The sequence below is a fragment of the Canis lupus genome, chromosome 25, assembly GCF_011100685.1.
Source record: "Canis lupus familiaris isolate Mischka breed German Shepherd chromosome 25, alternate assembly UU_Cfam_GSD_1.0, whole genome shotgun sequence".
Lineage (NCBI taxonomy): Eukaryota > Metazoa > Chordata > Mammalia > Carnivora > Canidae > Canis > Canis lupus.
The window spans coordinates 34896289-35000922 of record NC_049246.1 but is presented as its reverse complement, the minus strand read 5'-3'; the positions used below and the strand labels follow the sequence as shown (position 1 = coordinate 35000922).

General features: G+C 38.4%; 1 protein-coding gene across 2 annotated transcripts; it reads left to right on the top strand.

Moving 5' to 3' along the window:
- Positions 1–21192: 21192 nt before the first annotated feature.
- Positions 21193–103149, top strand: PPP3CC (protein phosphatase 3 catalytic subunit gamma). Of its 2 annotated transcripts, XM_038573848.1 has the most exons (14): positions 21196–21281; positions 41258–41455; positions 41760–41884; positions 57404–57515; positions 65781–65926; positions 67748–67887; positions 72599–72676; positions 72794–72888; positions 77292–77417; positions 78137–78208; positions 92257–92338; positions 92929–93026; positions 99394–99423; positions 100566–103149. In XM_038573848.1, exons 2-14 carry the CDS (start codon positions 41428–41430, stop codon positions 100790–100792), a joined length of 1359 nt encoding a protein of 452 aa, XP_038429776.1. In that variant the 5' UTR covers positions 21196–21281; positions 41258–41427; the 3' UTR covers positions 100793–103149. The 2 variants fall into 2 exon arrangements, with proteins under 2 accessions (XP_038429777.1, XP_038429776.1); XM_038573849.1 differs by lacking the exon at positions 99394–99423 and having other exon boundaries at positions 21193–21281.
- The last annotated feature ends 1485 nt before the right edge of the window (positions 103150–104634 follow it).

Here is a 104634-nt window from a genome sequence, read left to right as displayed (position 1 = left end):
GTCTTTACAAGCACAATACTATATCATCAGACCCAAGACACTCAACACTGATATATTATCTAATATATGTTCCATATTCATATTTCCCCAGTTGTCTCCAAAATGGCCTCTACAACTTTATTTTCCCAATTCAGGCTTGGCACTATACTTGACAGTCATTTCTCTTTCATTTCCTTTCCTCTAGAATAGTCTTTCTGCCTTTTATATTTTTCATCAGCTTGACATTTTTGAAGAGTTCAAACCAGCTGTCTTATATAAAGTCCCACAAATTGGATTTGTCTGATTATTTATTATAACCTGATCCAGGTTAAATATTTTTAGCAAGGATTATATAGGTAATTCTTGAATGAATTCTAAAATTATCTCCCAGTGTTTATTTCACTTGTTTTACTTCCATCTCTTGAGCTAACACTGTCTACACTGCACAAAACATCATGAATTGTTTGCATTCAATAAATCTAATAATGATCATGGAAAATACACATTGCCTTGGCTAGCTTATACAACATATCTGTCACCTCAAAGATTATAGTTACCAAGCTGTATCCTCTTCTAATAATAAAGACTCAAGAAACTAACAGATTTCTTGATAAAAATCTAGTTTGCACCAAATAAAACTGAATAGATAAAACTAAAAGTACTCTCTGCATGTATCTGAATAATTAAGTAGATTATAAAGATAACTAAGATATCACCAACCATGAGTTGTAACTTTTACATCTCAGTTTTGCAATTTAAAATGCAGCTAAAATTTAACATGAAAACTTAAAAACATAGTATTCTGTATTCTGTTCATGATTATACCAAAGAATGATTACCAGACACCCCTTTATTTCCATTAGTCCTGTAGCAATTAAGTAGCAGCAAAGCCCCAAAATGACTGCAAATACCAAGAATTAGCTGAATAATTTTGTATATATGTCTAGGTATGTCTTTTTTTTTTTTTTTTTGTCTAGGTATGTCTAAAATTATTTTCCCCAAAATGTTTCTTTAATGAAAAAATATTTTATTTTTTTAAATAGTTTATTTATTTATTCATGAGAGAGGCAGAGACACAGGTAGAGGAAGAAGCAGACCCCCTCCAGGGAGCCCAATATAGGACTCAATCCCAGGACCCCGGGAACCACGTCCTGAGCTGAAGGCAGACACTCAACCACTGAGCCACCCAGGCATCCCTGGAAAGATAATTTATTACCAAATACCACTTAAAGGAAGATTTGTTTTTTAAAGATTATTTATTTGAGAGAGAGGGAGTGTACAAGTAGGAGGGAGGGCAGAAGGAGAGAGAGGAGAAGCAGACTCCCCACTGAGCAGAGAGCCCATTGTGCATTGTGCAATGTGCATGCCTGAGAGCACAACCAAGCCTAAGGCAGGCGCTCAACTGCTGAGCCACCCAGGCATTAATTTTTAAATCACCTTAGGTACTGAATCCTTACCATTTTTTTTTCAAATGATTCAAAAACATTTTTTACTTTTACTAAAATGTAGTAATATGTTACTTTATGGGAGAAAGCTTTATTACCAAATGTCTGATATAAATAAAGCTTTAATCATAACCATTAACATACAGGTAAAAAAGAACACCTTATTCCTACTCGAAGAATTAAGTGTTTACATTAAGATATCCTTTCCAAGGTTTGAGACTTTCACTCAGAGGTATGAATCTCAAATAGCACAGATTTCCTTTTTTTTTTTTTAATTTTTATTTATTTATGATAGTTACAGAGAGAGAGAGAGAGAGAGGCAGAGACATAGGTAGAGGGAGAAGCAGGCTCCATGCACCAGGAGCCCAATGTGGGATTCCATCCCAGGTCTCCAAGATGGCGCCCTGGGCCAAAGGCAGGCGCAAACAGGCTGCGCCACCCAGGGATCCACTAGCACAGATTTCCAATGTTTAAATAGTTTGGCAGCTTGGTAAGTACAATGGTAAAACTAAGTATAACTTAGTAATAGTGTTGACAAATTCAACAGATATACACTATCTAACTTGTCTATGTCAAATATTTATATTTGAAATGTTTCTTCCAGATTGACACTGTATCAAATGATTGATTTTATTCATAAAGGTCCAAAATATGAATAAAAGCACTTTCAAACCATTCCATACTGATTGAAACCGTCATGGATATTTAGGTAAAATTATAATATTTATGTTAAAATGATATGAAAACATTTTCCAAGAACAAACTTTAATATATGTGACCTATTCTCCTTTGAATTCAAAATATACTAACACAGAAATACATGAAAAGTTTTAAGAGCACTTATTTCCGGGAGGAATACGACACCTTTGTTTTCTTTTATTTATTTATTTATTTATTTATTTATTTATTTATTCATTCATTCATTCATTCATTCATGAGAGACACAGAAAGAGAGAGAGAGGCAGGCAGAGACATAGGCAGAGGGAGAAGCAGGCTCCATGCAGGGAGCCCGATGCGGGACTCGATCCCAGGACTCTGGGATCATGACCTGAGCCAAAGCCAATCGCTTAACCACTGAGCTACACAGGTGCCCCAGGATACCTTTGTTTTCTTCCCTTTCTGCCTTTCAAATTTTATAATTAGCAAGATTAAACTTATATGTTTTTTAAGGATTTTATTTATTTATTCATGAGAGATACAGAGAGAGAGAGAGACAGAGGGAGAAGCAGGCTCCCTGCAAGGAGCCCCGATGGGGGACTCAATCCCGAATTCCAGGATCATGCCCTGAGCCCAACGCAGACATTCAACTGCTGAGACACTCAGGCGTCCCTAAGCTTATATTTAAAAGAAAAAAAAAATTTTTAAAGAAAAGAAAAAATAAAAGAAAAAAATTGAGATGCCTGGCTGGCTCAGTTGGCCGAACATGCAACTCTTCATCTCAGAGTTGTGAGTTCAAGCCCTATGTTGTGTATAGAGGTTAGTTAAAAATAAAATCTGGGCAGCCCCGGTGGCCCAGCGGTTTAGCACCGCCTTCAGCCTGGGGTGTGATCCTGGAGACCAGGGATGGAGTCCCACATCGGGCTCCCTGCATGGAGCCTGCTTCTACCTCTGCCTGTCTCTCTCTCTCTCTCTGTCATGAATAAATAAATAAAATCTTTAAAAATAAATAAATAAGGGATCCCTGGGTGGCTCAGCGGTTTAGCGCCTGCCTTTGGCCCAGGGCGCGATCCTGGAGTCCCAGAATCAAGTCCCACGTCGGGCTCCCGGTGCATGGAGCCTGCTTTTCCCTCTGCCTGTGTCTCTGCCTCTCTCTCTCTCTCTATGTCTATCATAAATAAATAAATATTTAAAAAATAATAATAAAAATAAAATAAAAATAAATAAATAATAAATAAAAATAAGATAAAAATAAAATCTTTAGGGATCCCTGGGTGGCGCAGCAGTTTGGCGCCTGCCTTTGGCCCAGGGCGCGATCCTGGAGACCCGGAATCGAATCCCACATCGGGCTCCCGGTGCATGGAGCCTGCTTCTCCCTCTGCCTGTGTCTCTGCCTCTCTCTCTCTCTCTCTCTCTCTCTATCATAAATAAATAAAAATTTTAAAAAAATAAAATAAAATCTTTAAGAATAATGAGAAAAAGAAAAAAATTATTTTTAAAAAGATATTATTTATTTATTCATGAGAGAGAGAGAGGCAGAGACATAGGCAAAGGGAGAAGCAGGCTCCATGCAAGGAGCCCGATGTGGGACTCAAACCCAGGAATCCGGGATTACGCTCTGAGCCAAAGGCAGACATTCAACTGCTGAGCCACTCAGGCATCCCAGAAAAAATTAAAAAAAAAAAAAAAAAAAAAAGAAAGAAAAAACACTTGGGATGCCTGGGTGGCTCAGTGGTTTAGTGTCTGCCTTTGGCTCATGATCCTGGGGTCCTGGGATCAAGTCCCATATCGGGTTCCCTACAGGGAGCCTGCTTCTCCCTCTGCCTATGTCTCTGCCTCTCTCTCTGTGTCTCTCATGAATAAACAAAAATCTTAAAAAAAATAAAAATTCAAAAAAATTTTAAAACCGGGGCACCTTGGGTGGCTCAGTGGTTTAGCACCGCCTTCAGCCCAGGGCCTGACCCTGGGGACCCGGGATCGAGTCCCACGTCGGGCTCCCTCCATGAAGCCTGTTTCTCCTTCTGCCTGTGTCTCTGCCTCTCTCTCTCTCTCTGTCTCTCATGAATAAATAAATAAAATCTTAAAAAGAAAATTTAAAAACCAAACCCTTGGTAAACACATTCTCATAATACAGAAAAAGGCAAGAGAAGATAAGAGCTGTATAAATAAATGAGGCATAGGTACCAAGGACTGAAACAGTTCAGGGTATACTTGTGAAAATAGCAATTTTTGTACATACTATTCTTAAAATCTTTTAAGAAAGCTATAGCCACACTCTTCCAATTGGCAGGATATACAAAAATCAGTAGCCTCTGTGTGCTACAAATGACCGTACATTTTGTGAATATACAATACACTTGAATTCCAAATGAATGGAAGAAATGTATCAGCATCTTACTGAAAAGAAATCTGACTTTTTGTGAAACATCATTTGACCAACAACAATGGATTCTCCATATCTGTCATGCAATTCCTAGTGAAATTTCTTTATTGCAGCACAGGAAAATAAACCTTTAAAAAAAAAATCACTGTCAAAGGAAAAAATTTTCTTAAACAGGAAAAGAACTTGGAAGCCAGAAAGGAGAAAAGAGAAAAGAGAAAAGAGAAAAGAGAAAAGAGAGGAGAGGAGAGGAGAGGAGAGGAGAGGAGAGGAGAGTAGGAGTAGATCGGCTCGCGATCCTCATCACACACCAACCCACCCCCAGACACCCCCCCGCCCTCCGCACCCATATCCGAATACAGCCCCGAAATACCCATCCACCGCCACACCCCTCCAAAAGACCAAGAAAGACATAAGAAAGAAAGAAAGAAGAAAGGAAGGAAGGAAGGAGATAGATCAAGCTGAAAGACCTTCACAATTCAGTCATTTGAGTTTCTGGGGGTTTTTTCTGCTCTAGATAACAGCATCGATGCCACCACAGTGTATATGGACTATTCTAGAGGCACACAGAACTGTTACTTTAAAAACAAAAAAGAAACAAATGAGCACTTGTTGGTATACACTGCAGATGGCTCTCCATAAACACTTAACGAATGAGTGAAACCCTAAGAATTTTTATATTTTTAAACATAAAACAAACACCTTCGACTGCTAGGGGAGAAACCAGCTGCCAAGAAAGTACTAGACGGAAATGTATTGATCTCTTCATGCTGTTACACATGAGATTCCACCCAGATATCCTCTAAAGCATAAGAAGGGGAGGGGCGCCTGCCTGGATCATTCAGTAGAGCATGAGACGTTTGATCCAGAGGATTGTAAATCTGAGCCCCATGTTGGGTGTAGAGATTACTTAAAAATAAAAAAATTAATTGTAGAACAGGTATTTTCCTGACTGGAACAGTTTTCCAACCTATGTTATAATTTCATATACTTTCTAATTCTTACTTTTTCAAGTGTTGATTTCTCAAAAAATGTTAATGAGGGGCACCTGGGTGGTTCAGTTGGTTAAGTTGATTTCAGCTCAGGTCATGCATGATCTCAAGGTTGTGAGATGGAGCACAGCGCATTGCTCCACACTCAGCCTGGAGTCTCTACCATTCTCTCTCATTTCTCTCTGCCCCTCCCCCAAGTCATGCCCCCCCAAGTCAATCAATCAATCAATCATTTAAAAATGTTAATGATTTCTCTACTAACCACTTATGTAGATCTATTATCAAACTATCATGTTTCGTAATACAACCTGTCTTAAGCTTTTCATGTCAGTTATATCATTTGCATGGCTCTGAAGCTTGACAAAGATTTTAGTAACCCTATTTTGCCAGTGAGATTATTGAAGCAAAAAAAGGGGGGGGGGGGTTAAGTAAAAAAAGGAAGGTCAAAAAAAAAAAAAAGGGCAAGGTCGCAAGTAAGCTCCAGATGCAGTAAAACCTAGGTTTCTTGACCATCCATCTAGTCCTTCTTCATTTTAGGAAAGTTGCTGTTTAAAGGACACTTAAAATACTAGTCATTCCCTCCCACTCTTCTTCAAGATTTGTTCAAAGAAAACAATTAAGTAGACTTTAAAGTTAACAGGAAATGACAGAACCAAAAATAACTGGGGTGTGGTCTCACCTCTGAAAAAGATTTCCAGCTGTGAATAAATGCAGACAACTCTGGCCAGACAAGATAACATCAGATCAGGATTTAGTACCCAATACAATGGACCTTAGCTACATATACAATGACACCTTTCACTGAACAAATCTCAACTATTTCAAACTCTGCAAAACCCAGAAAAAAAAAGCAACATAAGTCACGGAGAAGCCAAAATTGCTACGGTCAAGTTCTTACACTACAGTTTTTAAGATAAATCCACACATTCTAAGTAATGGCTTGAAATTATTATATTTCATTTATTTAAGAGTAATCTTATAAGTATACAACATGCAATATACTCCTAAAAAACAAAAATTATACAGATTATAAGGGTGTTTACTTAACTGTGAGCATGCCTAGCAGTAAGACAGCACCTGCTTTTTAACTACATTTCATTTTACTTTACTTCTATACTTCAGGGTCTGAAAGGGTTATTTTAAAATTGAAAATTTCCTTTAGGGGGATCCCTGGGTGGCGCAGTGGTTTAGCGCCTGCCTTTGGCCCAGGGTGCGATCCTGGAGACCCGGGATCGAATCCCACGTCAGGCTCCCGGTGCATGGAGCCTGCTTCTCCCTCTGCCTGTGTCTCTGCCTCTCTCTCTCTCTCTGTGACTATCATAAATAAATAAAAATTTAAAAAAAAATAAAAAAAAAAAAAAATAAAAAAAAAAAAAAAAAAGAAAATTTCCTTTATATCTCATGGCATCTTACAGTGGAAATTACATGCTACAATGGTGATCAGAATTTGAGATTCCTGAAGGTCTGAGGGCTGACACTAAGCTTCACTGAGATCCTATTCATTCTGACTTGACACACAATTCTGGTTTATCTGGTTTCCCTGCCTCCTTCAGCTTAGAAATAGCAGATTAGAAGGGCATATTTTGACAGATAAAGAACAGTACTGCAGGATATAAACTAAAAACAGACAAAAGCATTTTTAAATAGTATAGCAGTAAGGAGTCATTTTGGTACAGGAGGAAAGTGCCAACACCCTTCTACAGCAGAATGCACCAGCCATGTTAACATCAGAGGACAGAAATTAATGTACACAACTGACCTTGATTTATCCAAAAAGGTTATGTTTAGTATATTCTTTATCTTAAGAGAAGTTTTATTATACTCTTTATGGGTTATATACTATAAAAACTGACATTAAAATGGCCAAAATTATTTAGCTGTTAAACGGCTGTCAGTCATATGAACAATTAATTCACTTAGACCCTTAATAATATCAAACTGAGTAGATAAATTTCAAAAACCCCATTATATTCACTGAATATTACATAATATAGGTCATCAGTGTTTATGATCATCACTTAGGATCTTGACTTTTTAGAGGGGGGGAAAAACTTAGTTACATGCAAAAATTTAGCAGTGCAGAAGATCAACATTTATGATGATTCATGTTTTAGGGAGAAAAAAAATCTAAGTCAAACACTAAAATTCTGTCTCTTCACTGAACATTCAAAATAGGCTTTTCCACTTAAAATACTTTTATTTTTTCCATTTCGGTGATTAGAAGGAGAAAGGAAACTAACATTGGTGACAGGATACATTTTGATAGTTTTGCCCACATCCAGAAGCCACTAAAACAGCTGGTCGAAGCATACTCCCTTCTTATAAAACCAGTGCTTTCAAAACCGGTAGTTAAAGAGAGAAGAGTCTTTACCTAAGTGCTACCGCTGAACAAAAGAAGTGCATAAAATAGTGGTCATGTTTAAACCAGTATCCATAGTTTAAGAGCAGAAACAGGGGGATCCCTGGGTGGCTCAGTGGTTTGGCTCCTGCCTTCAGCCCAGGGCGTGATCCTGGGTCCAGGGGTCGAGTCCCAGGTCAGGCTCCCTACATGGAGCCTGCTCCTCCCTCTGCCTGTGTCTCTGTGTGTCTCTCATGAATAAATAAATAAAATCTTTAAAGAAAAAAAAAAAAAAAAAGAGCAGAAACAACTGCAGTGTAACACCCCACAAGTATCCGTAAGGAACAACCTAATTTTTGGTGAGACCTCTGAACCAGAGAACGTCCTTCTCCAAGTCTCTACAGCCAAAAACTAAAAACACCATGTCAAGAGATCTGTAAATCCCTCTAAAGCATCGCAAAATGGATTTAGTTGTGTCTATTTCACCAATGGTTTCTTTTCATAACAGCAGTAATTTAGGATGATCTGTAGAAAGTGGGCCAAAAGGTACTTGGTAAACCTCCTCAAAAAAAAAAAAGGGGGGGTGGTGGGGGAAGGGCGAGATGATCAGGTCCTAACGGGGAGCGGCTGAGAGAGATGTGACTTGGAAGAATCTACTACATCACCCTAGATGGCTTCACCAGTTAAAAGGCGAGAATAGAGGAATTGAAGGAAAAAAAAAAAAAAAAGATGGGGGTCCCGGCCCTCTGGGGTGGCGGGGGAACTCCCCATCCCACCTGCAAGTCCCACACGACGGCGGGAGGTGGACGAGCCATCCCGGCGAGCTCCGGCCTGAGGCGGCCTGAGGTGCGAGGGAAGACGCCCCGGGATCCCCTCGCGTCCCTCACACCCCCTCCAGGCTGTCCCCCCGGACCCACGCAGCCAGGGTCCCCGCCGCCCTCCGTCCCTCCGCCGTCGCCCTGCCGTGGGCCGTTTCCCGCGGGGGGACGACGAGGGCCCGGCCCGCCCGGCACCTTTGACGACGCGCTCGGTGGTGGAGAGGTGGAGGTTCCTCCCGGACATGGTCCCCTCGGCCTCCTCCCGCTCCCGGCGACCTCCAGACGAGCGCCTCCGCCTTCGAGTCCCGCGGGTGTCAGCTCTCCGGGGCCAGTCGGCCCGCCGTGCGCCGGCCGGTGCTCCTCCCGCTGGCCCAGGTACCGGAGGGCGGTGGCCGCCGCAGCCCGGCCTCGAACCCCGCCGACAGGATGCGGGCCCACTGGCCGCTCCCTCCTGAGGCGCCGGGTCGGGAGCGCGGGCGGCGGAGGGAGGCAACCCGGGCGGCCGCGGCGGCTCGCGACCCGGCCCCACGTGCGCGTGCGCGCGCTCCCGCTCCCGCACCCGCTCTCCCAACTTCCCGGCGGCCCGCGCGCGCGCCGCCGCCGTCCCCGCCGCCGCGGCTCCGAGGCCCAAGGCGAGGCGCCGGCCGGCCGGGCCCGCAGCACCTGCCCCCCGCCCCCGGGCCCCGCACGGAAAGCCGGGACGACGCAGCGGCCATCTTGTGACCCGGTCGCAGCCCCTTGGGCCGCGAGCCTTCCCCTGGGGCCACCCCGCCGGGAGCCCTTGCCGTCCCCGACCTCCCCGACCTTCCGCAGCGGGGGCCTCCCTCCTTTCCTCCCGGTCCTCCTCGGGCTCGGTCTCCAGGCGCCGCCGTCAGCCCGGCCACGCTCCTCACCTCGGTTTCTCCTCTGCATTCTCCAGGCCCGCGGAAGCCCTGATCTCAGTGTTCGCGGTGGTGCGGTGCAGTTAGTACAGGAGGAAGCCCGCTGGTGCCCGTGCTAGTTCCAGCCCAGTCCTTGGGGAGCCTTCGATTCCAAGCGGCTCGAGACCCGGCTAGGCCCCGTGGCCTCCCCACTTGCTTTCCCGGTCTCAGAGGAGGGAGCCGCTGGCCTGGACCTCTGATGTGCAGGGAACTGACCTTATAAGCCCTGCGTGTCACCTCCTTTGCTAGAAGCATCCCCCTCCTTTTTCCCCCTTGTTGCAATGACAGCACCTGCTGGCCCCGCTCATGCACTGGGGAACACGATGGGCAAGACTAGAGAGTCTTGGGGATCCCTGGGTGGCGCAGCGGTTTGGCGCCTGCCTTTGGCCCGGGGCGTGATCCTGGAGACCCGGGATCGAATCCCACGTCGGGCTCCCGGTGCATGGAGCCTGCTTCTCCCTCTGCCTGTGTCTCTGCCTCTCTCTCTCTCTCTCTCTCTCTCTCTCTCTCTCTGCGACTATCATAAAAAAAAAAAAAAGGCTAGAGAGTCTTAACAATCTAGCTTGTCTCTGGGTTAAAAACTGACCGCTTGGGACGCCTGGGTGGCTCAGCGGTTGAGCGTCTGCCTTGGGCCCAGGGCTTGATCCTGGACCCGGGGATCGAGTCCCGCATTGGGCTCCCTGCATGGAGCCTGCTTCTCCCTCTGCCTGTGTCTCTGCCTCTCTCTCTCTCTCTCTCTCTCTGTGTGCCTCTCATGAATAAATAAATAAAATCTTAAAAAAAAAAAAAAGGCCTCTTCTTTCCTTCTATTGTGAGCCTAGAACAGAAACTGTCTTACTGTGACTGTCTTCCCTCCCTGAGTATAGTGCCTAGCAAAGTCAAAAGTATTTTGAGTTTTAGCAATGATAATGTAATAGTGAAACTGAGACCCAAGGAAAACAGGCAATCCAGTCTTAACAGTTACTGTGGGGGCAGTAAGTCCTATGTGGTTACACACATTTAAATAGAATTAGAAATTTGAATATTCAGTTCCTCAAGTGCACTAGCCACATTTCAAGTGCTCAGTAACTACTCGTGGCTGGTGGCTACAGTATTGGACATGGTAGCATAGGACATTTCCATCATAGCAGAAAGTTCTTTTGGACAGCTCCTAGCTAAGAGATCTGAAGGGTTAAAGCCTCTATCTCCACTAATATAGTAGATTTAAGTATTGGGAGGAGATCTGGGGATATATATATATATATATATATATATATATTGCAGTCATTCCCTGAATTATGCCTTGGAATTTTGACCTAAAGCCATTCATGGCAACCCCAACAAGGCAGGAACACTTTGAAAGCTGGATTTAATTTGGTTCTGTTTTCTTGGGTCTTGACATCAGGCTTCTACCCAAGAGAGTTGTTCAGATATCCTGAGGAAGTTCTTCATTTAAGAAGTAACGAGAACTCCAGACTTCTATCAAACAGAGCAAACCGCTAAAGGTCAAAAATAAATTGGTCCCTGCAGCATGGTAGATGCTAAAATTCATCTGGAAGAACATAAACAGGATAACTAAAAACAAAAATGTCAAACATTGCAAACCAATGTGAAGAGATGGATTTTTCAATAATAATGATAATAGTAATAGTGGAGGGACACCTGGGTGGCTCAGTGGTTGAGCATCTGCCTTTGGCTCAGGTCATGATCCCGGGGTCCTGGGATCGAGTCCTGCATCAGGTTCCCTGCAGGGAGCCTGCTTCTCCCTCTGCCCGTGTCTCTGTCTCTCTCATGAATAAATAAAATCTTTAAAAAAAAATAGTAGTGGAAAAATTACCATTTGGATCTCAAGTTGGAGCCACTCCATAATATCAAAATATTTTATTTTTTACTTTTTAAAAAAGGTTTTATTTTTAAGTTATCTCTACACCCAATGTGGGGCTCAAACTCACAACCCTGTGAGTTCAAACTCACAACCCAAGAGGTGCGTGCTCTACTGACTGAGCCAGCCAGGCACCTCAAGGATTTTTATTTTACTAATTTATTTTTTTAAGATTTTATTTGTAAGCAATCTCTGTAACATTAGAATAAAGTGAAACTTGTTAAAAAACATAAAAATAAATAAAGTGAACCTTGTTTAAAAAGTTACATATAAAAAAATAAAAGGAAAAACTATCTAGGGCAGCCTCGTTGGCTCAGCAGTTTAGCGCCAGCTTCAGCCCCGGGGCTGATCCTGGGAGTCCCAGGATCGAGTCCCACATCGGGCTCCCTGCATGGAGCCTGCTTCTCCCTCTGCCTGTGTCTCTGCCTCTCTCTGTGTGTCTCTCATGAGTAAATAGATAAATATATTAGAAAGAAAGAAAGAAAGAAAGAAAGAAAGAAAGAAAGAAAGAAAGAAAGAAAGAAAGAAAGAAAGAAAGAAAGAAAGAAAGAAAGACTATCAAGAAGAAAATAAAGTTATCTTGGTTAATTTGGTTAATTGTGGTAACTCCAGGGATCCCTGGGTGGCTCAGCAGTTTAGCGCCTGCCTTTGGCCCAGGGTGTGATCCTGGAGACCCAGGATGGAGGCCCATGTCAGGCTCTCGGCATGGAGCCTGCTTCTCCCTCCTCCTGTGTCTCTGCCTCTCTCTCTCTCTCATAAATAAATAAATCTTTAAAAAAAAATTGTGGTAATTCCAGAGCTAATAATATATGCCAACAGATGCTGATGCTCCCTTCCCCCACTTACCAGATCAAACACAACTTAGTTAATTCAGAGAAGGGCTTTCAAGGCTCAAAGGTAATGAAAGGGGAGCACCTGGGTGGCTCAGTCAGTTAAGCATCTGACTCTTGAATTTGGCTCAGGTGATGATCTCATTTGTGGGATGGAGACCCACCTCAGTCTCTCTGCTTAGCAGAGTCGGCTTCTCTCCCTCTCTCTCTTTGCCCCTCCCCATGTGTCTCTGTCTCTCTCAAAAATCAATCAATCAATCTTACTGCCCCCCCCCAAAGAAGTAATGAAAGGAATCACAAAAGAATATTGTGTTTGACTACTTGAAAAAGATAAACACAATCAAAAAGCACAAAACCAGGAAGATATTTGCATCTCCTAAGTCAGGATAAAGAACTTCCACTATTCAAAAGAGATCTACAATACAAGTATGGGCAAAGGCCATGAACAATGAATTTATAAAAGAGTAAAAGATAAGGCACTAAACATTACAAAATGTTCGACTTTGAGCAGCCTGGGTGGCTCAGGGGTTTAGTGCCGCCTTCAGCCCAGGGTGTGGTCCTGGAGATCCGGGATCGAGTCCGGCGTTGGGCTCCCTGCATGGAGCCTGCTTCTCTCTCTGCCTATGTCTCTGCGTCTGTCTGTCTCTCTCTCTCTGTCTCTCATGAATAAATAAATAAAATCTGTTTTTAAAAATGCCATTTTTTCACATAAAAAATTAGAAAACTTTTTTATTTTTATTTTTTTTAAGATTTTAATTTATTTATCCACTAGAGACATAGAGAGGCAGAGACATAGGCAAAGGGAGAAGCAGGCTCCATGCAGGAAGCCGGATGTGGGACCCAAACCCAGGACCAGGATCATGACCTGAGCCAAAGGCAGATGTAACCAATAATCTACCATAGTACACAAATAGGTAGGAACTCACATGATTACTTCAGTAAATTCAGAGAAACCATTTGACAACAATTCACCATCCATTCACGGTTTAAATAAAACTCAGAAAACTAGGAATAAGTTAGGAGGTGCTTCCTGGACTGATGATCATCTAAGAAAAACCTACAGCAAATTCATACTTAATGGTAAAATAGTGAATGCTTTTCCCTTAAGGTATCCCTTAGGAATAAGGCAAAGATGGCCTTGCTTGCCATTTCTGTCGTTCTAACCATTGAAATAGGGTAAAAAGCAGAACTAAAAAGCATATGGTTTGGAAAGAAAGAAAAAAAATATCTCTATTTATAAATTGCAAGATTGTTTATATAGAAAATCCTAGGTAATCTGCAGAATAATCATTAGTATAATTGAATTTAGCAAAGTCAAAGAATATAAGGTGAATATATAAAAATCAATTGTATCTTTATATACTATCAGTAAGGAATTAGGAAATGAAATTTCCAAAAATTTTATTTAGAATATTTCCAAAACCCACAAAATACTTAGGAATAAATGTGACAAAATGCATAAAATTTATTTATTGAAAACTACAGGACATTGCTGAGAGAAATTTAAGACCTAACTATAAGGAAGTTACATCATGTTCATAATCAGACAGTGCAAAATTATTAAGATGTCAGTTCTCCAAACTGATTTATAAAGAAACGCAGTATTAAAAATTTTTTTAAAAAAAGAAATGCAATATTAATCAAAATCCTGGGATTTTTTTTGAGAGGATTTATTTATTTTTAAGATTTATCTATTTAAAAAAAAGATTTATCTATTTACTCATGAGAGGGGAAGAGAGAGAGGCAGAGGCAAAGAGAGAAGCAGGCTCCACTCAGGGAGTCCAATGCGGGACTCTATCCCAGGATCCTGGAACCACGCCCCAAGCCAAAGGCAAACGCTCAACCACTGAGCCATCCAGGTGTCCCGGTTTTATTTATTCAAGAGAAAGAGAGCACAGAGGGAGAGTGTGAGGGAGAAGCATACTCCTCACTGAGCAGAGAGCCTGAACTGGGGCTCTGTATCAGGACCGTGAGATCATGACCTGAGCCACCCAACCACCCCCAAAATCCTGGGATTTTGTAATAAAAATTGGTAAGCTGGTTCTAAAACTTATATGGAGGGGCACCTGACTGGCTCATTCCATAAAGCATGTGACTCTTGATTTTGAGGTTACGAGTTCAGGCTCTATGTTTGGTGTAGAGATTATAAATAAGTAAACTTTAGAAAAAATAAAGTTTATATGGAAATGTAAAAGACTGAGAATTAAGCAAACCAATTTCCAAAAGGAAGAACAAAGTTGAAGAACTCTAACTACCTGATTTAAAGACTTACTATAAAGCTGCAATGATCAAGGCATAGGAGAGATCTTTGTTACTTAAGGTAGGCAAAGTTTTCTTAGGTCACAAAACATGAACCATAAAAACTGATAACTTTTGATGGACTATATCAAAATTAAAATGTTTGGTTCTTCTAAATATGTTTCATTAAGAAAATGAAAAGGCATGGGGTACCTGGGAAGCTCTGTTGGTTAAGTGTCTAACTCTTCATCTTGGCTCAGGTCTTGATCTCAGGATGGTGAGTTCAAGCCCAATGTTGGGCTCCACACTGGGCATAAAGCCTACTTTAAAAAGGTGGGGGGATTCCTGGGGGGTTCAGTTGGTTAAGCATCTGCTTTCAGCTCAGGTTGTGATTTCAGGGTCCTGGGATCCAGCCCTGTATTGGACTCCCCACTCAGTGAGGAGTCTGCTTCTCCCTCTCCCTCTGCTCTTCCCCCTGCTCATGCTCGCTCTCTCAAATAAAATCTTAAGAAAGAAAGAAAGAAAGAAAGAAAGAAAGAAAGAAAGAAAGAAAGAAAGAAAGAAAGAAAGAAAAAGAAAAAAAAAAAAAAGAAAGAAAGAGAGAGAAGAAAGAAAGAAAAGACAAGCCACAGACTGGGAGAGAATATTCACACTATATCTTACAAAAGACTTGTACCAATAATATATGAAATAAAATTCACTAATAAGACAATCAGAATTTAAAAAATGGACTAAGGATTTGAACAGATGAGTCACAAAGGAATGTTTATAGATGACCAGTGGCATACAAGAAGATATTCAACATCATTAGCTACTGGGAAAATGCAAATTAAAACTACATTGAAAAAAATAAAATAAAACTACATTGAGAGATGCCTGGGTGGCTCAGGCTCAGCGGTTTGGTGTCTGCCTTCAGCCCAGGGCGTGATCCTGGAGACCTGGGATCTAGTCCCACATCAGGCTCCCTGCAGGGAGCCTGCTTCTCCCTCTGCCTGTGTCTCTCTGCCTCTCTCTCTCTCGCCGTGTGTCTCTCATGAATGAATAAATAAAATCTTTTTAAAAAAATAAAATAAAACTACAATGATATACCACTACATACCCATTAGAACAGCTGAAACTAAAAATTACTAGTTTTGACAAGGATGTGGAATTAGTGGACCTTTCATATACTGCTGGTGAGAATGTAAACTACTTGGGAAAATTATTTGACAGTTTCTTAATATGTTAGTTATGCACCTCCCATTCTACCATGGCATTCTACCCCCAGGTATTTACCCAAGAGAAATGAAAACAAAAGATTTTATACATATGTGTTTATAGCAGTGTTGGTCATAATAGCCAAAACTAGAAAATATTCAACAAGTAAATGAATAACCATAACATGGTACATCCTTACTTGGCAATAAAAAGATACAAACTTCTGATATATGCAACAGCACAGGTGAATCACAAAAACATAGTGAAAAAAGCCAGACATAAATGACTGTATACTGGACAGTTCCAGTTATATAAAACTAGAAAAGTTCAAATTTATCTTGTGACAGAGATCAGATCAGTAGTTGTGGTGCTGGGGGCTGGCAGAGGAGAGGATCTTTTGGTAGTAATGGAGATGTTCTGTATCTTGATTTGAGATTGTGGTTTTGACAAATATATACATGTGTCAAGACTTACCAACTTATACACTTCAGTGGATGTGTTTATTGTACCTAAATAAAACTTTGATAAAGCTTATTTAAAAAAAAAAAAAAGCTATGGAAGCTATTCCCTAAAATTAATGCAGGATTTAGTACAAATGACTTACCTTGGTTAGTATATGTGCTACCAAAGCTAGCACTGACTTACCTTGATTAAAATGAGATCATAAGTTAATAGGCTATTGTGGAATTGTATTGACAGCCTGAAAGAAGGAAGTAAATGGAGATTCCCCTATGAACTAAGGATTAGTAGTTTGCTTTAGGAAGATAAAATTTACTTTAAGATATCACCTGGGGTGCCTGGTTGGCTGAGTCAGTGGAGATTTAATCAAGTCAGTCTTGATTTCAGGGCTGTGAGTTCAAGCCCCACTTTGGGTATAGAGATTGCTTAAAAATAAAATAATTTTTTTGGTAAAGAAATGGTCCTGCCAGATGCAGGACTTGATCCCAGGACTCTGGGATCATGACCTAGGCCAAAGGCATATGCTTAACCGACTAAGCCATGTAGGTGCCCCAAAATAAAATCTTTTTTAAAAAAGTGAAATAGGGATGTGAGATAAATCCCTGAAATAGGGATGCTTAACTGACTAGTCAGTTAAGCATCTGCCCAGGTCGTGATCTCAGGGTCCTGGAATCAAGCCCCACATTAGGCTCCCTGCTCAATGGAGGGTCTCCCTACCTCTCTTCCCTGCTCATGCTCTCTCTTCCACCCTCTTGCTCTCAAATAAATAAATAAAATCTCTAAAAAATAAAAACTAAAAAAAATTTAAAAAGTGAAATATATAAGAAAATATTGCCTGGAGTCGGGGTGCCTGGCTGGCTCAGGAAAAGCATGCAACTCTTGAACTCGGGGTTATAAATTGGAGCCCCACATTGAATGTAGAGATTACTTTTTTTTTTTTAAGATTTTATTTGGGGGATCCCTGGGTGGCGCAGCGGTTTAGCGCCGGCCTTTGGCCCAGGGCGCGATCCTGGAGACCCGGGATCGAATCCCACATCGGGCTCCCGGTGCATGGAGCCTGCTTCTCCCTCTGCCTGTGTCTCTGCCTCTCTCTGTGTGACTATCATAAATAAATAAATAAAAATTAAAAAAAAAAAAAGATTTTATTTGGGCAGCCCCGTTGGCTCAGCAGTTTAGCGCCACCTTCAGCACAGGTGTGATCCGGGAGACCCAGGATCGCCCATGTCAGGCTCCCTGCATGGAGCCTGCTTCTCCCTCTGCCTGTGTTTCTGCCTCTCTCTCTCTCTCTCTCTCTCTCTCTCTGTGTGTGTGTCTCATGAATAAATAAAATCTAAAAAAAAAGATTTTATTTGTTTATTCAAGAGAGAGGCAGAGACATAGGCAGAGGGAGAAGCAGGCTCCCTGTGGGGAGCCTGATATGGGACTTGATCCCAGGACCCCAAGATTATGACCTAAGCCAAAGGCAGATGCTCAACCACTAAGCCACCCAGGTGCCCTTATTGTAGAGATTACTTTAAAAAAAAAAAATAAATAAAATATTGCCTGGAGTTGAAATGCCTTTTAAAAGTATGCTTTAGGGAAAAAATATTTATGTTTTACTACTAGTTTTATTTTTTTTTATTTTTTATTTTTTTTTAAAGATTTTGTTCATTTATTCATGAGAGACACACACACAGAGAGAGAGAGAGAGAGGCAGAGACACAGGCAGAGGGAGATGCAGGCCCCATGCAAGGAGCCTGATGTGGAACTCGATCCTGGGACTCCAGGATCACGCCCTGGGCCGAAGGCAGGCGCTAAACCACTGTGCCACCCAGGGATTCCCACTACTAGCTTTAATATGTCCCACTACTAGCTTTAATATTAATATGTTTAATATTTAAAGATGTTTTTAGTCATCTTTTTATATTTAACTGCAAATCATAGAAAAAGAAAAATGAGCAAAGGGTAAGCTGTTTATAGATAATTTATAAATGAATACATTTATTTTTTAAAATATTTTATTTACTTATTCATGAGAGGCACAGAGAGGCAGAGACATAGACAGAGGGAGAAGCAGGACTTGATCCCAGGACCCCAGGATCAAACCCTGAGCTGAAGGCAGATGCTCAACCATTGAACCACCCAGATGTCCCATAAATGAATACATATAAAGGGTTGATAAACGTGTGAGTTCATAATGTATTAACAAAGATATTTGTTGCTACCTTATTCATGATAGCAAAGAAGAAAACAATAACTGTATTGTTTAATAATAGCAGATTAGGGAATGCCTCGGTGGCTCAGCGGGTTGAGCGTCTGCCTTTGGCTCAGGACATGATTCCAGATTCCTGGGATCGAGTCCCACATCAGACTCCTTGCATGGAGCCTGCTTCTCCTCCCTCTGCCTGTGTCTCTGCCCCTCTCTCTGTGTCTCTCATGAATAAATAAATAAAATCTTAAAAAAAAAGTAATAGCAGATTAGTTAGGTGAATTACATTATCTCGTGATGCAGAGTCTGAAAATTATAGAAGAATATTTGTTGGTATGAGAAAATTTTAGTAGCTTGCACAAAATTCAAAAGAGACTATGGACTGTATAATATAACTAAGTATAAAATATTTTTAAATATTTAAAATGTTAAGATATATACCAAAATTTTATTAAATGGTTATCTTTGGCATTCTAAGAGATTTGTTTTTATTCTGTGGTAGTTATTGTTTTTTTGTGCTCTAGGTTTTTTTTTTTTTTGCTCTAGGTTTTTTTATATTATTATTATTTTTTTAAATAGGTCCCATGCCCAATATGGGGCTTGAACCCACGACCCCAAGGTCATGCTCTACCCACTGAGCCAGCCAGGTGCATGTGTGCTCTTTAGTTTTTAAAAAATTCCTTTGCGGGCAGCCTGGGTGACTCAGGGGTTTGGAGCTGCCTTCAGCCCAGAGCATGATCCTGGAGACCTGGGATTGAGTCCCACATCAGGCTTCCTGCATGGAGCCTGCTTTTCCCTCTGCCAGTGTCTCTGCCTCTCTCCGTCTCTATGTCTCTCATGAATAAATAAAATCTTTAAATAAATAAATAAATAAATAAATAATTCTTTTGCGTTGAATTATAATGTAGTATCTTTGATTTAGAGAAATCTTTAAATAAAGAGTAGCTTGAAGATTAGCAGAAGGTTGTTAATTGTTGCTACGTGGGTATTCATTATACTGTTCCACATAGTATAATAAAAATTTGTTCACATTAGATGCAAAGCTAATTTTCACTTCTAACTGCTGGCTGATTTAGATTTAACTTCCAAACAAGAGGAGATTTTGAATTTTGACACAAAGATCTGTTGATGACCTATTGATGATCCATTAGTGGTCTGGAATCTTTTTAGCCTTGTAGAGACAGGTAGTAAATTTTGACTGCTGACAGCCAGCAATACTCTGATTGCTGGCTGAATTGCTGCTGATTGAATATTGGTAGTTTTAGTGTTGGTTGACTTATTTATAAAAGACTTATATACATTTGTTGGTTCTCATTTTATTCTTTTAAATAGGTAATTCAATAACGGTATAAAAATTTAAAAGGTATATATCATAAAGTCTTCTTCCTATTCCTAATTCTGGGCCACCAGTTGTCTGCCTTGAGGATATTAAAGCCCACTACCAAAGACCACCAGGAATATACCTATAGACAAAAATAAGTTCACATTTATTTAGCTTGCTACAGCAAGGAATAATACACACCAGAATAACTGTGAGGCATCTCAAAAGGAGGAGGTTTGCAAAGAAGATACATAGGATGTTAGGAGCTGGGGTTAGTTGTAGAGTGATTTTAGGGTGGAAATTAGTCGTTTGGACAGGGATTGGCTAGAATCTGTAATTTAAGTGAGTTGCTGGAATAGTCAATGGTTCTTAGCTTTAGAACACAGGAGTCCTTCAGAAGTTACAGTTAGATCAATTTGTCTATTGTATTGCAGTATAATGAGCTAATATTTTAAAAAATTTGAGCTTGGATAGCACTTTGTGGTTTGGTTTGGTTCAGTATATCTGTTTTATAAGTCATAGTGTTTTTGTGAGTGTTTGTGAGCAATTTATGGTTTCTCTTTCAATTCTCAGTCTCTGCTTTTGATCATTTGTTAAGGAAGCGGGAGGACTTAACATCATTTAGGGGAAGTGATCAATTAAGATCTGTATCATTGGGCAGCCCGGGTGGCTCAGGGGTTTAGCGCTGCGTTCAGCCCAGGGCCTGATCCTGGAGTCCCAGGATCAAGTCCCACGTCAGGCTCCCTGCATGGAGCCTGCTTCTCCTTCTGCCTGTGTGTCTGCCCCCCCGCACCCCGTCTCATGAATAAATAAAATCTTTAAAAAAAAAAAAAAAGATCTATATCACTGTTAGATAGGTTGTGAATGTTTATCAAGCTTTTGATGGTAGTAATTTTGACCTCTATAAGCACAGGCCACTCTGTTCTGTTTCTTTCTTTCATTTTTTTTTTTTTAAGATTTATTTATTCATGAGAGACAGAGACTGAGAGAGAGAGGCAGAGACATAGGCAGAGGGAAAAGCAGGCTCCCTGCATGGAGCCTGATGTGGGACTGGATCCCGGACCTCGGGATCATGACCTGAGCCAAAGGCAGGTGCCCAACTGCTGAGCCACCCAGGCGTCCCCACTCTGTTCTGTTTCTTAGGTGTTCATTTGTTAAATCATCTGGCATGATAATATGTGACTGTAGCATTTAAAACCCAGAGATCATACACACATGTCATCTGCAACAAAAGCTCAAACAAGAGTTACTATTTTTTTAAGATTTATTTATTTATTTATTTATTTATTTATTTATTTATTTATTTATTTATTTATGAGAGACAGAGAGAGAGAGGCAGAGACACAGGCAGAGGGAGAAGCAGGCTCCATGCAGGGAGCCCGACGTGGGACTCGATCCTGGGTCTCCAGGATCAGGCCCTGGGCTGAAGGCGGCGCTAAACCGCTGAGCCACCCGGGCTGCCCAAGAGTTACTATTAAAGTGATATAATGTCCTATATATTCCATATCTATTTGAATCTTCCTTTAGTAAGCAAGTGATTTTTTTCCCCTTTAATTTTAGGTATGGATTATTCACCTTGCAAGTGTCTGAAGAATTAGTCCTATATGTGGTGATTGTCAAGAATACAGGTCTTGGTAGTGCTAAGAATAAGGAACAGGGTGGGTTTTTTTGTTTGTTTGTTTGTTTGCATATAGTTTTAATTAGTTTTAATTAATTAATTAATTTGAGAGAGAGAGCAAAAGAGAGCGAGAGAAAGCACAAGCAGAGGAGAAAGGGAGAAACAGACTCCCCACTGAGCAGGGAGCTGGACCTGGGGCTTGATCCCAGCACCCTGGGATCATGACCTGAGCCAAAGGCAGACATTGGTCTGAGCACCAAGGCGTCCCAGGACAGGGTGTTTATTGACAGTCTGGATCTTGATGTAAGTCATAACTATCCAAAGAAATAGTTTCAGAAAAGTCTCTTCCTCTTCTTCAGAAATCTCTTCCTCAAATGTGGGGCTCAAACTCACATCCCCAAGATGAAGAGTTGAATGCTCTCTGACTGAGCCAGCCAGGCACCCCCAAGCAGTATTTTTAAAAACAGTGATTATTGGGGCATCTGGGTGACTCAGTGGTTGAGTGTCTGCCTTTGGCTCAGGTCTTGATTCCAGGGTCCTGGGATCGAGTTCCGCATCAGGCTCCCTGCAGGGAGCCTGCTTTTTCCTCATGAATAAATAAATAAAATCTTAAATAAATAAATAAAAACAATGATTATTGGGAATGTTAATTTTTTTTCCCGGAAGTAAGGAACTTAAAAAAAAAAGATTTATGAGTATTCCAAAAAGCACAGAGATTTAACAGAATATTTTGATAATTTAAGGGATGTCTTATCTGGGCACAAAATAGCTTTGTTTTTTCAACAAAAGGAAATTAAATCCTAGTTTTATTCCATTTATTATTTATGGAGAGTTTACATTAAAAGGACTTTTTTCTTAAAGATTTTATTTATTCATGAGAGACAGAGAGACAGAGGCAGAGACATAGGCAGAGGGAGAAGCAGGCTCCATGCAGGGTGCCCGACATGGGATTCGATCCCGGGACTCCAGGATCATACCCTGAGCCAAGCATAGACACTTAATCGCTGAGCCACGCAGGCATCCCACATTAAAAGGATTTGTAAGCCTTTATTTTTAAGCTATTATTTTAAAATTATGTTTTATGATAAACCTCTCACATTTGATCAGTTTTATTAAAAATTTTAACATGTGGGGATCCCTGGGTGGCGCAGCGGTTTAGCGCCTGCCTTTGGCCCAGGGCGTGATCCTGGAGACCCGGGATCGAATCCCACATCGGGCTCCCGGTGCATGGAGCCTGCTTTTCCCTCTGCCTATGTCTCTGTCTCTGTCTCTCTCTCTCTCTCTGTGGGACTATCATAAATAAATGTAAAAAAAATTTTTTTAACATGTTTTATTTCTACCTTCAAATTCTTTTTTTTATGGTAGCTATTACAAACCCAGACAAATAAAGTGTAATAATTCTCATTCTACCTTTATAGTGAGTGTCAAATTTTTTTTCTACACCTTGGTACAGCAATTTCTCAAATTTCTCACTTTTTTTTCCAGTTTTACTGAGATACAATTGACATATAACATGTAATTTTAAGATGTACAATGAGTTCATTTGATACACCTATATATTTTGCAAAATGAATTACCACCATAGGATTAGCTAACAATATATAATGCTATGTAATTACCATTTCTTTTTTTGGTGGTAAAATACGCATTTCTTACTTAAGGCAAAATTATCCTCTTTATTTCTAGATAAACAAAAACACATCTGATACTATGCATTCACATTCTCCTGTCTTCACACATACTCTTTTACATTCCTTCAAAATCAGTATTACTGCAAGACAGTGTTACAGTTAAGGGCCAAGTGAGAGGGGATTTCTAAAGGTATTAGAAATTCCGGGATCCCTGGGTGGCACAGCGGTTTGGCGCCTGCCTTTGGCCCAGGGCGCGATCCTGGAGACCCGGGATCGAATCCCACCTTGGGCTCCCGGTGCATGGAGCCTGCTTCTCCCTCTGCCTGTGTCTCTGCCTCTCTCTCTCTCTCTCTCTCTGTGACTATCACAAATAAATAAAAAATTAAAAAAAAAAAAAGAAATTCCTACCACTTGAGTAATCTCATAACTTCCAGAGAGTTAAAAATCATAAGTTTTTCATTGTTTTTTTTTAAAAATTATTTTAAAGATTTTTTTATTTACTTGAGAGAGAGAGAGAGCACAAGCAGGGGGGAGAGGCAAAGAAGAGGGAGCAGCAGACTCCCCACTGAGCAGGGAGCCCAACATGGGACCTTGAGATCATGACCTGAGCTGAAGGCAGACACTCAACCAGCTGAGGCACTTGGGTGTCCCTTTTTCATTTTTTTTTTTTTAAGATTTTATTTATTTATTCATGAGAGGTACAGAGAGAGAGAGAAAGGCAGAGACACAAGCAGAGGGAGAAGCAGGCTCCATGCAGGGAGCCTGATGCGGGACTTGATCCTGGGACTGTGGGGTCACACCCTGGGCCGAAGGCAGACACTAAACCGCTGAACCACCCAGGGATCCTTTCTTTTTTTTCTTTTTTTTTTTTTTAAAGGATTAATCTCTAATTTCTTTTTAGGGTGATTCCAATTAGCCTTTACCAGGCTTTGCATCTCCTAGGTACATCAGAATAGACTAATTGATAGACATTAGGGAGGCCTACACAAGGCTGATTTTTTTCAATAAACTTTCTTCTTTTGTTAAGATTCATTTTGTTTTAGAAAGAGAGAATGATGGAGTTTGTGATCAGGGGGGCAGGGATAGAGGGAGAGGAAGAGAAGCAGACTCCCTGCTTAGGGTGGAGACCCACGTGGGGCTCAATCTCAGGTCCCTGAAACCATGACCTGAGCCAAAATCAAGAGTCAGACACCTAACTGACTGAGCCACCCAGGTACCCCTGAACTTTCTCCTTTTTATCCTGGGGTTTGGGAATTCTTTCAGGGAGGCAGTTTTAGAATTTGAATTGTATTTAGAAATTTCCCCATGTTAAGGAGTGAATACCGTTGAATAGTCAAAATTGTTTCTTTTTTTTATTTTCTTTTTAAAGATTTATTTATTTATTTTTAGAATGAGTGCAGGAGCGGGGTGGAGGAGAGGGAGAGAATCTCAAGCAGACTCAAGAAGTCTGATTCTGGGCTCCATCTTATGACCCTGAGATCATAACCTGAACCAATATCAAGAGTCAGTCACTTAACCAACTCATGTGACACCTAGACACTCCACCTTTTTCTTTTAAGGTACCTCTCAAACAATCTTGTTTGTGTCAATAGTTCCCTAAGAGGATGTTTATAATTCAGAATTTTTTTTAAAGATTTTATTTATTTATTCATGAGAGAGACATAGGTAGAGGGAGAAGCAGGGTCCGTGCAGAGAGCCTGATGTGGAACTCGATCCTGGGTCTCCAGGATCATGCTCTGGACTGAAGGCAGTGCTAAACCGCTGAGCCACCCGGGCTGCTCCAATTCAGAATTTTTTTTAGTGAAATTATGCCATTTGTTGGGTTATATTCATCATCTGAAAGCATGAAGGAAGTATATAGAGGAGGCACGGAGTGGACACAGATATAGACTAAGAAAATTCTTATGTGACCTGCAGTAAGATTGGATGTAAGGATGGTGCTTTTGTAGAAAACAGGAAGTGATACTCAAGATCAGCTTTCATTAGTTGAGAACTTGTCAGAACCTCAGCTCCAAGTTCAGAACTAAGTAAAACATATCTCAAGATTATAAGGACTAAGGAAAGTCCTTAAGAAGTTTTAGAAAACATGACTCAATACAAAGTTTATGTAAAGATGCTGGTCTGGTGAGACCTGAACGTGTCAGCTTTTGGAGCTGGCTGGAAGATAGGCTTATTAGGACTGAATTTGTCCTGTGCTATGGACTTCCTTTTAGAGATGAATGACACTCAAGTTACTGAACAAGGGGTGCCTGCCTGGATCAGTCGGTAGAGCATGTGACTCTTGATCTCATGGCCATGAGTTCAAGCTCCATGCTGGGTGTAGAGCTTACTTAAATAAAGATATTCAACAAGCAGACAGACGATAGGAATGTTATTAACTAGGTAGAAGCCAAATTTCATTCATGAACAGCATAATCTGGTAAGACTTATAGTCAGAGGACCCAACTTTCACCTTGATCCTGAAGTGCTCAACAAAATCACTGAAGCTCAGATACCTCACTATTGCAGGCAGAATGGCCTTGAACAGCTGAGAAATCAAGTGGTCACATACATGCACACTATGACAAAGTCATAGGTCTCCCCAGAAACAAAGGGGTCAACTGAATCTTAGTGGAAATGCCAGTTGTTAAATAGTAGGATACCCATAAACCACCTACCAGTGATCATCAAGGATTTATTTGTAGTTAAAAAAAAGTTAGTTAGCTTTATTTAACTTCCTACAACAAGCAGAGAACCAGAGGAATGAGGAGTCTTCTCAAAAGGGGGAACAGTTAGGAAAACCTGCTCATCAAGGATTAGCAGGTTTGTTGTTAGATTAGGGACTGTTGTTAGATTTTAGGGTGGAAGTTTGTAATCTGAGCAAGGATTGATTAGAATTTGTACACTAGATGAGTTGCTAGAACTCATGAGATTCTAGTACAGAGAAGATTAGATCTAGTGTCTGTGCAGTTAACTATTAAATCAGTTTGTGTGAGGCCTTACCTTGGAACATATGAATTTGAAGTTTGGTGTTAAAAAAGAGTTTGAATTCAACACCAAAAAAAAAAAAAAAATCTGATTAAAAAATGGGCAGAAGAGACGCCTGAGTGGCTCAGCAGTTGGGCACCTGCCTTCGGCCCAGGGCGTGATCCTAGAGACCCGGGATCGAGTCCCACATCAGGCTCTCTGATGGAGCTTGCTTTTCTCTCTGTCTGGGTCTCTGCCTCTCTCTCTCTCTCTCTGTCTCTCATGAATAAATAAATTTTTAAAAAGATGGGCAGAGGACCTGAATAGACATTTTTCCAAAGAACACATACAGGTGGCCAACAGACACATGAAAAAATGCTTCAACATCACTGATCATCAGGGAAATGGAAGTCAAAAAACCACAATGAAATATCACCTCATACCTGTCAGAATGGTTAAAATTAAAAGAAAAAAAAAAGAATAAATAACAAGAGTTGACAAGGATGTAGAGAAAAGGGAACCGTTGTGTACTGTTGGTGGGAATGTAAATTGGTATAACCACTAAGGAAAGCAGAATGGAGGTTCCTCAAAAAGTTAAAAATAGAAATACCATATGATCCAGTAATTCTACTGGTATTTATCCAAAGAAAATGAAAACACCAATTTGAAGATATATGTATCCCTATGTTTATTGCAGCATATTTACAGTAGCCAGGATATGTAAGCACTCTAAACCTAAGTGTCCATTAATAGATGAATGGATAAAGAAGATGTGGGGTGTGCACACTGGAATATTATTTGGCCATAAAAAAGAAATGAGATCTTGCCGTTTGAGACAACACGAATGGACCTAGAGGATATTATGCTAAGTGAAATAAGCCAGACAGTGAAAGATAAATACCTCCCCCCAAAAAGAAGACAAATACCATATCATTTTACTTATATGTGGAATCTAAAAAGCAAAACAAATGAACAAACAAAAGAACAGAGAACAAACGTGATTGCCAGAGAGGAGGTAGGTGGGGGGATGGGTTGAATAGATAAAGGAGAAAAATGAGAAAAAAACAGTTTGAGCTTAAGATAGTCTGTGATACATGTTGTGGTTTGGTTTGGTTTGGTTTGGTTCAGTTTATCTGTTTTATGAATCATAGCACAGTTACAAGTTGTGGCTTCTGTTGCAATTCTAAGAGACAGCCTATGTTAGTTTCTTGTGTATTTAACACTGTATTTGTAATTGTTGAAAGGCCTTAGAAAAGAATTTTGACTTCAAGAATTCTGCATTAGTTTTTTATTCCTGTGTCACAACTCAGTGGTTAAAAACAGCAACCAATTTTTAGCTCAAAATTTTGTGGGTCAAAAGTCCAATCATGGCATGGACTTCCCTGCTCATGGTGGTCTCAAAGGCTGAAATCAAAGTGCCCAAACAGGCTGTTTTCATGTGGAGTTTCTGGGGAAGAATCTGCCTTTTTTTTTTTTTTTTTTTTTTAAGATTTTCTTTATTTATTCATGAGAAACACACAGAGAGAGGCAGAGATATAGACAGAGGGAGAAGCGGGTTCTGTGTAGGGAGCCCGACATGGGACTCGATCCAGGCATCCTGGGATCAACCGCTGAGTCACCCAGGCATCCCAAGAATCTGCTCTTAAGCTCATTGAGGTTGTTGGCAATTCATCATGGTGGTAGTAATGAAATCCATATTTGTTGCTGGCAGGGGGTATAGCTCAGTGGTAGAGCATTTGACTGCATATTTGTTGCTGGCTGTCTGTCAACCAGGGGTCACTCCTAGAAATTGCCTGTATTCCTTGCTACATGGTCCCCTCTATCTTCAAGCCAATAATGTGGAACTTGCAAATGAAATCTCTCATGCTTCAAATCCATGAAATATTACATATATTATCTCTAGATCCAGATTTAAAGGTGTCATATGATTAGATCAGGCCCACTTGGATAATTATATTTAAAGGTCACCTGATTTGGGACCTTAATTATGTTTGCAGATTTCCTTCACAGCAGTACCTACATTATTGTTTGATGATATAACTGGGAGAAGATGTGTATATATCATAGGCCAGAAATCTTGGGGGCCTACCTCCTGCCTATCATAGTGTCTTTTTAATCCTCTGAAGCATAAGCCTGTGTGTCATCTTAGTAACTCTTGGTGGTTTATAGGTGTAACGTAAGTTTGAGGTTGAATTTTTCAGTGTTACTCATAAGAGTCAGTTCGGGATATAGCTCTACTGATCTAAGAAAAGTATTTAGGTATAAAACTGATTACCATATGGAAGGTTATTGCAAATGGGATTGTTGTGTTTTTTTTTTTGCATCTGTTACTTTTATTTGAATAAAGTTTACAAAAATGTGAAATAAACTAGAATGTAGGGCAAAGCAGATAGAAAAAAACAAAACAAAACCACCTGTAGTCCAAACACTCTTCCTTTTTTTTTTTTTTAATTTTTATTTATTTATGGTAGGCACACAGTGAGAGAGAGGCAGAGACACAGGCAGAGGGAGAAGCAGGCTCCATGCACCGGGAGCCCTACGTGGGATTCGATCCCGGGTCTCCAGGATTGTGCCCTGGGCCAAAGGCAGGTGCTAAACCGCTGTGCCACCCAGGGATCCCCAAACACTCTTCCTTATACTATTTTTTTTCTTTTAAAGATTTTATTTATTCATGGGAGAGTCAGAGAGAGACAGAGACATAGGCAGAAAGAAAAGCAGGCTCCATGCAGGGAGCCTGATGTGGGACTTGATCCTGGGATTCCAGGATCACGCCCTGGGCAGAAGACAGGCACTCAACCGCTGAGCCATCCAGGCGTCCCTTCCTTCTACTACTTTTCATCATTTTCTTCCAGTTTTTATTGTTCAATTAAAAGAATATCATTGTAGGGTGCTTGGGTGGCTCAGTGGGTTGAGCATCTGCCTTTTGCTTGGGTCATGGTCTCAGGGTCCTGGGACCCTCATTGGGCTCCCTGTTCAGCGGGGAATCTGCTTCTGCCTCACCCCTTCCCCCTTGCTCATGATATCACTCTCTCTCAAGTAAATAAATAAAATATTTTTAAAAGGAAAGAGAATATCATTATAATCACAGGGTGTATGAAATAATTATACTGACTTAAGTGTATTTTTTCACTAATTATCAAAGTAATACAGTCATTGGAAAAGTTAAAAAAAATAGGAAAGTAAGAAGAATAAAATAATTTAGAATCTTGTTACTCATCACTAATACTTGGATATATTTCCTTAGTACCTTTTCTAATGTATTCTTTAATCACAGTTTAGATCCTATTGTGTGGATTTATTTTTAAGTAGAGTTAACACTGGAACACTTGTGGATATTATGTAAGAGGCATTTGACATATTATATATTGCCTGGTAGAGTTTTTTGTATCCTAATCTTTAAAAATGACTTCACTGGGGCACTTGGGTGGCTCAGTTGTTATGGCATCTGACTCTGTTTTGGCTCAGGTTATGATCTCAGGGTCATGGGATTGATCCCCATGTCAGGTTCTGTGCTCAAAGGGGAGCCTGCTTGGGATTCTTTTTCTCCCTCTCCACGCTGTACATGTGTGCTCTCTCTTTCTAAAATAAATATTTTAAAAAACTAAAACTAAAAATAAAAATTACTATTCTGTATGAGTTTTAGATTTATAAATGTTTCTTCTATTCAAAATTGTACATATGTATGTATGTATATATTTGTGTGTATATACGTATTGATAGGGACACCTGGGTGGCTCAGTGGTTGAGCTTCTGCCTTCGGCTCAGTGCATGATCCCGGGATCCAGGATCGAGTCCCACATTGGGCTCCTTGCAGAGAGCCTGCTTCTCCTCCTGCCTGTGTCTCTGCCTCTCTCCCTCTGTGTCTCTCATAAATAAATAAAATCTTTTAAAAAATATGTATTGATATAGGTTCATAATCAATATTTAATGAAATAGTAAAAAAAACAAAACAAAATTCCATGGTCTATCTAAATTGACTCAGTCCTCAAGGGTCCCTGACAGTTGAGTTTTCACTGTTTATTATTAGCATCAATGGGCGAAGGATAGCACATTTCCATTGGCTCTTCGGTCTTATTCCTTGGCACAAGATGCACTGGCTCTGGCATCCCTATTGGGGGACAAGTTGCTCAAGAGAAGAAAATGGCTTTGAAAAGAGGTCTTTTTTTTATTAAAAAAAATTTTTTTTTTGAAAAATTTATTCATGAGAGACACAGACAGAAGCAGAGACACAGGCAGAGGGAGAAGCAGGCTTCCTTGCGGGGAGCCCGATGTGGGACTCGATCCCAGGACCCTGGTATCATGACCTGAGCTGAAGGCAGATGCTCAACCACTAAGCCACCCAGGTCCCCCTTTTTATTATTTTTATTAAGTAATCTCTACACCCAATGTGGGCTCAAACTTGATCCTGGGATCAAGTCATATGCTCTTCCAACTGAGCCAGCCACATGCCCCTAAAAGAGGTCTTTTTTTTTTTTTTTTTTTTTATTCGAGAGAGAGAGAGAGAGAGAGAGAGAGGCAGAGACACAGGTAGAGGGAGAAGCAGGCTCCATGCAGGGAACCTGACATGGGACTTGATCGGGATACCAGGATTGTGCCCTGGGCCAAAGGTGGCATTAAACCGCTGAGCCACCCGGGCTGCCCATAAAGAGGTCTTTAAAAAAAAAAAAAAATTTTTTTTATCTTACAGAGAGCATGCATGTGCAAGCAGGGGGAGGGGCGAAGGGTGAAGGGGAGGGAGAGAATCTCAAGCAGACTCTTGAGCTGGAGCCCTGATGCGGTTGGATCTCATGACCCAAGATCATGACCTGAGCCGAAAACCAGAGTCAAAGGCTTAACCAACTGAGCCACCGAGGCACCACCCCCCAAAAAGAGGTCTGAAAAGAACATTCTAGATTTAGTAAAACAGAGTACTGTATCTTATGTCCCCTCCTGGTTTCTTATACTGACTATCATGCCAAAATGCCTCAGCTGAAGGTACAGACTAATATCAAACCTCAGTGCACTGTCTTTCTTTTGAAATACTGGTAGACTGGGCTCTCTTACTAGGTGAATATTTTTTTTTTTTTTTTTTTTTTTTTTTTTTTTTACGATTTTATTTATTTGAGAGAGGGAGAGAGTGAGCATGCAAGCAGGGGGAGGACCAGAGCAAGAGGGACAAGCAGACTGAGCTGAGTGAAGCCCGACTCAGGGCTCAATCCCATGTTCCTGAGATCATGACCTGAGCTGAAATCAAGAGTAGGCTGCTTAACCACCCAGGTACCCCTCTTGCTATGTGAATTTTTTACTTTATTATTATTTATTTTTATTTATTTTTTTATGTTTGTGTGTATGTGTGTGTGTGTGTGTGTGTGTGTGTGTGTGTGAATTTTTTAAAAAGATTTTATTTATTTATTTAAGAGAGAGAGCACAAATGGTGGGAAGGGGCAGAAGGAGAGGGAGAAGCTGACTTGCCGTTGAGCAGAGAGCTCGATATAGGGCTCTATCCCAGGACCCTGAGATCATGACCTGAGCTGAAGGCAGACACTGAACCAACTAAGCCACCCAGGTGCCCCTTGCTATGTGAATTTTTAAAGAATACAGAAAATCATTTTTTGAGTTGCTCGACAATAAAATAGATTATTACTTGCTATACTTTTACTTTTGAAGAGAGGGGAGAGGTAAAGACAGATATTTTGTTATGTAATTTTTCTTGCAGAGTGTCCAGAATGTAATTTGGATGTGGTCATCAACCATATCAAGAGAGTTTCTGTTAAGTTTGATCTCAGAGTTATATAATCTTGAAATCAACCTGGACTTCTGGATCTAGGTTCAAAGTGAATAAAGCTGGACTTGAAAATCTTTAGTACCATGACATCTTCATTTTAAACTGAGAACTTGACATTTTATTTTATTTATTTATTTTTTTATTTTTAAAGATTTTATTTATGTATTCATGAGAGACATAGAGAGAGAGAGAAAGAGGCAGAGACACAGGCAGAGGGAGCAGCAGGCTCCATGCAGGAGTCTGACATGGGACTTGATCCCGGGACCCCAGGATCACACCCTGGGCTGAAGGCAGGCGCTAAACTGCTGAGCCACCCAGGGATCCCCATTGACATTTTATTTTGAATCAAGTATTTGTAAAATGTTCACCTTATATCAATAGTTTATTTTTGCATTTTTATCTTTTTTATTTAAAAATCCTGATTTGTTTTTTAACAACTAGCAAATCAGAAAACAGTTTATGCAACTTCTAATACAGTACCCTAAATTTTTTTGAAACATTTGGGAATTATCTACTTTAATGTTTTCCCTATAATAAGTGAATAAATATTCTCATTTGATAATAGCCTGGAGAATATAGGACAGACTGTTTAAAAAGGACTCGAATTTAAAGGACACCTGAGTAACTCAGTTGGTTAAGTATCTGCCTTTGGCTCAGGTCATGATCCCAGAGTCCTGGGATTGAGCCTTGCATTGGGCTCCTTGCTCAGCGGGGAGCCTGCTTCTCTCTGCCTGCTGTTCCCCTTGCTTGTGTGCTTTCTCTCTCTTTCTCTGACAAGTAAATAAATAAAGTAAAATAAAGGTATCATTAGAGGCATTGGTGACTTTTCCCCTTTGAAATAGAGAAAGTATGACAGATTCTTTTTCTTTTTTTTCTTTTTTTTTTTTAAGATTTTATTTATTTATTCATGAGAGACACACAGAGAAAGAGAGAGGCAGAGACACAGGCAGAGAGAGATGCAGTCTCCATGCAGGGAGCCCGATGCAGGAGATGCAGGACTCAATCCTCGGACTCCAGAATCACACCCTGGGCTGAAGACAGGTGCTAAATGCTGAACCACCCAGGGATCCCCAGATTCTCTTTTTCAAGTAATGGCCACAGCAGTATTTCTAGTCTCACATACTCACAGAATTTTGCCACTCTCCATCAATAGGTGGAATCCATTTCCTATCCCCTTGAATTTGGGAAGACTTGTGACTGCTCCAACCAGTTGAGTGTGGTAGAAATGATATGATGTGACTTCTGAGACTAGAATATAAAAAGAATACAGGTTCCTCCTGCCTTTTTCTTTATCTTGAGATCCATGTTCTTAGAATTCAGTCATATGAGCAGGCCACTTGTAGATAATTTCATTGAAAACCTGAGCTAAGCCTCAGGCAATAGTCGTTAACCATTGGATGAGTGAGTGGGTGAGCTTTCAGATGATTCCAGCTCCTGGCTGTCAAGTATCCACTGCAGCCCCGGACATTATGGAGGAGAAACAAGTCAGCCCCACTGTTTCCACTGTCTAAATTCATGGTCCACAGAATCTGTGAGAGATAACAATAACTATTATTGTTTTAAAGCCACTAAGTTTTGGGGTGCCTGAGTGGCTTAGTAGATAAGTGTCTAGCTCTTGATTTTGTCTCAGGGTTGTGAGATCAAGCCCCACATCAGCTCTGCGCTGAGCATGGAGCCTGCTCAAGATTCTGTCTCCCCCTCTGCCCCTCCCCCATCTCTAAAAAGTGAAAAGGAAGAAGAAAGCCACTAAGTTTTGGGTAATTTGTTATACAACAGTAAATAATTATATGCAAGTTTTAAACATCTGTTGTAGGGAAATAATCAGATTTGGACAAGGACATATATATAAGAATTTTCACTACCGTATAATTTATGACTATAAATTTTTTGGAAATAGCATAACCATCAGTAAGAAAATAGTTAAATATATAATATATCCCCTAGGGCACCTGGGTGGCTCAGTGATTGAACATCTGCCTTTGGCTCAGGTCATGATCTTGGGGTCCTGGGATTGAGTCCCACACTGGGTTCCCCACGGGTGATTTCAAACATACTACAAACCTGTAAGTAGTCAAAATGGTATGGTACTGGCATAGAAATAGACACACAGACCAGTGGAACAGAATCAGGAGCCCAAAAATAAACCCTTGCATGTACAGTCAACTAATAATTTGATAAGGGCTCCAAGAAATACAATGGGGGAAGGATAGCCTCTTCATTAAATGGTATTGGGAAAACTGGATAACCACATGCAGAAGAACGAAACTAGATTCCTATCTTTTACCACTCACAAAATTAACTCATAATGGATTAAAATGGATTAAGTTTCGGGCAGCCCGGGTTGCTCAGCGGTTTAGCACCGCCTTCGGCCCAGGGCGCAATCCTAGAGACCCCGGATCGAGTCCCACATCGGGCTCCCCACATGGAACCTGCTTCTCCCTCTGCCTGTGTCTCTGCCTCTCTCTCTCTCCCTGTGTCTCATGAATAAATAAATAAAATCTTTGAAAAAAAAATAATTCATTTAAACTTAATCCATTTTATTTTTTTTATTTTTAAAGATTTTATTTATTCATGAGAGACACAGAGAGAAGAGAGAGAGAGGCAGAGAGAGAAGCAGGCTCCATGCAGGGAGCCCAGTGTGGGACTTGATCCCACAACTCCAGGATCACGCCCTGAGCCGAAGGCAGATGCTCAACCACTGAGCCACCCAGTCATCCCTGTTTAAATGAATTAAATTTGAGACCTGAAGCCATAAAATTTCTAGAAGGAAACACAAGGAAAAGCTCCTTGACCTTGGTTATGGCAATGATTTTTTGGACTTGACACCAGAAGCATAGGATCAAAAAGCAAACAAAATAAGTGGAACTATATCAAACTAAAATGCTTTTGCATAACAAAAGCAATCAACAAAAAGAAAACCTATATGTAATGGGAGAGAATATTTATAAATCATGTATCTGATAGGTAACAAACTTGTACAACTTTTTTTTTTTTTTAAGGTTTTATTTATTCTTGAGAGACAGAAAGAGAGAGGCAGAGACACAGGCAGAGATACAGGCAGAGGGAGAAGCAGGCTCCATGCCGGGAGCCTGATGTGGGACTCCATCCTGGGTCCCCAGGATCAGGCCCAGGACTGAAGGCAGGCACCAAACCGCTGAGCCACCGGGGCTACCACTTGTACAACTTAATAGCAAAAACAAGCGAATAGTCTGATTAACAAAATCGGAAAGGAGCTAAATAGATTTTTTTCCAAAGAAGACATGCAGAAGATCAGCAGGTACTTGAAAAGCTGCTTGGCATCACTAATGATCAGGGAAATGCAAATTAAAGCCACAGTTAAGACATCATCTCACATCTGTTAGAATGGGTACATTGTGCTTCCAGCACGAATGAGGACTGGCTGGAGAGTCTCCAAATTTAAAGTATATTTTAAAGGTAGAATGAACCAGGGGCACTTAGCTGGCTCAGTCAGTAGAGGTCAGAGCAGTGACTTTTTTTTTTTTTTAAGATTTTATTTATTCATGATAGAGAGAGAGAGAGAGAGACAGGCAGAGGGAGAAGCAGGCTCCCCGCAGGGAGCCTGAGCGGGGACACGATCCCAGGTCTCCAGGATCATGCCCTGGGCTTCAGGCAGCACTAAATCGCTGAGCCACCGGGCTGCCTCTTTTTTAAAAAGATTTTATTCATTTATTTGAGAGACAGGGAGAGAGAACAAGCGGGGGGGGGGGGGGTGGGGGGGGTGGGGGTTGGTAGAGGAAGAGGGAGAAGCAGACTCCCCATTGAGCAGGGAGCTTGATGTGGGGCTCAGTCCCAGGACCCTGAAGATTATGACCTGAGCCAAAGACAGATGCTTAACCAACTGAGCCACTCAGGCGCCCCTCTAAGTGGCCTTTTTTTAGTACTGATCTTCTTTGAATAACAAGGACCTCCTCTACTCTTCAAAAAAAAAAGTACTGTAGTTTTATAATCCCCAAATTATTGCATTTCTGGATAAAGTCATCTTTTGGCTCATAGTCATTTTTTTTAACTCCGTGCTTGTATTTTGAGACCCTTCGATCCCTCTAGTAACTCTCCTTTCTCATTGGTAAAGATTGTAGTTTATCCAATAATAGACCTATATTAAAGATGAAGGGACAACTTCCCCTCAATTTATGATATGATATAATCAATAAAGCAGTAAATTGAGAGCTGACACTAATGACATTTTGATTCTTTCATTTAAAAATGCCTAGTTTAATTTTTTGAACAAATGAAATGTCTGGAATTACTATTAGCCTTGAAAATCACTTAAGTACATTTTCTTTGAAATTTGAAAAATTGTGTCAAGACATTTTGGAAGTATGACCATAAATGGAGTGTTTAAAGAGGTAACATACAGCCTCAGAAAGAAGGGAAACTTCAGTGCTTGGTGTTGAGTAGTTTGTTTATAATTTGAAAAGATTCAAGAACTAAAACTCTTGTGTTACAGTTTATATACTTCATAGTTTAAGGCAGGGATAAGCTAAAAGTTGAGGTTGTTCGTCTGCTTGTATAGTCATAGTGTTTTGTTGAATTTTTTGTTAGTGAAATCCTGTGTGTCATTAAGAACAGTTGGAAATGAACTTATCAGACTTGGGTTCTAAGAAAAGATTATCATTCAGCACTGTGAAGTGAATAGTGAAGTCAGCTGAAAATCCTCCTATGTATACATTAGACATAATAAAATCTCCAAACTCTGGCTTAAAGATGGATACAAGGCAGCCCCCGGGTGGCTCAGGGGTTTAGTGCCGCCTTCAGCCCGGGGCGTGATCCTGGAGACCCAGGATCGAGTCCCACGTCGGGCTCCCTGTATGGAGCCTGCTTCTCCCTCTGCCTGTGTCTCTGCCTTTCTCTTTCTCTCTGTGTATTCTCATGAATAAATAAATAAAATCTTAAAAAAAATGTAAAAAAAAAAAAAGATGGATACATACATAATATTCAAGTTTTGACTTTAGTCCTATTCTTGTTCCCCTAAATCCTTGTTTATCCAAACCAGTGTTAACACAAAGTGTGGTCCATGGATCAGTGTCAGTTTACAACCTGTTATTAACTTCAAGAAGTATAGAAATTGAGCATTAAAAAACTTAAATAGTAATTTGACATTGGCACAACATCTAAGCATGTGGTCGTTTTTCCAGTAATTTATTTTTATTGCATTTTACAAAGTACAGGTTTTGACAAGTTGGAGGATGGAGTGAGGCACTTCCCACAGATAGTTTGAGAAACACTACTAGTGATCCTCTCTTCTTCTTCTTTTTTTTTTTTTTTTAAGATTTTATTTATTCATGACACAGAAAGAGAGAGAGAGAGGCAGAGACACTGGCAGAGGGAAATCCCCTGGGACACCTGTTAATGATGCAAATGCCTGTGCAGGATCCCTCCAAATTTTAATTCTACCAGTCTGAGACCCAAGAATTTACATTCTAAACAAACATCCCAGCTGATTCTGGTGAATATTGTTTTTGGGTAGGTGATTTAAATCAGGATACTTGAGAGTAAAAGAGGACACTACTGAATCACATTAGGGCAAGATAAATAATCTGAGAATATCTTAATACACATACTCAGACACATGGTCACTGTACCTGGGGCTTGTTTTTTGAAAATAGAGGTTTAAAGTTTATTTTGTTTTATTTTATTTTATTTTTTTTGAGGTTTAAAGTTTAATCAGAAAGTTCCCGCTATTTCTTTTCATGACCAAACTTAGCTAGATTTCCTTTAGTCTTCTCAGGATGATGGCTGTTCCCACTCTTCTACGAATCAACCTTAATAATAATGTGTATATAACTATCTAATAAAGGAAGATGGCATTCAGGGCTTTTAAACATAGCTAATAACTTGAAGGGAGATAGGACCCACTCCTTTAAAGTGGAAGATTCTTTTCTTCTGATTTGAAGGAAATTGATTTTATTTGCCCTTAGCTAAAAACTTAGGACTCTTCTGGAACTTTCTGTTATGCATGTTGTCTCAAGCCAGTCTTAATGCCTCTTAGTGTTCCTGGATCAGCTGTGTCCCATTTCTCTTAGCTGGGCATAATCCCCTTGATCCATTTCAACCTTGCTTTCATTTTCATTTAACTAAGTGACTTGTTTACTTGTTTTAAGTAAATTGCAACTGAAGAATTTGAGAGAAAGAAAAAATACCTTTCTAAATTTAAGAGTTCTTTAGGTTGTTGTCACCTTTCCTTACGTAAATTATATGATAGAAAAAATGGTTTTTCTATTTTGTAAATTATTATTTGATTGCAACTGAATATTGGGGCGGGTGGCTGCCTGGGTGGCTCAATCAGTTGGGCATCTGCCTTCAACTCAGGTCACGATTGTGGAGTCCTGAGATAGAGCCCTGCATCGGGCTCCTTGCTCCGTGAGAAGTCTGCTTCTCCCTCTGCCCCTCACCACACCTGTGCTCTCTCTCTCTCAAATAAATAAATAAAATCTTTAAAAAACAACTGAATTTTAGTATTATTATTTTTATTAGTAGTAATAATCCTGCTGCTAGAAGTCAAATATCATCTGTGGATCTCTTGTCTCTGAGACTACCTCTATTAAAATACCATTTTTGTCAATTCCAACATATTTGGTTTTATATTATTGCATTTTGTTTATAGTTTGTTGACCAATTTCTTTTATTTACAAAGTGTAAATTAAAAACAAGCAGGCTTTCTTTTGGGTTCATTTAAAAATGGGGAAGGGCAGGTTGGCTAGCCAGAATTGAGAGTAAAACTTTGAAAACCAAAAAGAGGTAAATTAAGTATGAAAAGGGGACTGATTAAATACGTTTCTTTATTTTTCTGGAAAAAGATTTCAGAGGACTGGAGGTTCTCTGAAGTTATGTACAAGAAATTAAGTGTAGCTCTTGATTGAACCTCATATAAATTTCCCCAAAGAAAGTTACTCTAAGACTTAAACTCTTGTGGTGCCTGGGTGGCTCAGTGGGTTAAGCATCTGCCTTGGGTTCAGGTCATGATATCAGGGTCCTGGGATCAAGCCCTCAGAGTTGATCAGCTGGGAGTCTGCTACTCCTTCTTCCTCTGCCCCTTCCCCTGTTCATGTTCTTTCTCTCTCTCTCTCAAACAATTAAATAATCTTAAAAAAAAAAAAAAAAAACCTTATACCCTTAGTTTTGGTAATTTTTCCACTTTTAAAAAATAAGTATTTCAAATGTATTAGAACAATAGAGGAACTTTCAAGTGAATATCACTCAGCTTCAGTTAGTAACTCAAAACCAGTCTTTTTTTTCCTCTGTGCCACTGCTTATTCCCTGTCCCTCCATTATTTTGAAGTAAATCCCAAGTAGCATATAATTTCATCTGCAGATATTTCAATAAGAATCTCTAAACTGGGCAGCCCAGGTGGCTCAGCGGTTTAGTGCCACCTTCAGCCCAGGGTGTGATCTTGAAGACCCGGGATCGAGTCCCACGTCAGGCTCCCTGCATGGAGCCTGGTTCTCCCTCTGCCTGTGTCTCTGACTCTGTCTCTCATGAATGAATGAATGAATAAATAATAAAATAAATCTTTAAAAAAAAAGAATCTCTAAACTATAAAGGACTCTGTTGTTATTGTTAAACACAACCATATTACAATACACTTCAGTAAAAATTTAAGTAAATTTGTTTAGGACTTATCTTTCACTCTGTTGTAGAGACTCACCAGATGAATAAATTTTAAAAATCTTCATTATCTTATTTTTGTTTTATTTTTTAAAGATTTTACTTATTTATTCATGAGAGAGACAGAGAGAGAGAGAGAGAGAGGCAGAGACACAGGCAGAGAGAGAAGCAGGCTCCATGCAGGGAGCCCGATGCGGGACTCGATCTCCGGACTCCAGGACTACACCCTGGGCGGAGGACAGGTGCTAGACTGCTGAGCCATCCAAGGATACACCTGTTTTATTTTAGAAGTAGATTATTTTACTAAAATAATGTATTGATATTCTACCTGAATAACACAAATTAAATTAATTTAACCTGCAAATTAGAATACTTTTGAGAGTGAAAGCTGGCACTATGAACAATTACGATAGGAGAGCAGTGGAAATCTACGACTGCCTGCATAAACTGGGATGTATATGGTCCCCTATTTCAAGGTAATATTTGCTGGTTAGATAACTACTATAATTTTTTCAGTAAGCTCTGAATAGCCCAAAAAAGTCAAGTTGTAGCTAAGAGCCTGGTGAAACTACCATTTTCAAGGATTTTCAAGTCTCAAATTTTTATAGTGCCTATAGATTTCAACTTGGTTCTCTCTCTCTTTTTTTTTTTTTTTTTTTTTTTTTTTTTTTTACAGAGAGCATAAGAGTGAGACTACACACATGCATGTGCAAACTATGGGGTAGGAGAGGGAGAAGGGAATAGAATCCCAAGCAGGCTCCACACTCATCTTAGAGCCCAACATGTGGGCTCAATATCACAGCCCTGAAATCAGGACCTGAGCTGAAATCAACAGTTGGACACATAACCAACTGAGCTACCAGGTGCCTCTCCCCCCTTTTAAAGTTTATTTGTTTAAATAATCTCCCAACCCCAAGATCAAGAGTCATTCACTCCTCTGATTGAGCCAGCCAAGAGTCCCTCATCTTGGTACTTAACACATGCATAAAGCTAGAAGTGGAACTACCAGGCATAAATCACAAATTAAAATGAGCCCTTCTTTTAAATGTATAATTTATAGCCTTGTGAATGTTAGATCATAGATAATCTAAAGTAGACTACCTTATGAAGTAAGTAAATGAGATTTATTTATTTATGTAATATTCATGAGAGACACACAGAGAGGCAGAGACATAGGCAAGGGGAGAAGCAGGCTCCAAGCAGGGAGCCCGATGTGGCACTCGATCCTAGGACTCCACGATCATACCCTGACCTAAAGGGAGACGCTCAACCCCTGAGCCACCCAGGCATCCCGATGGCCAATTTTAAAGTCAAAAATTTTTTTCCTGTTAAAGTTGCTAGTTCACCATGATATTACATGAACTTTATATCAGACATAAACTGAAGTTATCTTTTAGCATTTCCAGATTAGAAAACACAGCTAGACCTTCCTTATCTGGTATTCTCGAGTTTATGCTGTGTCACTGTAACAAGTAATTCTGAGGAACAGCTCCATTCAGTTAGTGATATGCTTGCTATCAGTAATATTTTAAGCAACTGCTTTTTCATAATAAAGTATACAACTATGATTCATTACCCGATCAGGAGCTGAAGTCAGACTTTTAAAACAGTTCCATTATGTCAGTTCATTGGAAAAATAAATGCCCTTTAGTGTTGATTTCTTTTTTTTTTAAGATTTTATTTATTTATTCATGAAAGATGCAGGGGGAGAGAGAGAGAGAGAGAGGCAGGCTCCAGGCAGGAGCCTGGTGTGGGATTCGATCCTGGCACTCCACGATCATGCCCTGAGCTGAAGGCAGACACTTAACCGTTAAGCCACCCAGGCGTCCCACACATACATCTTTTAAACACTTTAACTGTGGCTTTTTTAAAAATTAGAGTCTATCATCTGTAACATACAGTATCTTAGATTTCTTTCCCCATAAAATTCTAGTGCTGTGGTTGTGAAATCATAGTGATGTATTAGGTATAATTTGTTACGTAAAAGAAATGGGTTCACAGTTCTCTCTACGTTTAAGTATTTTAAATTACTTTTCCTCTCTTTCTAGCTGTTCCCTTTCCTCCAACCCAACGGCTTACTTTGAAGGAAGTATTTGAGAATGGGAAGCCTAAAATTGATGTTTTGAAAAACCATTTGGTGAAGGAAGGGCGACTGGAAGAGGAAGTAGCATTAAAGATAATCAATGATGGGGCTGCCATCCTGAGACAAGAGAAGACCATGATAGAAGTAGAGGCTCCAATCACGGGTAAGAGAAGTGTTTGCACAGCGGCAAATTTGAGAAATTATTACAAATAACCAACTAAGATGTATGATAATCTTTCTAGGAATTATGAAATAGTCTTAGGGATTGTTCAGTATGTTTGTTCGTCAAAGAAATACAATTTAAAATACCTAATATTTCCAGTATTGGTAGATTGACTACAATTATAGAACAATCCAGTCAAAAGCTAAAGTGATTTAAGTTAAAAGTTAAACTGTGATCTTATTGGTGTACTGCCCTTCTCTTATAAGATACAATTTTTCACCTCACCTTGTGTCCTTTTTCCTAGTTTGTGGTGACATTCATGGACAATTCTTTGACCTGATGAAGTTGTTTGAAGTTGGGGGATCACCTAGTAACACGCGCTACCTCTTTCTGGGTGACTATGTGGACAGAGGCTATTTCAGTATAGAGGTAAAAATTAAACTGGATACCTTGGAACAATTATATTGTCTTTTTTTTAGAAATTTGCTTTCCAGGGCAGCCCCGGTGGTGCAGCGGTTTAGCGCCGCCTGCAGCCCATGGCGTGATCCTGGAGACCTGGGATCGAGTCCCATGTCGGGCTCCCTGCATGGAGCCTGCTTCTCTCTCTGCCTGTGTCTCTGCCTCTCTCTCTCTCTCTCTCTCTCTCTCGCTCTGTATCTCTCATGAGTAAATAAAATAAAATCTTAAAAAAAAAAAAAGAAAAAAAGAAATTTGTTTTCCATTCTTCAGCAGAAGAAATTTAAATGAGAACACTGGCAGAATTTATAAACTTTGTTACTTTGAGTATTAAAGTGTTGGAAAAATGTTTTCATTTATATAAGAAAGGTCTATTCCTTCTTGTAGCTTCTGTATGTAGTAGACATATAGAAATCTATATTAACTCAGCTTTGCAAATAAATTGTTTACCAAACTTTTCTCTTGAAAATAGTGTATAGGCTGTATATAAATGACATAAATTACTATTCCTCCTAAACAGGGCTTGAATTAGCAGACCTTATTTATAAAACCATAAGCTGCTGGGCTGCAATTTACTCTTAAATTAGCTCCCAATGCTAAATAAGCAGTCATTTAGCATGTTGTAGGAATAATTTTTGATATTCTTGCACATAGTAAGCAATAAATATTCACTGAAGGAAAAAATAAAGTTAATGAAGTTAATGTAAACCCACAATTTACTTAAATATATTTCAAAAATTGAATGATGAGAAAAAATGATTAGAATTAAAGTAGGAGGGACTGGGTGGCTCAGTTGCTTAAGCATCTGACTCTTGGTTTCGGCTCAGATCATGATGTCAGGGTTTGGCTCCACATTGGGCATGAAGACTGCTTGGGGTTCTCTCTCTCCCTCTTCCTCTGCTCCTCTCCCTGATCATTCTCTTTCTCTCAAAAAAATAAATAAAATCTTTAAAAAAGAAATAATTAAAGTGTAAACTGTTATATATATAAAAGACAAAACTGTTTTAGACCCTAATGCAATGACTTGAGTAAAGTGGAACAAAAAGCACATTCATATTTAATGTCCATTGATGCAGCTATGTATACATGTTTGGCAAATAAAAGAGAAGTAACTTGAAATAGTGCAGGTAATTGAATTTATAATGTGTCCAGAATAAACATGAGATGAGAAATTGAGTCTGCTTGCTGTTCTTTTAGTCTTTAGTTGTGCTTCTCCTTCATAGCGTTATATAGTCTCACTGTACTTAGTGTATTTATGGCAGTTAAAAGTTTATTGTTTTTGCAGCATCACTCCTAGATCCAAGTCAACTCTCCTACCTAGTGCTCAACCAAAAAAAGCAGCATTCTAAAGATGCTAGAAAGATACACAAGAGAAATAGCTTGTCCTTTTTAGTTAGATGAGTGTTCTAAATTAATGAATCAGAAGTTTGGTGTTACCTGCCAGTGACTCCAATTAATTTAGTGTCATCTGTGAGGACAGAAGTTAGTGATAGAGGGATGTCTGGGTGGCTCAGTGGGTGAGCCTCTGCCTTTGGCTCAGGTCATGATCCTGGGGTCCTGGGATGGAGTCCCATATCGGGCTCTCCGCAGGAAGCCTGCTTCTCCCTCTGCCTGTGTCTCTGCCTCTTTCTTTGTGTCTGTCATGTATAAATAAATAAAATCTTAAAAAAAAAAAAAAGGTAGTGGTAGAAGCTAAGAAAATAATTATGTTTCCCTGCTGCTCAGTAAATTCCCAAAGTCTCTAAGTAGGGACCTGGGATGGGTAGAGATGATACTTGCAGACTGTACCATTGAAATGTTTCTCTATTCTAAGTAATCTCACTGTCCATTAATAGATAAGTGGATAAAGATGTGTTCTATATACATATATACCAGATATAATAGAATATTACTCAGACATAAAAGAGAATGAAAAGTGGCTATTTGCAACAACATGGATGGACCTAGAGGATATTATGCTAAGTGAAATAAGACAGAGAAAGACAAATACTATATGATTTCATTTATGTGGAATGTAAAAAACAAAACAAATGAACAAACAAAACAGAAGCTAACTTATAAACACAAAACAAACTGGTGGTTCCCGAGGGGGGCGGAATGTACGGATTTGGGAAAATAGAGGGGATTAAGAGGTACAGACTTCAGGTCATAAAATAAATAAGTCACAGGGATGAAATGTGCATCACCAAAAATATAGTCAGTAATACTGTAATAACTTTGTAGGGTTGGGATGCCTGGGTGGCTCAGCAGTTGAGCATCTGCCTTTGGTTCAGGGCCTGATCCCGGATTCTTAGGATTGAGTCCCACATCAGGCTCCTTGCATGGAAACTGCTTCTTCTTCGGCCTGTGTCTCTGCCTCTCTTTCTGTGTCTTTCATAAATAAATAAATAAATAAAATCTTAAAAAAAATAACTTTATAGGGTTATAGGTGATAACTACACTTATGTGGTAAGCACTGCATATTGTATAGGATTATTAAATCACTATGTTGTACACTAGAAACTAATATAATATTGTATATCAACTGTAGTTCAATAAATAAGATAAAAAGGGAAGCAAACATAGCCTAAAAAAGAAAAGATTCCTACTTTCTATTCATATCACGTTTCAATAGACAGTCAAAAGTATGGATTTTGAAAGACAGATTGAATGTGTACTTATTTGTGTATTTGTTAGCATGAAGAGGTTTTAGAAGCTGACGAGAAGAATACAAAACTTACTAAATTTTTAGTTCTATTTAATGAAACATTTTTTTAAAGATTATTTATTTATTTATTTATTCATGAGAGACACACACACACAGAGGCAGAGACACACACAGAGAGAGAGGCAGAGTCACAGGCAGAGGGAAAAGCAGGCTCCTCGCAGGGAGCCTGATGTGGGACTCAAACCCAGGGCTCCGGGATCATGCCCTGGACTGAAGGCAGCGCTAAACCGCTGAGCCACTCAGCTGCCCCAATGAAACAACTTCTTAAAAAGATAATATTGTACCAAATCATCTTCAGATTATCAACTCACATATTTATAAATAGTTTCAATGCATCAGTATGTTCAGTAAAGCATACATCAAAAAAAATCCATAATGATTTTTATATACATATACTATATTCAGAATATTTTCTGTTATATATTTTTTTCCTCATTCACCAACAAATGTTTCCTGATTGCCAACTTTATGGCAGGCTCTTAAGATAAATTAATGGGGCAGCCCCGGTGGCCCAGGGGTTTAGTGCCACCTTCGGCCTGGGGCCTGATCCTGGAGACCCGGGATCAAGACCCACGTTGGGCTCCCTGCATGGGGCCTGGTCCTCCCCCTGCCTGTGTCTCTAGCTCTCTCTCTCTCTCTCTCTGTGTCTGTCATGAATAAAAAAAAATTAAAAAAAAAAGAAATTAATGAATAAAATTCATGATTTCTATTTTTTGTTTGTTTTCTTTTTAAGATTCATGCTTTCAGGACACCTGGATGGCTCAGTCAGTTAAGCATCCAACTCTTGATTTCTCTTCAGGTCATGCTCTCAGGGTCATGAGACTGAGCCCCTCGTGGCTGCATGCTTAGCTGGGAATCTACTTGGGATTCTTTCTCTCCCTTTGCCCCTCCACGCCCTCTATTCCCCATGTTCACACACTCTCGAAAATAATAAATAAATCTTTTCTTTTTTTTTTTTAATTTTTATTTATTTATGATAGTCACACAGAGAGAGAGAGAGAGAGGCAGAGACACAGGCAGAGGGAGAAGCAGGCTCCATGAACTGGGAGCCCGACGTGGGATTCGATCCCGGGTCTCCAGGATCGCGCCCTGGGCCAAAGGCAGGCACTAAACCGCTGTGCCACCCAGGGATCCCAATAAATAAATCTTAAAAAAAAAAAAGATTCATGCTTTCTAAAGGAGCTGACAGTCTATTAGAAAAGATGCACTTATAAACAGATCTTTCAGTAATCGTACAAAAATGCTGATTTAATTTTTTGCAGTATTCTTCATATTAGGAACTGGCATATTGCCTGACAGTAGACACTGAATCTATATTTGTTGAATGAATGAATGTTAATAAATCAGTTTCATTTTATCTTGTTATTTGATGTTTGACTAACTTAAAGGATTTTTCTGGAATAGCTGAAGAGATAAATGGATTAAAACTGTAAAGTGACAATGCTATTTTTTTTCCTTTATTTTTTTTAGATTTTATTTATTCATGAGAGAGAGAGAGAGAGAGAGAGGCAGAGACACAGGCAGAGGGAGAAGCAGGCTCCATGCAGGGAGCCTGATATGGGACTCAATCCTGGGACCCCAGAATCATGCCCTGAGCCAAAGAAAGACCTTCAATCACTGAGCTACCCTGGTGTCCCAGTGACAATGCTATTTTATCCCAGTTTTTTTTTTTTAATTTTTATTCATTTATGATAGTCACAGAGAGAGAGAGAGAGGCAGAGACACAGGCAGAGGGAGAAGCAGGCTCCATGCACCGGGAGCCTGACGTGGGATTTGATCCCGGGTCTCCAGGATCGCGCCCTGGACCAAAGGCAGGCGCTAAACCGCTGCGCCACCCAGGGATCCCTATTTTATCCCAGTTTTAAAAGTAAACATCAGGGTGTATGTAGTGTTAGTTGGAAGTCACTTATTTGTAAACCCCTAAGGTTATAAACTTCTGTAGGCAACAGATTAGTCCAATATAATACAAGTATATATTTGAACCATTTTTTTATCAGTGTCCTTGATAAGCATGAATATGATGTTTTTGTCAAATGGATGCAAATAGGTAATGGAACCCTTATTACAATTTTTTGTTGTTGTAAATAGTTCACTTTTTTTTTTTAAAGATTTTATTTATCCATGAAAGACGAGAGAGAGAGAGAGAGAGAGAGAGAGAGGCAGAGACATAGGCAGAGGGAGGAGAAGCAGGCTCCATTCTGAGAGCCCAATGTAGGACTCGAGGTGCCCAGGTACTCATAAATAGTTCATTTTTGTAGAAAAATTTGGAAATGTAGAATCTAAGAAAACAAAAACTTTTGGGACACCTGAGTGGCTCAGTGGTTGAGCATCTGCCTTCGGCTCAGGTTGTAATCCCAGAGTCCTGGGATCAAGTAAGTCCTGCATCAGGCTTCCCTGCATGGAACCTACTTCTCCTTCCTCTGCCTATGTCTCTGTCTCTCTCTTTCTGTGTCTCTCATGGATAAATAAATAAAATCTTAAAAGAAAAAAAACATTATAAATCAGATATAATCCCTGTTAACATCTTGTATTTTCTTTCTTTTTTTTTTTATAAAGATTTTTTTTTGGGTAATCTATGTCCAATGTGGGGCTCAAGCTCACAACCCTGAGACCAAGAGTTGCCTGCTCCACTGACAGGCACCAACATCTTATATTTTATTATAGTCTTTCTTCTTCTTTTATATATGCATATATCTTTTTTAAAGAAAATTGAAATCATTTTGTACATTTCCTTTTTGTAGTCTTTTTTCTCCACTCAGTATTGTATTGAAAGCATTTTTCTCTGTTATTTGGAAAAATCTCTCCAAAATATGGCTAATGGTAAAAATATCATAAATTACTTCACCATTCTCCTATTGTTGGATAATTATTAGCAGGTAATTTTTAGCAGGTACTGCTTGTTGCCCAATAATTTTTAGCAGGTACTGCTTGTTGCCCATCTTTTCTCTCCTTCTTCCTTACTATCAAAATACCTATTTTGTTCAGATAAATGAGATTGGGGGTTTAGAGAGAACCTTGATTTCAGGAAAGGAGGCCCTTTAACCCAACCTCAGGGAATGAATTCTAATTGGTCTGAGCTACTCATGTGAATTAATTCCCTGTCATCAGTGATTGGTCTAGGGTAAACATGGGATTCTGTTTTGCCCAGTAATATGTAATGGGAACTCTGCTGTGTATATTTTGGTGTGAGGGTGCACACACACTTGGGTACTTTGGAATACTTGTTTCCAGATGAAAAGACTCTCGCAAGGTGAAAGCTTTTGAGCACTATTTCACCTTGTCATTTCAAATGTACTGTAGCAGCCACTTTGTGGCCATGTGGGAGGAAGGGCTAAGAATGAAAAGCAGACTTGCTGTGAATTACAGATCAAAGAGAGAGGACATGGTTTCTTGGTGACAGTACTGAGCTGATACACTAAACTGGGCATCTGATTTCTTGTTTCTTCCTAAATTACTTAAATGTCTCTGTGGCTTAAGCCATATTTAATTGCATATTTATTATTTTTACAAGTGGTCATTTTCTAGTTATTTCCATTTTGCATATTGCTGCAGTTAATATCTTTTCGAATAAATTTTTAATAGCATTTCTGATATTTCCTTGAGTCATATTATTTTTTTTTTAAGATTTTTATTTATTTATTCATGAGAGACAGAGAGAGAGAAGGGGAGGGGGCAGAGACATAGGCAGAGGGAAAAGCAGGCTCCCTTCAAGGAGCCCCAAGCGGGACTTGATCCCAGAACCCCAGGATCATGAACAGAGTCAAAGGCAGATGCTCAACCACTGAGCCACCCAGGTGCCCCAAGAAGTGAGTTTTTAAAAATATTTTATTTATTTATTCATGAGACACAGAAAGAGAGGCAGAGATATAGGCAGAGGGAGAAGCAGGCTCCATGCAGGGAGCCCGACGTGGGTCTCGATCCCAGGACTCCAGGACCATGCCCAGGGCTGAAGGCAGGCCCTAAACCTCTGAGCCACCCAGAGATCCCCCTGTCTTTTTTTTTTTTTTTTTAAGTATAATTAACACAACGTTATATTGTGTACAACATAGTGATTCAACAAGTTTATAAGTTATGCTATGCTCACCACAAGTGGAGCTAACATACGATGCTAGTACAATACCATTGACTGTATTTCCTATACTGTCTCTTATTTCTTTGACTTAATCATTCCATAAGTAGAATCCTATACCTCTTACTCCCTTTACCCATTTTGTCAGTCCCTCCACACACCTCCCCTCTAGCAACTATCAATTTGTTCTCTGTATTTATGAATTTGATTCTGCTTTTTATGTTTATTTATTCAGTTTTGTGTTGAATTCCACAAGTAAGTGAAGTCATACGGTATTTGTTTTTCTCTGCCTGACTTATTTCATTTAAAATTTAATGTAGGGATCCCTGGGTGGCGCAGCGGTTTGGCGCCTGCCTTTGGCCCAGGGCGTGATCCTGGAGACCCGGGATCGAATCCCACATCAGGCTCCCGATGCATGGAGCCTGCTTCTCCCTCTGCCTGTGTCTCTGCGCCTCTCTCTCGCTCTCTGTGACTATCATAAAAAAAAAATAATAATAAAATAAAATAAAATAAAATTTAATGTATATTTTTTGGGGAATATTCTGTGCAAGTTGATATATATCAAAAACAAAGTCAACCAAAAAAAAAAGTCATCTAAGTATATTTGTGTATGTCCACATATTTAAGTTTCTTGTTTGTTCTGCAGTGTCCTGAAATGTACATATATTTTGATACAACAGTTCTATTTTTTAGAAATACTGCAGATGTACACATAATTATGTACAAAGACATATGAATGAATAGTTTGTCAAAATGCTTGAGAAGTCCTACTGTCATTTAATGAGCTGGCTCCAGGGAAACATATCATCCAATGTGCAGGAAACTCCTGAACAACAAAGAACCACGCTTTTCAGATTGTCAGTACCTCTGTAGAGAAGCACCATTAAATTCTGGGGATGGAGATGAACAAGCAAAGCCAGGTCCCATACATGTTTTCTAGTGAAAAGGACTTCATTGTGTATTTGTTTATGCCTGTGAAAATCAAATCAGGGTAATGGGCCACAAGGATAACTAATTTAGTTGGAGATTAGGAAAGGCCTACTTGAGTTAACATCTGAATAGAAACTTGAATGACCTGAGGGAATGAGTCTTGCCTATGCAGTCCGGGTTGAGGGAGGGGTGAGAACATATTAAGTATAAAAGCTCTGAGGCTGGAGGAAGACTTATGCAGTCCTCGAATCATAACAAGGCCAATTTTGCCAGAAAGAATAATGAGTAAGGGGAAGTTGTAGGTGATGTATCAGAAAGATAGGCAGAGGTTAGATGATGTCAGCACTTTCAAACCATAGTAAGGGATTTATTCTGAATGCAATAGGAAGCCATTGGAGATTGATTGTTTTGAGCTGGGGAGTGACATATTCACATTTATATTTTAAAACAGTTACTCTGAGGCACCTGGCTCAGTCTGATGCCAACTCTTGATTTCTGCTCAGCTCCTGACCTCAGGGTTGTGAGATGGAGCTGAACCCTTGTCAGGCTCCTGCTGTGCAGGAAGTCTGCTTAAGATTCTCTCTCCCTGGGCAGCCCTGGTGGCTCAGCGGTTTAGCGCTGCCTTCAGCCCAAGGCGTGATCCTGGAGACCTGGGATCAAGTCCCACGTCAGGCTCCCTGCATGGAGCCTGCTTCTCCCTCTGCCTGTGTCTCTGCCTCTCTCTCTCAATGTGTCTCTCATGAATAAATAAATAAAATCTTAAAAAAAAAAAAAAAAAGATTCTCTCTCCCTCTTCCCCTTCCCCCTCCTTCTCTAAAACAACAAACAAAACAAAACTAGTTACTCTGGCTCTTTTGTGGTAAACTGACTGTGGAAGCCTAAGAGTGGGTACAAGGAGGCCAGTTAGGAATCTAATCCAGTACATGGGCAGGAGATGTTGGTGATTTAGATTAGGCTTATTCATAAGCACCTGGGATTTAGAAGAAGTTTGAAGTCTTTCCTTTTTGGGAGGTGGGAAAATCTCAGTTCAAGTAATCAAGCTCATCAGGTCATGACACATTTATTACTAATCATTGCAAAGTCCCTGTCTTATTTTTTTTTTCTTATCTGTGAACTCTATTTTTTTCTTCCTCTTGCTATTATGTATATCTCTGTTATGTTTAGTATATACCTCAGAATACATATAATACATTACATTAATTTTTTAATATGTAAGGTTTTGGATAAAGTATTTAAATTTTATATAAGTTTTTTTGGTGCTATTCAGTGGTCCTCAAACTTTAGCATGCATCATAACTCCCTGGAACAGTTGCTCAAAAACAGATTACTGGGCCCCACCTCAGAATTTCTGATTCACTTTCTGATATAGAGTCTGAAAATCTCTATTTCTAACAAGTTGCCATGTAATGCTAATGCACCACATTTGAGATGAATATGACCACACTGAGAACTACTGCTGTGGCTTTGTTTCTGTTGATTTGGGTTTTCACTTATGATGTTTATAAGATCTATCCAGATTACTGTCTCTCGGTCATTGCTTTCTGCCTGCTGTGTAGTTTCCATAGTATACCTATATGACATTTTAGTTCCTTATTCTCAATGGTGGACAGCTAGTTTGTCTGTAGTTTCTTTCTACAGTGAACATTGCTGTGATAAATATTCTTATATAGGGCAGCCCAGGTGGCTTTGCGGTTTAGCGCCTGCCTTTGGCCCAGGGCCTGATCCTGGAGACGTGGGATCGAGTCCCACATCGGGCTCCCTGCATGGAGCCTGCTTCTCCCTCTGCCTCTCTCTTTCTGTGTGTGTCTCTTATGAATAAATAAATAAAATCTTAAAAAAAAAATTCTTATATAAATCCACTGATATTCCCATGCTTTAGTTTCTCTGTGGTTTATGAACAAGAGTGGAATTGCCAGGGAAAAAGGTATATACTTTTATACTTGAAGGTATATACTTCATACTCTATACTTCATACTTGAACTGACGATCCCAGATTCCTCTTCAGAATAGTTGTACCAATCTATATGCCTACCTGTAGCACCTAAGAGTTCATTTTTCCTTACAGTCCTCTCTCCAGAATTTAGTTTTATCTCACTTTCTAATATTTAGCGAAAATGTCTCCAATTACTAATGAAATTGAGCATCTCCTCATATGTTAGCTTTACAAACATATTTCCATATGTTTTTATTTTTTATTTTTTTCCACATGTTTTTAAAAAATAAATGTACTTGTCAGTGTATATTGCCCCTTAAGTGCTACTTTATTTGGGTCCCACAGATTTTGGCATGTATTGTTTTTATTATTATTTGGTATTTTATATTTAAGAATTCTCTTTAACCCTAGGATAATGAAGTAGTTTGGTTTTTATTTCCAGTCATGCAGGATTTTTTTTTTAGAGTTAGTATTTTGTTACTGATTCTAATTAATATAATTTAGAGAACATAACCTGAATAATATTCTTTGGAATTTATTGAGACTCCTTTCCTGAGGTACCTACTAGATTTTTGTGACTATTTTTTTTTTTAAGTAATCTGTGTACCCAACATGGGGCTTGAACTCACAGCCCCAAGATCAAGAGTCACATGTTCTGCCAACTGAGCCAGCCAGGTGCCTCTTTGTACTATCTTGCATATACTTGAAAATAATGCATTGTCTTTGGAATTGTTCCCTGTAACTTTCGTTATTTTTATCTGCTTGAACTAGGAGTTACTTTTTATGTGTCAAAATTGCCAACTACAGTTACTGATTGTTGGATTCTCCCCCTAGTCCTGTCAATTGTTGCTGTGTTTTGAGACTATGTGTGAGATATGTATATTTCATAATTAGTATATATGATTGGTTTCATTATTTGCAGGTTCTGTATTTGCATATATGTCTCCCTGATAAAATTTATTTTAGTCCCCAATTCAATACACCTAGTGATTCTGAGGTCCTAGGCCCTCTCACCAGGAACTGGGAAATATATATAAGCATACCAACCTGTACATTTTTATTTGTTTCTGTATTTCTCTTATATACCCTAAAAAGAATGAATTTTGATTACAGTCCAACCATCACAAGATTTAGTCTAGCCTTCCTCCTTTCCTACTCCCATTATCTACAGTATATTCACTTGTCTGTTCAATCTTAGTATATCCATAAAATAGGTATATATCAGCCAGTTCATACTGTGAAAACAGATTTCCTAACTAGAGATACAGTGTTTGTGTACATTTCTTTGTGTCTTTAGTCTTGTAGTAGGCAGTCAAAATACTATTTTCCAAAGTTACTTGGGTTCTTTTTCCCCATACCCTTCTTTGTTGCTTTGATATCTATTTATAATACAGTTAGGGTTATTACTGTTTGTATTCTGTTTGGGGTTTCTTTCACATGCTGGTTGATTTAATTATTTATTTTGGGAGACACATGTAAAACATTACTGTTGTTCTAGGAGTCAAAGCTATCCAAAAGGTTATCCTTTGAGAGGCACTGCTCTCTCCTCAACCCTCTTAAACTGTCCCCAGTGCCCCCTCCTTTCCACCCCTTTCCTCTGTGCCCACTGTAAGTAACTTTAGTTTCTGACTTATCCTTCCTGTAATTCTTCTGCACAAATGAGTAAGTACCTATGTCTTTTTGTATCCCTTCTTTATTACAGAAACAGTAGCATACTCTTTTGTACTTTACTTTTTTCACTTCATACTGTATTTTAGAAATTGCTCCAAATCAGTTTATACAGCTCTTTCTCTCTGTTTTGTGTGTGTCATAATTTGCTAAGCCTTCTGTCCAATGTATGGTCATTTAGGTTGTTTCTGAAATGTTGCTATTACAAGCAATACCACAGGGCACCTGGGTGGCTCAGTGGTTGAGGATCTGCCTTCTCAGGTCAAGTGATCCCCAGGTCCTGGGATAGAGTCCCACATCAGGCTCCCCCCAGAGAGCATGCTTCTCCCTCTGCCTATGTCTCTGCCTCTCTCTGTGTCTCTCGTGAATAAATAAATAAAATCTTATAAAAAATAAACAACACCACAACTTTGTATTATTATTATTATTTGGAGGTATATCTTCAGGGTAGGTCAAAAGTTAAATGAATATGTAGTTTTAGCAGTTTTTGCCAGTTTTTTTACTGTACAAATTATTTTTATTTTATTTGTAGATAGTCAAATTTATCCATCCTTTAAACAAATTTTTTAAAAGATTTTTATTTATTTATTCATGAGAGACAGAGAGAAAGAGGCAGAGACACAGGCAGAGGGAGAAGCAGGCTCCATTCCATGCAGGGAGCCCGATGTGGGACTCGATCCCGGGACTCGATCTCGGGACTCCAGGATCACACCCTGGGCCAAAGGCAGGCGCCAAACCGCTGAGCCACCCAGGGATCCCTATCCATCCTTTAAAAATTTTTTTTAGGGCAGCCCTGATGGCTCAGCAGTTTAGCGTCCCCTTCAGCCCAGGGCCTGATCCTGGAGACCCGGGATCGAGTCCCATGTCGGGCTCCTTGCATGGAGCCTGCTTTTCCCTCTGCCTGTGTCTCTGCACCTCTCTCTGTCTCTCATAAATAAATAAGACTTTAAATAAATAAATAAATAAATAAATAAATAAATAAATAAATAAATAAATAGATAGATAGATAGATAGATAAAATTTTTAAAAATTTATTCAGGAGAAAGAAAAAGCACAAATGGGGAGTGAGGTGGGGGGCAGAGAAAGAGGGACAAGCAGAGTCCCCATTGAGCAGTGAGCCTGACATGGGCTGAGACTCAGGACCCTGAGATGATGACTTGAACTGAAGGCAAATGCTTAACCAGCTGAGCCATCCAAGAGCCCCTCCATCTTTTCTTTTTTCTTTTCTTTTCTTTTCTTTTCTTTTCTTTTCTTTTCTTTTCTTTTCCCCTAGTTTTTTTTTAATTAATATATTTTTTTAAATTTTTATTTATTTATGATAGTCACACACACAGAGAGAGAGAGGCAGGGACACAGGCAGAGGGAGAAGCAGGCTCCATGCACCAGGAGCCCGACGTGGGATTCGATCCCGGGTCTCCAGGATCGCGCCCTGAGCCAAAGGCAGGCACTAAACCGCTGTGCCACCCAGGGTTCCCTGCCCCTGGTTTTTTTTTATCATTAGTTAAGATCAAGTTTTTCCCCGGGGTGCCTGAGTGGCTCAGTGGTTGAGCGTCTGCCTTTGGATTAGGCGTGATCCTGGAGTCCCGGGATTGAGTCCCACATTGGGCCCCCTGCATGGAGCCTGCTTTTCTCCCTCTGCCTATGTCTCTACCTCTCTCTGTATCTCTCATGAATAAATAAATAAAATCTTTTAAAAAAAATCAAGTTTCCCCCTACATTAAGGGTACAGAACTCACCACTTTTTTTATAGAACTTGCATGATTTCATTTTGATACAGTTAGCTCCCTTATCCATTTGTCATTTATTATGTATTACATGAGATATAGATCTAATTTTTTTTTGAAATGGCATCAGATGACCCAGAGATATTTATTAAGAAATCCATCATTAGGGGCACCTGATGGCTTTGTCAGTAAGCATCTGACCAGCTCAGGTCGTTATCTCAGAGTCCTGGGATCAAGTCCCATGTGCAGCCCCACAAGGAGACCCACGCTGAGCTCCCCACTTAATGGGGAATCTGCTTGTCCCTCTGCCCCTCTCTATGTTTGTGTGCAACGATGTGCTCTCTCTCTCAAATAAATAAATAAAAACTTAAATCCATCATTACCCTCAGTGAACTAGGATGCTACCTTTATTATATACCAAAAAATTTGTGTATACTTGGATTAATTTCTGAGCTAGTTTATTCCACTGGTATATTTATATATGTGCCAGTACCACTGTTTTAATTATAGAAGCTTTATAGTATCTCTTAATGTCCAGTAAGACTAGTTCCCCTCCATTCTCTGTCCACCCATAGTTCTCATTTTTCAGTGTTTTTTTCCTGGCTGTTTCCTGGCTATTCTTGCATGTTTATTTTTCCATAGAAAATAACTTGTTAAAAAAAAAAAAAAGAAAATAACTTGTTGGTATTTTTTTTGGAATTACAATGATTTTATAAATTAGGAAGAACTAAGGCAGAATCATCCTATCCAAGAACAAGGGATGTTTTTCCATTTGTTCTTGCCTACTTTTGTGTCTTTCAGGAGGGTCTTAAATTTTTCTTGGTATTAATTTTGTACAGTTCTTGCTAAATTTGTTCCTGTATGTTTAATCTTCTTTGCTGCTATTATAAATGGCAGGTGTCCTATTTATTGGTTGTGTATATGAAGGCTATTTATTTTATATATTAATTTTATATCCTGCCATGTTACTGAATTCTTTTATTATTTGAGTTGGGTTCTTTTTTTTTTTTAAGATTTTATTTATTTATTCATGAGAGACACAGAGAGAGAGAGAGAGAGAGAGAGAGAGGCAGAGACACAGGCAGAGGGAGAAGCAGGCTCCATGCAGGGAGCCCGATATGGGACTCGATCCCAGGTCTCCAGGATCAGGCCTTGGGCTGAAGGCAGTGCTAATAAACCCCTGAGCCACCCTGGCTGTCCTGTGTTTTGTTTTTGTTTTTTTTTAAGATTTTATTTATTGGACGATCCCTGGGTGGCTCAGAGGTTTAGTGCCTGCCCCTTCGGCCCAGGGCCTGATCCTGGAGACCTGGGATCGAGTCCCACATCAGGCTCCCTGCATGGAGCCTGCTTCTCCCTCTGCCTGTGTCTCTGCCTCTCTCTCTGCCTCTCTCTCTCTCTCTCGTATGTGTGTGTGTGTGTGTGTGTCTCATAAATAAATAAATAAAATCTTTTTTTAAAAAAAGATTTTATTTATTTATTTGAATGAGAGTAGCCAGAGAGCATGAGTGGGGGAGAGGCAGAGGGAGAAGCCGACTCCTTACTGAGCAGGGAGCCAAACATGGGATTCGGTCCTGGGACTCCAGGATCATGACCTAAACCAAAGGCAGATGCTTAACCAACTAAGCCACCCACGTGTTCCACTGAGTTAGTTTTATCATTGATTTTTTTGGGGGTTTTTGGATATACTATTTTTTTTTTGGATATACTATTATTATATATATTCTTCAAATAGAGTTATTTTATTTTTTCTTTATCCATTCCTTTTTTTTTTTAATAAAGATTTTATTTATTCATAAGAGACAGAGAGAGAGGCAGAGACATAGGTAGAGGGAGAAGCAGGATCCCTGCAGGGAGCCTGATGTGGAACTCGATCCCAGGACCCCCGGATCATGACCTGAGCCAAAGACAGACACTCGACCACTGAGCCATCCAGGTGCCCCTCTTTACCCATTCTTTGTTTTTTTTTTTTCCTCTTTACCCATTCTTAAACCTCTAATTGATTTCTTTTGTCTAAATTAATTACCTGTACCTCTAGTACAGTGTTGAATAATAGCAGAGATAGTGGATATCCTTGCCTCATTCCTTATTTTAATGGAAATGTCTCTGGTGTTTCTTCATTAAATAAAATACTGATTTTAGGACCAAGAGTGTGGGGGTAGGGTCAGTAGGTGGCTTTGTCACAGAGTTATAGATATTTGGATAGAACATTAAAATATAAATTAAGAAGAGGTATGTATGAAACTACTGTCTGTCAGATTTTAGAGCAACAGTATGTCACATTCAAAAAGTTAGAAAGTTGTGCTCGCTTCGGCAGCACATATACAAAAAGTTAGAAAGTTTCATGTCTCAATTTGAGAATAGCAATGAGATATGCCATTATAGCAGGTCATTTGAATTTCTATAAATTATCCTTATGCATTATGGTCACAAATAAAAATATATCCTTATTTTTGTCTTATAGTGTGTGCTGTTTTTGTGGAGTTTAAAGATTAATCATCCCAAAACAGTATTTCTGCTTCGAGGAAATCATGAATGTAGGCATCTTACAGAATATTTCACCTTCAAACAAGAATGTAAGTATAATCACTTTTCCAGAACTTTTTTTTTTGAAGTAAACTCTACCCCCAGTGTGAGGCTTGGACTCAAAACTCTGAAATCAAGAGTCATATGCTCTACCAACTGAACCAGGCACCACATAAATTTTTTAGTTACCGTTTGTCAATCCCAAAATGAATCAAACATAAACTAAATTAATGGAACTCAAATGCCTCCTATTTATTTCTGGTAAGAACCAAGACATTTGTTTTCAAAATAACTTCTGTGGTTTTCCCCTATGTATGTAAAGTAGTACATTTGGGGTATTTGGAAAACATAGAATAGTCCAAAGAAGATAAAAGTTGTCCACAGTAAAACCACTTAAAGATAATAACTATTGGGCAGCCCTGGTGGCGCAGCGGTTTAGCACTGCCTGCAGCCCAGGGCATGATCCTGGAGACCCGGGATCGAGTCCCACATCAGGCTCCCTGCATGGGGCCTGCTTCTCCCTCTGCCTCTCTCTCTCTCTCTCTCTCTCTCTCTCTCTCTCTGTGTCTCTCATGAATAAATAAAAAATAAAATCTTTAAAAAAAAAAGATAACTATTATCTCACTATTTGAGAGGTAGTCTTTTCTGTATACATAAAAACCTATCATGAAAGAGTTCAAATGCATGTATATTTGTACGTTTTCAAAATAAAATTGGGCTTTTATATGCACTGCTTAATAAATTGTGCCTTTCACTTTAATAAAATTTCTCTGTATCATTAAATATTTTTAAACAGGATTTTAAAATGTTATTTTAATATTTTTAAAGTATTCCATCTTATGAGGTGCCTCGGTGGCTCAATCATTTAAGCATCTGACTTCTGCTTGGGTTGTAATCCCAGGATCCTGGGATAGAGGCTTGCTGAGCAGGGAGCCTGCTCCTCCCTCTCCCTCTGCCACTCCCCCTGCTTGTGTGCCCTCTCTCAAATAAATAAATAAGTTCTTAAAGAAAAAAAAAAAGGTCTTCCATCTTATGAATGCACTATCATGTAGCCAGTTTAGTGACAACTGTATGACATTTCTGTTGAATGACATTAATACTGTAATAGTTTAAAAAAAACTATTATTAAAGGTAGAGTTTTTTAAAGTCAAAATATTGGCGATCCCTGGGTGGCTCAGCAGTTTAGTGCAACCTTTGGTCCAGGGTGTGATCCTGGAGACCCGGGATGGAGTCCCACGTCAGGCTCCCTGCGTGGAGCCTGCTTCTCCCTCTGCCCTCCCCCCTCTGTGTGTCTCTCATGAATAAATAAATAAAATCTTAAAAAAAAAAATTGCTGTTTGATAAAAAAAACAAAAAACGTCACAGATTTCTTGGACCAAAAAAAAAGATTTCTTTGACCAGAATCTAGGTACTCACTATTGACTCTTAACTAACATTCAATGTGAATATTAATCTATTGGGCTTGTTTGAGAGAATTTACCCCAGGACATTTGTACTTAGTATTTCTTGTTTTCCCAGTTAGCTATCTGTTCATAAGACCTATGTCCTTACTTCACTGATGTCATCTCAGAGACTTTCTTCCTTGGTTGCTTTTTCTAAATTATATATATCATCATTTTACTCTCATACCTCGCCTTTTTTTTAATATTATCTATCAACACCTGGATTTTTATATAAGATTTATATTTTTAAAAATAGATTTGTTTATTATTTTTCTCTCCTACCATAATTTAAGTTTCATGACAGCAGGGACATGTTTTATCCACTGTTGTTTTTCCATAATAGCGTCTAATAACTCCTAGGAGAGGGTAGCCCCTGTGACTCAGCGGTTTAGCACCGCCTTCAGTCCAGGGCGTGATCCTGGAGCCCCGGGATCGAGTCCCACATCGGGTTTCCTGCATGGAGCCTGCTTCTCCCTCTGCCTGTGTCTCTGCCTCTCTCTGTGTATGTCTCTCATGAATAAATAAATAAAATCTTTAAAAAATAAATAAATAACTCAAAAGAGATGCTTAAAAATATTGGTTGAGTTAATTTGTTGAATGAATGATCATCTAGAATTTGTACTTTGGGCACATATTCTCAGAAGACAATTACTAAGTTAGAGAGCCCGAACATTTTAAAGACTTGATACATACTCTAACTAGCCCTCTATAAAGATTTATCAATTTATACGTTAGGGAGTTTTTGTATTTTTATATAAAGTGAGAAGAAATAGAACCCACAAAATTTTAACACTTTTGATTTCTAAAATGTTAGCACATTCTTTATAAAATAAGGAAGCTCTGAGATCTACCTCTTTCCCCAAATAAAACTGAATATATACAAATGCTTTAATGTCATATAATTGATGATTTGATCATGGATTCTACTTTGCTTCCTATTTAGATTTCTCTTTATTATCTTGGAGGAATAAATCATAAAATATTTAAAGTTTTATTCCCAAAGAATATTCAAAATTGAAAAAAAAAACAACTTTTAAATTTATTTCCCAAGGTTCAAGAGTTCATCCAATCTTTCTCCCCCAAATCCCTTTATTTACAGGTAGGTAACAACTTAATAGTGTTCGACTCATAGTAACTCTTGTTATTGAAGCTTCCTACACTGGAGTTGGCAGTTGTGATGACAGTCTGTCTCCTAGTAGATTCTGAAAGAAAAGGTCATTCGTATTAGAATGAAAAATTTAGAGTATGAACACTTAAAAAAAAAATTCCTCTGACAGGACAGTCAGCTACAGGTGGGCAAGATAGAGATCATTCCAGCCCTTGGGATTTAGAATACAGTTCAAACCAGTAGGTAACAACCACGAAATTTTTTTAAAAATTAGATCTACGTTGGTGAGTGTTTAAATTGGTATAAAGTATTTGAAGAGTAATTTTGGAATGTCTGTGAAATTTCTGATCCAGCATCTTGGCTTCTAGCAATTTATCATGCAGATTATATACTTTTTTATATATATATACATTTTTTAATGCTGTATAACAAATCACCACAAATTCAGCTGTTCGAAACAATGCATTTATTATATCACAGTTACTGTAGGTCAGAGATCCAGGCAGAGTGTGGCTGAATTCTCTGCTCAGGGTCTCCCTGAGCTGAAATCCAAGTGTCACCAGGGCTGCAGTTCTCATCTGCAGCTTGGTATCTTTTCTAAGCTCACCAGTTATTGGCAGTAGGCAGTTCACAGTATCGATGTTTGCTTTCTTCCAGACAGCCTAAATGCATATCTCTACCGCCTTCTGTGATCAACCAGCTGGGGAAAACCCTTTTCTTTTTTTCTTTCTTACAGATTTTATTTATTTATTCATGAGAGAGAGAGAGGAAGAGACATAGACAGAGGAAGCAGCAGGGGCTCTTTACAGGGAGCCCTAGGTGAGACTATCCTCAGACTCAGGATTATGCCCTGAGCCAAAGGTAGACCTCAACCGCTGAGCTACCCAGGCATCCCAACCCTTTGCTTTTCAAAAGCTCACTTGATTAGGTCAGGTCCACCTAGCAGAATCTCCCTTTTGCTGTAATGATATGTAGTCATAGGACTCTCAACATAGCCACAAATTCCACACTCACTGCTGTAGGTCATTGCTGTTCATTTTAGAATTCTGCTTACTATACTCACAAAGATAATAGGTTATGCATGTATAAGGATGTATGATAACAATTATAGTATTAATTGTAATAGCAAAAAAGGAAAACAACAAAAAAAGAATTTGAATATAAATGAAGGACTACTTAAATAAGTGAGAATACATTTTAAAGAATGGAATACTAGGCAGCTATTGAAAGATCAAGGTGGGCCTACATGTACTGATATGGAGAGACGTTCAAATATATTGTTAGGTGACAGGATCCCATTTGCAGAACATATATAATGCCATCTCCTTTGTAAATTAAAAATATATAATGTTTAGAAGAAATGTATAATAGTTATTACCTGTGGGGAGTTGGGTCAGCGTAACTTGTATTTTTAATTTTATATCTGCCTGTGGTATTGCTAGAGTTATTTTTATAACTACCATGTACAACTATTACAATAAAATTTTTAACTGGTAATTTAGAATCACCTGAATGGGCCCCAAGCACTTAAGAGGCTTTTTTAAAGCTCTGCAGGTAATTGTGCTGCATGCCGCTGGTCTAGAGGCTTTGAAAGTATCTACAATTTGTCATTTGAGAACCGCTTCACCAAATAGTAAAAATTGGAAATATTTTGCATTGTTTTTATAAACCAAATATGGGGATATTACTCATTACACTTCTCTTTTCTTTACCTGGGAAAATTAAATAATGCGTATCAAGCCATTAACAAAGGTTCTGGAATGATCAGTATGTAGCAAAAAATAAGTCATAAGAAAGCTGCCTATGAATGCCTCTGTTCTGAATTAAGGGTCAGGTTTTTTTAGGTAATATTTTATCCAATCCTTCCTCTGTTTGCTCAGAGTTCTTTTTTTGACTAGTATAAATTGGTTCAGACTATTTTTAGAAGACGAAACAATACAACATTGGGAGAAAATTTTTTAAGTATTTCATTTTACACAGAATTTCTTATCTTAGGTTTTTATTTGCTTTTCACATGCTTTAATTTGTCAAACCAGGTTTCTTTCTTTTTTTCTTATCTATAGAGATACTCCAGTTTCAGTCAAATACTGCATATGAAATGTGGATAAATCTTGGAACAAGCACATAAATACACTTTCGCATTTTATTCTTATGAACAAAGATTATGTGTGCTGCTTTGCATGGATGTTTTCACTGATAAACTGTCTCTCTTAAAGGGCCATTGTGGCTTTTAGAATCAGCACCTTACAATTACTGCTAAATGATGCTTAGTTTCTGAGTGTGCAGCTGCAGTCTTGTGACTATTTCTAAGGATCGCAGGTGAAGATTGGTTTTTTTCTTTTTTTTTTCTTACATCAATTCTTAAGTTGCTTTACATTACAGTTTTTAAAAAACATTCCTTTCAAACCCAGAGATAATTTGAGTAGCAAAGAAAAATAGAAGTTAACTTTTGACATATCATTTATGGTTGCAAAAGCATTGTTTTATTGTTATATACTTGAAAAGTGAACCTAATGCTTTTATGATTCCATCTCATAGCAATTTCTAAAGTAAATTAATTGTTGTTTCCATAAGCCATTTTTTGATATTTAATTAAATAGCTTACTGACAAGTTCTGGAAACTCCTCTTGTAATTTTGCTAATGAAAACAGTACTGTAATGACAGGTTTATTTTTTTAAAATAAGTATTGCTTGTCATTAATTATAGTATTATTTGTAGTACTAAGAGATTGGTGTGGTTAAATTGTGGTATATCCATAAAGTGAACTACTAGCCATAAAGTATTTGTGTGCTTGTTCCAAGATTTATTCACATTTCAGATGCAGCATTAGAATGAAACAAGCATAAAAAATAATTACAAACTCTTCATATAAAGATGTGGCATGATCTCCAAAATATGTTAAGTACAAAAAGCAAGTGTAAAACAGTGTATATAAACTACCATTTATGTGAAAAACAAAAGGATGTTTTGAAAAGAGAATAAATATGTGCATGTGTATGCATAGGGTATCTTTGTAAAGATCTCCAGAAAACTAGAAATACTGGTTGCCTGCGGGGGGTGGGGGGGGTGGGGGGGGGGTGGCAGGAGTAGAGGTTTGTAGGAGGCTCTGTATAGCCTTTTATAGCTTTTGTATTTTTTAACCATGTAAATGTAAATCTTTTTTTAAATAATGAAAGCAAATGTAAATGAAGATAAGTATATAATCAGTGGCTAGACCAGGTCAGGGTTTCTTGCAAATAGTGTTGACTCTCAAAATTACTTATAGGGCAGCCCGGATGGCTCAGCGGTTTAGCGGTTTAGCGCCGCCTTTAGCCCAGGGTGTGATACTGGAGACCTGGTATCGAGTTCTGTGTCAGGCTTCCTGCATGGAGCCTGCTTCTTCTCTGCCTGTGTCTCTCTCTGCCTCTCTCTCTCTCTCTCTCTGTTTTTCTCATGAATAAATAAATAAAATCTTAAAAAAAACCACAAAATTACTTTTAAAGAATATTGTTGAAACTTTGTTAATATTGTAGTGTTGATACTGGTTAGAACTTGTATCATCAGTGTGATCCTGTGATTGAGGTACGTTTTTCCTTTATTATGGAAATGATTGTCTTATGGAATGTAGCTTAAAATTTGTCATGAAAATAAAACACTGAGTCAAGTAATTTAATTAACCTTTGGGAATTATATGTTTGGCTATTTAGATTCTCCTATTAAATATTTAATTTGAAATAATGATTGGGAAGAGAACTGCATGGTTTTAAGAGCATGAATAGGTTCAGTTTCCAGCCCAACATCTGGCAAGTAGACCCAATTTCTTTAGCTTTTTAATGAAGATAGTAATAGTACTTGTTTCATAGGGTTTCTGTGAAGATAAAATAAGGTAATTATATTAGTTAATACTTACATAGTACCTACTGTGTGCCAGACATTATTCAAAGCATTTTACATATATGAATTCATTTAATCTTCACAGCAGCCTTGTAATGTAGGCATGTATTGTTATTATGCCTATTTTATGGATGAGGACATCAAAGCATAGGGAGCTAAGTCATCTGTGCTGAGTAGCATAGCTAGTAAAACAAGGTTCAGATCCAGGCAGTCAGGTTCCAGATTGTTCTCTTGACCACTGTGCTGTGAGGAACACTTTTTTTTTTTTAAGATTTTATTTATTTATTTATTCATGAGAGACACAGAGAGAAAGGCAGAGACACAGGCAGAGAGAGGAGAACCAGGCTTCATGCAGGGAGCCCGATGGGGACTCAATCCCGGGACTCCAGGATCACACCCTGGGCCAAAGGCAGACGCTCAACCACAGAGCCACCCAGGCGTCCCTGTGAGGAACACTTAACCCAGATACACTGTGAGCCTTCAACAAATTCAATAATAAAGGTAATATGATAATATATATTATTATAGAAAGTTAATATATCTCATCAGAGAAAACACAAATAAACTAAGCCAAAGAAGAATATAGATATCATCTTCAGTCTAACCCCTCAGGAGATAAGTGTTGGTGTTTATATACCTATCCATATACTTTAAGAAAATAACATTTTGTAAACTATTTTGGTCATGTGTTAATATAACATTTACTTCTGTTTTGCTTAATTTGATTTATAACCTCCTGGTTTTTAAAAATTTTTATTAATTTTTAATTCCAGTATAGGTAACATGTAGTTTTATATTAGTTTCACATGTACAATATGTGATTCAGCAACTCTATATGTTACTTAGTGCTCATCATGATAAGTGTACCCTTAATCCCCATCACCTGTTTCATCCATCCCCCCCCCACTCACCTCTCCTCTGGTCATCATCAGTTTGTTCTCTATAGTTAAGAGTCTGTTTCTTGGTTTATCTCTGTCAGTTTTCCACCTGTTACTTAATGACATATTTTCTGGATAATTGTAGAGACCCCACCCTCTGCCCACCGGAGTGTTTCTTTGTTCTTTAACCCCAAAATACAATTTAAGATGAACATTTTTATACAGAATATAATTAGGACAAAATTTGCTTAAAGACCTTAAAGATCATGAGCAAAAGATTATTGACATTTTATTGATTACTCTTAACACTTCAGTTTCCATTAATATATGTTCAGTACCTCCAGGGAATCTTTTTAGACCCAATAAACATTTAGGCTTACAAGACTACCATGGGCCATATTGGCATTCATCTACTTAAGAAGGATATGGTCCAGGAAGGGGGACAACACCAGGCATTCCTTTTCAGTGGGTATAGCAGTCCAGACGTTTTCTGCCTTTCACCATCCCCTCCAAGTCACAATCCCAGGTGCAGGGAAACAAAATCCACATTGGGCAGATCAGGGAGCCACTGTGGCTTAGAAGCCTCATGTAGCACAGTTGCCAGTATCTCCCATAAAGCTTGGTTGGTATAGATTCCAGGGTCCCAGAGGGACCTACCTTGAGTCATCATTGCACTCAAAAGTCCAAAGCTATAGCTGCCTATCAGGTAATTGAGTAATTTTTACCATAAGAAATGTTGCCTAATAACACAGCTGACATTCACCTTAACAGGTTTCCAGGACAACAGGACTAGAAGGTTAATCCAGGGTCATATTTGTCTTTAGAGAAGATTTTGTTTACCTTTTAGATTTTGTTTACAACTTTTCAAGAATATTTTTATAAAGATGATTGTGTTTTCAAATTTGCCTGAAATAAATGACTTTGAACTAGCTTCATAATTTTCTGCCCAATATTCTTATTCATATATGATAAATTTAGCTTTTCTTCTTTTGACTGTTTTTCTTTTTTTATAGGTCGAATTAAATATTCTGAAGAGGTATATGATGCATGTATGGAGACATTTGACTGTCTTCCTCTTGCTGCCCTCTTAAACCAGCAGTTTCTGTGTGTACATGGAGGGATGTCACCTGAAATTACTAGTTTAGATGACATTAAGAAAGTAAGTAACCTTTCATTAGCCTCATGGAATATATATTTTTTCAGTTTTTTTATTGTAGTCAACTATATGCCTCTATTGCTGAAAAATTTTAAATGCAGATAATCAAAAGTAAGAGAATGGAAATCATCTGTGACCTCATTATTGGGAGAGGACTACTATTAACATTTTGCTAAATGTCTTCCAGAAAATTTCTGTAAATTTTAGTGAAATCTGTACTTTCATCAACTGGAAACATAACCTATTTTGAGTATAGCCCTAAAATTTTAAATTATGTAGCATTACGAAAGGAAGGAAATCAGGCTTCCCCTGTTCTGCAATTAATTGTGTAACCTTGACCAAATCAAGGTTAACTCTTAGTTACATTTTCTTCTCTGGGAAATGAGGAAGTTAGAATGGATAGTCTGTGAACTTCCAGCTCTCAAATTCATTGGCTTTGGCATTTTATTTTATTATTTTTTTATTTTTTAAAGATTTTATTTGTGTATTCATGAGGGACACACAGAGAAAGAGAGAGAGAGAGAGGCAGAGACACAGTCAGAGGGAGAAGCAGGCTCCATGAAGGGAGCCTGATGCGGTACTCGATCCCAGGACTCTAGGATCATGCCCTGGGCTGGAGGTGGGCGCTAAACCGCTGAGCCACCCAGGGATCCTGGCTTTGACATTTTAGATGATAGAGTTTAACTGCTACACTTGCATGAGTTAATGATTATTATTTTCAGGATTTTCTATAAAGATGATCAATCTTTTTTTACTTCTTTTGTCCTACATTATCATCATCTTTTCTCTACCTTTGTATTGTACCTGTCTCATATAGGTACTGAAATTAAAGATTTTTTTTTGTTTATAAAACTTTTCTCTGAATTAAAGTTACTCTCCTCAGGGTAAGAGGGTGTGCCTATATTTCTGCTGCCTTATGATCTTTAAAATAACCGACTTTCTCCTTTACATTGTAAGTCTTGAATTTTGCAATTCTGAATCAATTGTATTAAAAACCTCCCCTTTCATTTAGAAGTCTTCAACTCTTTTAGTTACTGGGTTTGTCTTGGTTTTCATGCTACTAACCAAAGCAGCAATGACTAAAAGCTTAAATTAATAACTTACATTGAAATGCCTGCACTGCATAGAAGGGAAAGGATGAAAGTTCTTTACAAAATAAAACTAGAGGGGATCCCTGGGTGGCGCAGCGGTTTAGCGCCTGCCTTTGGCCCAGGGCACGATCCTGGAGACCCGGGATCGAATCCCACGTCGGGCTCCCGGTGCATGGAGCCTGCTTCTCCCTCTGCCTATGTCTCTGCCTCTCTCTCTCTCTCTCTCTGACTATCATAAATAAATAAAAATTAAAAAAAAAAACTTGAAAAAAACAAACAAAACTAGAAATCTCCTTTGGAATGAGGTAAACAGTGAACAGAACCATTGTAAAACCTTTCCTGGTCTGATGGTAATGTTAGCTCACCTAGGCAGTTGAAGTGAATTTTACATAGTCTTTCTCAATAATAGTATATCTCTATAATGGTTGATTTCACATTTGAATTAAATGAGTTCTGCTTTTAAGACTAGGATGTAAAGGAGTCCTTTTCTACAGTATGGTTAGATGCCAGGGATATTTATAAAAATTTATTTCAAAAAAATAATAAATATGTATCCAGATTTGTTAAATGCTCATTTTCTTCCTAAAGGAAAACTCCTCTAAGGGGCTTTTCTCCTAATACATTCTTGTGGGTAGGAGGGTTTTGTTTTGTTTTGTTTTTTGACCCATACCAGTTTCCAAAAGCTCTTTTGCTTTCATGATTTTTCTTCTTTTGGCTTTTGTGTGTCTTTTAGTTAGACAGATTTAAAGAACCTCCAGCCTTTGGGCCAGTGTGTGACCTGCTTTGGTCCGATCCTTCAGAGGATTATGGCAATGAAAAGACTTTGGAGCACTATACCCACAACACTGTCCGAGGGTGCTCTTATTTTTACAGGTAAGCTAATCCCCAAAGTTATAAAATTAAGAAAGGCAATTGTAATATGTATCATCAAATTATTTTTAAGTACTTTATATCTCTGATTTGTGTAGTATAGAGACTTGTTTAATTTTTTGATTAATAGAAGGTAGAAAACGTGTTTATTTTGTTTTTCATGTTTTAATAGGTATTATGTGCTCCCATAATATATAGGAGTACCTTCATTAATACCTAAGTGTGATGTACTGAACATAATTGAACAGAACATCTTGCAGTGCTTAAGTGTTTTCTGATTCTAAACGATCTCGATTATTATCTATGAGTTTTTTAAAAATAAAGATTTGTTGGCTCTTCCCCCAGAGATTCTGATTAGGTAGATCTGAGACAGGAAAATCCGGTTATTTTTTTTTTTTTAAAGAGTTCTCCGGTGTTTGGAACCACTGCTATAGGCAAAGATATAAAAAGAATAGGACATTGTGAACTAAGTGCAGGACATTTCCTGGAAGTTGGCTGTTGTCTTAAATCTCCTATGTGAGCTTTTATTGTGTTCTGCCATTCAAAAATAGGGAGATAGAGGTTTGAAGTCTAAAGTTTTTTAATCCCAATATTTTACTGTGACAAGTAATGCATATATTTAGTTCCCTAAAAATCTCTGTTAATTGCATGAGATAACATATCCATTAAGTGAAATCCACATACAAAAAGTAAAAAGCTTTACTACTGCCATAGTTTTAACATTCTTCTAAGCAACCTTGTTTTAGTTCTTTCTAAATAATTTAGATTTTACTTCTCTTTTAAAAAAATTTAAGATTTTATTTATTTATTTTGAGAGAGAAAGAGAGCACATTGGGTGGGGGGAGGGGCAGAGTTTGAGGGAGAATCTCAAGCCGACTCTCCACAGAACATGGAACCCACACAGAGTATGGCTCAGTCCCATGACCCTGAGATCATGACTTGAGCCAAAACCAGGAGAAGGACAGTCAGCCAACTGACTACCTAAATTTTACTAATCTTTACACTGGTTAAAATAAAGAGCATAATGTCTTTTTATTGTTTGCTCAATATAAACTGGTATGATTTCTTTGGAGATGAACCTGACAGCATCTCTCTATTATAAAGGCCTTTAATCCAGAAGTTCTACTTCTAACGTGTGGTCCTGTGGCTATACAATTGATTCTTGGTATTTATGAATTCCGATATGCAAACTTGTCTACTTGCTAAGAATTACTTATAAGTGTAAAGTCCCCACTCATAGCACTTTCACTGTCATTCAGACATGTACACATGCAGAATGATGAAAAATATGTTACTTTATGTTACTTAATGTGTGTTCCTGAGGTCTCAAGGAGCTGCTCTGCCTTCTTGTTTCTGCTTTCATGCTTAAGACCATTCTTTTTCTGATCCATTTAGTGCAATATTTTTCGCATTTTTTTGTTGGTAAAATGGCCCCTAAGCATAGTGCTTAAATGCTATTGAGTATTTATTCATGTAAGAAGGCTGTGATGTGTCTTACAGACAAAATACGTGTATGTTGGGATGCCTGAGTGTCTCAGCAGTTGACCATCTGCCCTTGGCTCAGGGCGTGATCCTGGGTCTGGGGATTAAGTCCCCCATCAGGCTCTCTGCAGGGTGCCTCCTTCTCTCTCTATGTCTCTCTCTCTCTCTCTCTCTCTCTCTGTGTGTGTCTCTCATGAATAAATACATTTTAAAAAATACATTTATGTTATATAAGCTTTATTTGGGAATGACTTACAGCATTGTTGTCCATGAGTTCCATGTTAATTAACCAACAGTATATATTATTAAGTAAGGTATCCTTACACAGAGACACACATAAAACAAGGTTATATATTGATTGCTTAATGAAAATGTGACCAGAGGATCAGAGGACCCTAACTATGTATTTTCTCTAGGAGTGGTGGTTCAGTTTTAACTAACTCAGTATTTACAAGTTAGCTTTATAGAACATAGCTAATGCAAATAATAATAATCAACTATGTGGAAGTGTGTAAAATATATGTACAGTTGACCTTTGAACAATATGTGTTTGAACTGAACAGGTCTACTTACACATGGATTTTTAAATACAAATACAATACAGTACTATAAATTTATTTTTTCTTATGATTTTCTTTTTTAAGATTTCATTTATTTATTCATGAGAGACACACAGAGAGGCAGAGACATAGGCAGAGGGAAAAACAGGCTCCATGCAGGGAGCCCGATGTGGGACTCGATCCCAGGACCCCAGAATCACATCCTGGGCCAAAGGCAGCCACTCAATGGCTGAGCCACCCAGGTGTCCCCCTTATGATTTTCTTAATAACGTTTTTCTTTTTTCTAGCTTGCTTTAGTGTAAGAATACAGCATATAATAGATAGAACATAGAATGTTGATACAAAATATGTATCAATTGACTGTTAAGGGTAAGGCTTCTAGTCAATAGGCCAGTAAAGTTTTGGGGGAGTCAAAAGTTACATACGTGAGGAGTGCCTGGCTGGCCCAGTTAGTAGAGCATGTGACTTTTGATCTCAGGGCCATGAATTTAGGCCCCATGTTGGGCATGGAGCCTACTTAAAAAAAGTCTAACAGAAGAAAAATTTTAAACACAGCTTTTTGACTACATGGAGAATCAGCATCCCCACATTGTTTAAGAGTCAATGGTACGAGGTTATTCACTGCTGTATTATTTATGATAAAAACTCAATTTTTACAAAAAAAAAAAACAAAAAAAAAAACTCAATTTTTTTTTAAGTAGGCTCCATGCCCAGCAAGGAGCCCAACGTGGGGCTTGAATTCATGACCCTGAGACCCTAAAATCAAGATTGTGATGTTTAACCAATAGAGCCACACAGGACAGGGTACCCCTATGATAAAAGATTTAAAACAACCTAATTGTTAATAGAAGAGTAGTTAAATACCTTGTGGTACATTCAGACAATGGAATGTGCCAGATTATGCAATGAGGCTATTTTTTTAAAAGATTTTATTTATTTATTCATGAGAGACACACAGAGAGAGAGAGAGAGAGAGGCAGAGGGAGAAGCAGGCTCCATGCAGGGAGCCCGATGTGGGACTCAATCCCAGGACTCCAGGATTACGCCCTGGGCTGAAGGCAGTGCTGAACCACTGAGCCACCCAGGGATTCCGAGGCTATTTTTTTTTTTTTAATTAAAAAAAAAAAAAAAAGAAAAGAAACTCTTTATATATGTATACAAAATAAAAGCATACCTTATTTTATTGCAAGGTATGTACATTATTTTTTTAGACATAAATAATGGGAATAAATTTTGGGAAACCAAAAAATTAATTTGACCTGCTTTATTTCAATATTTGCTTTGTTATGGTGGTCTGAAACAGAACCCACAACATCTCCAAGGTATGCCTATAGAATATCTTTTAAAGGATAGTCAAAGAAGCCGAGAACATTGGTTGCTTCTAAGGTAGCTGGAAGATAGATGTAAGAAGAAGGAGGCATTTAGGGGCACCTGGCTAGATCAGAAGAGCATGCAGCTGCCTCTTGATCTTGGGGGCTGTGAGTTTGAGCCTCATGTTGGGTATAGAGATTATTTTTAAAAAATAAACTTAAAAAAAAAGGAAGCATTTCACTATATAACCATTTGTATGTTTCCATTTTATACCATGTGAATGTAATTGATTTTTCTAATGAGCATAATAAGAAATAAAGATTTAAACATGAAGTAAATAATTAACACTAATTCTAGGATAATTTAGTATCCTTCAATTTTTCCTATCAGATTTTTCTTTTTTCTTTTTTTTTTTAATAGAGAGAAAGAATCTTAAGAAACCTAAACAAAAATCAAGAGTGCACCTGGGGCACCTGAGTTTGGCTAGGTCTTGATCTCAGGGTTATGAGTTCCAACCCACTGAGCTCCATGCTCAACACAGAATCTACTTGAGATTCTCTCTCACTCTCTCTCTTTCTCTCCCTCCCCCCCCCCACTTTCACACACACTACCCTGGTTTTTTTTTATTATTATTATTAAGACAAGAAAAGTTTTGGTGGTGTTATGTTATGGGTTAAGACAAAAAAAATTAAAAGGTAAGGAAGCTCTTTTTCTGTCTTAAGGTTGTTTGTTATCTGCATATTTGATCTGGAATGAGGTATATTAGTGAAGTGGGAAAACAGTGATGATTGCTAAGCCATTAATAAAAGTTTATTGATATATCAAACCTATAATTTTGAAACAAATTCAACTTATAGCATCTTGACTTTTCCCCTTCCTCCTGTTAGAAAACAATTGTTTTGGGCACTTAAATGACTTAGTTGGTTAAGCATCTACTTTCGGCTCAGGTCAGGATCTCAGGGTCCTGGGATTGAGCCCTGAGTCAGGTCCTGCTCAGCAGGGAGCCTGCTTCCATTCTCCCTCTGCCCCTCCTCCCTCTACCTCTGCCCCTCCCCTGCACCCTTGCTTGGGCTCTCTTGCTCTCTCAAAAATAAATAAATTCTTTAAAAAAATAATAAAAAATAAGGGGTACCTGGGTGGCTCAATCAGTTATGTCTACCTTCGGCTCAAGTTATGATCTCCGGGTCCTGGGATTGAGCCCCCCATCGGGCTCCATGCTCAGTGGAGAGTCTGCTTCTCTCTCTCCCTCTGTGCTCGCTCTCTTTCTCTCTCTCAAATAAATAAATAAAATCTTTAAAAATAATAAAATAAAAGACAATTGTTTTAGTTCTCGGTTTATGTTTTCTAATTTTCTTTTTCAGTTACCCTGCAGTTTGTGAATTTTTGCAGAACAATAATTTGTTATCAATAATCAGAGCCCATGAAGCCCAGGATGCTGGGTAAGTTATATTAAAACTGTACCAAAAAATAATAATAATAAAAAAATAAAACTATACCAATTATCATGGTCGAGTTTTTGCCTTTAATATCAAGACAGATTATTATCTCTCTTCCAGGTATCGAATGTACAGGAAGAGCCAAACGACAGGCTTTCCATCACTCATTACAATTTTCTCTGCCCCCAATTACCTAGATGTCTATAATAATAAAGGTAAAGGAGTCCAGTGATATTTGAATTTGAATTTGTGAGTAAATGTGAGCTCTAGTTTAATTATATGTATGTATATATATTTTATATATATATATAAATTTTAAATAAGAAAAGAGGTCTTAATTGAAACAAGGGCCAAGGAACTTAGAATTTAGGCTACTGCTTGGTTTTCATTTCCTAAGGATTATTGGGCTTTTTGTAAATATAAATAATGATCATAATAGGTCTGATGTATACTCCTGAATCAAAATATAAGAAGAATGGGGTGCCTGGTGGCTCAGTTGGTTGAGTTAGTCCATTGAGTCCGTGGCTCTTGGTTTCTGATCAGATCATGATCTCGTGGGTTGTGGGATTGAGCTCTGTGCTCAGCAGGGAGTCTATTTGAAGATTCTGTCTGTGTGCCTCCTCCCCACTCTTTCTCCCTCTCTCTGTAAAATAAATCTTTAAAAATACGTATATAAGAAGAAGTTATTTCAGGTTCATGTTAGAATAGTCATCATAAATTATTGCTTTTGGTGAATTTAATTTATTTGTAACAGTATCTCAATAAAATGTCACTGGTATTTTAATGTTTGTAAATTATTAAGCTGTTTTTGCTTTTTGTGAATGATAGAGGTAGAATGAATACTGTATAACAAGTCAGAAAAATCATTTTAGTCCAAGCCCCACCATAAACCAATAGTGTGACTTTAAATAAGTCACATAATTTTTCTAAGCCTCAGTTTCCCATATAAACAAAGAGGGAAAAAATAAAAAATAAACAAAGAGGATTAAATATAAACATGCTTGCAATCCAGAAATTCTCATTCTTATACTTTATCCTATTGAAATTTTTTACTTTTACATATGCCCAATGTAGGGCTTGAACTCATGACCCTGAGATCAAGAGTTGCATACTCTACTGATGGAGCCAGCGAAGTACCCTGAAATTTTTTTTAAAAAATTTTTTATGATTCATAATTTGTAAGTATCAGGGCAAAATTCCTCTGTAATATCCTCTGTAACATGCCTCTGTGTAACTATTTTGTCGTTTACAAAGTATGACTATAAAATAATAGAACTTCCTTACAAACATGCTGGAACATATATATCCAAGTGAGTATTGTCCCTTCACAGTAGTTACCTTGGAAAGGTATATGCTTATTCCAACAATGCTGCCATTGTTCAAAACGTTTTTGGAACTCCTCTTTTGGCATTGCCTTCAGAGTCTGCGACACATTCTTTTGATTATCCTCAGTGATGGGAAATCTTCGTCCTTTGAGGGTGGATTTGATTTTTGGAACAGCCAAAAGTCATTCGGAGTCAAGACTGGTGAATAAGGTGAGTGATCAAGCTAGATGCTACCATTTGGGGTCAGAAACAAGGTATGATTATAGGGTAATGAGACTGGTTTTTCTTGTGTTGCTTATAAAATAGGTTTGGAGGCGATTCCAAAAGAGGAGTTCCAAAAATGTTTTGAGTAATGGCAGCATCTTTGGATTAAATATACAGTAAGGGAGCAAGGTATATTGAAAAGAGTACTAAGCTAGGAATCAGAAATTCTAGTCTAGTCCTGCTTCACTTTTAAATTCACAGTTAACATGACAATTTCACATTTAAGAAGACATTTAACTTCTCTGAGCCTCAGTGTATCTTTAAAATAGGGTTATTGAAGATAAGTTGGAACAATAAAAATAAACATTAAAAGCATCTGTCAAACTCTGAAATTGCTATGATACTATAACATTTTACTGTTATTGTACCTAGTGTGATTACATTGGAGGACCATACTCATCTCATATATAAGGTCTGGTGTGTTTGTAGTTGGTGGTTTTTAAGTCTCATTACTTTATAGTCATACCTTGTATATGCAGCTGGGGAGTCAAGTTTAAAAGAAATCCACAGTATACTAACTATGTAGCCTTTTTAAAGGGAAACTGAGGAATGACACATCTCACTTCAGTCTGATTTGAATCAGTCATCTCAGGGTCCTTCAGTGGCTTACTATCCATTTAAAAAAAAAAAAAACTTCTTTAAGTTCTCTCTTAGCGGGGATCCCTGGGTGGCGCAGTGGTTTGGCGCCTGCCTTTGGCCCAGGGTGCGATCCTGGAGACCCAGGATCAAATCCCACGTCGGGCTCCCTGTGCATGGAGCCTGCTTCTCCCTCTGCCTCTGCCTCTGTCTCTGCCTCTCTCTCTCTCTCTCTCTCTCTGTATGACTATCATAAATAAATAAAAAAATTTAAAAAAAAGTTCTCTCTTAGCTGTATAATTTTTTACATCTCGTCATTCTTTTCTGAGTCTTACCTATCCTGCAACACTCTGCTTCTCCCTAACTCCATTCTTTCTTATTTCCTCTTCCTACTATTCCCAATATGTTAGACTTAGTTTTGTTCTTATTTCTTCCATTATGAATGGTATGTACTGCTTGTATTGGTCACTTCTTCAAGGACACTTCCTGGCCCTAGTTCTTATATTTGTGAGAAGACGTTCCCTTGTCCCTTGTTAAACCTCTCTAGGAAGAGTGTCTGTTGACTGCACAGTGGATTTATCAGTGTGCTCACCTGAAGCATGGCACCCAACATAGCAGTCACTTCACTTACTCACTAAATACCCTAGCTCATTTTCTGCCCCCTTCTAACCTGGTTTTGATCTTGATTATTCCTTTAGTGAACTTTTAAATTCATAGTCATTCTACCAGAGTTTTCTGTTGACTGATACAATTGGTAACTTTATTTTAAACATTCTTATTTTCCTTGGTTGTTTCTCAAACTTTTTTTTTCTTTTTTTAAGAAAAACACAGTGGCATCTGAAACAATATCTGCTGGTACTCATTTACTCCCCATCCAAGTACCTCTTTCTTGAAAATGACAGCCCTCTCCCCCTTTCCTTTCTCTCTTTCTTCTCCTGTTGCTCTTCTTTCTTGCATATTGGTACCAAAAAGTATTCCTTAGTTCCAGTGATTATGTGAAAGATCCTTAAGTCATGATTTTTAAAGATTTCTATTTTCATTTTTTTGTGTCTACTGGGAACATACCCAAAAGCAATTTTTTATACTCTCATTTCTAATCACCCACTAGAAAGACCCACTTCTCACTTCTTTTTCCTGTATAGATTGAGGGAAATGCTGAATAATTATAAATTCATCTAACCTAAATAAAATACATGTATATGAAAATAATGGGACATGTATATCATATCCAGTGTTAGGTTTTTAAGAGCAGGAGATCCAGGGGATCCCTGGGTGGCGCAGCGGTTTGGCGCCTGCCTTTGGCCCAGGGCGCGATCCTGGAGACCCGGGATCAAATCCCACATCAGGCTCCCGGTGCATGGAGCCTGCTTCTCCCTCTGCCTATGTCTCTGCCTCTCTCTCTGTCTCTCTGTGACTATCATAAATAAATAAAAATTAAAAAAAAAAAATTAAAAAAAAAAAAAAAGCAGGAGATCCTACTTTAATGTGTTTTCTTTATAATCCATGGTGTACATTTTAGACACTCAGCAACTTAAATTTTGAGCATACGAGGCTATCCTTTAATAAGCAAAGAAACAGAAACTAGGAAATGACCTATACCTGTCATTTCTGGAGTACTTCATAATACCTGATTCTATTTATGATCACATAAATACTACTTCAAATAGACTCCCTGCTGAGCACAGTAAGAGTAAAGAGAATAATGCCAACAACATTGCAGTGCTTGTGCTCATGGTAAAGTCTAAGAAATTGGATTTTAAAACTTAAAATATAAAGAAAATTAGTTTGGTACCAAAGTATGTATACAAATACATGAACTGGTTAATTTAAACATTTATACAGTGCTAGCAATATAGTGATTCTGTATAGGAGAGGTGGATATTTCTTAGTCCTTTATATAATATGCAGAGATGATTTAATCTACTTTTGAGCCTTGTAAATCGGTTCAGGTTTACCATCTGCATTCCCCTCTATGAATTGATAATTGCTATGTTATAAGCTCCCAGACAGTTTATAAAGTCTTTGGCTCTGGGTAATGACTAGCAAAACGAGCTGTGTTCACTTAATGAAAAATGTTTGTCTTCAAAAGAAAGCTGTAATTGTAACCATTTGTCCTATAAAGGGAAATTATGACAACATTTTTCTAATGTGGAACCTGAGATTTCTATAGACAGTTACTGTGCAGTGACCCTTTGAAGTTTCAAAATTCAGTTTCTTTTGTACTTTTATTATATGAGATCTTCAGGTAACTTTGTTCATTGGGATAATTCTCAAAAGAATGAACTGTGTAAAATGCTTTAAGATTTTCCATCTGTTCTTAAATACTGAGTTCTGAATTTACAAATGGAAAGTAAGCTCATGAATTCTGTTTAGTAGGTACACAGCTATACAAAGCATACCAGTTGCCATGTCGTGTTCTTCTGTACCAGACTTTCCTGCCTTTTCCTTTTTAGCTGCTGTGTTAAAATATGAAAACAATGTCATGAATATCAGGCAGTTTAACTGTTCTCCACACCCCTACTGGCTTCCAAACTTTATGGATGTTTTCACTTGGTCTTTGCCTTTTGTTGGGGAAAAAGGTAAGAGAACCGGATTATCGTCTTAATTAGTAATGGAACACACTTTTATATTTGCCTGAGCCCCCTGATTCAGAAATGTTTTTCTTAAACTTATAGAAGTAAAAAAATAATAAAAATAAGAATAATAAAGTTATCAGAAATATTTTCTAATTTTCTTCTTGACAAAGATTTTTGAGTGGCACTTAATTGGTTTTTAAATTATAGTTCAATTATGCTCATCTTATTATAAATATCAATATAAAGTAGCTATCCAGCTATGACCAGGATGTTAAAATAGCATAAATCACCGCACCTTTCCTTCAGTATTTATTCAGTGATAAAGAAATATAAATAGGAAATATTGTCCTGTAAATTTTATTTGTGCACCTATACAAGTAAGCTATGCAAATATAAAATAAATCTGTCTTTGTAAAATGGGAGGAAATCTTTTTGTGTACACATCAGTGAGGAAAAGGTTCTGGACAGCAATTCCATGGAACCAAGTAATTATGCAATCAAATCTTCAAAGACCTGACCTTTACTGAAGCAAGTAATTTCCCCAAATTCTTTATAAATCTGAAAGTCTAGATTTAATGTGACTTTTTATAATTATTCTTAATAGCATTATGATAAATAATTTTTGTTTATTTAACATGTATTTTACTTAGACATCCACATCATTGTAGAAAGACTATCTTACTAATTGTACAAATTCTGGGTTATTTTGTCTTCTCATACAGTCACAGAGATGCTGGTCAACATTCTCAACATCTGTTCTGACGATGAATTGATCTCTGATGATGAAATTGAAGGTAAACTTGCCTTTTTCTCATTTGAACTAGAAACAGAAATTTTAGCTTTGGTTTTAGTTTGTTTTGAGTAATTTTCTGTGTCTTGTTAAAAACAGAATTGTGTGTGTTACAGAAAAATAAAATTTGAAAAATGCAGGAAACCATAAATAACAAAAAAGTTACCTATAATTCTACCATCTTATAGATAGCGACTGTTCATATCCTAATGTAATATTGGGTGACCTTTTATCTTTGCATATATTTTCCCCCTCTTTTTCCTTTTTAACAAAAAGGTCATATATTAGTATCACAAACATTTATAGTTTTTTTATAGACTAATTTTTAATAGTTACTTAGTTGTCTTTATTGATGATTTGTTTTAATCAATCTCCTGCTGTTGGATATTGGATTTTTTCTAACTTTTTAAAAACCGTACAGTTTTGAAAATTCTTACAGATAAATCTTTACACATTCTGTCAATAACCAATATTTATTACATGCCTACTATTAGTACTATTTAGGTCCTTGCATGCAATAAGCTTATATTCTAGTGGTGGGAAGACAAACAATAAATAAGTGCAAGTCAGATGTTGATACATGATACGAAAGAAAGGGGGAAACATTAAGAAATTGAGAATAACATTTTCTTGTTTTCACAGGATAAACTTCTAGAAATTGAATATCTGTGTTAATTAGTATTTATAATTTTAAATCAGATACAGATAACTTCTTGGAAGGCTATACCAGATTACATTTTTTTGTGTATGATGCATAGTTCATGTGTACTCTCCAATACTGTTTATTACCATTTTTATGTCTGGTGTTTTTAAAATTTTAATTTGTATATTTATGATGACTGATGAACAGTTTTTTTAATTGACCACATGTATTTTTCTTTTGTGAATCGTCAATTCATTCCTTTTGCCCATTTTCTTACTGGGTTATGTGCATGTTTGTTTTTTGCTTTCTTCTTCTTAGCTGTGTGAGGGATCTTTATATAGTAACATTTTGTTAGATATGTAGCCATGTATTTTTTTGTCTAGTATGTTGTGGGAGGTTTGATTTTAAAGATAGGTCCTAATTTATCTGAGAATGTAGAAGATTCTGGAAAGGTGGTGGCTCCTAAGTTCAAACCTCTGGCTGTCTCATTTTCCAAGCTCTGTGCTGAAGTGACTTACTCACCTGTTAGGATAAACCATCTATGTAGTGGAAAAAGCCTAGCTTACTTTGGGCAGATAGAGAGGAGTTCTAAACATCCTTATGTTTTAGATTCCACATGAGGGTGAAGAGCAGATGGAGCATAGCTTGTGAGTATCTTTATATATGAGATAGGAGATCACTATAAGGAACCAGTTCTTGAGGAAATAGTATAGACAAGAGGAGATTAAAACAAAAAAAGCATTTAAGTTAGGGATAGATAAAATATGTAAGAAATAGATGTAATAGAATTTGTATTAAAATCTTTGTGCAGGGATCCCTGGGTGGCGCAGCGGTTTGGCGCCTGCCTTTGGCCCAGGGCGCGATCCTGGAGACCCGGGATCGAATCCCACATCGGGCTCCCGGTGCATGGAGCCTGCTTCTCCCTCTGCCTGTGTCTCTGCCTCTCTCTCTCTCTCTCTCTGTGACTATCATAAATAAATAAAAATTAAAAAAAAAAAATCTTTGTGCATATAGAAATTATTGTGAATGCTAATTGTATGCACTAAGAAAGGATTCTTAATTACCATAAAGATATGCTTACAAAATTATGCCAAAAATTGTATATGGAATATATATATTAAAATATTGTCATAATAGCAACAGATTCAAAATAATCTAAATGTCCCTCAGTGGAGAAGTGGGTAATTCAAGTATGACATACCCATATGATAGATTCAATACATAACATTATTTTCCTTATGCAAGACTCCTTTTCCTCCTTCTTTTCTAGTTAGCTCTTGTTCAGCTTATTATAACATTCTCATGGAAGACCTTTCTGACCTCCCTGACTAGATCTAATACCCCTGTCATGCTGTGTCATATCACCATGTCCCTCTCCTTACCATTTACTAGAATGGTAATTTTGCATTTATTTATATTAATATAAGATTAATATATTTTACTCCCACTCAACTATAAACCCCCTAAGGGCTAGGACACAGTTGGTTTTTGCTCACCAAGAGAGCCCTAAAGCCTAGTGTAGTGTAATGAGCATGGTAAGTAAACATTTCTTGAGTTAGATTGAGTGATATGAAGGGCAACTATTAAAAAGAGAATGGAGTAGAGCTTTTGGTGCTAATATGGAAAATTTATTAGATATTCTGTTAAGTGCAAAAGTAAATGAATAGAATCCTCTCCCATTTTTTACAGGGTGTGTAGCCATAAGCTGATATGTGCTTTTTAATTTTTTATGAAAGGAAATGAAGAATAACCTTTTAGGTTATGATGGTGAATTGAACATACTTCTAATTCCATTCCTTTCTGAAGCTACACTAAAACCACATACAATTTTAGTGATATAAACTAAAGATTTCTACTTTAATAATGCTATAATAGATCGTTTAAATCAATCCTGACTTAAGATAACTGTAAAAGCTAGACCCAGTATTTTAAAATTTGCTTTAAAGGCATTCAGAAAGCTAATGAAGTAAAATAATTACCAAGAGACTTGAAAGAAGGCATAAATCAGAGAGGTAAAACCAAAATTTGGAACTATTTCTCTCCTGGAGATATTCATGAATTTCAAAAGAAGGGGCTAAGAGGTTAAGCAGCCCTCTTGATAGAAGCTAAGAAATTAGGGCTTGTATTATCTGGGTGTCTTAGTTGGTTGGGCATCCAACTCTTTTTTTTTTTTTTTTTTTTTAATTTTTATTTATGATAGGCACACAGTGAGAGAGAGAGAGGCAGAGACACAGGCAGAGGGAGAAGCAGGCTCCATGCACCGGGAGCCCGATGTGGGATTCGATCCCGGGTCTCCAGGATCGCGCCCTGGGCCAAAGGCAGGCGCCAAACCGCTGCGCCACCCAGGGATCCCCGGCATCCAACTCTTGATCTCAGATCGGCTCTTGGTCTTGGGGTTGTGAGTTCAAGCCCAGTGTTAGGCTAGGTATGGAGTCTAGGTTAAAAAAAAGTTAGGGCTTCATGGCTCACTAAGGATGATGTGAATGCTGATAAGTTTCTGCTCTTTGGCTTGGGACTCCAGAACGTTGCATCTATTTAAGAGTCAAGGTGAACTGGAAGCAGAACAGCCCTGAAAGGGACTACAGTTTACCCTCAAATCATTTTAATCCATGAAATTTATTCATTCATTCATTCATTCACTCACTCATTCATTCGTTCATTCGAGACAGAGAGAGAGAGGCAGAGACACAAGCAGAGGGAGAAGCAGGCTCCACTCAGGAAGCCTGATGTGGGACTCAATCCCTGGTCTCCAGGATCACGCCCTGGGCTGAAGGCACTGCTAAACCGCTGAGCCACCCAGGCTGCCCTAATCCATGAAATTTAAATAAAGTAGCCCAGATGCCTGGCAAAAGTAAACCTCTCTATACTAAGATAACATCATGTAGAACTTTAAATTACTACAAATAGTCTTTCAAATATAATATGTGACTCACAACCAAAAATAACAAGGCTTATGAGGAAATATAACATAAATGAGAACCAACAGAAACAGAAAAAAAAAAACAACAAAAAAAAAACAGATGCTAGGTTCTCCAGACATTGGCTTTATCAGACTGAACTTTAAAATAACTATGCTGAGGCACCTGGGTGGCTCAGTGGGTTAAGCATCTGCTTTTGGGTCAGGTCATGATCCCAGCCAGGGTTCTGACATCGAGCCCCATGTCAGGCTCCCAGCTCAGCGGGGAATCTGCTTCTCCCTCTCCCTCTGCCTGCTGCTCCCTCTGCCTGTGCATTCTCTGTCAAATAAATAAATAAGCTCTTTCATCATAAAATAAAATAACTATGCTAAAAACCAAACCTAAACAATGTATACTATGTTCAAGAACGTAAAAAACTGGGATCCCTGGGTGGCGCAGCGGTTTGGCGCCTGCCTTTGGCCCAGGGCGCGATCCTGGAGACCCGGGATCAGATCCCACGTCGGGCTCCCAGTGCATGGAGCCTGCTTCTCCCTCTGCCTGTGTCTCTGCCTCTCTCTCTCTGTGTGACTATCATAAATAAATAAAAATTAAAAAAAAAGAACATAAAAAACTAGGTTTAAAATTTTGGCAGGAAATTGTGAATTATAAAAGCAGAGCTGATAAGCACTGAAAGAAAATGCTAGGAATGAAAAGTAAAATAAATTTTAAAATTGTGAAAGATGAATTAACAGATTCAGTAAAGCTAAATAAAGAATAAATGAACTAGACATTAGTTTGGAAAAGAAATTCAGAATGAAATCAATAGAAAAAATAAAATATGAAAAAAAGCCCAAGAAGCAGAAGATACAGTAATAGGCTTATCATCTTTGTGTTTGGAGTCCCAGAAGAGACAGAATGGGATAGAATCACTATTTGAAGAGATAATGGTTAATAATTTTCTAAAATTGACAAGACATTAAGCCACAGATTGAAGAAGCTCTGTAAACCAAAGTAGAATAAATACGAAAAAGAAGTAACACCTAAGCACAACATAGTAAAAATGCTTCGGATGACAAAGAAAAAAACCTTTTTTTTTTTTTTTTTTTTAAGATTTTATTTATTTATTCTTGAGAGACACCAAGAGAGGCAGAAACATAGATAGGGGGAGAAGCAGGCTCTTTGCAGGGAGCCCGATGTAGGACTCGATCCCCAGACCCAGATTCACACCCTGAGCCAAAGGCAACTCAACTGTGAGCCACCCAGGCATCCCACAAAGAAAAAAATCTTAAAGCAGCCAGGGAAAAAAAGAGATTACTTTCAAAAGAGATCAATTTAACTGACAGTAGGAGCAAGAAAAATGGAATAACATATTCAAAGCACTGAAAGATGATAATTGGTAACCTGGAGACCTAGCAGAAATACCTTTAAGAGTGAAGAGAAAATAGCATTTTTCAGATATCCCTTCCTTAAAATATTTACTTAGAGAATTACCAAGAGACCCACACTAAAATCTTTTAAAAATTAAATTAAATTAAAAAAAAAAAAAGATGTTACGGCAGCCCCGGTGGCGCAGCGGTTTAGCGCTGCCTGCAGCCCGGGGCGTGATCCTGGAGGACCAGGATCGAGTCCCATGTCGGGCTCCCTGCATGGAGCCTGCTTCTCCCTCTGCCTGTCTCTGCCTCTCTTTCTCTCTCTCTCTCAATAAATAAATTAGTTAATAATAAAAATAAAAAATTTAAAAAATTTAAAAAAGATGTAATAATTTTAAGTGTGTATGCAATGACTTAATAATATGGCTTCATAATATATAAAACAAAAAATAGCAGTATAATGAAAAAAATATTCACAGCAATGGTGGAAGAAATGAACAAATATCTCTCAGTAATTGATGGAACAAGCAGACAAAATTAGAAACATTGTAGAAGATTACAATGTAATTAATGAACTTGACCTAATGGACATATAAAGAACACTGCATCCAAGAGGTGCTGAAATACACCTTTTTATTATTTTATTTTATTTTATTTTATTTTATTTTATATTTTATTTTATTTTATTTTTTAAAGACTTTTTATTTATTTATTCATGAGAGACACACAGAGAGAGGGGCAGACACACAGGCAGAGAGAGAAGCAGGCTCCACGCAGGGAGCCCAACGTGTGACTCGATCCTGGGCCACCGGGGCTGCCCAGAATACACCTTTTTAAACACACATAACATTTACAAAAATTGACCATGTACTGAGCTAAAAGCAAGTTTCAGATGTCAAAATATTTAATATTTAAAATCATAATTACTATATGTTCTTTGACCATATATAGTTAATATACAAATCAATAATAAAAAGGTAATCTAGAACACTCCTATATTTTAGGAGATTTAAAAATATATGTGGGGTGCCTGGGTGGCTAAGTTGGTTAAGCGTCCCATTTGTGATTTTGGCTCAAGTCATAATTTCATGGGTCATGAGATCGAGCTCCAGTTGAGCTTTAGTCGGGGAGTCTGCTTGAGATTCTCTTCCCTCTGCCCCTCCCCCCACTCACACACTCTCCTTCCCTCTCTCTAAAATAAGTGAATCTGGGATCCCTGGGTGGCGCAGCGGTTTGGCGCCTGCCTTTGGCCCAGGGCGTGATCCTGGAGACCCGGGATCGAATCCCACGTCGGGCTCCTGGTGCATGGAGCCTGCTTCTCCCTCTGCCTGTGTCTCTGCCTCTCTCTCTCTCTCTCTCTCTCTCTCTCTGTATGACTATCATAAATAAATAAAAAATAAAATAAAATATTTAAAAAAATAAAATAAAATAAGTGAATCTTTAAAGTATATATATTATATACACATATATACATACATACAAACAAACACTTGATACCTGCTCTGCTGGCTGGCTGGCTCAGTTGGTGGAACAGTTGGTGATTCTTAATCTCAGGGTCATGAGTTCAAACCCTACATTGGGGCTGGAGCTTACTTACCTACTTATGTACTTACTTACTTACTTTATTTATTTATAGATTTTATTTTATTTATTCATGAGAGACAGAGAGAGAGGCAGAGACACAGGCAGAAGGAGAAGCAGGCTCCCTCCAAGGAGGCTGATGTGGGACTCAATCCCAGATCCCGGGATCACACCTGAGCTGAAGGCAAATGCTCAACAGCTGAGCCACCCAGGCATCCCTGGAGGTTACTTTAAAAAAAAAAAAAAGTATGTATACACACACACACACACACACACACGTGCATATACATACTTGATAACCAATGAGTCAAATAAGAAATCACATTGAAAATTTGAAAATATTTTGAGCTGAATGAAAATGAAAAGTAGTGCATATTAAAGTTTAAGGACAGGCAGCACACCAGGCAGGACTGGGCTTGGGGCTAGAGCCTGAACCTTGTGGCCATGTCAGCAGATACTCACTGGTTGACAGCTTCTGCTGTCTTCTGAGAGGAATTTAGTTATACTTGACTTTAAAGTAACAGGATGGTCCGAATTAAGTAAAAGAGATGCCATCCACAAAGAGTTCTTCAAAAATTTTAATCAAGTATTTGGCTTTATGTCCTGAGTCTGCCTCTCTCTACCTCTCTCTGTGTCTCTCATGAATAAATAAATAAAATCTAGAGTGCCAGAGACACAGGCAGAGGGAGAAGCAGGCTCCATGCAGGGAGCCCAACGTCGGACTCAATCCCGGGTCTCCAGGATCAGGCCCTGGACTGAAGGCGGCGCTAAACCGCTGAGCCACCCAGGCTGCCCTAAATAAAAGCTTTAAACATAAAATAAAAATAAAATCAGTGCTTAAATACAAATTGATTTAAACTTGGGGGAAAAAAACAACAACATTTGGGGGATGTATCTAAAGCTGTGTTTAAATTTATAGTTTTAAATACATATACTGGAAAAGAAGAGAGGCAGAAAATCAGCATCCATCTCAAAAGGTTGACAAAAGGATAGACAGTACTTTAAACCTAAAGAAAATAGATGGAATAAAATAAAAAGTTAAGAATATTAGTTACAAAATAGGAAAAAAATACAGAGGTAGTAATACCAAAATGTGCTCGTTTAAAAGGGTAATAAAATTGATGGATCCTAGGTAAGATTTACCAAATAAACAAGATAAGACAAAAATTACCAATGGTAGTATTAAAAAATGTAGACATCAGACCCTATAGACTTTAAGAAAATAAAGTAAATTTATACCAATGAATTTTAAAACTTAGGTAAAATGGACAGATTCCTGAAAAATGTAGCTTATTCAAATTGACACAATATAGAAAATCTTTTTTTTTTAAGATTTATTTATTCATTTATTCATGATAGACACAGAGAGAGAGAGGCAGAGACACAGGAGGAGGGAGAAGCAGGCTCCATGCCGGGAGCCCGATGTGGGACTCGATCCTGGGACTCCAGGATCGCGCCCTAGGCCAAAGGCAGGCGCTAAACTGCTGAGCCACCCAGGGATCCCCAGAAAATCTTAATAATTACATGCCTACTAAGAAATAGGATCTGTAACTTAAAATCTTTCTAGGAAGAAAATTCCAGGTGAAGATAACTTTACCAACAAATGTACCAAACATTTAAGAAAGAAACAACACCAACCTTATACAAATTCCTCCTGAGAACAAAAAAGAAATGCTCCCCAGCTCATTTAGTGAGGCTGTTGTATAACTATGATACTAAAATGTGAAAGGACATTATTATATCTATATAATAATCCTAAGTAAATAATCCTAAACAAAACATCAAGAGATTCAAACTAACAATATACATAAAAGAATTATGCCTCCCAACCAAGTTGATTTATTCCAGAAATGTTGGAAGATTTGACATTCAGAATTCAGTCAGTAGGGATCCCTGGGTGGCGCAGTGGTTTGGCACCTGCCTTTGGCCCAGGGCGCGATCCTGGAGACCCGGGATCGAATCCCACATCGGGCTCTCGGTGCATGGAGCCTGCTTCTCCCTCTGCCTGTGTCTGCCTCTCTCTCTCTGTGACTATCATAAATAAATTAAAAAAAAAAAAATTCAGTCAGTATATAGTAATGTAAGATCTTTTTTTTTTTTTTTTGTAAGATCTTAATAATAGCGGGAACTGGGTGGAGAGTGTATGGGAACTCTATAGTGTCTTCACAACTTTACTTAACATCTAAAACTATTCTTAAGAATTTTTATTTAAAACTGTATAATTCACTGCATTATAAAGGAGAAAAGTCATATCTTAGTAGATGTAGAAACAGCATTAAGAGTCATCATTCTTTTGCAATAGATATGTTAAACTCAGCTTACAAAGGAATTCCTTAATTTAACAAACATATCTATAAAAGCCTGTTGCAAACATCATATGGCAAAATATTGAAAGCTCTCCTTAGTGACTGGGAACAGACAAGAATGCCAGTATCAATACTTCTATACAATATCGTATCAGAAGTTGCACCCAATACAATAAGGCAGTAAAAAAGCAACATAGGGCATAAAGATTGGAAAGAGAGAAACAAAATTGTCATTATTTATAAATGATGTGATTGTGTGCAGAGAACACTTAAAAGAATCTATAGATTGTTAAAATCAACAAATGCATACAGCAGAACTGCTGGATACAAAATCGATAAGCAAAAATTATTTATATTTCTATTACCAGCAACAAACAAAATGAAATCTTAAAAGCATGCCATTTAGGATATCCTCCATAACAACAAATCTAGCAAGTAGTGTGTGATACCTCTGAACAACAAACTATAAAACATTATTAGAGAAATTTTTTTTTTTTTAGAAATTATTTTTTATTTTTTTAAAGTTTTTTTTTTTTTTTTTAAGATTTTATTTATTTATTCATGATAGACAGAGAGAGAGAGGCAGAGGGAGAAGCAGGCTCCATGCCAGGAGCCCGATGCGGGACTCGATCCCAGGTCTCCAGGATCATGTCCTGGGCCAAAGGCAGGCACCAAACTGCTGAGCCACCCAGGGATCCCTAAAACATTATTAGAGAAATTAAAGGAGATCTAAACAAATGGAAAGAAATGTTCATTAATATTTGGAAACCTCAGTATTGGGCAGCCCTGGTGGCGCAGAGGTTTAGCGCCGCCTGCAGCCCAGGGCATGATCCTGGAGACCCTGGATCGAGTCCCACGTCGGGCTCTCTGCCTGGAGCCTGCTTCTCCCTCTGCCTGTGTCTCTGCCTCTCTCTCTGTCTCTATGAATAAATAAATAAAATCTTAAAAAAAAAAAAAAAGGAAACCTCAGTATTTAAAGATCTCAATTATTCCCACATTGATCTATGGATTTAGTACAAAGTCAAATATTAGCAGCCCATTCGATTCTAAAATTCCTATGGAGGGATGCCTGGGTGGCTCAGTGGTTGAGCACCTGCCTTTTGCTCAAGTCATGATCCTGGGATCCTGGGATTGAGTCCCGCATTGGGCTCCCCACAGGGAGCCTACTTCTCTGTCTGCCTCTGTCTCTGCCTCTTTCTCTGTGTCTCTCATGGGTAAGTAAAATCTTAAATAATAAATAAATAAACAAACAAATAAATAAAATTCATATGGAAATGCTGAGGATAGATTCTAAAATTTGTATGAAAATGCTACAGATAAGGTTCCAAAATTAGTATGGAAATAGCTTAAGTCTTGAAGAAGAACAAGGTGGGAGGACTTATTCTTCATATCAAGATTTACTATAAAGCTAGAGTAATTATAATTATTAATTCAAGGACAGATGAGCACTGAAACAGAACAGAGAACCCTGAAACATCACAACATATGTGGACACTTGGTTTACACCAGAGGTGGCACTACCAATAGTAGGAAAATGTTGTATTTTTAATAAGTGATTTGGGGATATCAGAAAAAATTATACCTGATCCATATCACATTTCAAGCCCCAGAATAATTTCCAGATGGATTAATACATTCAAATATGAAAGGCAAAACAGTAAAGCTTCTATTCTAGAATTTATAATATAGAATATCTTCATGGCTTTGGGGTAAAGGACAATTTCTTAGTGCGGACACAAAAAGCACTTACCATACAGGAAACTATTAATAAGTTGGACTACATTAAAATAAGAACTTATATTTATCAAAAGACCCTATTAAGAATGTGAAAAGACAAGGTACAGGGTGGTAGAGCATATTTGTAACACAATCAACAAAGAGCTCAGTTGCAGAATGTGTAAAGAACTGCAGGTCAGTTAGATGAGACTTGAACAAACACTTTACAAAAGAGAATATCAAAATGACCTGAAAAGATTTTCATCCACATTAGTAATTGTGAAAATGCAAATTAAAACCACAATGGATGATTCTGTACATCTGCTAGATTGGCTAAAATTAAAGGTGAATTACAGATAACACCAAATGGTGGCCTGGATGTGTAGCAACAGGAATGCTCATACACTGAAGTGTAAATTAGTATGTCCACTCTAGTGTCAGTAATGCCAAACTGTTGTCCAAAGTTGAACATATACATATCCAATAACTGAGCATTCTAATTCTTGGAATATACCTCACAGAAATAGCAGCAAGGAGAAATGCATCAGAATAGTCATAGCAGTCAAATTCACAATAGCCAAAAAATTGGAATCAGACCAAATACCACTGACAGTTAAAAGGGTAAATTGTGGCATATACATAATAGAATTGTATACGATAATGACGATGGACTACAACAGGCAAAACACAGATCAGTCTTACAAACATAATGTTGAGGAGCACCTGGGTGGCTCAGTGGGCTAAGCGTCTGCCTTTGGCTCAGGTCATGATCCCAGGGTCCTGGGATTGAGCCCCACATCAGGCTCACTGCTCATCAAGGAGTCTCCTCTCTCTCCCTTTTTCCACCTCCTGCTCATGCTCTCTCTCACTATCTCTCTCAAATAAATAAAATCTTTAAATAAAAAACATAATGTTGAGGGCAGCCTGGGTGGCTCAGCGGTTTAGCGCTGCCTTCAGCCCAGGGTGTGATCTTGGAGACCCGGGATTGAGTCCCACATCGGGCTCCCTGCATGGAGCTGGCTTCTTCCTCTGCCTGTGTCTCTGCCTCTCTTCTCTTTTTCTGTGTTTCTCTCATGAATAAATAAATAAAATCTTAAAAGAAAAAACAAAAACATAATGTTGAGCAAAAGAAGCCAGACACAAAAATATATATTTGATTGTTCCAATTACATAAAGTATAAAAACAATGAAAACCATAGTGCTTGTGGATCCACACACACTTACATGGTAAAACTATAAAGAACAGCAAGAAAGTGATTTCAATAAGGGTCAAGAGAACGATTTTCTTTGGGAAGAAAGAGATTATATATCTGTATTTTGTACTTTTCTTTATGTTTCTCCTACTTGACAATAAAAAAGTTTTAAAAGTTACAAACCTATAAAAACATGAGATTTTTGCAGGACTTTTTAGAAGCTGGAAAACGAATGAATGTTCCTCACTTGGCTGATTCAAGAAAGCTGAAGTAATGGGGAATGCTGAGTTCCAGCACAGAATTCTCAAAAGGCAAAGGAATTGGTAGTAGGAGTTTTTAGAATTGGGGACTGTGGGCTGTGGGGAGGAGGGAGATGGTCACTGAGTTGAAATGAGACTAGATGGAAGCTATTTGAAAGGCAATTACAGGGCGTCTGAGTGGCTCAGTCGTTGAGCTTATGCCTTTGGCTCAGGTCATGATCCCGGGGTCCTGGGATCAAGTCCCACATCAGGCTCCCCACAGGGAGTCTGCTTCTCTCTCTGCCTGTGTGTATCTCTCATGAATAAATAAAATCTTAAAAGAAAAAGGCAATTAAGTCCTAGTTGTTACTGGGTAACTGCCTCACCTCCAGGTCTGGAGGTTAATCTCTAAAAAAAAATGTAAGCCAAAGAATTTCTGGATTAGGGGTACAACTGAAGATGTCAGTGCCGTGCCCGAGACATGTGAATTAAGTGGCCATGTATATCCTCAATACTGATACAGAGAACTCCCTCACAAAGTCCCACTCTGATCACTTCTGATAAAGCTGTCCACTCGGCAACTTGGAGAGCCTTGTAGGTCCCCATTCTCAGCCACAATCAGACTCCTGGGATTATATCAGGATAGTCTTGAAGAGAATCAACAACACAAACAGCAAAAAGCAATGTGAATGAATGTGAGATTCTGAAGAGAATACAAAATTGAAAAAGGGAAAGACTATAATATCTCCAAAAAGATGTAGGAAGATAGTAACAAAAATTAAACAAAAAATATACCTCTCTTAAGAGATTTGTAGGCTCTTCATATTGCCCTTTGTTTTGGTTCCCTGTTTTCAGTGTCATTTGTTTCCCAAACAGTATCTTTTTCTTTGTCTAATTTTATTTGCGTGACTTATGGGGGGACAGGGTATGTTGGATGACAACAAATGTGAATTAATGTAAAACTATAGACTTTTAAGAAATGGAAAATGCTAACAAGAATTCTGTAATTTAATACTGTCATGCTACCAAGGATGTCTCTTCTGAGCCGATAAAGATAGTAGCCTGCTTCTCTCATTGCATTTCATTTTGATTTTTTTTCTCTCTTCCATGTCAACTTAAATTTCTCTTGCCATATTTCTATCTTCATCTCCTTGTTTCTTGCTGTCTCTTCTCCCCGAAGATCACTACATTTCCAGCTATCGGAAAGGTATCCGACTAAAATGTGCTAAGAGCTTAATACCTGCTGTCTGTCCCACAACAGCCTATTAATTTTATTAGACTTTTTTAGTTGTAGTTGAATGATTTCAGAGAGGCTCTCCATCCTCCCTTTCTGTTTTAGTGTAAATGTTTTCTTTGTGCCTGCTGTATAATTCTGCAGAATATTGAGAGCTGAAGGGGCAAGGAAGGAGAGGCCATGTTTCTCTTTCTGACTTTTGAGTGCGGTCACCTGGTGCATGCCTGGACCTTGGCTTCATGTGTGAGCTGTTCCCTGAATCTTAGATGAGAAAAGGCCATACAATGTTGTGGTAGCTTTTTTAAAGAAGCCTCCCCCACCCCCATCATAACTGATATTGCACAGTTGTCTATGGTAGGAAGTAACTCACTGGTGTGTGAGTAAGTGAGGATTATAGAATGAAAGCAGCCCTCACTAAACTGAGGAGAGCTAGCTGTATGTTTGCCTGCAGAAGACAACTGCGTGAATCATCACTTGCCCTTTGGCAGGCCAAACCCTGCATCCTGAGGTGGCCCACAGCATTCTCAGAAGAGATCTTTGCTGTAGCAGCTGTCTTTGTTGACATGTGTATGTTTCATTCTTTGCTGTGCTCTGCATTTCAGAGGCCACAAAGAAGTCCCTGCCTCTCGTAGGTCCATCCAGTCTGTCTTTGTTGTGACCCTTCCATTTTTTCATCTTGTTTGCCCCCTTAGGTTGTTTTTTTCTCTTGCTCCTTAGAACTTTCTGGGATTTTTGTTTGTCTAAACAAACTTAGGCCCTGATTTCCTTTTCTAAAACAACCATTTCTTTAACTTAGAAAGAGACTTCATCCTGCATTTTTATCATCTAACCTGTTAACACATTCTTTTAACTCACTGATTCTTTGTATTGAAGGAGGCACTACAGTTCGAAAGGAGATCATCAAGAATAAAATCAGAGCCATTGGGAAGATGGCACGGGTCTTTTCAATTCTGCGGTAAGGATAAATCTGTCATTACAATGTGGGATCAAGGCATTTTGAGAGACAATTAGAAGTTGATTTCAGGACAGTTTTTTTTAGAATTGGAGTTTGGTATGATTGGATAGGTCTTCAGAGCTGAGTGCACACTGAATCTAACCAATATGTTAAAGTGACTAGAAATGTTTTGGCAAACATTCATTGGGCACAAGCTTAGATGTAGTGAATGCAGTGACTTACTGTGGATTCTTGGAGCCAGATTGCTTGTGTTCACATCCTGGCTCGACCTCTTCTTAGCTATGATTTTGAGCCTCAGTTTCCTTGTCTATAAAAGTGTGATAATAACAAGACCTGCTTTACAGTTATTAGGAGGATTAAATGGGATGATATATGGGAAACATTTAAATAGTTCCTGGCTATTGAACCTGCTGGTTGTTTAAAATTGGAATATTTACAGAAAGCATCTTTTTCTTTGGGTCAGGGAAGGGGTAGGAAGAAGGAGAACCTGTCCTCTATCTCTGTGCATCTTAACTTCCCTTCTAGTATCTTTGAACTGCTGAGTGGTAGACATCCTGGCATTAATGTAGGGCTTTCACCTTCCTTTGCAGGGAAGAGAGTGAGAGTGTGCTGACTCTTAAGGGCCTGACTCCTACAGGGACACTCCCTCTAGGTGTCCTCTCAGGAGGAAAGCAGACTATTGAGACAGGTGAGTATGAGAAATACTCCTTTCATGGAAGATGTGCTCCCATTACCCAGCAGTCAACAGAAAATTTAAAATTAGGGCTTCTTTCAATAAATGATATTAGAGCAATTGGATATCCATGTGAGGGGAAAGTGAATCTTAACTCTTATCTCTATATACAAAAATTAACTCAAAATGAATTATAACTTAAACATAAAAGATAAAACAATAAAACTCCCAGAAAAAAATATGGAGAGTATTGAAGTAGATAAAGAGTCCTTAGGGCACAAAAAGTAGTAACCTTAAAAGAAAAAAAAATCAATTAAATTTCATTAAAACTGAGAATTTCTATTCACAAAAATATATGATTAAGAAAGGGAAAAGGCAAGCCATTAACCGAGGGAAGATTTTTTGCAATATGTCTGTCTGACAAAGGGCTTAAATTCAGAATCTATAAAGAACTATAAACTCAAGAAGAAAAATACAACTACACTTTATGCTTCACAAAAGAGGGTATCAAAATGGCCAGAGAGCATATGAAAAGATGCTTAATATAGTTACTCATCTGGGAAATAGACATTAAAACCACAGTGAGATACCATTATATTCAGCAAAATGGCTAAAATTAAAAATTCTAGGGCAGCCCTGGTAACCCAGCCGTTTAGCGCTGCCTTCAGTCCAGGGTGTGATCCTGGAGACCCAGGATCGAGTCCCATGTCGGGCTCCCTGCATGGAGCCTGTTTCTCCCTCTACCTGTGTCTCTGCCTCTCTCTGTGTGTCTCTCATGAGTAAATAAATAAAATCTTAAAAAAAAAATTCTAACAATACCAAGTGTTGGTGAATTTGTGGAGAATAGAACTATATACATTGCTGCTGGGCATGTAAATTGGTTCAACCACTTTGGAAAACTGTTGGGCAATAAAGCAAAACATTATCGTACCCTAAAACCCAGCAATCCCAGACCTCGTATATCAAGGAGAAATAAGTGCATATGTCCACCAAAAGAATTGCATAAGAATGTTCACCATAGCTTTATTCATAATAGCCCCAAATGGGGAAAAACCTAAATGTTCATCAATAGCAGCATAGATAAATGTGTTCTGTTTATACAATGGAATATTACACATCAATGAAAAAATTATAGATACATGCAAAAACATGGTTGAATCTCACAAATGTTATGGTAAACTAAAAAAGCTAGGCACAAAAGGGCACAGACTGTGTAATTTATAGGATGTTCAAGAATAGACAAACTAGGGGCACCTGGGTGGCTCAATTGGTTAAGCATCTGCCTTCAGCTCATGTCATGATCCCAGGGTCCTGATTGAACCACATGTCGGGCTCCCTGCTCAGTGGGGAGCCTGCTTCTGCCTCTGCCTCTGCCTCTGCCTCTGCCTCTGACCCTCCTTTTGCTGGTACTCTCTCTTGCTCTGTCTCAAATAAATAAAATCTTTAAACAAAAAAAGAAAGGGGGCAGCCTGGGTGGCTCAGCAGTTTAGCACCGCCTTCAGCCCAGGGCCTGATCCTAGAGACCTGGGATTGAGTCCCATGTTGAGCTCCCTGCATGGAGCCTGCTTCTCCCTCTCCCTGTGTCTCTGACTCTGTGTGTGTGTGTGTGTGTGTGTGTGTGTGTGTGTGTGTCTCATGAATAAATAAATAAATAAAATCTTAAAAAAAAAAAAAGGAAAAGAAAAAGAAAGAATAAGCAAACTAGCCAAATGGTAATAGAAGCAGAATGACACTCTGTTGGGAGAATATTGACTCAGAAGAAGCAGAGGGGACTCCTGGAGTAGTGGCGATGCTGTATATTTCACTACCTGGGTAGTAGTTACATAAGTGTATTTTTTTTTTAAATTTTTTTTTTATTTATTTATGATAGTCACAGAGAGAGAGAGAGAGAGAGGCAGAGACATAGGCAGAGGGAGAAGCAGGCTCCATGCACCGGGAGCCCGATGTGGGATTCGATCCCGGGTCTCCAGGATCGCGCCCTGGGCCAAAGGCAGGTGCTAAACCGCTGCACCACCCAGGGATCCCTACATAAGTGTATTCATACACAAAAACGTATAGATATTGGTGCACATGATATGTCTCATGTATTTTTTTTTAAGATTTATTTATTTTAAAGAGAGAGAGAGCACTTGAGCCAGGGGATGGGTAGAGGGAAAGGGAGAGAGAGAATCTCAAGCAGACTCCCTGATGAGCATGGAGCCCATCTGGGGCTCGATCTCATGCCTAACTGAGATCATGATCCGAGTGGAAATCAAGAGTTAGACACTCAACTGACTGAGCCACGTAGACACCCCACTTAATGTCTTATTTTGGGGTGTTAGAATTTCTCAGAGAGGGAGTTTGCCTCTGCCTGCCAGCCATATCCTATTCCAGTGTCACAGTCACCTACCTATCCAGTCAGTGTCAGTACTAAAAAGCTTATGGATGCTGACTTGTAAGGAGAGGGCTTTATGGAACCCTGCAATGAAGAGATCAATGTTTGTCAGAATAGACATAGATGTGGTCAAGCAAGGCAACTAATTCTAGGCACAAAAACTGGAGTTGAAGCATTCACAACTTAAACTAGACTTTCACTGCTTTTATTGGCCCCTTATTTTATTACATTGTTTGTCTTTTTTTTTTCCTTGTCATACCATTACTTATAGGAATCCTTTGCTTTTTGTGGAAAATCCACTGATATTAATAGGAACAAGCCCCTTTTTCCCCTTTCCTTTTATAGGATTGAATTGCTCCTTCTCTTTCAAATTAAATACTGGAATATTAGAGTTCAACTATTTGGAAGGAGGAATGAACATTTTCTCCTTGGAAGTACATAACTATTTTCTTAATTTCTTTAGTTTCATAGAAAGGATCAGTAAACTACTTCAGGTTGAAATTTTTTCTCTCAAACAAATGTGCAGTTTCTTATAAACAAAATACTTCCATTACTTTGTTTGGTAGTTAGTCATGGGAGCTACTCTGAGAGTACTTCTGACGAGGCAGGTTGGAATTAGTAGGAAACACCATGGATAAGGAAAAAGGGAATGTCTATATCCTTACTTGAAAAATTTTAGAAACTTGCTGATCCACAAAGTTGTTGTTTTAATCTGCACCTTGAAAGACCAAATCTGGGATGAATAATGAAGAGAATTGTATAAATGTGCTATTTGGAGATTTGTTTATAATCTTTGGTCTGCCTTTTGTTCTCAGTCCCAAGTATATAGTTTCTCTTCATTCCTAATTGGAATATGAGTGTTTTAATAAAAATAGCATTTTTATTGATACTTTTGAAATTGATAGATGTCTTCAGGAATGCATTAAGAACAAAACTAAAGTTGGAGCCAGCTTTTTAGAGCTTCTTATGTCTCATTGATTGACAGAAACTGAATTTATTTTGTCGTTTTCCCATCACTCAGTTTTACAGGTTCATTGGCAAACTGGAGCATTAGCTAAAAAAGACCTTTTATTGTTCTGGTAACTCTACTTGGAGAGCTTTCAACCAACAATATCCCATATGGCCTTATGGGATTCATTCATTTATGTCTTAGCTTGTTCCAAGAGGGATTTGAGTAAGTTACAGTGTACATATAACACAGTGAAGTAAAATAAATATGCTTGGAATTAGAGCACAAAGGAAAACAAACAAACAAAAAGCCAATAGATAGTCACAGATTTTACTCCCAAGCTTCCTAGTACCGAAATAAAGAGGAGTGCCAAGAACTGAATGAGATTCACAAAGACCGTAAAATAAGAAACAAGTGGGTGATAAATTGGACTACATCAAAATTAACATTTGTGCTACAAATGAAACCATCATCAAGAAAGTGAAAAGACAGGACGCCTGGTTGGCTTAGTGATTGAGCATCTGCCTTTGGCTCATGGCGTGATCCCAGGGCCCTGGGATCGAGTTCTGCATTAGACTCCCTGCAGGGAGCCTGCTTTTCCCTCTGCTGATGTCTCTGCCTCTCTCTGTGTCTCTCACAAAAAAGTCTTTTAAAAAAGAAAGTGAAAAGACAACCCATAGAATCAGTGGAAATATTTACAAATCATACATTTGATAAGGGACTGATATCTAGAAAACAGAAAAGAACTCTTATAATTGAATAATAAAAAGACAACCCAATTAAAAAATGAGTAAAAAAAGTTGAATAGACATTTTTCCAAAGACATGCAACTAGCCAACAAGCATGGGAAAAGTTGCTCAACATCATTAGATATTAAGGAAACACATCCAAACAACAATGAGATACCACTACATACCACACCCAGGATGGCTGTGATCACAAAGACAGATAGTAACAGGTGTTGGTGAGAATGTAGAGAAATTGAGACCTTCTGGTACCCTGCTGGTAGAAATGTGAAATGGTGAAGTATTTTGGAAACCAATCTGGCAGTTCCTTAGATCAGTAAACATCAGTTAACCTTATGACCAACCGTTCCACTTGTAGTTGTATACCCCCCAAAATGAAAATGTATCCACACAAAGACTTGTTCACAGCAGCATTTTTCATTAGAGCCAGTAGGTGGAAATGGCCCAGATGTCCATCACCTAATAAGGTGGCTATTCACACAACAGCATACTGTTCAGTCATAAAAAGGAAGGAATTACTGGTACATGCTTCAACATGACTAAACCTTAAAAACATTGTCATTTTCCCATCATTACGCTAAGTGAAAGAAGCCAGTCACCAAAATCACCCTCTGTGCAATTGCATTTATGTGAAATGTCCAGAGCAGGCAAATGTGCAGAGACAGAAAGTTGATTATTGGTTGGCTCAAGGATTAAGGGGAAGGGATATTTGGGGTGATGAAAATGTTTTAACCATAGATTGTGGTGATGGTTATACAACTCTAAATATATTAAATCATTGAACCGTACACTTTAAACAAGTGAATTTTATGGTATGTGAATTATATTTCAGTAAAGAAATATAATAAATATATATAAATTAAATATAAATAAACCAGTTTCTCAGGTTTTTTTGTGACTGTTTCTTATAATGCCCCTTAATGCAGGCTAGTATCTTAAAACTCCGTGCAAAAAGTAATTCTAGAAGGACTCAAAACAGTGTAATACTAGTACACATTTTACCACATAGCTTTTAAACTCTAATTAGACCAACAACCTGTATACAATTTCAGGCTGTGCTTTGTTCTTCCACTTTGTAGCAGTAGCAGCAGTGATGTACTGCTTGAAGGCACTATCATTTTCTTGTAAAAGTTTATTTGTTCTATTCCAGGAGATTAGGAAGCGTGTGACATTGCTTTACCACAGGCCCACATACGGTGGACAAATTCAAGCACTTGATAAGTTGATTCCAAGTTTCCATTTTTCACATTGTGACAGGAGGTTAATTGTCAGTCCTCCCAGTTTCTCCTCTCTTGTTGTTATATAAAACCTCAGAAACAGCAAGCTATACTGCTCATTATTTTTCCCTGACTTCTTGTAAAAATTTGTTACTGAAGGAACTGAGAGGGTTCCTCTAATAGGATCTTTCTTGCTACAACCTGTAACCTTTTCATATACTAGGGTTTTTACTGTTTTAAAAAGATGATGCAAGGAAGTTTACCTCCTGGCACTAATTTTTAAATTGCTTCCTTTCCCATCACTGAAGGAGAAGGCTCTCTTAGTAATTGACCCACTCTTCTGCACAGTGAATGGAAGCCATGTATGGGTTGGAAATGTCAGCTTCTGCTAGATCTCTAATCCCAAATGGTACATGAATTTGTATCCGGTATTGAGTAGTTTTATGTCTTTGCCAGTTTAGTATTCTACCCCTGGACAAGAAATAACCACTTACTTATAACCCATTTTTCTCTCCTTCCAAATGCTAGTCTGTTATTCAAAGGCCATTCTCTTTTTATTAGGTAATTAAAAAGGACAGTTGGACCCTACCCTACATAAATTGCTTAAGAGCAGTAAGAAGTAGTCTTAAATGACCATTTTGAATAGGACCCAGCAACAGCTCATTGAATACCATCTGAGCTGTTAGAAACTAAAGAACAGTTGTAATATTAAATTACTTGACTCAACTTATTTTGATATGTGAATGTCAAGATGTAAATTAGCAGCTGGCTATTTAAAAATGAGGAAAGCAACATAACTCTTGGTTTCTTATAGTCAGCTTGACTGACCTGTTGTCTTAGCTATAGATGCTATTAGCTAAAAAAGTTCCCATGCCACCTGAAATGTTAAAAAGTATCAGAACTCTCCCCATTTCACATTTTCTCCCCAATTTAGTTTTTTGTAGTAATCCTCACTTCTCTAACTAGTTGACTTTTATTATGGATGGGAATAGGCTGAGGTGGGAGCCTGGGATGTCTGTGCTGGCAGCAATGCTGTTGGTTTACTCACTCTTTTTCTGTCTTCATTTTTGCATGCCACTGCTCCTGCCTCTTACAGCCACAGTAGAAGCGGTAGAGGCCCGGGAAGGTATGGCCATATTCCTATGATAGATGTGATCATGTGTCTGTCTACTAGTTTTAAGAGCTTTGTCAACATCTGAAATCTTCTATTATTGCATCACCAGAAATGTAACAGTGAGAAAAGGAATAAATATTTCTAGGCATGCTCACAAAGTGTTTCCTTTATGTCCTGTATTTATGTTAATTTAAATTACCCTCTCCACAGCTAAAGGCCTCTCTGGGCTCTATCAGTTTTAATGCAATGGCTGAAGCTTAAGCAACTGGTCATGAGGAATCAGGTAGTTTAATCCTGTAGCCCTTCCATAGAGAAGTGACTTCTGTGTGATCACTAGAGACTCAAACAGGTCAGCCTCTTTATCTAATGATTCTGAGGGATATCCAGAGCAGAGACACAATTGGACAAGGATTTAGTTTGATTCATTTCTGAGGTTGCCCTAAGGCAGTTAGGCTAAATTATCTGTTTCTATGAAAACAAATTTCAAGTAACAGATCATCTATGAATCCAATAATGGAAATCATTGGGATTGATAAACTTGTGTTATTAATTTCATTGTTTTGTTAAGTAAGGTGGGTTCAAAATAGGAATGCCTTTCCTTGGTGATACAAAAGTTCAACTAGAAGGAAGATATCCAGAAGCTCTTTTTTAGATGCCTTTTAACTTATATTCAGCCCCTGGTTGTGCAAGAGAAAAAGCTGTCCTTCTAAACAAAAAGATGAGCTCTTTTTTTACTTTTTTTGTGGTCAATATGGTGTTTGTGCTAAAGTCAACTACTCTGTTGAACTTGTTCTATTATTCTAGTGTTGTCTCTTCTCTTACATTAAGCATATTTCAGGCCCATAAGAAACTCTTTCTCAAATGTATTGAGGTTAAGAATGAACTTAGCCATTTGTCAGGTATACTTAGACCATGATTAATTGTATTGAGCTTCTGTGAAAATTAACTTTCTCAGTTTCGATGGCCTTATCAGCCTTAGGGAAGCAGTAGCTTCAGATGAGGCTGATTCAAATCAAGTCTTGCATATTACTTTCACCAGACATGTGCTCCAACCCTTCTTTGGTTTTCTCTACGAGGTTGCTGTATGCTAAAAAAACTTTAAGCTTGTTGCTTTGTTGTCTAATCAAGCTCCTCCCTTTCCTGTTTTTCTGTAGCCATCAGAGGGTTTTCGCTTCAGCACAGGATCCGGAGTTTTGAAGAAGCCCGAGGCCTGGACCGAATTAACGAACGGATGCCACCCCGAAAAGACAGCCAGTACCCTGATGGGCCAGTGAAATTGGTGGCTGCTGCACAACCCAATGCTGCGCATAGGAGTGATAGGGGGAGAAGAGCCAATAATGACACAGAGCCCTGCTGTGGCACAGGTGGATCCAAAACCTAAGAACGAATTTTATTTATTTATTATTGGAAAACAAAACAAAACAACTTTAACAACTTAAACCTGGAGGTGCATTCATAGTTCACTCTGCATTTATGCTGTAAGAAAGGTGACCATTTTATAAATTGTTTTTAATTTATGTTTAATATATATATAAAAAATACATGTTTTCCTTTTTTCCCCCTAATTTTTAGGAACTGATCTGATTGTCTGATACATATGTGAAGTCTTGTGCTACAAAGGGGACCTTCCCCTAATAAAAGGGCCTTGGAAACCTCCACCCTGGGTTTCTGACTTGAACTAGCCAGCCTTTTCTCTTGTTCTTTTGGAAGGTGATATCTTTCATTTCAGACTAATAAGACTTTTTCAAACACAAGAAGGTGTTTTTCTTTTCCCTTTCTATGGGGTGCCATTGAAAAGATTGTTCAGATTTCAGTGGCTAAAACTTCTCTTCTTATGGAAAACTTGATTAGAGTAGAACTTCTAAGTGAATAACCCAAATCCAGTGATTTGAAGGCCAAGGAGAATGTTTTCCATATAACCTACTTTCTTTTGGACTCTCAGTTCTTTTAATATGTTCTAGTAAAACAAAATAAAAAGCAATGAGGGATTTTCTTAAAATTACTCAAAATTTCTTCTTCCAACCGTGGGCATAATTGGTTTAAACTTCCCTTAGAACTTGGGAGGTTTCTTAACTGTTCCCAAATCCTTTTGCTTTGATTTTTGAAGCCCAGGTGATTTACCCAACTGCAAAGGAAGCTACGTATCTAAATATTTTATAAATGCCCTCTGTAGAACTTTTGACAGTAAGAGGTATTTATGTCCTTCTGTGCAATTGCATCAGCTGTTGTATCTGTTCTCCCCATTGTCCTTCTATTTTTCTATGTCAGCGTTTCAAAACTGATTAGAGTAGAATGATCCTCTTGATCCCCTTATGAATTCGAAGTCTTTCTAAAGGGCATTGGATGATGAGGATTTCCTATTTTCTGTATTTCCTATTTTCTGTAATTACTGGGATGTTTCTCCATCTTTAAACACTCATTAGGTTGAACTGTATGTCAGTCTCCATTAGCATATTTTGGAATACAAAAAGTATTCAGACACAGTGTTTGAATAGCCTTCTCTTACTTTTTCAAGTAACAACCAGTGAGGCAAAGAAATTTTGGTGATCCTTGGGCTCCCATTTTTGGTTTAGTCTGGTGACAAGTGCCATGTCATAATACTCACTGGTCAGCTTTGCAGTGAATGTGCATGTCTGGGCAATACTACACCAAAGTGATTATTAACAAAATTCTTAATATCATTTGGGATGTAGGAGTCCAGCATTGAAGCAAGTATCTCAGACAGTAATACTTAATGTTGTAAGCTTTAAGGACACCAGAAACCTTTCTCAAAAAACAAAAACAAAAACAAAAAACAAAACAAAAAATCCACACCATTTCACTAAAATAATGAGGATTTAGCCCATCTATCTCTGTTTTCCTATACCTTTTGCTATCAGTTCCCAATTTATGACAGAGATCAAAGCATTTTAGGGCTTGGAATCTGGTGACATGTATTGCTCTGTCAATAATAAAAAGATAGGAAGGAGATGGAGGAAGGAGATAGAAGACCTCTTACTGGCTTATGAGTAAAACCTGTGAAAGGAGGGAGCTAAAGCCATGAGTAGTTATCTTTTACTGATCATCATTTATTTATACTCAAAGAGGGAATTCATCACCTGAATAGCCTCATGCTCCTCCCTCCCCCAGTCCCACTATAGAAAGGACCACTGTTTTGGAAATCTCACCTAATATGAAGGTCAGTCCACATGACAGATTTGATGGATGGGAGTCCCCATCCCTTTCTCCTTTTCTCCTAGCTGAGGCTGTTATACATACATAACCTGCAGGTAGAAACCACTCTTAAGGGCTTCAATCAGCAGGCAAGTACAATGAAATAGTTATTGAAAATCTCTACAAGCAAAAAAATACTGTTCTAGTAAAAAGGATAGTTATTTAGGAATGTCTTCATATCTTCTCAAAAACAACTTATACAGTAAAGCAAGTCTTCTTGACAGGCCTGGCAAAAGACCTGTAAATACAGAGAACAAACTGAGGGTTGCCAGCAGGAGGGAGGGGAGTGAGGGATGGGCAGAATGGGTGAAGGCAAGAGGGAGATACAGGCCTCCAGTTATGAAGTAAATAAGTCATGGGAACAAAGGCACAGGATAAGGAGTACAGTCAATGATACCATAATAACAATGTAACAGGCCAAAATGGTAGCTACACTTGGGGTAAACATAGCATAATGTATTATCTTGTCATATTACTTAACTTGTATATCTGAAATGTAACATGTGTCAACTATACTCCAAGGAGGAAAAAAAAAAAAAAAAGGGATGTATTTTACAGGTACCCTGTTAGCTGTTAAGGGATCAGCCAGAAAGATAGGAAGTGATGATTCAAGAAAGTAAGAGTGAGTTTATAACAAAGTGACAAGGAAGTTAGGTTTGAAAATTCAAATTCTGTTGAGTTCTAAAGGCAAAGATATTTCTTAGTTCTGTAGAAAGTTGGGGTGTGTGTTTCAACAGTTTAGAAAATTGCGTATAAATGTGTGTCTGTGTGATACAGGTAGCTTCTGAAAGTAAGACCAACAATCTATACTTTCATCTGTATTTGCACCTATGACTCAAGATGGGTTTAGAAGGCCTGAGCCTTGAGGATCTATCTACCTACCAGATAGATTATGATAGGTCTATCACTATCTAGATATCTATAGATTACATCTATGGATAGTGATATCTATAGATAGTGGTAACAGACTGTGATAAAGTGATAGTAATAAAGACTGATAACAGTACTTTTTCTTCACTTTAGGCTTCATTGGAGGGTTTGTTTGTTTTCAAAGATTTTATTTATTTATTCATGAGAGACACAGAGAGAGAAGCAGAGACAGGCAGAAGGAGAAGCAGGCTCCATGCAGGGAGCCTGATGTAGGACTCGATCCTGGGACTCCAAGATCACACCCTGAGCCAAAGGCAGACGCTCAGCCACTGAGCCACTCAGGCATCCCTTACATTGGAGGGTATTTAATATGTTTTCAAATATTTTAATCTAAACAGTAGCTCCCAGGATGGCTGGTTACCTGTTCTGGGTTTCCCTTAGGCCATCATTTCAAACACTTTAACTGCTGTCAGAGCTCTGCTGTATCTCCATTTTCAAAGCCTCTTCTATTTTATTAAATCTTACCCCCACATGTTTTAAAGATACTAAAAATACTTTTCTCTTGTTCTCTACTTTAAGATCCATAGAGACCTTATTTTCTTCAATTCCTCTCATCTAGGAGGGAAAAAACCCACTTCTTACATCCGTTCCCTAGACATGTTGGAGGACATGTCTATTTTACTGAAATATAGTAAGTTTTTGTATATTTTACTGAAATATCATTTAAAAACTGATGCTTCCCAAGGACCAGTTTTTCTGACTTTTTTTTACATCTGCATCATAGGAAATTTCAAACTGATCAGATGACTTTTTTTTTTAATAAAAATGTAAAAACTCATCTAACACAAGCTTAAAATATACATCCTTTTTAAATCTCTGTGTTCTGAATATTTAGAGCTAAAACAACCCAATAAGCCAAGGGTGTGTGTGCGTGTGTGTTTAATGGCATGCTAAAACAAAAGCAGCCTCAGTTTTCTTTTAAAACCTCAAGGCAAACACTTGGTTAATAAGGACAGACATTGCTGTTTCACTGGCCTTTTGTGACTGGATACTGACCTGCAAACTGCAAAGTGAAAATTGTGAATCGCCCTCCGATGGGCTTGATCTGGCTCCTTGTGCAGGGGTAGAAGAATCAGACTC

Excerpts from the sequence above, each read along its gene's own strand:
- PPP3CC (XM_038573848.1), top strand. The coding sequence starts at position 41,428 with ATGATAGAAGTAGAGGCTCCAATCACGG. Across the intron at positions 72,889-77,291 it reads AGATGTCTATAATAATAAAG|CTGCTGTGTTAAAATATGAA; the intron begins GTAAAGGAGTCC and ends TTTCCTTTTTAG. Across the intron at positions 93,027-99,393 it reads AAAGCAGACTATTGAGACAG|CCACAGTAGAAGCGGTAGAG; the intron begins GTGAGTATGAGA and ends TGCCTCTTACAG.